The 124,307-nt window shown below is 49.2% G+C and overlaps 2 protein-coding genes and 2 long non-coding RNA genes across 5 annotated transcripts; 3 read left to right on the top strand and 1 right to left on the bottom strand.

Annotated features, from left to right (window-relative positions):
* The first annotated feature begins 42,348 nt into the window (after positions 1–42,348).
* On the top strand, positions 42,349–63,132 carry LOC101939435 (uncharacterized). Of its 2 annotated transcripts, none has more exons than XR_006174697.2 (4): positions 42,349–42,729; positions 44,659–44,820; positions 61,539–61,673; positions 61,762–63,132. It is a non-coding gene; the product is annotated as an uncharacterized LOC101939435 (long non-coding RNA). The 2 variants fall into 2 exon arrangements; XR_010589779.1 differs by having other exon boundaries at positions 62,444–63,132.
* A 19,848-nt stretch (positions 63,133–82,980) lies between these two features.
* Positions 82,981–101,587, bottom strand: LOC122173813 (uncharacterized). Its single transcript, XR_010589780.1, has 3 exons — positions 101,306–101,587; positions 90,551–90,651; positions 82,981–89,605 (listed from the first exon to the last, which is right to left on the bottom strand). It is a non-coding gene; the product is annotated as an uncharacterized LOC122173813 (long non-coding RNA).
* Positions 101,588–102,341: 754 nt separating this feature from the next.
* LOC101947484 (zinc finger protein 551) lies at positions 102,342–109,950 on the top strand. The gene is made up of 2 exons (XM_065554503.1): positions 102,342–102,493; positions 103,727–109,950. The coding sequence occupies exon 2, from the start codon at positions 103,917–103,919 to the stop codon at positions 104,790–104,792; it is 876 nt and encodes a 291-aa protein (XP_065410575.1). The 5' UTR covers positions 102,342–102,493; positions 103,727–103,916; the 3' UTR covers positions 104,793–109,950.
* A 4,206-nt stretch (positions 109,951–114,156) lies between these two features.
* Positions 114,157–121,692, top strand: ZNF648 (zinc finger protein 648). Its single transcript, XM_065554502.1, has 2 exons — positions 114,157–114,295; positions 116,301–121,692. The coding sequence occupies exon 2, from the start codon at positions 116,371–116,373 to the stop codon at positions 118,132–118,134; it is 1,764 nt and encodes a 587-aa protein (XP_065410574.1). The 5' UTR covers positions 114,157–114,295; positions 116,301–116,370; the 3' UTR covers positions 118,135–121,692.
* Positions 121,693–124,307: the final 2,615 nt, after the last annotated feature.

The following is a 124,307-nucleotide window of genomic DNA, read 5'->3' on the forward strand; positions in this document are numbered from 1 at the left end:
ACGGGAGAAAAAATGTTGTTTTTAACCTCTGAGGCTAGGACAAGAAGCAATGGGCTTAAATTGCAACAAGAGAGATTTAGGTTGGACATTAGCAAAAACTTCCTAACTGTCAGGGTGGTTAAGCACTGGAACAAATTGCCTAGGGAGGTTGTGGAATCTCCGTCATTGGAGATTTTTAAGAGCAGGTCAGACAAATACTTGTCAGGGATGGTCTAGATAATACTTAGGCCTTGGCTACACTTACCCGGTAGTTCGGCGGCGAGCGATCGAACTTCTGGGTTCGACTTATCGCGTCTAGTCTGGACGCGATAAGTCGAACCCGGAAGTGCTCGCCGTCGACTGCGGTACTCCAGCTCGGCGAGAGGAGTACCGCGGAGTCGACGGGGGAGCCTGCCTGCCGAGTGTGGACCAAGGTAAGTTCGAACTAAGGTACTTCGAACTTCAGCTACGTTATTCACGTAGCTGAAGTTCCGTACCTTAGTTCGAATTAGGGGGTTAGTGTAGACCTGGCCTTAGTCTTGCGATGAGTATAGGGGACTGGACTAGATGACCTCTTCCAGTCCTATGATTCTGTGTCATTTCTATGGTGTTGGTCCCAAATTAAAATGACAGGGCAACACCTGATTTAATTCCTGCCCTGGGATCCCTTTGTCTGATGAAATGTCTCCGTTTAACTAACAAAGCTTGTGATCCAAGCAAAGAGCTCTCTGTTCTGAGGTTTTTGTTCCATATTAATGGACTGTTGAAGCCTGGCTGTGGATCACATGGCTGGTTCTGTGGTCTCCGTGAGCAGTGCAGGCCAGCCTTGTTTTTTGTCTAAGAGCCACATTATAGTGGTTAGTGTCTAGTCCTGTTTGTCTCATCTCAAATATAATCATGCATTGCCCATGCATTGCTCAGGGGGATCTGTGGGAGAATCCTGCGAACAACAACCAGGTTGGAGCTACAATGATTCTGATTTCAGTGTGGAGAGAATTAAAACATGAGAAAGAGAAATTGTGAGAGGCCAGGCCAGAATCATCACATTCATCAGAGCAAGTGTGGTGTTTTGAGGACTGTGTTGCAACTGCAATCTATCACTGTAAGAGGGTGTGGAGTGGTGCGAGTTTCCTGGTTCTGCTGGCAAGCTAGAGTACTCTGTAGCAAAGTGTATGAGGAGTCATTCTGGAAAGAGCCAGCTTAAAGCAAGGTTCGATGAGTTGTGGCTCGCTGCCTGAGGGAACAGCCTGTTTGCTCTTGCTTTTGGGTTCTCGTATGTTGCTGGACTGAATTCTCAGAAATAAAGTCGTGTTTCATTGCCACCTGCCAGCAAGAGTATTTCTGTTTTTATCTACTTCTCTGTTTGTATGCCATGAAACATAACATCACAATCCTCACTCAGGGCTGGACCATGAGCCACAGTCACTATACAGGGGAGAGGGGCTAGCAAGGAGCCTCCCACTCCATCAGTGTGGCTAGGTGGTGGTCACACACTGTAATCACTGCCCTCGGGAGACTGCTTGCTCCTTCTCTCCTTGGGGAGCAGGGCTCTGGGAAGTGGGTGGGGGAGATGTGTTAATCTCTCAGCAGAGAGGCTGAGGGTTTGAATGGGTGTGATGGTCTATACCAGTGGTTCTTAAATGTATTTGATCACACTGCCCTTCTTTGTGTCTGTAGTAGTTTACATACACACCCCTCCTGCCACAGCAGTACCTATACTGATAAAAATAAAATCAACTTGCAACTCTCACTAAATATGAAAAACAGTAAGGCACTGATTCAAACAGAGCTGACGATCCATTGTAATAAGAGCAAAAGCAATGTGGTTGATGTTTACAATTAAAGGTGCTCCCCGCGTCATAGCAAACGGATTAACATACAGATGGCAACGACTCTGTATAATGCTATGCATGCTTAGAAATCCATCAAAATGCACAGCGCCATCTAGAGTCAAATGCACAGCACCATCTGAGGACCTGATATGTCTGGAGGAATCAATTTGACTGGTTATTCATTGCTACGGGTAAAATGTGCGCAGTAAGGGTTTTTTCCTAAAGTTTCTCATGCCCCCCCCAATACATTCCATGCCTCCTCTGGTCTACACTTTTATGTTCACCACTTTTATAAGACTATGATACATGTTGTACAAAGTATGCCTTGGGAGGTATTTTTTGAAAACTCAATCTGCTGAACATTACTGTCCAGTGTATCAACACTGTATGTAAAATTATAAGTGTCTACTCTCTAACATTACTGTAACGTGTCCCAGAGTTAGGCCCTGTCTACACTGGCAAGTTTCTGCACTTGGACCACAGCTCAAAGAGCCACTGCCAAGCCACTTAGTGTGCAGAAACTGCGGTTGCAGCGCTGTAACAAAACCACCCCGATGAGAGGCCTAGAGTTTTCAGCGCTGGGACTACAGTGCTGCGGTGCCAGTGTAGACACCGTGGTCAATTACAGCGCTACGATTGGCCTGCGGAAAGTGTCCCACAATGCCTGCTCTCACCTCTCTGGGCATCGGTTTGAATTCTACTGCCCTGCCCTCAGGTGACCAACTGTCATCCCCATCCCATACATTCCTTTGCAAATTTGAAAGTCCCCTTCCTGTTTGCTCGGTGATGCGTGCAGTGGTCTCAGCGCATCTTTCCAGGTGGCCATGCCTGCTCCTCGCACCAGATGATCCCCAGCTTGGAGCAATGCCAAGCTGCTGGACCTCATTGGCATTGGGGGAGAGGAGGCTGTCCAGTCCCAGCTGCTCTCCAGCCATTATGATACCTATGGACAGATTGAAATCCTGCTTTAAATGCAAAATGGAACTCCACAGGTGAGACCAGTGCCTCCATCACCAGGGCTTCCTGTTGTGCAGACACCAGCTGACCCTGTGGTGGCTCTGAAAGGCTGGGAATATTTGAGGGTAAAATTCCCTAGTGTAGCCAAAGATGCGTCTAAACTAGGACATAGCTAACCTGTTTCTCGGCTACATTGCAGATGCACTGGGGGTTCCAAGAACGTAAGCTGCACCAGGCACATGTGTTTTCAACACAGACTCATTTAGCCCTGTATACACTGGTTGGGAAAACCATAACCCAGCGTTAGAGGACATGACACCTCCTGTTGTTGGGTAAAAATGCCTCTGCCTGGTCATAGGAGCTTATACTATGATAGCATCAGTGAGGCTGCACCGTTGCTGAATGAAGGGTGAGGAACAGCCTGATTCTAGCACGGCCTAAGGGCATAATTTGTATTGTTGAAAAGGAAGATGGATTTTGGCCAACAACAGCAAGGAAAACATTTACCGTAGTCATAATAACCAGAGCTAAACAGTCAAGCCTTTACCAAGGAGCCAAATAGGCCATGGCTTCAGGCAACAGGAATTTGGATAGAACTGCAACTCCGGAGAGATCTCCTTACTAGCAAACACTATTCACAGGCTTTAAAAAGAATCTCCCTGCAGATGGATTGTAAAAGTACCAATGAAGCCCCATGAGGACAGGGAAGACAATGGGACAGAGGCACAGACAGCTGCCTGTGTGCGCTGATGGCTAGGGGGTCTGAGCCATGGGCTGTAGAGCAGGGGTTCTCAAACTGGGGGTCGGGACCCTCAGGGGTCATGAGGTTATTACATGGGGGGGGGGTTGTGAGCTGTCAGCCTCCACCCCAAACCCTGCTTCACCTCCAGCTTTTATAATAGTGTTCAATATAAAACAAGTGTTTTTAATTTATAAGGGGGGGGTCGTACTCAGAGACTTGCTGTATGAAAGGGGTCACCAGTATAAAAGTTTGAGAACCACTGCTGTAGAGGGTCTGTTTGAAGGTGTCTTCACACTGGGGGAGGATGGGCAGTAAGCAGCCTGCCCATCCCCACAGTCACATGCAAGAAAAGAGAGAAAACCCCAGCCCCAGTAGTCAAAGCAGGCAAATGCCAGGGTGGGGTTTTCAGAAGCGCTCATCACTGGCCTAATGCTGCTTCCATTAAAGCCAATCAGAGTTTTACTATTGACATGGAGTGCCGTGGAGATAGGCCAAGGCTGAGCCCCTTGGAGAATCCCGTTCCGATTCCCCTGCAGAGGATGGCTCTCTGGACTCTCCCCAGCTGTGGAACCTGGATGTGCTTCTGAATCTAACTCTCAGGATTCCAGTCTCCCGATGCAGCATGATCAGTGAATTTCAGAGGGCCCAACTCCTCTCCATCTTCTTCCCACAGCAGCCAGCAAATGGCCTGGGGTCTAGAACACTCGCTTAAATGTACATACAGCTGCAGCAGAGCTGGACCTGGGAGGGGACAGATGGTTAGACCCCATCCCTATGTCTCACTGCTGCAGGTTACAGAACGGGCAGCACCTAGAACATATCACTCTTTCCCCAGGCAGCCCTGAGCTGCCAGTGTTTCTTCGCTGGCTCTGTACAACATCTGAAGCGTAGGAGTTCCTCATCGAGCACTGAGCTTTAAGAGCTTTCTCAGCATTGTGATGCACATGAAGGCCAGACCCTCTCTAGCATTATCCCAGTTTATTCCCCCACACTTTTAGTTTGCAGACTTCCTCTCAGCTGTGTGTGCGCCCACCCCCCATGTGACAGGATAAAAGGCTTCTTTGCAGTTCCATCAGCTCAGGAACCTTTAATGGACTTCACGAAAACCTCTGACAATAGGCCACACAAAGAGGTGGGTCTCCATTCCAGTTAGAATTGCCCGTGCCTCAACTCTGTGAAAAACTGTCTAAAAGAGTCACTAAGGACTGGTTCTTAAGTATCCGAGAAGGGTAGAATAATGGGTTGATGAGGCTCCAACCTGCTCTATAAGGCCAGAGAAGCTTGACCGAGTGTGATGCCCAAGAGTATGTGCTGAGAGGAGTTATAGCTCTAATCTAAAGTTAGCCATTCCTTGGGTATTGGAGAATTTTTGAATCCTGGTCCTGGAAAGGGGATCAATGTACCTTTGCCAAGGTCCTCCATGGAAACAGGCCTCAGGGATTAAAGGAGAGAGAGAAAGCAGGACAGGAGGGAGACACAGCTGTGGCTACACTAGGATATGTAGTATCTGTTTTCATCAGTGGTGAAGCTACAGTTACAACTACAGGGCTCAGGCAATTGTACCACCGTGTCATGAAAACCTGCAACCCGGAGTGAGACGTGTCTTCATCCAAAGACTCACCTGGCGATGGGGAGCTGAGCTCTCACACGCTCCCCTTTACTTTAAACCCTGGTCAATACCTCCAGCCTTCAAGACTTCGTGAGGTCACTAGCTCAGCCGCTCTAGTTGTCTACGGTGTCATTGGGTCTACACCTCCTGGCCTACGGGAAGACCCAGAATTTTGTGTAGTATTTGGCTCAGAATCTCTAGTGTGCTGGAATGAACCCAAGGCAAAGGTCTACATGAGCTCACGAGCTCAGCACCTCTGGCTTGCTGAGTTGTCATTAAGGGATAGGCCATTAGCATATCACTGGCTCAGCAAAACAGCCTCTCTCTTCTCCTTCTCACGGGTAGGAGAACTAACTTAATTAACTATGGGGCTGGGTTTGCTTGCTTGCTTGCTCGCTCATGCTTGTATATGTGTGTGTGTAGAACTCCTTGAGGAAATGGCGGTTCAGAACACCCACTGGCACTGATGTGATGCCCAGAATCACAAGTCAGATGAAATGCCATTCATGGATCTTAGCATTTGACCCCTGTGTGGCTGGAGGAAATGAGCATGCACGTTGGCTGTAAATTCAAGTGAATGGACTTTGAGGACGTGCTACATGCATGAAACAGCATCTTACTGGGGGTCCAAGTGCTGTGGAGGCTGCGTTCACAAGCAGAAAGGCTAGCTAGAAAAGGCATTCCAAAGATGAGGGTAGGTACTGGGAATTACAGCTCAGTCCACAAAAAACAGAGACACCCCTCACTGCCACTCCTGAAATTGTTTCTCAACCTGCATGTCTGATCCTCATCCCTTTATGTTGCTCTGGCAGTGTAAAAGGGGCCTACCCAGTCAGTGTAGAATAGGCACAAAGGCTGTACACTGGCCCTGATCCCAGCTGCTGGCCCGGGGTGGACTGAGGACAGGAGGAGAGCTGGGGAGGGGAGGGGTGTGAGAACACACCGTGCTATGGCTGTTTACTGTTTCCCAGGGCACGAGGAAGCAAAGTGTAAATAAGAGCAGCCCAGAGGCTGTTCTAATTCACAGCAGGGCCCGAGTAGGCTCCCAATTTAACCAACCCCAGAATGCAGAGAAGGCAACAACAGCTTAAAGCTCCCTATATCCCCTCCCAATCCTACTTCCAAGGACACGAATAGAAGAGCTCACACTGGGCACCTGTGAGTTTACATTGCCATGAATGCTGTGCGACTAGCACACAGCCGTTCTTTTAACTTTCCCAAACACAGCACGCTCTGGCCGAACGACTGAGGGTTTCATTTAAATGTGCAAACACCATGTTCAAAGAAACATGTTGGAGCAGGCTGGCATAGGAGAGACCAGCTGCTTTACATAAGGCCGAGGAGGTGTCAATTTAGAAATCAAATGCTTTTCTTCATGGGCTTTTAAAAAATGCCTATGGTAGTGTCACAACACCACCTGCTTCCAAAACGAAACAGACCCACCTTGGGCCATCTCGATGCACGTAGAGAAAGGAGGGACTTTCTTGCCATCCACGGCTGTGTTTGTGTAAGTCAGAATTATAAAACAACTAGCTCACACCAGCAGATGCTGCCATATTCCACTCCAGTTCAGAGCTTTCAGCAGAAGAGAGGTTGGTTATGGGCTAGCAAGAGGGGTGAGATGGGCCAAGGTAACCTTAGCGCAGAGTATGAGGCAGTGTGGCCTAGGGGATTGAGCACAGGCCCTTCTGAGTTTCAGTTTTTCCTTTGTCACTGACTCACTGTGTGAGTCCATCTTGAGTGAGTCACCATGCCTCCGTTTCCCTGTCTATAAAATGGCAGGGTGAGGATTAATGAGCCAATGTTTGTAAAGTGCTATATAAGTACTGTGTGGGGGCTAGTAGATCTACCTATAATGAAGGCTGCACAAGTATTTCCCTTTTTATGTGGACTGGTCACAGCGCTTGCTTATACACCCCAACTGTGTTCATCATAAGGTCCTTTAATGCTCTGCCAGATATGGCTAAGGTTAGCTTTAAATAAGGTATTTTACACACAGCACCACCAAGTGGCTGAATAATATAGTACAATTTACCATTCCATTAAATCTTCCCCTTTAAGTTCTACATTCCTACCATTTATCATCCCCAGTATACATCTCAGTTCCGGTACATTAGCTGGTGCATTCAATTCTCAAATTGCTTTTACTTTCTTAGGGCTAGGATTGATTCCATCTCTGTTTATTGTCTGTCCTGAAAACTTTCTTTGGAAAATTTCAGGTGCACTGTTAATCCCAGAAGGTAATCTTCAAAAACAATGACTCCCAATGCGATAAATGTAGTCAGTTTAGCACTTTCTTTGGCTAAATAAATTTGCCAGAATCTACTCAAGGCATCCAGCTTTGAGAATCCTGTAGCTCCATTCTCTTTGGGGAGGCAGTCATCCAGTGATGAGAGGATATATTTTTCTCTCACAACTGCTTCATTAAGTCTTTTAAGATCCACACAGATTCATATTTTCCTTTATAACTGGTACCATTGGAGCACACCATGCTGTTGACTCAGAGATTTTCTCGATTATGCCAATCTGTTCCATTCTCTTTAACTCAGTTTCCACTTTATGAAGTAATGGGATAGGAATCCTGTGAGATGTATGTATATTATATGGTTCAGCATTGTCTCTTAAGGTTATTTGCACAGGATCTCCTTTCAAAAGTCCAATATCACCAAATATTCCATTGAGTTCTTTTACCTTTCTCGCTAGGCCCATCGTGGCTGCCATGCTGCAGCTGAGAAGGCTGTGGTCCTTTGATCGCATAGACTCTGAATGCATAGCTTTGTCTTTGTAAATTGTTTCCATGGTGAACTGGCCCAAGCAGTTCAGTATACCTCCAGGACTAGTCAAAGCTGTGTCAGGTGACTTCAGCTCCGGGAGGAGTTGAAGGTGACTGTAAGCCCTTTCTGAGAGGATTGTAACATCAGCTCCTGAGTCAGTTTTAAAGTAACTAGTCTTGCCAAGAATATTCACTTTCACTCTCCAAGCAGGCTCTAGGTCATCACAAATGGTAGATCCCAAAAATAATGGCTCTTGATTGCCTGTAAAATAAATCAACTCCCTGACTGCTTTGGTGCAGCAAACAACTGCAAAATGTCCATATTTCACACATTTATTACACCATGTGCCTCTGGCTGTAATTTGTCCATCTTAGCCTGGGCGTTCTCTTTCCTTGCCTCTTATAGGTCTTATAGCAGTGTAAATTAATCCAGTCCACACAGATATCTGTAGAAGTTCTCACATGCCCATATGCCTGCCAGGCTCTTCTTTACAATCTGTCAATATTGTTTTTCTGCTTCAGTGAGCATGCAAGAGCAAAACACACCTGGCTTTCATTCAGAGCCATGTTGTTACCACAATACGTCACCTAGGCCATAGCTGCTTGCATCTGCCCTGACCCCCATTGTGGGTTTATTCACATTGTAGTACTTGACAACTGGCACTGTTGAAATCCTTTCTTTTACCTTTTTGAAGGCAAATTCTTGATTTGACTCCCATAGCCAAGATGTGTTGGACTTTAACCGTTTATTTAGCAGTTTTGTCACTGTAGTTAGTTTACTCCTGACCCCAGTCATGTACTTCTGTACCAGATACGGACTAGCCACAGATCTTGTTTATACACACCAGCTGTGTTCATGATAAGATTCTTTAATGTTCTGCCAGGTATGGCTAAGGTTAGCTTTAAATAGGGTATTTGACACACAGCATCACCTAGTGGCTAAACAGTATAATACAGTTTAGCAGTCCATTACAGTGACTGCAGCAGGTATAGATATTCTTGAGTTAGTGAGCTAGTTCAATCAAAGCTAATGATAGCAGAGTAGCCACAGTGGCATGGGTGGTGGTACGGGCTAGCTATCCGACTACCATCCTTCTCACCACCCTGGGTATTTATTTGGAATATAGTTCCTGTTACATTTTCCTCTTTCTGTCTTTTTTTAAATAAACCAAAATAAATTCAAATCTATTTTAAATTGGAGAAGTACAAGTACATTGAGAACTGCCTCTTTCCCCACACTGACATAGAAGTGGATGTGTGTTTCCAGGGGAAAATTATTTATTTGCATTGACAAGTAACATTGTCTTTAAAAGCAAGATGCATTGAGGAAATCCCATTGATAGCGTGGCAGTCATTAAAAGAGGTTCAGGGCCAAATGCTCAGCTGGTGTAAGTCAGGACAGCTCTAGATGAAGCTAGCCTAATTTACACCAGCCGAGGAGCCAAACGGTATTATTTAATTCTATACTCCTCCAAGTGTCAGCACTTTTCATTATTATTACTCTATGTTGCTCTGACCCAGTTAAGTAAAATCACTAATCCAATAGTTCAGAGGTCCCTGCTAATTATGGAAAACCTGTTAGAAAATTAATTGGGGCAAACCTGAAAATACCTGCTCTGATTTTACTCAGTGCCTAACAAGGAACAAATCCTATTGACTTCTATGGGCCTCATTTTCATTTACATTTACACTAAGGCCCTTTTACACTTTGACAGCAGTGCAAAGAAATAGCTCGAGACAAGACACCCATGGACCACCACACCTACCTTCACGGCTCCAGTAATCACCCAAAACACACCAAGATATCCGCTAGCTACAGCCAGGTACTCAGATACCACAGAATATGTTCCAAGGAGAAAGTCCAGGGTAAACACGTTAACACACTGAAAACTGCCTTCACCAAACAAGGACACTCCACCAGAGAAGGAGATCGCATCATGGAACAAGTCACCCAAATACCCTAAGGCCTGGTCTACACTACGAGTTTAGGTTGAATTTAGCAGCGTTAAATCGAATTAAGCCTGGACACGTCCACATGACGAAGCCCTTTTTTCCGACTTAAAGGGCCCTTTAAACCAGTTTCTTTACGCCACCTCCGACGAGGCCTTTGCGGGTCGGATTTGGGGTAGTGTGGACGGAATTCAACATTATTGGCCTCCGGGAGCTATCCCACAGTGCTTCATTGTGACCGCTCTGGACAGCACTCTCAACTCAGATGCACTGACCAGGTAGACAGGAAAAGCCCCGCGAACTTTTGAATTTCATTTCCTGTTTGCCCAGCATGGAGAGCACAGGTGACCACGCAGAACTCATCAGCACAGGTAACCATGATGGAGTCCCAGGATCGCAAAAGAGCTCCAGCATGGACAGAACAGGAGGTACGGGATCTGCTCACCATATGGGGAGACGAATCAGTGCTAGCTGAACTCCGTAGCAGTAAACGAAATGGCAAAATATTAGAAAAAGTCTCAAAGGCCATGAAGAACAGAAGCCATAACAGGGACGCACAGCAGTGCCGCGTGAAAATTAAGGAGCTAAGGCAAGCCTACCACAAAGCCAGAGAGGCAAACGGAAGGTCCGGGGCAGAACCGCAAACATGCCGCTTCTATGCGGAGCTGCATGCTATTCTAGGGGGTGCAGCCACCACTACCCCAACCGTGTGCTTTGACTCCATCAATGGAGAATCACGCAACAGGGAAGCGGGTTCGGGGTACGAGGAAGATGATGATGAAGACAATGAAGATAGCTCACAGCAAGGAAGCGGAGAAACCGGTTTCCCCAACAGCCAGGATATGTTTATCACCCTGGACCTGGAACCAGTAACCCCCGAACTCACCCAAGGAGTGCTCCCAGACCCTGAGGGCACACAAGGGACCTCTGGTGAGTGTACATTTGTAAATATTACACATGGTTTAAAAGCAAGCGTGTTTAATGATTAATGATTAATTTGCCCTGGCAATCGCGGCCAGTACAGCTACTGGAAAAGTCTGTTAACGTGTATGGGGATGGAGCGGAAATCCTCCAGGGACATCTCCAGAAAGCTCTCCTTCATGTACTCCCAAAGCCTTTGCAAAAGGTTTCTGGGGAGGGCTGCCTTATCCCGTCCGCCATGGTAGGACACTTTACCACGCCAGGCCAGTAGCACGTAGTCTGGAATCATTGCATAACAAAGCATGGCAGCGTATGGTCCCGATGTTTGCTGCCATGCAGACAACATCCATTCCTTATCTCCCTTTGTTATCCTCAGGAGCGTGATATCATTCACGGTCACCTGGTTGAAATGGGGTGATTTTATTAAGGGGACATTCAGAGGTGCCCGTTCCTGCTTGGCTGAACAGAAATGTTCCCCGCTGTTAGCCACACGGTGCAGGGGGAGGGGTGAAGTGATCATCCCAGAGAATTGGGTGTGTGTGCGGGGGGGGGGGGGGGGGGGGCGGTAGTTGGGTTTGTGCTGCATGTTAACCCGGAAACCGCAGCCCCTCCTTTTACATTGCAAACCCATTTTAAATGGCCAACCCAACGGGTGCTTGGTATGGGAAATGAGGGCGCTACTGTTTGAAACCATTCCCACATGTTAAGAAGGTTAAAAAAGCCAAAAGACTGTGGCTTACCATGGTTGCCTGCAAGCCGAAATCCGTTGCCTGGCACTGCGTGAGTGATCTCTCACACCAAACCAGCAGGCCCTCAATATAAGAGGAAAAATGCGACCTTGTAACGAAAGCACATGTGCTGTGTAATGTGAACAGCAAAATTTAACGTGAAAGAGTGTACCCATTGTTCTCTAAAATGTGTCTTTTTTAACCACCTCTCCCTTCTCCTCCACCAGCTGCAAATGTTTCTCCTTCACAGAGGCTAGTGAAGATTAGAAGGAGAAAACGGCGGACTCGGGATGATATGTTCTCGGAGCTCCAGATGTCCTCCCACGCTGACAGAGCACAGCAGAATGCGTGGAGGCAGTCAATGTCAGAGTGCAGAAAAGCACAATTTTAACGAGACGAGAGGTGGCGGGCTGAATTGCGGGCTAAAGAGAGCAAGTGGCAGGCTGAAGAGGATAAGTGGCGTCAGCTTGCTGACAGAAGGCAAGAGTCGATGCTCCGGCTGCTGGAGCATCAAACTGATATGCTCCAGCGTATGGTTGAGCTGCAGGAAAGGCAGCAGGAGCAGAGACCGCCACTACAGCCCCTGTGTAACCAACAGCCCTCCTCCCCAAGTTCCATAGCCTCCTCACCAGATGCCCAAGAACGCGGTGGGAGGGCCTCCGGCCACCCAGTCACTCCACCCCAGATGATTGCCCGAGCATCAGAAGGCTGGCCTTCAATAAATGTTAAAGTTTTAAAGTTTTAAACTGCAGTGTGTCCTTTTCTTTCCCTCTTCCCCCACCCCTCCTGGGCTACCTTGGTAGTTATCCCCCTAGTTGTGTGATGAATTAATAAAGAATGTGAAGTAACAATGACTTTATTGCCTCTGCAAGCGGTCCTCGAAGGGGGGAGGGGAGGATGGTTAGTTTACAGGGAAGTAGAGTGAACCGGGGGAGCGGGGGGTGGAGGGTTCATCAAGGAGAAACAAACAGAAGTTTCACACCGTAGCCTGGCCAGTCACAAAACTCGTTTTCAAAGCTTCTCTGATGCGCACCGCGCCCTGCTGTACTCTTCTAATTGCCCTGGTGTCTGGCTGCACGTAATCAGCGGCCAGGTGATTTGCCTCAACCTCCCACCCTGCCATAAATGTCTCCCCCTTACTCTCACAGATATTGTGGAGCGCACAGCAAGCAGCAATAACAATTGGAATATTGGCTTCGCTGAGGTCTATCCGAGTCAGTAAACTGCGCCAGCGCACTTTTGAACGTCCAAATGCACATTCCACCACCATTTGGCACTTGCTCAGCCTATAGTTGAACAGGTCCTGACGACTGTCCAGGCTGCCTGTGTACGGCTTCATAAGCCATGGCATTAAGGGGTAGGCTGGGTCCCCAAGGATAACGATAGGCATTTCAACATCCACAACGGTTATTTTCTGGTCTGGGAAGAAAGTCCCTTCCTCCAACTTTTGAAACAGACAAGAGTTCCTGAAGACGCGAGCATCATGTACCTTTCCCGGCCATCCCACGTTGATGTTAGTGAAACGTCCCTTGTGATCCACCAGGGCTTGCAGCAGCATTGAAAAGTACCCCTTGCGGTTTATGTACTCGGTGGCTTGGTGCTCCGGTGACAAGATAGGGATATGGGTTCCGTCTATCGCCCCACCACAGTTTGGGAATGCCATTGCAGCAAAGCCATCCACTATGACCTGCACTTTTCCCAGAGTCACTACCCTTGATATCAGCAGGTCTTTGATTGCGTTGGCTACTTGGATCACAGCACCCCCCACAGTAGATTTGCCCACTCCAAATTGATTCCCAACTGACCGGTAGCTGTCTGGTGTTGCAAGCTTCCACAGGGCTATCGCCACTCGCTTCTCAACTGTGAGGGCTGCTCTCATCCTGGTATTCTGGCGCTTCAGGGCAGGGGAAAGCAAGTCACAACATTCCATGAAAGTGCCCTTACGCATGCGAAAGTTTCGCAGCCGCTGGGAATCGTCCCACACCTGCAACACGATGCGGTCCCACCAGTCTGTGCTTGTTTACCGGGCCCAGAATCGGCGTTCCACGGCATGAACCTGCCCCAGTAACACCATGATTTGCACATTGCTGGGGCCCGTACTTTGTGAGAGGTCTATGTCCATGTCAATTTCCTCATCACTCTCGTCACCGCGCTGCAATCGCTGCAATCGCCTCCTCGCCTGGTTTTGCTTTGGCATGTTCTGGCTCTGCATATACTCCAGGACAATGCGCGTGGTGTTCATAGTGCTCATAATTGCCATGGTGCTCTGAGTGGGCTCCATGATCCCAGTGCTATGGCGTCTGGGCTGAAAAAAGGTGCAAAACTATTGTCTGACGGAGGGAGGGAGGGGCAAGTGACGACATGGCTTACGGGGAATTAAAATCAACAAAGGTGGCTGCGCATCAGGGAGAAACACAAACAATTGTCACACAGAATGGCCCCCCCAAAGATTGAACTCAAAACCCTGGGTTTAGCAGGCCGTTGATTTCATGGAGGGAGGGGGAAGCAAATGAATACAGAACAAATCTGGTCCATCTATTTTTTACATCTTAGGCTGGCAGCGGACGGTGCAGCATGACTGATAGCCATCGGCATCTTCTGGGTGCTTGGCAGAAGATGCTGTATTACGACTGCTAGCCATCATCGTCAAGACGGTTCAATAGGACTGCCGGCAGGACTGAGTCTCCAGGAGACAAAACATGTCTGCCCAGCTGCCTCTGACCGAACTCACTGAGGAGTATGACGACGACGGATACCAGTCGTAATACACCATCCACTGCCAAAAGGCAAGGGGCTGCTGCTGTATAGCAATGCAGCCCCATGTCTGCCAGCACCCAGATAGCCGATGACGGCTACCAGTCATACTGCATCTTCTAGTGCCAAAAGGCAATTAGCTGCTGCTGTGTAGCAATGCAGTACCATGTCCGCCGGCACCCAGATGACATATGGTGACGGTGAGCTGAGCTGAGCTGAGCGGGCTCCATGCTTGCCGTGGTATGTTGTCTGCACAGGTAACAGGCACGAATCGATTGTCTGCTGTTGCTCTGACGGAGAGGGAGGGGCCTGACGACATGTACCCAGAACCCCCCGTGACACTGTTTTTGCATCATCAGGCATTGGGAACTCAACCCAGAATTCCAATGGGCGGTGGAGACTGCGGGAACTGTGGGATAGCTACCCACAGTGCAACGCTCCGGAAGTCGACGCTAGCCTCGGTACTGTGGACACGGTCCGCCGACTTAATGCACTTAGAGCATTTTATGTGGGGACACACACAATCAACTGTATAAAACCGATTTCTATAAAACCAGCTTTTATAAATTTGACCTAATTTCGTAGTGTAGACATACCCTAAGAGAACCTGCTTCAATACAGAGATAACCACCACCACTCTGACCTACCAGCCCACACTGGAACCCATATGGGGTATAATCAAACAATTACAACCCATACACCATGGAGACCCCATCCTAAAAGACACCTTTCCTGAACCCCCACTTCTGGCCTTCAAACAACCGCCCAGCATCTCCAAGTGCATCATCAGAAGCAAGCTCCCCACAGACCAGGACACACCAAATCAATGCGGCACCAGACCCTGCCAGAACAACAGATGCAAAACCTGAAGACATATCTCCACTGCTACAATGTTCAATACCCTCCACAGCAGGCCTTTCAAGATCCATGAGTCCTACACATGCCTATCACAACATGTGGTGTACCTCCTCGAGGGCACTAAACACCCCCATAACAACTATGTGGCTGAAACCAGACAGTCATTACACTCTCAAATGAACTCACACAGGAAAATGATAAAAGACAAAAAACACCAGATCACCTGTGGATGAACACTTTTCACAAAACAGTCACTCTATCTGACTTCTCAGTCCTCATCTTCAAAGGAAACCTGCACAACACTTTCAAAAGATGAGCCTGGGAGCTTAAACTCATAACTTTCCAAGACATTAAAAATCATGGACTGAATAGAAACACTGGATTTATGGCTTATTATAACAATCTATACTCCACTAACAACCCCCTCTGCTTTCCCCTCTTCTTCCTTTTCCCCCTATGACTGGAGGGCTGTTAATAGACCACTTCACCTTGAATACTCCAGTGCCTGCAGAAGTCAATGGGAGCTTTGTTATAGCTATCTCTGGGCACTGGGTCAGCTCCCAAATGGGGAAGACCCTGTTTCCAATTTTGCACAACAGGTCACGCATTGCAGCCTATCTTAATAATAAAATTGGTCTCCGATTAGTTCTCCAATGAAAAATGGTTTCCTCGTTAAACAAACAATCTAGACTTCGCATGTTCCAAGCAGCTTTGGTTTTTCAAAATGGGTCTAACTGGCACAATCAGCTGGCCATGTGGATTTCTTAAGTGAAAGGCAATTTCTTTCCTTTACGTACCTTGCCTAAGCATGCGTTTCCTAGAAAAGCAGTAGATGGCAGCAGGCAGTGTTTAGGAAGTGGAATTTTCTGTTGCATCATTCCTCGCAGATTTCCTTTTGCTGGAAATTGAAAAAAATTCATTTTCTTGCAACTGCTACCATAGCAGCTAAGAATAAAAACTGCTCTATGAGCAGGGTCGGCTCCAGGGATTTTGCCGCCCCAAGCAGCTCCCCTTCCCCCCGCCCCCTGCAAAAAAAAAAAAAAAAGCCGCGATCTGCGGCACTTCGGCGGGAGGTCCTTCGCTCTGAGCGGGAGTGAGGGACCCACTGCCGAATTGCTGCCGAAGAGCCAGACGTGCCGGTCCTCTCCAGTGAGGCCGCCCCAAGCACCTGCTTGGTAAGCTGGTGCCTGGAGCCGGCCCTGTCTATGAGTGAAACTTACCCCTAAGCAGAGGGCCAGAACAATGCCTGTCCACCACTTACATCCCATTTAATCATGCAAAACAGGGCAAACGTGGTGCATAGGCCCTCTCCATGGAGGTGAATTTCATTCTTGGCTTCAAGGAAGCAGAAGGTACAACAACAAAGACATCCTAACACACTGTAACAGCCTGGACACTGAAATGTAGACATATGAATTAGCATGCAGAATATCCACAACTTGCATATGATTTATTGATTCACCCTATCATATGGCAGGGCCTCTGCTAGTTCTGTATAACAGACAAGTCCTTCTGCGTATTTCACACAATGGGCAGATTCACTGTACTGGTTTGTACATTACACAATACTTACTGACTAATCACAAATTATCCAATTAGGGGTAACATGTGTATGTTAACATTGCCTGGGGCAGAGAGGAAAGCCAGTGAAGAGGGAGGTGCCCGAGAAGGGAAATGTGTTCAGACTTTGTGGCGATTTTTTAAGATGCCCCTTTCTATCTCAGCTACACCCACCCATCCACACACTTGAATTGGCGTGGTTTTTCTCCCTCACATCTCTGGACACTACAGTCTGGATTTGCCATAGAAATGCTGCTTGAAGAGCCTTTCCCTAGCAGCCAAGTGTGAATTTTTAAGGCAAAGGGATAGCATGTTCCCTGAACAGCGAATAAATAAATTATCCTCCACACAGGGGTATGTTCTACATTCTTCTCACCTCCTCCTCTTTTTTTCATTGGGCAGCCATGATACATGAGCTATGGTATATACTATCCACCTAAATATGAGCACTGACTAGCAGAACAGTTCCCAGAATTCCTTTTGCTTTCCCCTTTATTGCTTTACTGGACTTCGGAATCTGAACAGATTCTGGTCCAGGCCATGGATTGGATACTCAGAGGCAGGTATAAAAGGAGATCAGAAACATTGGGACACAGAAACCATGGCCTGATGTTGGATATTCATAGGTCCTACAGTGGTGGTTTCTACTGGAAAGGAATGATTGCAAGTGGGGAGGGATATGAAGCAGAGACCAACCAATACTACAAGAAGAGACTTGGGTGAGCTGAAAACTTGACCTACCTTCAACTGTTACATTCTGACAAGACATGTCCTCTCGATTCGCTACATCTTTTAAAACATGTTTTAAGAGATCCGCCACTTTGTTGTTGAGAAATTAAAACCCACCAACCCTTCTCTGCTCAATCCAACAGCCGCCATTTTTGTGTGGCACACCCAAAATGATGTGCCTTGGCTCCCCCTCCCTTGATTCCTCTGCATCAAGCAGCTAGTGAACAAATACTGTTCCTGGAGCTATAACCACTGCTTTTAATAGTCCCCTTCTTGCTGGTGTGCAGGGAGTGAAACAAGAAACAGGTCAGGCACATTGGTTAGAGGAAGCCAAGGAAACATGGGCAGGGAAGGAAGCGAAATTCCAGTGCCCCACTTCTAAGAGGCTGTGAAAAACAAGAGGGAATTAAATGAGAATTCTGTTTGATAAAAGCACAATGGATGCTGCATATCCCTTCGACCACTTCCTGCTTGACAACTGCCTCGTGCAAATTGTCTGGCACAGCCCATGGAGTCCTGTCTTTATGGATATGCCAAGCTGATCCTGGTGTTTCCTGTTTAGCTCCTAATTGAGTGCCTAAATTAGATTTGACTTCATAATTCTTTACAGCAGTTTCCAGTCAAATTGGACTGTGCTGACATCCATATTCTGATTTTTTTTTTGTTTTTCCCCTGGCTGACACGTGATGCCTCCTGCCATTTCCCCTTTCCCGCGCCATACAGTCTGCAAGCATGCAGTGTGCAACCCTGTTCCTGGGATGATGATGACAAGTAGAGATGCCTTGGAGGCTTCCACAATGCTCACAAGAGGTCTGGGCAAGACAGGGGTCCTTCTAAAGTCAGGAACTGGAGGAGAGTTGGGATCCCGGTGCCTGGAGTTTATGACTAAGGGAAGGGAGAGTTCTGCTCACCAAAGCTGTGGTAGATGGCTCTCTCTCTCTCTAGCACATCTAGCTACTCATCTGTGCTGCTCACTCCCTCCCAGCGACTCATGCGGCCGCCTGCTTCCTGCTTTCTTCCCGTGACTTGACATAATTCCAAAGCACTTGGCGGACCACTAAAGAAACAAAGAATTGATTCTGAATGGGACTTCTAGACATAAAAGTAGATACAATACAACTCTTTTGCTGGAAGAGGGCCGAGATGAAAACCCCCCCAGGAAATCAGAATGCGTTTCAAATTGACTTCACTCTTTGGTGACTGAAGAAACCAAAGCTTTATGGGGAGAACTCACTTGGATACAGTGAAAACTGAACCAACCCATCACTCAAAACTCTTTGGGGGCCTGAAAAAGTCTGGATACCGTTATTTATTATATGCATTGCAGTAGTACCTCAAGACGCCCAAGTGGGAGTGGTGGCCCACTGTGCTGGGCACTGAACAGACACATTATAAGAGATGATCCCTGCCCACCACCCCCCAATTTATAATCTAAACAGACAGACAAGGGTGGATGAACAGAGGTTAAGTGACTCCCAAAATCATAGAAAGAGTCCATGGACAGAGAGTTCTCCTACGTCCAAGTCCGAGTCCAATGACTTAACTGTAGACAATCCTCTCTCTCTCCAGCATTTCCCCTCTTCACACCCTGCCAGGCTAAGGAGGACCAGAAGCAGAGACATTAGAATTCCAGGAGGTCCTGTCATCATGGCAGTTCTATCTGGGATGCGATGCAGATAGTAATGGAGCTCTACAGACTCTTCCAGTGAGAGTTCCAGCAAACATGAGAGGGTCAACGAAGCATCTGCATGTTGGGGTGTTTTCCCAAGCCAAAGGCCGGACCCTGATTAGGTTCATCCAGCATTATTTATCATGCTGAGGTGGGAATTTCTCTTGAAATCTATGAAGGATCTTCCCATCCTGTTGGTTTGAGTATAGACTCCATCACTCACGTTAGGCGGGAGGGAACAGCTGTTTGTGCTTTTATCTGCAGTAACTAACACTGCATTAATTTCCTGCTAAAATAGTACTGGGGTGTGCATTCACCCAGACCTCCCCACCCCCTGCACTCCATTGCTGAGCTTCGGTCCCATGATTTCAGATGCAAATCAAATAATGCATCTGCCACTATGTGCCAGTAGACATGAGCAAAATCTGCTGGAAGATTTTTTTTTATGGCCTTAGTTAAGCTTGGATTTGTCCGCAGCTGGGCCACATGCGCTATGGAGTGAGTTGCTATTTTCCAGGCGCGTGTTCCCAGCTGTTGGGATCGCTGTGCTTAGACCCACTGATTTAGTGACAGGTCCATGTTCTATCAGCCACGTTTGTAAAAGCTATTTCAAGCGTATGTTCCTAAGGGAGATGAATCAGGGAGACAGCCCAGGCGCATGTTCTCAGAAGAGTATCTCAGAGCAGACACTGCCAGTGGCTCTTCTCACAGGATAACTCAGGGCAATAGCCCAGGTCTGCGTTCCCAGTATGGAACTCCCAGGTGCATGCTCCGTATAGCTGTCCCAAAGAACGGATCCTAACTCTTGACTCCTGTTTTAAGATGCCAGGGCTGGGTCTGTTAATCTCAGAAGAGAGTCTCTTTGCTTAGCTTAGGCCTTTACCCACTCCATGTGATCAGTGTCATGTTTCAGGCCAGGGGTGCTTATGAACCGCCATCTGGTGAAGAGACCCAGCCCCAATGGACTAGCCTCTCAGCTCTTCTAGCTTGGTGTATTCCCTTATTTGAAGCCTTTTAAGTGTGACGCCATCTGTGTTTCCAGGCCATGCACTTTGTCCTCTTCGCCCACATTCCACCCAGCCAGAAACGAACACCGCAGGATTTCACCTACAGTGAAAATAAACCTTTCGCTGAGAAGCCAGCCAGAAGCACGGAGCAGGATTCTCCACTGCTCCATCTGGAGGCAGCTCCTCCAGCCTCGCCTGTCTGCTCACCCTGCTTTCCCATTTCATACTGTATCTCCCACCCCTCTCATGGTCCCTTACTCAGAGCCTTGTTGGGAGCATGCAAGTGCTATCACCCTGTCATGCAACAAGCCAGGGCAGCTGAGTTCAGCGTGCAAGAAGCTCATGTCCACCATACTCATTGACACAGGGCCAAGTCCAGCAGTGATGTCAATAATGGTGTAAGCTACCTGCCAGGTGTCAAGGCGGCCAGCACATGGGGAGAAGCACATGGGTGGGAGTAGTGTGATTGGCATCCATTTGGCAAAAATAGCCCCCAAGCCCAGATCCTCAGCTGGTGTGATTAATCAGGGTACTTCTATTGCCTCCAACACAGCTTTGCTGATTTACACCAGCTGAGAATTTCACCCTGCTTTGTTATTCTCTAGGGGCCAGCTCCTGGCTTAAGAGGGTACACCTGTCTCTGAAGTCAGTGGGGATTGCGCCTGCTTACACCAGAGTCCAGTTTGGTCCTGGGGATGTGGGGGATGGAGCAGAAATAAGTTAAAGCAGGGCGGCCTACTTTATCTTATATCCTCCTGTAAGCATCTTCTCCTGCTCTGTCCTCTACCCCTTCTGTACGTTCAGCATGTAAATTAGACTGGCCTTGCACATCTTGCCTGATTCATGGGTCTGCTCTGGCTACTTTGCCAGCTTCACTGGTTTCCTGACTATTCCTCCTATGTGAGGAAATTCCCCACCAGGACTAGGGCTGTTGGGCCCCTCCCAACCCCAGGGTAGAGGGCATTCCTGGGGGAAAAGGGAAGTGCCCAGGGTGTCCCTCCCTGAAACCTGGTGATCCCCAGCTGCTGGGAGGAGTCCTGTGGGGACATGGACAGCTGGGCATTAACTAGAGCCCATAGGTTGGTCTAACTTATGCTGGGTCCAGAATTGTATAAGGAAGGGCATGGAGCAGGGAAGGTCATTTGTTATATGTTTGTACAGTTCCAAGATAAATGTTAAATAATAACACTAAAGATAGGACAAAATCTGTTTCATGTGAGCTGTAGGCCTGATTCTGAGCTCACTGAGCCAGAACTCCTGCCTCGTACTGAGAAAGCTGGACGATCAGCGAGTTATCTTAAGTGCCTATACACAAATGCAAGAAGCTTGGGAAACAAGCAGGGAGAACTGGAAGTCCTGGCACAGTCAAGGAATTATGATGTGCTTGGAATAACAGAGACTTGGTAGGAGGATAACTCACATGACTGGAGTATTGTCATGGATGGTATAAACTGTTCAGGAAGGACAGGCAGGGCAGAAAAGGTGGGGGAGTTGCATTGTATGTAAGAGAGCAGTATGACTGCTCAGAGCTCCAGTATGAAACTGCAGAAAAACCTAAGGCTACATCTTCACTACGGGGGGGGTGGGGTGGGGTGTCGATTTAAGATACGCAAATTCAGCTACGTGAATAGCATAGCTGACCGCAGCCGACTTACCCCGCTGTAGGGACGGTGGCAAAATCGACCTCTGCAGCTTCCCGTCGACTGCGCTTACTCCCACCTCCGCTGGTGGAGTAAGAGCGTCGATTCGGGGATCGATTGTCGCATCCCAACGGGACGCGATAAATCGATCCCCGAGAGGTCGATTTCTACCCGCCGATTCAGGCGGGTAGTGTAGACCCAGCCTGAGAGTCTCTGGATTAAGTTTAGAAGTGTGAGCAACAAGGATGATGTCATGGTGGGAGTCTGCTCTAGACCATCAGACCAGGGGGATGAGGTGGATGAGGCTTTCTTCAGGCAACTAACAGAAGTTACTAGATCACAGGCCCTGGTTCTCCTGGGGGACTTCAATTACCCCGATATCTGCTCGGAGAGCAATACAACGGTGCGCAGACAATCCAGGAAGTTTTTGGAAAGTGTAGGGGACAATTTCCTGGTTCAAGAGCTGGAGGAACCAACTAGGAGCAGAGCTCTTCTTGACCTGCTGTTCATAAACAGGGAAGAATTACTAGGGGAAGCAAAAGTGGCTGGGAACCTGGGAGGCAGTGACCATGAGATGGTCGAGTTCAGGATCCTGACACAAGGAAGAAACGAGAGCAGCAGAATACAGACTTCAGAAAAGCAGACTTTGTCTCCCTCATGGAACTGATGGGCAGGATGCGCTGGGAGAATAACACGAGGGGGAAAGGAGTCCAGGAGAGCTGGCTGTATTTGAAAGAATCCTTATTGAGGTTGCGGGAAAAAACCATCCCAATGTGTAGAAAGAATAGTAAATATGGCAGGCGACCAGCTTGACTTAACAGTGAAATCCTTGCTGATCTTAAACACAAAAAAGAAGCTTACAAGAAGTGGAAGATTGGACAAATGACCAGAGAGGAGTATAAAAATATTGCTCAGGCATGCAGGAGTGAAATCAGGAAGGCCAAATCACACTTGCAGTTGCAGATAGCAAGAGATGTTAAGAGTAACAAGAAAGGTTTCTTCAGGTATGTTAGCAACAAGAAGAAGGTCAGGGAAAGTGTGGGCTGCTTACTGAATGGGGAGGCAACCTAGTGACAGAGGATGTAGAAAAAGCTAATGTACTCAATGCTTTTTTTGCCTCTGTCTTCACAAACAAGGTCAGCTCCCAGACTAATGCACTGGGCAGCACAGTATGGGGAGGAAGTGACCAGCCCTCTCTGGAGAAAGAAGTGGGACAATTTAGAAAAACTGGATGAGCACAAGTCCATGGGGCCGGATCAGGGCCGGCTCCAGGGTTTTGGCCGCCCCAAGCAGCCAAACAAACAAACAAACAAACAAAAAAGGCAGGAGTGAGGGACCGTCCACCGAATTGCCACCGAACAGCTGGACGTGCCGCTCCTCTCCGAAGTGGCTGCCCCAAGCACCTGCTTGGTAAGCTGGTGCCAGGAGCCGGCCCAGGGCCGGATGCACTGCATCTGAGGGTGCTAAAGGATGTGATTGGCAGATGTGATTGCAGAGCCATTGGCCATTATCTTTGAAAACTCATGGCGATCGGGGGAGGTCCTGGATGACTGGAAAAAGGCTAATGTAGTGCCCATCTTTAAAAAGGGGAAGAAGGACAATCCGGGGAACTACAGGCCAGTCAGCCTCACCTCAGTCCCTGGAAAAATCATGGAGCAGGTCCTCAAGGAATCAATTCTGAAGCACTTAGAGGAGAGGAAAGTGATCAGGAACAGTCAGCATGGATTCACCAAGGGCAAGTCATGTCTGACTAACCTAATTGCCTTCTATGAGGAGATAACTGGCTCTGTGGATGAGGGGAAAGCAGTGGATGTGTTATTCCCTGACTTTAGCAAAGCTTTTGATACAGTCTCCCACAGTATTCTTGCCAGCAAGTTAAAAAAGTATGGGCTAGATCAATGGACTATAAGGTGGATAGAAAGCTGGCTAGATCATCAGGCTCAACAGGTAGTGAACAATGGATCCATGTCTAGTTGGCAGCCGGTTTCAAGCAGAGTGCCCCAAGGTTTGGTCCTGGGGCCGGTTTTGTTCAATATTTTCATTAATGATGTGAAGGATGGCGAGGATTGCACTCTCAGCAAGTTTGCAGATGACACTAAACTGGGAGGAGTGGTAGATATGCTGGAGGGTAGGGATAAGATACAGAGGGACCTAGACAAATTAGAGGATTGGGTCTAAAGAAACCTGATGAGGTTCAACAAGGGCAAGTGCAGAATCCTGCACTTAGGACAGAAGAATCCCATTCATTGTTACAGACTAGGGACCAAATGGCTAGGAAGCAGTTCTGCAGAAAAGGACCTAGGGGTTACAGTGGACGAGAATCTGGATATGAGTCGACAGTGTGCCCTTGTTGCCAAGAAGGCTAACGGCATTCTGGGCTGTATAAGTAGTGGCATTGCCAGCAGATTGAGGGACGTGATCATTTCCCTCTATTCAACATTGGTGAGGCCTCATCTGGAGTACTGTGTCCAGTTTTGGGCCCCACACTACAAGAAGGAGGTGGAAAAATTGGAAAGAGTCAGGCGGAGAGCAACAAAAATGATTAGGGGGCTGGATTTATGATTTATGAGGAGAGGCTGAGGGAACTAAATTTAGCCATATGGAGTGGAAATCCATCAACCTCAACCTTATGCCCAAATAAATCTGTTAGTCTTTAAGGTGCCACTGGACTCCTTGTTGTTTTTGTGGATACAGACTAACATGGCTACCTCCTGATAGCTGAGGGAACTGGGATTATTTAGTCTGCAGAAGAGAAGAATGAGAGGGGATCTGATAGCTGCTTTCAACTACCTGAAAGGAGGTTCCAAAGAGGATGGATCTAGACTGTTCTCAGTGGTAGCAGATGACAGAACAAGGAGTAATGGTCTCAAGTTGCAGTGGGGGAGGTTTAGGCTGGATATTAGGAAAAACTTTTTCACTAGGAGGGTGGTGAAGCGCTGGAATGGGTTACCTAGGGAGGTGGTGGAATCTCCTTCCTTAGAGGTTTTTAAGGTCAGGCTTGACAAAGCCCTGGCTGGGATGATTTAGTTGGGGATTGGTCCTGCTTTGAGCAGGGGGTTGGACTAGATGACCTCCTGAGGTCCCTTCCAACCCTGATATTCTATGATTCTATGAGGTGTAAATCAGGAGTATCTCCACTGTTGTCCATAGAGTTACATGGGTCTAAGACTCTTGTGAGGTCAGACTCAGGGCCTAGAACTTGTACACGGCACTAAGCAGCAGCGCCTAGCTGCAGTACAATGGAGCTGTGCTGTCACGTGGCTCATCAGTTCCTTCCAGCTGATTCAGGGGGTTGGACTAGATGACCTCCTGAGGTCCCTTCCAACCCTGGCATTCTACGATTCCTTTCACCTTAAAATCCTTTCACCTTCTCCCTCCCCTGCCAGAAACCCCCATGCCCGCCCCTAGTATCCCTGCTGGCTCACTGCTCGCCTCTTTGCCCACCTGCCACTTGCCCACCCACTCGCCTCTCACTCACCGCTCACCCCTTCCCCCCCTCAAGTATAAAGCCTCATTCAAAGACCCAGGGGTCAATATATTACTGCACACAGCAGTTAATCAATGCATTTGTAGATAAATCTCTGCATTATGCATTTTTGTATAACTTTTATATGACTTTGTCTTGAACCTTGGTAATATGTTATAGCGGGCCCCTAAGGTAGTATAATTAAGGTAAAAGAAAAATGTATATTTGATAGAATTAGAATAAGCTGTTCCCCTCACTTTGTAATCAATTGCCCTGTTGAATGAATGAGGTGTGAATGAGGAAGGCGTGGAAGGCAGCCACCTCCAGACAGTTGCAACCCTTGGAGAGGGGCTGGGATCCAGACCAAGGACAATCAAACTAGTCAAGTGGGCTGACTAGAGAAGAGCAGACATACTGACGGCCTAGAGGGCTAGAAGCAAGCACCTTCCTTTGGGAACACCCTCTTTGCAGCATTGGGACAACCCCCAGCCCAGAGAAAAGCAGCAAAAAAGACCAACAGACACAGTCGCAGATTTTGAAACTGGGAGATTTGCCCCCCTCCAGCCACTAAGTCGCCACTCGCCTCCTCACCCCCCCCCAAGTATAAAGCTTCATTCAAAGACCCAGGGGGTCATTATTAATGCACACAGCAGTCAATTAATGCAGTACCAAAAATTAAAATACTGAAAATGTATGTCCCTCCCTCCCCCGCCAGGGGAGCAGGTTTGTAGAAATTTTGGTGGTGCCCAGAATGCTCAGAGCCTGCCCGCCCCTGAACTCTGTCCCCCACCTGCCTATGGCTCTGCGAGGGAGTTTGGGTTGGGGGAGGAGGTCTGGGTGCAGGCCCTGGGTTGGGGCAGGGGATTGGGGTGTAGGATGGGTGGAGGGGTGCAGGCTCTGGGAGGGAGTGTGGAGGGCTGGGTGCAGGCTCTGGGACGGAGTTTGGGTGCTGGGTGCAGGCTCCGGGTTGGGGCACGGGGTGGGGTGCAGGATGGGTGGAGGGGTGCAGGCTCTGGGAGGGAGTGCGGAGGGCTGGGTGCAGGCTCTGGGACGGAGTTTGGGTGCTGGGTGCAGGCTCCGGGTTGGGGCACGGGGTGGGGTGCAGGATGGGTGGAGGGGTGCAGGCTCTGGGAGGGAGTGCGGAGGGCTGGGTGCAGGCTCTGGGATGGAGTTTGGGGGCCGGAGAGGGGGTGTGAGCTCTGGGAGGTGGTGGTGGGTGCTGGGGGGAGGGGACTGCCATTACATGTGGCTTCCTTCCTCCCCTGCTGCCCCTCTCCATAGCCTCACTGGGGGTGGGGGATGGGGCTGCCCCTTGCCCAGTTTGCAGGAGTGGTGGCTGGGGGATGAGGGGCGGATCACAGGGTCAAACAGTACTCTCAACAAAGCCCCAGCAGCTGCTCAGGTGAGTGAGGTCCACTGGCTGCAGATGATCCTGTCTGTCTCCCACCGGAAGCCCTCTCGGCGTCTCCTCCAGGTGGGTGCCGGGGAAGGGGTGGGGCTGCGAAGCACATGTGTGCCTCCTCCCCCCTCCTGACGTGCAGCAGCTGGCTGCCTCAGCTGGGCAGCCAGATGCCTGCTGGCATCCTGTTGCCAAGGCAGCAGCAGCTTTCATTCCGGCAGGGACGCTCCGGGGCTTTTCTGCGCCCCTCAGCTTTGGGCGCTCGAGGCAAGTGCCTCACTCACCTCGCCTTTGTTACGGCACTGGTCTGTGCTGCCTGGAGAAGGCTGTTATGTGTTCCTTCCCTCCCCAAGCCACCCACACAGGGGCAACCATGATGGCTCCCGGTATAAACTGGCCTCACGGATGCCAGTTTGGGTCCTTTACTCTGTGAGACACAGGAGGCCACTGGGCCTGCGTGAGGTTCTTAATAACTGTTATACCCTTAGAGCTGGTATTTTTGGAGGAATCCTAGTGAGAACATAACTGAACCTCAGATCAGTGTTCACTCCCACAAACCTCTTCCTGTGAAAGACAGAGACAGGTGTCACATCCTGCAACTGCTTCCCTGGTTGCCCTGCAGTGCAGGCCGTATTTGAGATCACCGGTCTGCAGCTTACCTGCCCCAAGCAAGAACTTTCACTGCCGGCCCTGACTGGGCAGGGTTTGTCTCTGGTCAGGTTTATACAACTCTATGAGGGCAGCCGGCGGGTTAGATTTCCAACAGTTACTTTTCCATGCAGCCTGTTTCCCACAGGACTCAGTCAAATAAATCCAGAAGAGGAGGAGCAGGCTTCCCTGGCTCGTTAAGGAGTAAGCGAGCATCCGCTTGCAGACTTACAAGCAGCACCCGCTACCAATGCCCCAACTACCAGTCGGATGATTGTTCCAGGTGACTGTTAAACAGTCACAGGAACAAGCGAAAAGAAGTGGGGAGAGAGGTAGCTTTCTAATCCAAAGGTGGGTGAAATTAAAAGAGCTGTTAGGAATATGCAACATATACCCTTGTAACGATGCGGCCTCTGGCGGGACACAACTGAGAGTATCAATTCAGGACAAATTGCTTAGAGCAGTGCAGTCACAGCCCAAGGCTGGGTGTCCTTTATTACTAAGGCACACCAAACCAGCCAGACAGAGAGGACTTCGGTTTTACTCCACTGGCTAACCAGAAGTCAGACAAGCAATTCCCTCAGATACTCCAGTTCCCTTGTATTACCACCAGCACTGCTCCTTATGGGGATGAATGGTTATGAAAACCAATACCCCAGTAAAAGAAAACAAGTTCTCCCAATCCCAAAGGACCAAGCCCCAAACCCAGGTCAATATACAAGTCAGATATTACCCACAAATCACGCTGTTGCCAATCCTTTAGAATCTAAAAGTTTATTCATAAAAAGAAATATAGATGAGAGCTAAAATTGGTTAAATGGAATCAAATACATACAACCATTGCAAAGTTCTTGGTTCAGGCTTATAGCAGTGGTGGAATAAACTGCAGGCTCAAATCAAGTCTCTGGAGTACATCCACAGCTTGGATGGGTCATTCAGTCCTTTGTTCAGAGCTTCAGTGTAGCAAAGTTCCTTCAGAGGTAAGAAGCAGGATTGAAGACAAAATGGAAATGATGCAGCTGCCTTTTATAATCTTTTTGCCATATGTCTTGTGCTTTCTTTGTTCCAAACACAAGCTGCCCAGTACATGGCTTGAAAGCCTTAGGGTATGTCTACACTACGAAATTAGTTCGAATTTATAGAAGCCGGTTTTATAGAAATCGGTTGTATACAGCCGATTGTGTGTGTCCCCACATAAAATGCTCTAAGTGCTCTAGTCGGCGGACCGCGTCCACAGTACGAGGCTAGCGTCGACTTCCGGAGCATTGCACTATGGGTAGCTATCCCACAGCTATCCCACAGTTCCCGCAGTCTCCGCCGCCCCTTGGAATTCTGGGTTGAGATCCCAGTGCCCGGATGATGCAAAACAGTGTCGCGGGAGGTTCTGGGTACATGTCGTCAGGCCCCTCCCCCTCCGTCACAGCAACGGCAGACAATAGATTCGCGCCTTTTTACCTGGGTTATCTGTGCAGACAAAATACCACGGCAAGCATGGAGCCCGCTCAGCTCACCGTCACCATATGTCATCTGGGTGCCGGCAGACGTGGGACTGCATTGCTACACAGCAGCAGCTGCTAACTGCCTTTTGGCGGTAGATGGTGCAGTAGACTGGTAGCCTTCATCGGCAATCTGGGTGCTGGCAGCCGTGGGGCTGCATTGCACCAGCCCCTTGCCTTTTGGCAGTAGATGGTGTATTATGACTGGTAACCGTCCTATTACAAGTTGGCTCATCGCACATTAGCAGAGTCTTCCCTGAGCAGCAGATTGTGCAATAGGCCTGAAGGCCATCGTAATACACTAACTGCCAAGTGCCCAGTATTTGCTGCCAAGCACCCAGAAAGATGCCGAGGGCTATCAGTCACGCTGCACCGTCGTCTTAAGATGTAAAAAATAGATTTGCTCTGTATTCATTTGCTTCCCCCTCCCTCCGTCAAATCAACGGCCTGCTAAACCCAGGGTTTTCAGTTTAATCTTTGGGGGGACCATTCTGTGTGACAGTCCTGGAGTATATGCAGAGCCAGAACATGCCAAGGCGAAACCCGGACCAGCCGAGGAGGCGATTGCAGCGCGGCAAAGAGAGTGATGAGGAAATTGACATGGACATAGACCTCTCACAAGGCACAGGCCCCAGCAATGTGGAAATCATGGTGTCACTGGGGCAGGTTCATGCCGTGGAACGCCGATTCTGGGCCCGGGAAACAAGCACAGACTGGTGGGACCGCATCGTGCTGCAGGTGTGGGACGATTCCCAGTGGCTGCGAAACTTTCGCATGCGTAAGGCCACTTTCATGGAACTTTGTGACTTGCTTTCCCCTGCCCTGAAATGCCAGGATACCAAGTTGAGAGCAGTCCTCACAGTTGAGAAGCGAGTGGCGATAGCCCTGTGGAAGCTTGCAACGCCAGACAGCTACTGGTCAGTCGGGAATCAATTTGGAGTGGGCAAATCTACGGTGGGGGCTGCTGTGATCCAATTTGCCAGGGCAATGAAAGACCTGGTGATATCAAGGGTAGTGACTCTGGGCAACGTGCAGGCAATAGTGGATGGTTTTGCTGAAATGGGATTCCCAAACTGTGGCGGGGCCATAGACGGAACCCATATCCCTATCTTGTCACCGGAGCACCAAGCCACCGACTACGTAAACCGCAAGGGGTACTTTTCAATGCTGCTGCAAGCCCTGGTGGATCACAAGGGACGTTTCACCAACATCAATGTGGGATGGCCGGGAAAGGTACATGATGCTCGCGTCTTCAGGAACTCTGGTCTGTTTCAAAAGCTGGAGGAAGGGACTTTCTTCCCGGACCAGAAAGTAACCGTTGGGGATGTTGAAATGCCTATCGTGATCCTTGGGGACCCAGCCTACCCCTTAATGCCATGGCTCATGAAGCCGTACACAGGCAGCCTGGACAGGAGTCAGGACCTGTTCAACTACAGGCTGAGCAAGTGCCGAATGGTGGTGGAATGTGCATTTGGACGTTTAAAAGCGCGCTGGCGCAGCTTACTGACTCGCTCAGACCTCAGCGAAAAGAATATCCCCATTGTTATTGCTGCTTGCTGTGCGCTCCACAATATCTGTGAGAGTAAGGGGGAGACCTTTATGGCGGGGTGGGAGGTTGAGGCAACTCGCCTGGCCGCTGATTACGCGCAGCCAGACACCAGGGCGGTTAGAGGAGCACAGCAGGGCGCGGTGCGCATCAGAGAAGCTTTGAAAACGAGTTTTGTGACTGGCCAGGCTACTGTGTGAAACTTCTGTTTGTTTCTCCTTGATGAACCCTCCAACACCCGCCCCCGACCCGGTTCACTCTACTTCCCTGTAAACCAACCACCCCACCCTCCCCTCCCCAATTCGAGCACCGCTTGCAGAGGCAATAAAGTCATTGTTTTTTCACATTCATGCATTCTTTATTAGTTCCTCACAGCAGTAGGGGGATAATTGCCAAGGTAGCCTGGGATGGGTGGGGGAGGAGGGATGGAAAAGGACACACTGCATTTTAAAACTTTAAGTCTTATTGAAGGCCAGCCTTCTGATGCTTGGGCGATCATCTGGGGTGGAGTGACTGGGTGGCCGGAGGCCCCCCCACCGTGTTCTTGGGCGTCTGGGTGAGGAGGCTATGGAACTTGGGGAGGAGGGCTGTTGGTTAAACAGGAGCTGTAGCGGCGGTCTCTGCTCCTGCTGCCTTTCCTGCAGCTCAACCATACGCTCGAGCATATCAGTTTGATGCTCCAGCAGATGGAGCATTGACTCTTGCCGTCTGTCTGCAAGCTGACGCCACCTATCGTCTTCAGCCCGCCACTTGCTCTTTTCATCCGGCCATTCAGCCCGCCACCTCTCCTCTCGTTCATATTGTGCTTTTCTCATGTCCGACATTGACTGCCTCCACGCATTCTGCTGTGCTCTATCAGCGTGGGAGGACATCTGCAGCTCCGTGAACATATCATCCCGCGTCCTCCGTTTTCTCTTTCTAATGTTCACTAGCCTCTGCAAAGGAGAAACATTTGCAGCTGGTGGAGAAGAAGGGAGAGGTGGTTAAAAAAGACACATTTTAGAGAACAATGGGTACACTCTTTCATTACAAGGTCGCATTTTTCCTCTGCCTGCCGGTTTGGTATGAGAGATCACTCACGCAGTGCCCCAGGCAACATATTTCGGCTTGCAGGCAGCCATGGTAGGCCACAGTGTTTTGGCTTTTTTAACCTTCTTAACATGCGGGAAAGGTTTCGAACAGCAGCGCATTTCCCATATCAAGGATGAATTGGGTTGGCCATTTAAAATGGGTTTTCAATGTAAAAGGAGGGGCTGCGGTTTCCCGGTTAACATGCGGCACAAACCCAAGTAAACCACCCCCCCCCCCCACACACACACACGATTCTCTGGGATGATCACTTCACCCCTCCCCCCACGGCGTGGTTAACAGCGGGGAACATTTCTGTTCAGAAGAGCAGGAACGGGCACCTCTGAATGTCCCCTTAATAAAATCACCCCATTTCAACCAGGTGACCGTGAATGATATCACTCTCCTGAGGATAACAAAGAGAGATAAGGAATGGATATTGTCTGCATGCCAGCAAACACTGGGACCATACGCTGCCATGCTTTGTTATGCCATGATTCCAGACTACGTGCTACTGGCCTGGAGTACATGAAGGAGAGCTTTCTGGAGATGTCCCTGGAGGATTTCCGCTCCATCCCCATACACGTTAACAGACTTTTCCAGTAGATGTACTGGCCGCGATTGCCAGGGCAAATTAATCATTAAACACGCTTGCTTTTAAACCATGTGTAATGTTTACAAATATTTACAAAGGTACACTCACCAGAGGTCTCCTGTGTGCCCTGAGGGTCTTGGGTGAGTTCGGGGGTTACTGGTTCCAGGTCCAGGGTCACGAACATATCCTGGCTGTTGGGGAAACCGGTTTCTCCGCTTCCTTGCTGCTGTGGGCTACCTACAGTACCTCCATCCTCATCTTCCTCGTTCCCCGAACCGTCTTCCCTGTGTGTTTCTCCATTGACGGAGTCATAGCACACGGTTGGGGTAGTGGTGGCTGCACCCCCTAGAATGGCATGCAGCTCCGCGTAGAAGCGGCAAGTTTGCGGCTCTGCCCCGGACCTTCCGTTTGCCTCTCTGGCTTTGTGGTGCTGTGTGTCCCTGTTATGGCCTCAGTCCTTCATGGCCTTGGAGACCTTTTCTAATACTTTTCCATTTCTTTTACTGCTACGGAGTTCAGCTAGCACTGATTCATCTCCCCATATGGCGAGCAGATCCCGTACCTCCCGTTCGGTCCATGCTGGAGCTCTTTTGCGATCCTGGGACTCCATCACGGTTACCTGTGCTGATGAGCTCTGCGTGGTCACCTGTGCTCTCCACGCTGAGCAAACAGGAAATGAAATTCAAACGTTCGCGGGTCTTTTCCTGTCTACCTGGTCAGTGCATCTGAGTTGAGAGTGCTGTCCAGAGCGGTCACAATGAAGCACTGTGGGATAGCTCCCGGAGGCCAATAACGTCAAATTCCGTCCACACTACCCCAATTCCGACCCGCAAAGGCCGATTTTATCGCTAATCCCCTCGTCGAAGGTGGTGTAAAGAAACCGGTTTAAAGGACCCCCTTAAGTCGAAAGAAAGGGCTTCGTCGTGTGGACGTGTCCAGGCTTAATTCGATTTAACGCTGCTAAAGTCGACCTAAACCCGTAGTGTAGACCAGGCCTTAGAGTTCCCTCCATAGGCATGTCCCTGCATGCCTTGCTGAGTCACAAGGTGCATCTGCCTTCTCTCTTTGGGTCAGTTGTATAGCTGATGGTCCTTAATGGGCCATCAAGCAGGCTAGGCAGTGCTGATGCCAAATTCTCTGGGGTGTCACCCAGAAGCATAGCACCAGTTTGAAATACAAAGAGTATAGAGCCAATACTTATAACTTTAAATACAAAAATGACACATTCATACAGATAGCATAATCATAACCAGCAAATCATAACCTTTTCAGAGACACCTTACTTGACCTCCTTTGTACAAGATTTGGTGCCACTATATGACCTTGGTTGCAACAATAATCTATACGGTCACAGTTCATATTAATAACATTACACCTCTCACCGCAGGAATTTAAGGAAGCAGGAAATGGTTACCCAGAGTTGGAATTTGGCCAAGATGCTAGAGTGATCAACTCTCATTCTAGCCAAAAGTATCACGGTGGAAGGGCAGAGGTTGCCTGGTTGCCATGTAGCCACCGTGGGGTGAGGAAGTGAGGTGGGCAATGAATGTGTCCCGCATATGTCCATGGCCAGTGATATGTGATTCCATGCACCCACAAGGACATTGCCAAGACCTCTTGGGGGCTCGGTGGGTGCAGAGGGGGCTGTCAGCCACTGAGTTGCAGATGGCTAGGCAACCGGCTGGTCTTGAGAAGCCAATTAGAGCTGCTGATATCAACCGGTATCCATAGCTGGCATGTGATTGATGGATTCACCTGTCAGGACGGGCCCTCAGCAAGCTATAACTATAACTGAAATAGATTCACACCAGCAAAGGATCTGGCCCCTATTTTCTTTCTTCTTGCAGCACAGCATGGCTCTCTGCTGGAGTTGGGAGAGTCCCTCTCAACTCCATGGTTTTCAACACACACTCCCTTTGCCCCCATATCCTTGTGTCATGGGCCCTTTCTGTCTGACTGGACTGACCAGCTGCCCTTTGGCTCTTGGCTGTGCTCCACCTGAATCAGCTGGAAGGAACTGATGAGCCATGTGACAGCACAGCTCCATTGTACTGCAGCTAGGCACTGCTGCTTGGTGCCGTGTACAAGTTCTAGGCCCTGAGTCTGACCTCACAAGAGTCTTAGACCCATGTAACTCTATGGACAACAGTGGAGATACTCCTGATTTACACCTCATAGAATCACAGAATATCAGGGTTGGAAGGGACTTCAGGAGGTCATCTAGTCCAACCCCCTGCTCAAAGCAGGACCAATCCCCAACTAAATCATCCCAGCCAGGGCTTTGTCAAGCCTGACCTTAAAAACCTCTAAGGAAGGAGATTCCACCACCTCCCTAGGTAACCCATTCCAGCGCTTCACCACCCTCCTAGTGAAAAAGTTTTTCCTAATATCCAGCCTAAACCTCCCCCACTGCAACTTGAGACCATTACTCCTTGTTCTGTCATCTGCTACCACTGAGAACAGTCTAGATCCATCCTCTTTGGAACCCCCTTTCAGGTAGTTGAAAGCAGCTATCAGATCCCCTCTCATTCTTCTCTTCTGCAGACTAAATAATCCCAGTTCCCTCAGCTATCAGAAGGAAGCCATGTTAGTCTGTATCCACAAAAACAACAAGGAGTCCGGTGGCACCTTAAAGACTAACAGATTTATTTGGAAAAAGAACAGGAGTACTTGTGGCACCTTAGAGACTAACAAATTTATTAGAGCATAAGCTTTCATGGACTACAGCCCACTTCTTTGGATGCATATAGAGTGGAATAAATATTGAGGAGATATATATACACACATACAGAGAGCATAAACAGGTGGGAGTTGTCTTACCAACTCTGAGAGGCCAATTAAGTAAGAGAAAAAAAACTTTTGAAGTGATAATCAAGATAGCCCAGTACAGACAGTTTGGTAAGAAGTGTGAGAATACTTACAAGGGGAGATAGATTCAATGTCTGAAACCAGATTTATTTGGGCATAAGGTTGAGGTTGATGGATTTCCACTCCATATGGTAAATTTAGTTCCCTCAGCCTCTCCTCATAAGTCCAGCCCCCTAATCATTTTTGTTGCCCTCCGCTCAGGGCCGGCTCTAGGTTTTTTGCCGCCCCAAGCAAAAAAAATGTTTGGCTCTCCCCACCCCAGCCCTGGTCTACCCCCCGCAGCCCTCTGCCGCCCCAGCCCTGGCCTCTCCCCCGCCAACTGCACCCTCCTTCCGTCCCAGCCCTATGATACCAGACACCTCTGTGTTCTTGGGGAACCAGGGTGCAGTATCCAGCCTGACTCATGAAAGACACCCATCCCGCCCCCCAGCCTCTGCTTAAAACCAAAACCAATCAGAGGAAAAAACTTGCAGAGAGCAGTGAAGGGCGTTGGGAGACACACCTAGACCCCTCCTGACAAGGGTGACAAGATTAAGACATTTCCATTAGCATACAGAATGGAAAGCAGAGACAACTCCCCTAGCCTCATCTGCATGAAAGATGGGACAGGAAGACATCTCAATTTACTTACAGAATGGAGAACAGAGAACCACACTGAATTCTGGGACCAGAAAAAGCAGGGAAGCACTGCATCATGGGAATCTCTGCTCCAGATGCTAATGAACCTCTCTCTGCACACACCCAGCTCAGCAATTATCAGACCAATTCTGATATCCTTAATTGATATCCAAATACTGAAGCAGCCTAGTTGCATTGTGAGCTCCCTGGAAGAAACCACCACCCATAGCCAAGAGTGATCAGCTCCTATTGTCTAGTCTAAAGAAAACCCTTGAGTCATCAGCTTACCTATAAACAAATCTATTGTTCTCCCTTGAACAATTGTATTTTCTTTACAAAAATCCCTACTCACCCTCTAGTCAGGGTTCTGATGCTTAGATCCAAACTAGGCATCAGTTCCACTGGAACTCCATCTTCTCCTGACTGATCGAGCTGGGGGCTCTGCCTGTCTCCAGCACTCAGGACCCTCAGCTACCACCATCATCTGGGAACCCCGACCATTTCAAGCTTCGTGGAGTGGGTGAGATACCTCTTCTTTCTCTCTCTCTGTTTTCCTTTCTACCTTAAGTATTAACCTTTAATAATGTATGCAGGGTTACCATTCGTCCGTATTTCCCCAGACATGTCCGGCTTTTTAGTTGTTAATTGCCGTCCGTGAGGATTTTTTAAATATATAAAAACGTCCGGAAAATACGGACGTGTGATAACCCTACCCACTGCCCCCCTCTTCTTGGGGTGTCAGCTCGCTCAGCCTGCAGATTGCAACCCCCCCATGCTGCTCCAACCCTGAGCCCCACGGCTAGGAGTGGTGGCGTCTCTGCAGCCACCTGCTGGTGCGGGGGACCCACGGCCGCTTCTCCCTCCTCCGAGCATCCCCCGCGGCTCTGGCAGAGCCTCAGTCTCCCCCCTCCATCCCGGCTGTGCAAAGAGCCCCTGCGCCAGCGGTCCGTGCAGCCGGGGCTGCCTTCCCCCCGGTGGAGCCGCTGCCCAGGGGCGGGTCCCAGTGCAGAGAAAGTTTCTCGGCGCGCGGCGGCTCCCAGGAGCCCGAGCTTCCCCACCCGGGAAGGGCCCGCACTGCAGCGCCTCTCGCAGCCTGAGCTGCCGCAGCCTTGCCAGGTCCGGCTGGGAGCGGGGTGGAGGCTCCCCTGAGGGAGGTTAAGGGTGGGGGACTCTGAGGTGGGGGGGATTCTGAGGGTAGGGGACTATGGGAGGGGGTGGGAGGCTCTGAGGCAGGGGCTGTGGAGGGGGTGGGCTATGGGAGGAGGTGGGGAAATGAAGGGTAGGGGTTATGGAGGGAGGTGAAGGGGAGGACTGAGGTGGGGGTGCTGTGGAAGGCGCTATGGGAGGGGGTGGGGGGCTCTGAGGCAGGGGCTGTGGAGAGTGGGGGGGACCACGGAGGGCAGGCTGTCAAGAGCGGGGGCACTAAGGCAGGAGAAGGCTGAGGATGGGCCCTGTGGAGAGCGGGAGGCTCTGGGGTGAGGCCTGGGGGATCCAGTGGGTGGGTGGAAGGCGGCTCTGGGGTGAGACCTGGGGGGTCCAGCAGGCAGGCGGGAGGCAGCTCTGGGGTGAGGCCTGGGGAGGTCCAGCAGGCGGGCAGGAGGCAGCTCTGGGGTAGAGTTACCATACGTCCGGATTTTCCCGGACATGTCCGGCTTTTTGGTCCTCAAATCCCCATCCGTGAGGAATTTCCAAAAAGCCGGACATGTCCGGGAAAATAGGGAGGCATGGTAAGGGGACTGCCTCCTCCCCGGGCTCCAACTTTCCTGGCTCCCGCCGCTCTCCACCGCAGCGGGGGCCGAAGCAACTTCCCCAGCACAGCAGCAGCTGGGGGGCGGGAGGAAGGAGGGGGAATACGGAGTGCTCGGGGGGGGGGTGGAGTTGGGGCAGGGACTTTGGGGAAGGGACGGAGTTGGGGTGGGGAAGGGGTGGAGTTGGGGCGGGGGCAGGGCCCCGTGGAGTGTCCTCTTTTTGCAGTATTGAAATATGGTAACCCTAATGTATGTTATGTTGGTTTAGCTCTCCTTGTGTAGTTATCACTATTATTCAATAAATAACTTTTATGGTTAACTTGGTTGCTTCTCTCTCTCTTGCTGAACTTTACTCTTGTGTTTTTAGCTTCCCCCATTCACTCTACAGCAACGCTTCTTTTACCTAAGCTAAAGATCCCTGCAGCACCAAAATACTGTGGGGTTTGCTCATCAAGTAGGTTACTGCCAGTACAATTGTGATGTGAGAGTGGGGAAAGGGACGTGCTGAATCTGGGACCCATAAGGGTAACAGCTTGAAAGTGCTGCTTGACCCAGTCCATGGAGCCCAGGGGAATATAAGGGTGGGGGGCAGCTTGAAACTGCTGCTTCATCCCGCCCAGTGAGTCCAGAGACACATAAGGGGTCAGCTTGACAGTGCTGATTGACCCAGTCCACTCAGACCTGGTCCCCATACTGTGCTGCCCAGTGCATTAGTCTGGGAGCTGACCTTGTTCATGAAGGCAGAGGCAAAAAAATCATTGAGTATGTTAGCTTTTTCTACATCCTCTGTCACTAGGTTGCCTGCCCCATTCAGTAAGCAGCCCACACTTTCCCTGACCACCTTCTTGTTGCTAACATACCTGAAGAAACCTTTCTTGTTACTCTTAACATCTCTTGTTAACTGCAACTCCAAGTGTGATTTGGCCTTCCTGATTTCACTCCTGCACGCCTGAGCAATATTTTTATACTCCTCCCTGGTCATTTGTCCAATCTTCCACTTCTTGTAAGCTTCTTTTCTGTGTTTAAGATCAGCAAGGATTTCATTGTTAAGCCAAGCTGGTCGCCTGCCATATTTACTATTCTTTTTACACATTGGGATGTTTTTTTCCTGCAACCTCAATAAGGATTCTTTCAAATACAGCCAGCTCTCCTGGACTCCTTTCCCCCTCATGTTATTCTCCCAGGGGATCCGAGGTGCTCACTGTACCTGAAATATACCATGGGGAGCATGGCTGGCATAAAGGCACCCAGCCCTAGTGTTTGGATTCAATCATAGATGTTTATCAATCATAGAATATCAAGGTTGGAAGGGACCTCAGGAGGTCATCTAGTCCAACCCCCTGCTCAAAGCAGGACCAATCCCCAGACAGATTTTTGCCCCAGATCCCTAAATGGCCCCCTCAAGGATTGAGCTCACAACCCTGGGTTTAGCAGGCCAATGCTCAAACCACTGAACTATCCCTCCCCCCCATTGGGTAGGGCACAGCACCCAAAGGTTAAGGTACCTGTGAGTAGGGTACTTGGCACTAGAGTAGGGGTTCATACAGGTAGGACTCCCAGCTCTAGGGTTCGGGTTCCCCTGGACAGGGTACTTTGAGCTAGGGTTAGAGTTCGGCTGTGTAGGGTATTTGGAGACAGGGTTAGGGTTGATATGGATATGGCTCCATGCCCTAGGGTTAGGATTCCCCTGGGTAGGGTACTTGGAACTAGGGTAAGGGTTCCTATGGGTAGGGCTCCCAGCCCTAGGTTTAGGGTTAATATGGGTAGAGCTTCCTGTCCTAGGGTTAGGGTTCCTATGGGTAGGGTATGTGGACTGAGGGGTATGGGTCCCCACCCTAGGGTTAGAGTTACTATGGGTAGGGTTCTCTGCCCTAGGGCTAGGGTTCCCATGGGTAGGGTGTGTGGACCTATGGTTAGGGCTTCCCTGGGCATGGCTCCCCATCCTAGGGTTAGGGTTCCCCAGGGTACAGTACTTGGAGCTAAGGTAAGGTTCCTATGGGCAGGGCTCCAAGCCCCTGGGTTAGGGTTCTATGGATAGAACTTCCCATCCTAGCATTAGGGTTCCTATCGGTAGGGTACTTGGAGCTAGGGATAGCATTCCTAGGGGTTTGGCTCTGCACCCTAGGGTTAGGGTTCCCATGAGTAGGGCCCCTGCCCCTTTGGTTAGGGTTCCCATGGGTAGGTCTCTCTGTCCTAGATTAGGGTTCCCATGGGTAGGGTCCCCCCGCTACAGTTAGGGTTCCTATGGGTAGGGTTCCGGCCTAGGGCTAGGGTTCCTAGGGGTAGGGTACTTGGATTTAGGGTAACGGTCACTACAGGTAACATTCCATTTAACCCTTATAGGTAGGGCACCCTATTATAAACACATCTGGGTTTGGTCTCCAAGCTCTCCCCTTTCGATGTGCAATAGCTGGCCCAGAGCAAGGTGGCTGTCCCCTTTAAATCACAATCACACCATCAGAAGACAGGTTGGATCTCTCCAGAAAGTTCAACCAGCAGCAAGCTGGTGGCTGGAAGAGAACGGTGCAGTTGCCATGGCAATGCTGCCTTTTCAGAGAAATAGAACTGCTCCTTTGCTAAACCTCATTCCTATGCGGGGGGGAGGGGGGTGTGCTCTGGCCCCAGAAATGGACCTGGGTTCTACCATTCCTGTCGGACCCTGAACTGGGCTAATAGTTGAGAATAAGAATTGTCCGCATGGCTCTGTGGAAGCTCAGTTTGCTGCAGCACCCTGCCAACTGCTCTCCTCAGAGGGCTGGGAAGGCGAGAGTTTGTCTTCATTTGTAAACCTTTCACATGTTTCCTTCTGGTTCAGCCTCTCTCCTGTCACCCACAGCTTCAGCACTAGCCATTTCTGCATTCAGCTGCTACCCTCCCCACCTCCTCCCAGTTTAACCTGTTGATTTCTCTTTCCCGTCTCTCTCCAGACCTAGGTCTATCACCTTCTCTATGACCCTGCTCTCCATTCATGGCCCACAGCACCGGATGCCAAAGAGAAACCCCTAGGTTACAAGAAGCAAAGAGCGTGGGCAGTGACCGACAATAGCCAGCAAAAGAGAAACGGGTCAAGAGTGTTAGACCTGATTCTCCTCTCACTCCCACCACTGTGTACATCTGGAGTAACTCCATCGCAGACACTGGTGTTTCACTAATGTAAAAGGGTAAGATCAGAATTAAGCCCTATGTGCCTTGCCTATAGGACTCTGCATGCCACAGCATGTCTGGAAATCCAGCCTCCCTGTTAGGGCAGGTCTACACTTAAAACACTGCTTCTGCCATCGGGGTAGTTAATCCACCTCCGCGAGAGGCGGTAGTTATGTGGAAGGGAAAAGCTCTCCCGCCAACATAGCACTGTCTACACCGGGGCTTAGGTTGCTATAACTATGTCACTCAAGGCTTAGGTGGATTTTTCACACTCCTGATTGACACAGTTATACCAATATAAGTCTACAGTGTAAACCTGGCCTTAGCAATATAATGTCTGAGCTGGTCCAGAGCTTTCAGAGTCCCCAGATTTCTTACTATTCTGGGTAGGCTGAGCGAGGGCCGTAGTCTGTACAGAGGGGCTTGATCTGTGGCCACCTCAGGCAGGGAGAGACCCTGGTCATGTGGAAGGAGAGAGAGAGCCCAGGCAGTGGATTATAGGAGCAAAAGGGACTCTCCTCTGATCATACAGTAGGCTGGAACAGGACCTGGGCTTATGCAAAAAAGCACTGAAAATCTCAGCCTCAGTGCCTTGCCCAAGGGAGTCAGTGACAGAGTGGGCCCTACCCCACTGACACTGCACTAGCCTTCTGACATGCTCCCCACACACATACCTACAACATCTGGGCCCCTCCCACATGCCCTCGTCCATCTCAGCGATCCACCACTAGGCTTCATGACCTCTCAAGGTCCCTTCCAGTCCTATGATTCTATAATTCATACCTAAAGCTGCACACGTGGTTCATTTGGCACACGGATAGCGAAGATTTAACTTCATTGATGAAATAGCCAGCAACAGCCTGCTGGGCCAATGCACATGCATACTGTGTAATCCTCATACCGAAAGGCTGGTGTGATTCTGCCCCCTGGACTCCCGCTGATCGATCCACTCACCCAAGCCGAGGGGGAATGTTCAGCAACTTGAAAAGAATCTCAGTGTCTGGCCCAGTCTACGCTGGAAAATGGTAAGATGGGCCAGCACTCCTGACCCATCCTACTGTTGTGACAGACAGGAATTGCATTAGCACCCTATGTTATTTATTGCTGTGGTTTCCTCAATAGTGGCAATTCAAGCTCTTTCTTTCCTTTCCCCTTTGAAGGCAGGGTAGAGTTACCAGGGCAAATGCTATACACCACGCCAGGAAAACAGCCAATTAGAACAGAGCCCAGGACAAAGGCAAGAGTGGGACTTGGAGGCTGCTTCAGCATCAGATCAGAATCCAAGGCCAGAGGCTTCTGGGATTCAGCAGCTGGGGGTTTTCACCGCTGCTGTTTTGCTTTTCTGTGATCAGGAGTCAGCCTGAGCTTGCTTTTCTCTCCTGTTAATTGGTTTTTGGGGAGATCTCACTATTGCACCAGCATTCACTAACACGCCCCAGTCATACTCATTTGCACAATGTCAACCGGCATCGCATAAACAGGCTAGAGAGGCAGCAGAAGGAGCGGGGCAGCAGTTTTAATGGTGAAATTGCTGGGTCAGCTTTGATGGTGGTCTCAGTGTCTCTACAGGAAATGCCAATTGAATTCCCAGTCCCTATCCCTAGCTCGTGTTCCCTTCTGGATCCTGGCCAGGGGTGGGGGATAAGTGCAGGCAGTGGGTTCAGTCCATAGGTGGAGGGAGCGCTTCTCATTGCTTCACAGCACCCTCTTCTGGCTGATTCAGGAGAGCATTCAGGGGTTCCAAAGAAAGTAATGTTTGTGGCTGAAGGATGAGGAACAATAGGAGGGAGCTCAAGGATGGGGGAAATGTGTTCTAGAGAGTGTGTGTGTGTGTGTAGAAATGTGTTTTAGAATGGTGTGTATGTGTATCCCAGAGGTGAAAGTAAGCCGGTACGGTGATTTAAAGGACCCAGAGCTCCAGCCACTGCGGGGCGCCCTGGACCCTTTAAATCTCCGCCGGAGCTCCAGCAGCCAGGCTTGGGCAGGGATTTAAAGGTCCTGGAGCTCCGGCCCCTGCAGGGAGCCCCAGGCCCTTTAAAGCACAGCCCAAGCCCCACTGCCGGAGCTCCGGTGGCACTTTAAAGGGCCCGGGGCTCCCCGCAGAAGCCAGATTGGCCCTTTAAATCGCTGCCCGAGCCCTGCCGCCGCTATCCCAGCCCTAGCCTGAGCCCTGCTGCCCCGGGGTAGCGGCGGCAGGCCTCCCGCGGTGATTTAAAGGGGCCAGAGCTCCGCGGCGGCCGGAGCCCTGGCCCTTTAATTTGCCCCTGAGCCCGGGGCTCCCAGCCACTTCTGCAGCTGGTAGCTCCAGGGTGATTTAAAGGCCGTGGGGCTCCCAGCCACAGCCAGAGCCCCTGGGCCTTTTAATCTTGAAAGGCCCTACCTCTTCTGGTTGAGGCCGCACCCCACTCAGGACTCCGGCGTACGGGTAAGTCCTTTAAGTTACTTTTACCCCTGGTGTATCCTCAGGGCTCTGGAGGGGATGGGGAGGAGTCAATGTTCCCTCCAATGAAGGGGGGGAGTGCAGGGGGGACTTAGTGGGACATGGAGAAAGGGACCAGAAAGTGGCAGGACCCAGGAGAAAACAGCCTACAAGTATCAAAAAATGAGTGCTGGCAAAGGTTGTATTCACCCTGTCACTAAGCGCAGCTTTGAGAAACCTGCTCGCTCAGGGGAAACGCTGACTAAGGCCCACCATCCTGATGAGAGAAGTGTATGACGGGGTGTTAACTGCACTGAAGCAGGCAGTTTACATCCTCTTCCTGGTAATGAGCTTTCACACCACAGGGCTGCAGCAGAACTGTCATTGCCTGTTTGCAGAGAAAGCCGGAGCAAAACATGTTCCAACATATGTGACTGGTGCGGGACAGAGAAGTACCAGGAATGCTGACACAGAACATACTGAACTAATTCATCCCCCGGGCCGTTTCATTGCCTCGCGCTACACAAACAGTTTATATAACACTAGCTGGCTGTGCCAGGTGCTGGGGGCGTACTGCTCAAGTGACGGGGCACTCTGGGGCTGGAAGTCAGCACACTCCCCAGGGACAGATCACACAGGGCACTTTAACACAAGGATGCACAGAGGGAGCAGCAGCAGAGGGAGGCGAGAAATTTTTTAGGAGAGGACACTTGCCTCCTGGGTTGTCAAGAAGCCTTTAATTAGTTAATGTGCTCTGTGGGCCTGATTCTGCTCCCATCTAAGTCAAGAACAAACTCCCATTGACTTCTGTGGTTGCAGGTTTAGGCCCAGCACAGGCAACTTTAAGGAGCACATCTACTCAGCTAACTGAACTTCCACTCTGCCCCATTGCAGCAAGTACCATCTCTGAGTCTGATGGAAAACCTGTGAGGGGCTCTCCTGGCGTGGTCAGAGACCCAGGTCCGTCTTTGCAGAGCTGCACAGAAGCCTAGAACTGGAATAACGGGCTAATAACTGGAATAACAGGAGCATTCTGTAGGTTAGGATTCAGATTCAAAAACAGCTGTGTGGGAGGGAACCCAGGACTGGACGGGCAGGGGTGTTTCAGAGACAGGGGAAGAGATGTGTGACCAGAGCCTGCCTGGATCCTGCACTCACCCTGACTGGTGCCAGTCCTGTTGGTGTGTCACTCTCTTGAAAACGAAATCCATGCATAGCTCTTACCTAACACCAGAGTGGGATCTCCCAGCAGCGGGCTCATCTGAACAGGCAGCACTGGGATGAAAGCAGAGAGACAAGCACCAACAGGAGGAAGAGCATTGCAGTAGGAAGCACCCTGAAAAACAGACCTATGGATACTGACTTCTAAGAACAGCTGGAGAGGAAACATTGTTGCTAGGGCACAATATTGCAGCTGGCAAAGAGATGTAGCAATTGTCAGCCACTCACTAGTAAAGAGAGAATAGCTAGATATCAGACATAAGTACATCCCTTCCCTATCCGTCCACCTGCAGCCAGAGAAGACGGCAGAGGACAGCCTATCCAACTGCTCATGCGTTCCCAACATCAGCCACATGGCAATACTGTGGTTTCCCGTCACCTCTGCACTCCACATGCAGCCCCTACAAACTCCCCCAGCCCTTTCCTGTGTGCGGCACACAATGCGTCTATCGATTTCCTGTTAGCTGTTCAACAGTACACAGGAGTTACTATTTCATTGGGGTTGGTGTCATCTGGAGAGCGCAAGGTCCTGGGGCATCATCCAGGAATGGACCTACCTGCTCTGCATCCTCCTCAACCCGCTATCTCAGATCAAGAGCTACAACAGCCTCAGGAGGGAAGGTCCTTAGGGTTCTGGTGTCCCCCCACTCAGGTTAGCGTTGGGTCCCTAAATCCAACCCTCTCCTAGAATAACTGTGATGTTTGTATCTCCAGGCCTTGACCCAACACCGTTACATCATGCTGACGAAATACAGCATCCAAAATTATTTGGGGGACTTAACTGCCTGTTGGGAGAGACCCACAGAAATCAGGACATCCCGTGACTTCCTGAATGAGTGGCAACATCAGTGGAGTTAGCCAGGACCTCCTGCAAACGTAAGTAACGGGAGTTGCCTAATGCTGGCCCTAAATAACCCATCACAACAGCAAGGGCACAGCCTGTTTCAAACTCCCAGAGGGGGGGCATAAATCAACACATAGCTAGGACACCAAGGCTTGTACACAGATCACATACCCGCTGGCTAGCCTGGAAATAAGAGATACAAAATCTGCTCTCTGACATCCAAGAATTATTTCCCTTTGCTACGCTTGCCAAAGTAAAGAAGAAGGAAAAAAAAAACAATCACACACTAAAATTGTTGCATATGGGCTCTCCCAGTTCCAATTAATTCCTCATCTCAGCAAATATGATTCTATGACTTCAGTGGAAATTTCCAAATCAGTGGCAGCCACAGCTCCCAAATATCCAGCTCTTAGTTCCTGATAGGGTGAGGGTGGGTAAGGCTCAGGTCTGGATGCACATTCAGTACTTATAGGTTCACATTCCCCACAAAAGGCCTGTATCTCATAACACCTGATTATTATTCATCCTTCACAAGAACCCAGGCCTCCACCTTAATATCTGGGGTAGATTCTGAGCTGGTGAAAGCCAGCAGAACTCCTGTGAAGTCAGTGGAGCGTTGCCAATTCAAGCCAACTGAGGATCTGGCCCCCACTTCTTATTCTGGTTTATTGGGAAAGACAACTAATGCATTGATGTGTATTCCATCCTCGGGATGTCAGGCACCTGCCATGGGACTTGGAAGTGGGGAAGGCAGAAACTGTACTTTAATATCTGATCCTGGCTCTACAGACATGGTAACAGCTTTCGAGTACATAACAGGTTGTTACAAGGAGGAGGGTGAAAAATTGTTCTCCTTAACCTCTGAGGCTAGGACAAGAAGCAATGGGCTTAAATTGCAGCAAGGGAGGTTTAGGTTGGACATTAGGACAAATTTCCCAACTGTCAGGATAGTTAAGCACTGGAATAAATTACCTAGAGATGCTGTGGAATCTCTGTCACTGGAGGTTTTTAAGAACAAACACCTGTCAGAAATGGTTTAGTTCTTACGTAGCCCTTGGGTGCAAGGGTCTGGACTACATAACCTCTCAAGATCCCTTCCAGTGCTACACTTCTATGATACGCTTCCAGGCCAGATCCTTAGTGGGTGTAAGTCCCTCTAGCTTTGGTTAAGTCTGTTGATTTACAGCAGCTGAGGATCTGGCCCTGTGTGTGTTTATATGCTGGGATGTTTACTGTGCTAACAGCAGTTCCTACTGCGGGTGCCAGGCTGGGGACGGGAGAATGACAGCGCAGCAAAGTCGGGGGAGGGGGACAACAGCAGGCAGGAAAGTCTTAAAGATCTGGTCAGATTCAGAACTGGTGAGAGCCAATCCCTGCCTTCCTCTTTCAATCTCTCCTCCCTGCTCCCCCGTTGCTGGCCCTGGCTCTTGCTGAGTCAATTCATACACAGGGAACACAGATCTGGCTGCAGTCCCTGCTTGATTTCAAAAGGAGATTGGGAAGTTTCTGTAAGAACTCAAAAGAATGGCTGACTGAAGCTAGCTGGGGGGAGGGACATGTGGGCTGCTTCCAACTTCACACAGCCCCCTCCTCCCCCTCGCTGAAGAAAACAAGCAAAGCTGGAGAAAAACATGTTGTTCCCTGCAACTTGATCACCAGGCTCTGCCAGAGCTGTTTGTATTATACATCTTGGGACACAAAGGCCAGGGTACTGGCTGCAAGCTGATTGGATGGTGGAGGGAAAGAGAGGTGGTTTAACTGTTACCGGGCAGACTTGAAACACATTAATGGGGTAGGGGTGAGGAGTTTTGGGGGGTGGCAGGGCTGGAACACGTACAGCACTTGTTTTGTGTGCTGGGATTCCACTTTGCCACTTCTGGAGTTCTGGGACAGAGTGTCAGCTGCTTGGGTCCCATGATCATAATTTAGGACACGGAGATGGCAGGAACTTTGGGGGGGGGGAGTCTTTCTGGGGAACAAGGGGCCTGCTGCCCATTGTGCTGCTGAATGTCGCTATTGTGTAGTTAGGGTGGCGGCGGGAAGCAGAACAATCACACTTTCATATCTACCGCTGACCTCCTTCGAAGCTCTCTGCAGACACGGGCCAGATCCTCAACTGGTGGGAACGAATGTAGCTAATGGGACAGGGTGAAAAGATCACACACACACACACACACTCTCTCTCTCTCTCTTTAGGGAAAAATCTCTTTGATTTTCTGCCAACAGAAAAGTCATGCTTTGGACAAAAAACCGAAAACCAAAAGTACTACCACTGATAATTGGGAAAAAGGGAATGGGAAAGAAAGAGAAACACATAGGGGGGCAGGATAGCTCAGTGGTTTGAGCATTGGCCTGCTAAACCCAGGGTTGTGAGTTCAATCCTTGAGGGGGCCACTTAGGGATCTGGGGCAAAATCAGTACTTGGTCCTGCTAGTGAAGACAGGGGGCTGGACTTGATGACCTTTCAAGGTCCCTTCCAGTTCTAGGAGATAGGATATCTCCATTTATTTATTTAAAGAGCCGCTTTCAGCTTTTGTTTTTTGCTTTTGTCAAAAAAATGAAAACTTTTCAGTGAAACAAACTTTCTCCCAGGAAAATGTTCATTTCATTCAAAAAGCCACCTTCTGCCACTCTAGTACCTGTATTGATGTCAGTGGAGCTACACTGATTTACACCAGTTGAGGATCTGTCCTATTAATCCTCACTACACTCCTCCAAGGGAGGCATGTTTATTTGGGTTTATTGCTAATAAATGTCACCAGTCATCAGAGTTAAAGGTTCGGAGCTTCAGCATGCTCCTGGGCTGGCACCTTCTACTGTCACTGGCATAGTTAATGGAGAAGGTGCCTTGCTTTTTCATTCAGGGTTGCTATTTAATGTCCTTTACATTTTCCCTGCCAAGACTAGCCTCTATTGGCATGAATTAACCCTTTCCCCTTCCTTTTCCGCATAATAACACAGGAAAGAGAGAAATTATGGAAAGACTACTTGGGTCCTGTCTCATAAGCGTGCAAAAGTTCAGAGGCTACTTCAGTGTTGCCAATGCCCATGATTTCATTGAGTGTCTTGCAATAGTCGGTGTTTTTCATAAAGCCCCAGCTCCTGGAGTTCTGTGATTTGGGGAGAATCTTAGCTTTTATATATATATATATATATATGTATGTATAAAAGCTAAGTAAAATTTCTAGCCCTCTTGGTTCTAGAGAAAAATTTGAAAACATGACCTGAATGCACCCCAAAGGCTCAGAAACCAAAAGGCAAAGAAAAGAAACTCATTTTTTTAAAAATATCATTTTAAACCCATCTCATGATTTTATCCACTGGGGGTTGACAGTACTGTAGCAGTGCAAAGTTCCCATGCTTACACATGGCCAAACTACTTGGATTCCAACTAGAGTGACCAGGCAGCAAGTATGAAAAAATCAGGACAGAGTGTGGGGGGGTAATAGGTGCTAGGGTGACCAGATCGCAAGAGTGAAATATCAGGACACATTGGGCGAGCGGGGAGGTTGGGGGGGGAGAGAGGACAACGATGCCAGACACAGGTGCACAGAGCCATGAGAGGGGGCCCTAGGAAGCTGCAAGAGGGGTTGTACGGCCCCTGCTGCAGCCCACACCACAAGCCACAGGGCAAGGACTCATGGCCCCAGCTCCAGCCCCCAGTAGAAGCCACAGGGCCAGGGGCACAGGGCTCCGGCTCCAGCCCCCGGCTGAAGCTGCAGGACAGGGGTGCAGGATTCTGGTTGCAAAGTCAGATCCAGGTGCAGGGCAGGGGAGTGAAGGGTCCCGGTTCTAGCTCTGGTTCCAGCCGCAGCCACAGAGGGGAGGCCCCAGTCCTGCCTTCAGCCCCAGCCCCAGCTTCAGCCACTGACAGCTGAAGCAAACTACATCACAGAGGTCTGGAATCAGTGAGTCTAAATTATAGACTTAGTCGTAATACATATTGAAACATACAGTTACTTCAGTGCACTGCGCTACTACAATCTTGTTTAGAAGAAGATTACATTAATGACAGACAATGAAAGTATGGAGAGTCACAGATTAGGATGAAACATAAAAGAGACGAGGGTGCAGTGGTTAAGGTGCTAGCGTATAGGACTTGGGAGACCCAGCTTCCCTGCTCCATCACAGACCTTGGGTAAGCCACTTAAGGCTCAGATCTATCAGCATTTTCTTGAGCCTGAAGTGCAGTGCATCTGTAGTCATCCACACCTATTTACATCAAAGCTAAACTATTAGTTTTAATTATTCAGATATATTCCTCTCCCATGCTCCCTGTACAGTCACATCTTGGTGCAGTCAGTAACAAAGAAACTGCTCAGTCCCCTATTGTGATACACAGATGTTTTTGGTTTCTCTCTCCTCCTGTTATTTCCTTAGGAAGGATACTTTAATATCATACAGCGTGTGTTTACTCTAACCAGCGAATCTATGACGCTGGACACAATTTGTATGAAATAAACTCGGCTCTTTATTATTATTAGTTAGACATCACCAGCGCGTGCAGTACGCCAGGAAAGACGAACTGACTGAATAACATTATTCCCCAAAATCCATTGGCGGGTTCCTAGCAAGAGTAAAGAATTATTGTCCTACTGGGAGCCCCATTTTCTGTTGCCAGTTCAGATTCTCTGCTGACCTGTGTCAGAACAGAAAAAAATATTTTTATTTGCCTTCTGGTTTTGGAGCCTTTAGGGATTAGATCTTAAAGGGTTTGTTTGTTTGTTTGTTTGTTTCTTGTTTTTCATCCAACAAACATAAAGGCTGGAAACTTACTTTTTAAAAAAATGCAAACTAAGATTGTCCTGTAGTCCAAGGAGGACCCTCAACAAATCAGAACTTAAGCACAATACCAAATATCACAAGACTTATGATAAAACGGCATCTCCTGTGCTATTAGGACAATTTAAACCAGTGAGATTTGACTATTTCGAATGTAAATTTTAATACTAGGATCTTCATATTGTGATTCCTGCATTCGGTTTCAAACTTGAGAAATGGTTTGTTTTGTTTTCACAAGCTCTAAGTGAAAGCATAAGGCAAACCCTCACCCCCAATAGTGGCTGTTGTGGTTAGAAAAGGGAAATTTAAATCAGGGCTCCTCAAATCCATTTCTGGCTCTGCCATTGATTTATTATGTGGTCTTGGAGAAATTACTTTACCTTTCCCCATCTGTATAATTATGATTTATTCTTTGTAATACAGCAGTAATACAGAGCCTCTAACTAGCCCCTTTGTGCTTGGGATACTGGATCTAATAATGCTTAGCTACTTCTCAGGTGTATTGTGAGGATATAACAGGGCCGCCCAGAGGATTCAGGGAGTCTGGGGTCTTCGGCGGTGTGGGGCCCCCGCCGTCGAACTGCTGCTGAAGACCTGGCACTTCGGCGGCGGGTCCCGGAGTGGAAGGACCCCCCCACCGCCGAAGACCCAGAGCGGAAGAAGCTCCGGGGGCCTGGGCCCCGCGAGAGTTTTCCGGGGCGTCCGCAGCGAGAGAAGGACCCCGTTCCAGGGGCCCCGAAAAACTCTCGTGGGGGCCCCTGTGAGGCCCGGGGCCTGGGGCAAATTGCCCCACTTGCCCCCCCATCTGGGCGGCCCTGGGATATAAACCTTGTAAAATGTTTTGAGATTCTTTGAAGAAAAATGCTATACATGTTTAAAGATATAGTGATGAATGTGATGTAACTGCCTGGACATATAGGGTTGCAAACCATTATTACTGTTCCAATACATAAAGGGAAATATTTTGGCAATTAAGGTTTAATCAAAGAGCACTGGGTGAGGGATTTTATTCTCTCTCTTATAATCCAAGTGTTTTTAAATATATTTCTAAAGCTAACAATGTATGTGAAGGGAGATTCTCAACCTAGGAAAGCCAAAATGGTAAGTATTGCACTAAGATGGTTAGGTGATCTTAAAAATACTTACTCAAATACAATTTGATGAATTTTATGCCACTCAACTTTTTATAAATATTTTTAAAAATATCTATGTGAAATCTTTTACAAAATGTTTACTGTAAAAATCTGATGTATTCAGAATTCTTCAAAACCAGTCAGGAAGAAAAATTTTATTCAATCTTTTTAGGTGTCATTAATATCAGAGCTATAAAACCAAGGAAAGAATGGTAGTTATTTCTGAAGAAAAGTAATTTTGATATATTCTTGTCTAATAAATATTTATATAGCTATCCAAGGTGTTGGAACTAATCATTCTAGTTTTCCTTTAAAAGGGAAAATTTATCGTGGTTTTATTTCAAGCTCAGAAATGTAGCATACACAGTAGTGCGATATTTCAGTTCAAGAGACAGATTCAAATAGAAATTTTCATAAGGTCACAGTAAAACTTCATAGCATAGTACTACTCCAAGAAGTGATGATATAAAATTTTTCATGTTCTTACTCAGGAGTTGTGCTCTCTGCAGATTGAGTTTGAGTGTGACTCGCCCCTTACTATAAATATAAACCCAAATCTGTTGCAGACAGGGAGAAAGGCAAGTGGCTTGGTGCTGGTCTCCCCTCCACGAGCCCGCCCCGCTCCCTTCTCCGCAGCTTTGCCTCAAACCCTCCCCCCTTGGAGGTCTCCCCCTTTGGCCACCAGGTTTCACACCTGCTTGGCCAGGAGCCCCCCCAAAGGGACCTGCCAGAGGGGACCAGGTGAGTCCCAGCAGTGCTTACCTGGAGCGGCTCCCAGGAAGCATCCAGCAGGCAGGTCCCTCTGGCTCCTAGGGTCAGTCGGGTTGGGTTGAGGGGGGTGGCGGGGGCAGGAGCGGGGGGGGCTCTCTGCCCCCCGGCGCCTGCTGCCGGCATCTACAAGCCCCGCCCCGCTGCAGCACGTAACGGAGCGGAGACCTCCTAGCCGCCTCTGTGTGCCTGGGGCAGGGCTGCACTCTGCAGGCCGGTGGGCTGGCGCCGCCGCGCCAGGAGCTCAGCTGCGCTGCCCCAGGGCCCCCTAGGAAGAGAGGTGAGTGGTGCCAGCAGCGCCGGCTTGCCGCGGTCCCCCCGATATCGGGACACCGACCAATGTAAGGTCGGGACGCCGGACAAGTCCCCTAAAATCGGGACTGTCCATCTGATCACCCTAATAGGTGCCCATATAAGAAAAAGCCCCAAATATTGGGACTGTCCCTATAAAATCGGGACATCTGGTCACCTTAATTCCAACCTGTGCTGGGGGTTTTGGAAGAAGAGGTAACCTTGAGAGATTACTTTGGATTGGCTGAAAATACCATAAGAACGAGCTTTCCCCCGGTGTTTGAGCATTTCTCCTTCCAGCCAGAATCTGTGGGGGCAGAGATGGCTCAGAAATGAAATCTTGTGGGGAAACATTCAGTTGAAAAATCGTGAACCTCCAAAAATAACATGAGGTCACTGTATGTTTTGGGTGATGGTTTAGAGCAGGTTTGCCTTAAGGGGATGATAACCTCTGTCTCTTAAGGACAAATAAATTTGTTAGTCTCTAAGGTGCCACAAGTACTCCTGTTCTGTCTCTTAAGGTTGGTTTTTACATGGCTGCTTGTAGCAAAGCTGAGATCAGGGCCCTGTTGTGCCAGGTGCTGTACAAACACTTAGGAACACCCAGTCCCTGCTCTTAAGGGTTGACAATCTCAGGCCCCCATTGGACAAGTTGTTCCCGGTAGGCAGACTCAATTGACATCAGTGAGGCTCCATTTGAGCACAAGGGTCTGCCCATGTGACACCAGAGGTGATTGGAGGAATGGGGCCTAAATAACTTTAGGAGTCCTAGTTTGAAAACATTGGCCCTAAGTACAATAAAAAACTCTATTATTATTAATGCAGAAGCACCCTGAAGAAATAAGCTAATAGAGTACACAGGATCACACTCATTGTCGATCTGTTAGTAAGCTCCACATTAGCCAGATCCCCTCTCCCCCCCGCCAACCTACTGGTTACAGTCTTTAAAAAAAAATTAAAGATTAAGGGTAAAATTTTCAAAAACACCTAAGGAACCTAAGTCCCATTTTAAAAAGTGGCATGGGGCGGGGACCTTGGAACCCATAGAGGAGTTGGGGGAGGGTCTCATTAACAGGACAGTGCAGGGAGGCGGGGTACTTCCAAATATGGGAGAGGCCGAGCCAGGCCTCTGCCTGGCTGAGGACAACAGGCTCCCAGGGGTGGGGGCAGGGGAGATGCAGTCAGTGCCCAGGGATGGGGACGCTATCTCAAGGGTTGTCTGTCAAAAATTTGCAGCTAGACAAAGGGCAGACCCCTCCCTTGAAAGTATAAAAAAGTGTATCTCGGAGGGAACTCCAGGAAGGGTGGGGGGGAGAAGTTTTTTGAAGAGGACGGGAAACTGTACAGGGAGGCCCCTGTAGAAAAAAACCAGGGTCCCGGTCTCAACCCTATAAGCAGTTGGTTGTACTCAGCCAACACTGGAGGGAATTAGTGCTGGTAGCACACGACAGTCCCTTTGCTGGTCACTTGGGGGTACAGAGAACATATGACAGGCTGAGGAGGAATTTCTACTGGCCAGGGATACAGAACGATGTGAGGGATTATTGTAGGACTTGCTCGGTGCGTCAGGAAAGAAAGAAGCCGGGGGGACCCTAGAAAGCTCTGCTGCGCCCCTTGCCCATCATCCAGGAGGCATTCCAAAGAGTGGCAATAGACATAGTGGGTCCTATGCCACTCCCCACTCAGAGGGGGAACAAGTATATCTTGGTGGTAGTAAACTTTGCCACTCGGTACCCTGAGGCAATTGCACTGTCTAACATAGAAGCCGAGAGAATGGCAAGAGCTCTGCTCTCCATATTCAGCAGAGTGGGCTTCCCTAAGAAGATTTTGTCTGATCGGGGGTCAAACTTTATGTCGCAGTTGTTCAATGAGCTGTGGAAGGTGTGTGGAGTAAAACAGCTTAAGACATCCCCCTACCACCCCCAGGCCAATGGACTGGTGGAAAGATTCAATGGGACCCTAAAGTCCATGCTGGGGATGTATACCAAGAAAAGGGGCCAAAGTTGGGATGAACTATTACCATTCCTGCTGTATGCCTACAGGGAGGTATCCCAAGAGTCCACAGGCTTTTCTCCATTTGACCTTCTGTATGGGAGGAAAGTGAGGGGACCCCTCGATCTCATCAGGAATACCTGGAAAGGGTGCAACACGGTAAGGGAGAACCCGTGACTAAGTATGTCCAGAGGTTCAGGAGGGAGTTGAAAAACATAATGGAGATTGTACAAAACAACCTCCAGAGTAGTCAGGCCAAGCAAAAGGCGTGGTATAATAAAAATACTTGTAAACGCACTTTTAACGTAGAAGATTTGGTCATGGTATTCGGCCCTGCCAAAAATGTCAAAATGCAAAACTCCTGGGAGGAGCCCTTTAAAGTGGTGGAAGTGGCAAATAAGGACACTTATAAAGTTAAAAAGCCCCTGGATGGTGCGGTACCCCAATTGGTACATGTAACCAAACTCAAGGCCTATCACAGTAGAGTGGCCGGGGTAAACATGATCTGTTGTGTCAAAGGGAAAACTGAGGCACACCCACTCACTAATCTAATGCCTAAATGCCAAGATAGGTCAACCCTGAAAAGTATAAAAATCTGTAGTAAGCTAACACCACTCAAAAGAAAGGAAGCGTTGTCAACGCTGCAAAAGTACAGCGAGGTATTTTCCAACAAACCAGGGAGGACGCACTTGCTGTCCCATAGAATCCTCACGAAAGGGGCTCAACCTCCTCCTTGCAGGCCTTATAGGGCCACCGGCAAGGTTAAGGAGCAAATTCAGGCTGAGATACAAAGCATGTTGGACTTGGGGGTGATTAAGGATTCTAACAGTGCGTGGGCTTCCCCTGTGGTCTTGGTCCCCAAAAGAAATGGTACCATTAGATTTTGTGTAAACTATAAAAAACTCAATGCTGTCACTGTAACAGATGCATACCCCATGCCAAGAATTAATAACATGCTGAATGTGCTAAGCCAAGCCAAGTACCTTAGTACCTTTGATCTAACCAAAGGTTACTGGCAAATCCCTCTGGAGGGAGAGGCACAACAAAAATCAGCTTTTATCACTAATATAGTGCTCTATAAATTTACAGTGTTACCTTTTGGTCTGGTAAATGCTGGTGCGACCTTCCAGAGACTGGTCAACAAAGTGTTAAATGGTTTGCAGCATTATGCTAGGGCATATATAAATAACATTGCTGTATTCAGCAACACCTGGGGTAACCACAAAAAGCACCTAAAAGTCGTGCTATCAAAGCTCAAAAAGGCTGGGCTAACTGTAAAGCCCTCTAAGTGCAAGATAGGGGCAGCCAAAGTCCCCTATCTGGAACACTGGGTGGAGGGGGTAAAATATCCCCCGACCCTCTTAAGGTAAAAGCCATTGTAAAATGGCCTGTACCCCAGAATAAAAGGCAAGTCCAATCCTTCATAGGTTTGGCAAACTATTACAGGAGGTTTGTGGTGGGGTTCAGTAACGTTGTATCCCCAATCACAAACTTATGTAAAAAGCATCAACCTAATAAGGTTATTTGGTCAAAGGCATGTCAAAAAGGCTTCAACAAAGTAAAAGCACTCCTGTCTGCGGAGCCTGTGCTGGCCAGCCCTAACTTCAATAAGCCTTTTAAATTGTGTACTGATGCATCAGACACAGGTTTGGGTGCTGTGTGGCTGATGCAGATAGGGGAAGACAGTAAGAAGCATCCCATTGCCTTCCTAAGCAAAAAACTGTCCCCAGCTGAACAAAATTACTCCATCATAGAGAATGAGTGCTATGCCATTGTGTGGGCCATCAAACAATTAAGGCCTTACCTCTTCAATAGGAGATTCAAAATTCTACTAACCATTCACCTTTGGTATGGCTTCACTGAACTAAGGGCACAAACTCCAAACTGCTACGCTGGAGCCTGGTCCTACAGGAGTTTAACATAAAAATTCCTCATATTAAAGAAAGGAAAAACTGGGTAGCAAATGCCTTGTCCAAAAAAAAGAAATGTTAGGTATACTGCCTCCGCCATGGACAGTGTCCAAGTCTCTGGCAGTAAGTTCAGAAGGAGGGTGTGACAGTGTACCCCATAAGGCTTTATGGGGGGGCTCTTATAAATGTATTTATTTGGGTTTAGACCCCACTGGGAGTTGGTCATCTGAGTGCTAAAGACAAGCACACTTCTGTGAGCTGTTTTCAGGTAAACCTGCAGCTTTGGGGCAAGTAATTTAGACCCTGGGTCTGTGTTGGAGCAGACGGGAATGTCTGGCTCAGCAAAACAGGGTGCTGAAGTCCTGAGGTGGCAAAAAAAATAGGAGCGGGGGTAGTCTTGGCACATCAGTTGGCAGCTCCCAGGGGGGTTTCTGTGATCCAACCCGTCACAGTTACATCTTCCCAACCAGACTCCCAGTCGCCATGACACATACCAGCCACCTGTCCCGTCTTCCCCTCTGGTCACAGGTGACCTTCCATAAGATTTCTCATGCTTGCAAGTTCCATAGTGTGATTTTTCACTGCCTTTAATTTACTCCTGAGGGCATTCTACGCCAAAAAAATAAAAATTATGAGCACAATATTTTAAAATTCTGCACATTTTATTTGTCAATAAATAAATGCAGAGGCTCCAGCATGGCAATGGGGAGCACAGGCCACTGGCTTGCTGAAGGTGGGAGATCACCCTGCAGCCCCCACGCCCCCAGGACACAGATTCAGTGGTGAGTCCATCCCTGGGGACTCCCTCTGAGTCACCCACCCCCGTGTTCCCTAGGGCAGGAGGGGTTGGCTGTTCAGCTGCATCAGACCTACAGTCATCAGCTGGAACAGCCAGGGGCACAGGGAACCTCTGCGGCCCCACCCCCTTAATGTGGATCGTCTGCCCCATCAGAACACTGGCATCTGGAACCACACTCAGTCGAACCAGAGAGAACTGAGCCACTGTATCCCGCCATCCCAGACATTCCATGCCATCAATCTTGACAACCTTGATGTGTTCCCTGTCCGCTTCACTGGGCCCCATGTCCACCAAGCTGGTGTGATAAGAGGTAGGGGTGCCCTCTGGGGCCTCAGGGCTGAGGGCAACCGAGCTAAGATGGGACAAGGGAGGTTTAATCTCCTTTAATTTGGGACAGCTACTCCTCAGGTGCCCTGGGGAATTGCAGTGAAAGCACCTTCTGGGATCCCCTGCTTGTGCAGGAAATTTGGGACGAGTACCAGGAGAATGGGGAGGTGACTGCCCAGCCTCTTTTTTCCCAGACCCAGGGGTAAAACGGTGATTTTGCTTTTCCCCAACCTTATACCCCTCTGCCAGTGGTTTATGTTTGATTGCAGCTTGTGCTTGTTCATAAGAGTCTGCATACCTAGCTAATTCACCCACTGCATTTACCTTTTTGTTCCACAAATACTGTTTTACCTCATCACTGCACATATTTGGGAAGTGTTTCTGAGTAACCAGATCACACATCCCTTCAAAGCTTGTAATGCCTTTCCCCCGCACCCATTTATCTACCAAATCTCTCATTTCATTGGCATAAGCCACATTAATTAATCCAGATCCCCTCTTAAGACTCCTGAATTTAACCCTGTAGGTTTCAGGTGTAACCTGAAACTCTATTAAAACCAGTTCCTTAAATTTACCATAGTTTGAAGCATTATTAATAGGCATCTTATTGAATATGTCCAGAGCTTTGCCAGTTAATTTTGCTATCAATGTGGTTATCTTCTGATCTTTAGGGATGGCATGGAAGGTGCACAGTCTCTCAAAGGTGATGAAATACTCGGCGATATCGCTGGGCTTGTCATACTGTGGACACAGTCGCTCCCATTTGTGGATTTTTGGGGAAGTGGAGCCAGCGGGTGGAGAGTTTTGTTTGCTCAACTCCGTAACAGCCAGTTCATGTTTCTAGGCCTCTTTAGCCCTCTTGTGGGCAGCTGCCTCTGCCGCCACCCTTGCTGTCTCTTATGTTTATTTTCTTTTCATTTGTCTTTTAGTTTGGCCAGCTTTAGTTTATTAGCGGCGTTACTAGTACTTATTTTCGTGCTTTCTTGTGCTGGGCCACAACCCCTCTGCAGTTTACTGAAACTGAGATGCACTTTTACAGTGTTAACAGTGTTTAGCTTTTCTGGGCAATTTGCACCCTGTGCAGTTTTATTTTTTTTTTATTTTTCTTTTTACTTATTTTGCTTTCTTTTCTGTTCCTATGTCCCTTGCCCGAAATAAGCAAACAGAAAATAACAAACTAGTAACCACTTTGTCTGTTCTCCAGACACCACACTTAAAGCTCACTTAAAATCACTACCAGTATTTTAAAACAATCAGCTGTGCACAGATCCTGCCGACTACGCCACTGAATGGGTTAAATCACAGAACGCCCCCTGGGAGCTGCCAACTGATGTGCCAAGACTACCCCTGCTCCTATTTTTTCCGCCAGTTCAAAACTTCAGCACCCTGTTTTGCTAAGCCAGACACTCCCGTCTGCTCCAACACAGACCCAGGGTCTGAATTACTTGCCCCAAAGCTGCAGGTTTACCTAAAAACAGCTTACAAAAGTGTGCTTGTCTTTAGCACTCAGATGACCAACTCCCAGTGGGGTCTAAACCCAAATAAATCTGTTTTACCCTGTATAAAGCTTATGCGGGGTAAACTCATAAATTGTTTGCCCTTTATAACACAAATAAAAAAAATATGCACAGTTGTTTGCTCCCCCAGGAATTAATACACACTCTAAGTTAATTACTAAGTAAAATGTAATTTTATTAAATACAAAAGGTAAAATTTACGAGATTCCAAGTAGTAGCAGACAGAACAAAGTAAGTCACCAAGCAAAATAAAATAAAATGCACAAATTTATGTCTAATTAAACTAAATACAAATAAAATCCTCACCAGTTCCAGAATGCTTCCTTTTACAGGCTAATCTCCTTTTAGCCTGGGTCCAGCAATCACTCACACCCCCTGTAGTTACTGTCCTTTGTTCCAGTTTCCTTCAAGTATCCTGGGGGGGGGAGGGGGTGAAAAGGCTCCTTCTTTAGCCAGCTAAAAACAAAATGGAGGGGTCTCCCAGGGGTTTAAATAAACTCTCTCTTGTGGGTGGAGACCCCCTCCTCACACTGTGTAAAATTTAGTTACAAAATAAAAATTCAAAATCACATGGGCAAGTTACATGCCCATGCATGACTCAGAACTTGCAGGTAGCAGCCATAACTCACATGCTACCTTGAACGTCCTCAGGTAAACTTCTTATGTAAATTGAAGTCTTCCAAGCTCTTTGTCTGTTAAGTGCTTCCTAATTAAGCACCTAATTTGCACATTCCTTTCCCAAAAAGTAACCAAATGTTCTAACTAAGGCTACTTAAAAATCAAGCAATTATACAGCCAATGTTCATAACTTTAAACACACAAATGGTGCCTGCATACAACTAGAATAAACATAACCAGTAAATTATAACCTTTACATAAATATGTTACATAGCATATGTAGCAAAACCCTATTCCAGTTATATCATACATACATTTATAAGCACCACCCCCCCATAAAGCCGTATGGGGTACACTGTCACAGTAACAATCAGCGCATTTGTATAAATTTGAAAACAAATCAAGGTGTACACAGAGTCTGCTCATTAGGACCGAGACAGGGTATTTTAGATATGTGTTTGGTCTTGAGTTTTCTATTCATGGTTTCTCATTAGGACACAAACAACCTGTGGAGCTCTCCCAAATTCTGGTTGGCAGGATCTGAGCCCTACATTAATTCATAATCTTCTGCTTGGCCGCAGCAGAGAGAAGAGGAGGATGAGGAGGAGGAGGGAGCTGAATCAATTCAAGTTTTTGATTCAGTTTCTAAAGAAAAAAAAAGGTCCCACAAAATTAAGAAATGTTCCCTTCCCTTCACCCATTTGCATTGAGATGCAAATTGGATTGCCCCAGGAAAACCCCGGTGGTCAGTCACCTGGGAGGACATGTGAGCGTGACCTCTTCTTTCTCCCCCTCTCGTACCCCATCTCGCTCACCCTGCAACCTGGCCAAAGCCAAAGGATTTTAATTAAACCTCTTTGAAGCCAGGGTGGGTGTTTCGTATATTAATTACGGAACAAACAGACTCTCAGAGAAATAAATGACTGTCCTGTTGGCTCACGTACCACTCTAAGCCGAGAGCTGGGAACATTAGCACCAGGAAGAAGAATATTCTTTCTTGGCTAGGACATCAAGAGATAATCATCATCGTCATAACAAGAAGAAATCAGAAGAACATTTTCCCCTTCTGGGTATGGGCTGTTCTCCCTGTGGGAACTAGGTCCAGAGCCTGTGGCTGCCAGTTTTAAAGGTGAAGTGTGGGGAGGCATGACTGTTGCCAGCCTCAAGCTTATTGCACCTGTGGCTTGGTCAGGACAGCCATCTCCCTAGCTCTTGGGGGGCATCTTCATGGAGTGGTATCTGCTCCAAAGCAGTTCCACCTGATCTGGAGTTTGGAACCAAACACTCACCTTGGAAAAGGAAAGAAACTCCTTACCTCCTCCCATTAATTGCTATTCCTCCTCCAACGCTCATCTCCAACATTTGTGGACAACAGACATCATGCCGAGCCATCACCCTTCCCTTGCAGCTGTGTACGTATTTCTTAACATTTCCCACGACATGGTCTGCTACATGGCCTCGCTGTGTTGCTAAAGCTAAGAGTGTAAGAACACAGAGGACCCTAATAACCAGTGCATTATGGGATTAATATATTATAGACTCCACATCCTTCACCTGCCAGTTTGTCCTATGCCCATGATTTACTTTCAATGTAGCGCGCTAACATGCACCTTTTTAAAGCATTCTCATCTCATCGTTTGGGGGGTCTCAGGCTGGATTCTGGGTTTTATGTTTAATTTTTGGTGTGAATTTTAGTGACAGATGCCTAGCTAACAGACCTGGCGAATTTAGTTCTCCACAGAACAGGTACCACATGGCATAACAGTACCGCACTGCATCAACCCTGAGACCACCTCAAGGCATGGAACAGTAGCTCAGTCTCCAGGCCCATCCGCGTATCTTCTGGCCTTTCTACTGAGAGTGCTGGAAAGGAGGCCAGTTATGACTGTGTTCTTTGTGTATTGTAAACAATTCTTCACGACCAAGATGCTCAACCACAGACAGTAACAACTTCCAATTATGACCAACCTGTGTTGGACTTGGATCAGTGACCTAGGGGCAAAAAGTACCATCTCCAATAGCCAGACCCCAGAGCCATCCAGTTCCACTGCATTGATTATAATTATCTCACAACCTAATTATGCCCTCTCACTTATGTAGAACTAGTCCTTCTAGCAATCTCAGTGAAGCTGCTAACGTTCACTGGTTAGATACATGGCAGCGGAGGGAAATCCAGCTGGTAGCTTGAGAGGTATTTTTAAACAGTAGAGATTGACCTAAACTGAAAGCCTGGATCTGACCAGACCTGAATCTGAGAGCAGGCTGGTCTCATGTTCACACTTTGCAGCTCAGGTTCATCTCTATTAAAGAACACAAGGAATCCATTCACTCAGTAATCACAGGAGTCAAGGCTGCTGCTTCAGTGCTATGTCTGTGTTTGGTCTATAGCCAAATGGTGCCCTGGTTTAAAGTGTGTCTTGATTTTTTGCTCAAAAACAGAAGATTTCCTGCTTGACACAGCCCATAATCTGCGGTACTGGAAATTACAGAGTTGTTTCATTTTTTCCAAAAGTACACATTCAAGGTTGAGAAGATCAGAAGCCAAGCTACCTTTTTCTCTTTAGATCTTTTCACAAAATCCATGGAGTTATTTGTGTCTGTCTTTTCCTACAGAAATTCTGGATAGCCCTTTTCCCCTTCACTCCTCAACAACCCTCTTCAAAACAGTCAATGCCAACCACCCGGAACTACTACACAACGTTACAGTAACATACCAGTAGAGATGTGTAATGGATGGGGAAAAACCTGGTAAGAAAACAGTTTTCATTTACAAGCTTCCAATGGCTTACTATTAGGGAACCTTCTTTACAGCTGTTTCTCATTTCCCTTCAAATAGATTCAACTTTACAACCTCAGCCAGATTGTTCCACATGATCATATCACTAACGTTTATCAATTCATATATAAATCAGATCTTCAGCATTCATTAGAAATGGGGCCTGGATTAAGCCCTCAGCATCACCGCCCAAACAGCACAAACTTTGGGGAAGTTTGGATTCAAATCAGAAGTTCCTGGTTGGCGGCATCTCTTTGAAAGACTGGGCAAAAACTCCACATCCAAACACCCTGAACAGTAGGAAAGTTTAGATCCACTCCACACTTTACAGCTGAGCTCCACCTCTGCTACTGATCTGTTTGTATATATGCCAGAGGTAACGGGGTCAGCAGTCCCTTTCACGACTGCTCTGTCCATGCCCTTGCTGAGGGAGACCTTGTGTGGGGACAATAAGTAGCACAAGCTCCATCTGGTTAGTCTGGAAGGTAGACAGCCAGAGAGAACCACGTGGTCTTGTCTGCGTCCAGGAGCCAGGCTAAAATATCCCCTTCATAGTCATTACAATGGAATCCTAGCTCATCACTGGATGGTACACTGCCCCATTAATAACACTGCATTGATTCATAAGGGCTGGACAAACCATTGAACACACGCAGGAAAGAACAAAGACCTCACCCGAAATGGAAACGTTTTGGAGGCTCGAATGAGTTTCATTACCTCTTTGGGTGTTTGTTTTCTACAGTATTCCCGGTGCTTCAGCACTTGCTAACGTTGACCAGGGCCAGACGTGGAAATGCCCAAACGCCATGAGAAAAGGCTGTTCTTGTGAGGATTCCAGCCTAGTGAGCAAACACTGGAAATCCCATGAGAAAGCCGGTTCTCACAAAACCCCAGCCCAAGAGCTTCGGATAAGCAGCTGAGTCTCTCATCTGTGCTCACTTCCTCGCTTGTATGTGGACATTAAAGATCTCATAGCCCATCTCCAAAGCGTAGGGCTTTGCCTTGCTATCCTTGACCACATGCCCCCTTCTCCCCACTGTTATGGAGTATGCTACCTGCTGGTGGCTACATTTCAGCAGAGCTATTTGTATGTGACGTGGCGTTTAGGTTCCTTGGGCAGGTTATTTTGGTTGAACATTTGCAGAATGGGGTCTAGGGCAAATATTTGAGCTTAGCCTTCAGATGTTTACCCCTTTTCCCAACATCCTGACTATAAACAACCAAAACTAGTTCTGAAAAATACTTTGACAGTGTCCTTGCAGGCTTAGCAGGGTAATGAATAGTCACTGGATAGGATATTAGTAACCATTCATATATATTTGGCTACGATTCTCAAAAGAACCTAATGGAATTGTGTGTCTAAATCTCATTGACTTTCCCCTTTGCATCTCACCTCCCTTTGGTAGTAAAACGATTCTTTTCGGGAAGGATTTTTCATTGCAATGAGGTTTCTTTTGCCAGAAACATTTGAGGGGGGGTCGAAGAAGGGGAGCAACCATAGTGAAAGGGCTGCATTTGCAGATCCATTTGGGATGACATCAAACTTCAGCTGGGTTCTGCTCGCCTGCTGAATTATAGCCTTCTTAGACTCATGCAGTGCCGCTCTACCGACAAAGGCCTAAGCATGGGCCACCGCATGGGACAGAGAATATGAGACACAAGAGCATCATTAGTGAAGCAAAATGGTGTGGGACTGGGGTACAATTCTTTTCCTGTGCTGGCCACTTCAGCAAGGCTCAGCATTCAGCTCTCAGGAATACACCACTACTGGACCTGATGGGAGATTTATGAGTGATGGAGCTAAATTTGGCTCTGAAATAAATGAGAGTTGAGAGGGCAGCAAGGGGCTCGCAAATCCGCTGAGCTATTCAAAAGAAAGCAACAAGCAGACTCCCCACCGGGCACTGGCCCCCGCACTTCCCATGCAGACTCCAGCGGTGGAATCCGGGCCCTCCGGAAATCAATGGGTGTGGTGCCAGCTGATTTCACTGCGGCCAAGAATTCACCTCTGGAGAGTCTGCTTAGCCAATAATCATCTCAGGAAAGAGCTGATTTCCAGGGGGCTAATCTGCAATCACAGACTCACTGTCCAGTACTGAGTGAGACCCGGGCTGGGGAGCTCAAAGGAGGGCAGATCTAGGGAAATTATCCCTCCACTGCAAGATAACGAATATTCATTAGTAAATGGGGCATAAACAGAGATTATACAAACTAAGGAACAGGTTAAGCCCTAGCTCCAACCCTGGTTTATGGGCAGTGTATAGCCTGTCTGCTTGAGCTGATGAAAGGAAGGAACTGAGCCTCAATTCCCCTCACATTGCTCTGAAGGGAAGTTGCTTTCCAGCATGCATCTTACAGCCTCCATCACACTGGCTCAGCCCTGCTGACTGGCACATTGGCGGGTGGGGCGGGGCACGGCTGGGCCCATTCCCCACCCATCTCCCTCCCCTCTCTGCCCATCTTCTCAGGCGGGCGGGGTGCAGAGCCCTTCGTCTCTCTACCATGCCTGCAGTTGTGCTCTGGGGAATGCTAACTCAGCTGCATGGGGGCAGGGGTATGACTTCCTAGCATGGACACATTGGGGCAGGTCACAATCCAGCCCTAAATGCTAAGAACACGCTGAAGGGACTGCTGCAGAAATGACTCTCTGAGTTTTGCTGTGTTCAGAATGGGGAATGCATGCTTCCTCTTCTTCTTGAGCCGGCCAGTATAGGGGTGCTAGTCTGTGCAAACAGACACCACGCTGTATCTACAGTGTCCTTCTCTGGGCCTCCTGAGACCTGCTGATTGAATTCCTGGGTGGCTTTGAACTGTCCCTGACCACCCCACAGTGCTCTAGGTGATCTCAGAAAGGACAGGCACAAACAGACCAAAGTTCCGTTGTGCTTGTTTTTAAAGCAGCTTGGGGGCTGGTTTCCTTCCTCTATCCCAACAGAGGGTGCCCTGCCCATTCACAATTATTACATGTTGGGAAGCAGACTAGGCCGTTAGGAATCTGGAGCCCTCCTAAGAACACAACTCGTCCCCAGCATCTATCAGTCACAATGCTTCAATGACTGCTTGCAGGGCACTGCACCCCTGCATTGCCAGGACTATAATCAATGGGGGGCCAGTTACCAGTGCATGGTCGTCAGGGGTTGCAAAGATGGCAGGAGAAGGCGTGGGAAAATCCAAGCCCGGATAACCATGGAACAGGGATCATTGGTGGGGCAGTATCAAGCAGCTAAGGATGAACTGACCCCAAAGCCCGAGCTCCCTCTGCCCCCTGGAGAGGGTGGTCCACATGTAGCTGCTCCTGGGTGGGTCTGGCAGTGCATTGCATTGCACGGCAGGTTTGCACTGTCTGTTGGGCTGGCGGTTTTATGTTCAGTTCATCCTGCTGAGAGGAACAGAGGAGTTCAGTGTGCAGGAATCCCACCCCTCTTCCTGCTCCCAGATCACATGAAAGCTGCTGAGCAAACAAAGAAATCCAAGATGATTACGCCCTGCCGGCAGCATGATGTGCTTCCGCACGGCTATCCCCGCTGCCAGAGTCTTACATAAGCAGCCGGCTCTGCTCAGGGCCTGAGTTGTTGCTGTGCTGGCTGGGCTGGCACCAAGGGGCAAGAGAGCAGGTGTACGTCCCTCAGGGGAAGCGACACAGCAGCCCCAGGCAGAGGGGCATCCTGGGATAGGCTAAGGCAGGGCAGAGGAGGGAAGGGGGCGATTGGGTGCAGGAGAGCATGGAGCTGGGACAGACCTGAACCCCAGTACTGCAGCATCCTTGCAGCAGGGCTGTCCTCACCTGCACCAGGGGCTCCCCAACCCCTTCGCTGAGGAGACACAAACACCCTGCACCAGCAGAGGGCTAAATCTGCCCATTGGCCCAGAGTGAACTCAGCACGGGCAGAGGTAGAGCAGCGTGAGCTCCCCCTTCCTGCAAGTTGCCCAGCTAATCAGGAGGCCTGGGGAGCTGGAATAGCCCCCGATGGCTAAGTAGGCCCTGTGGCAAAGGCAAAGAGGAGCTCCCTGAGTTTCTACCCATTCCTCCTGTGAACAGGGCCTCCCTCTACTGCTGGGGCACCATTCCCGGTGTAGGGGCAGCTAGCTCCCCCTTTGCATCTGCGCTGCCCCCTGGCCCCTCTGCTGCACATGCGGAGCTGGAAGAGGGAGTCAGCTATTTGCTACCAGTCTAATGAGGGTAGTGGGGAGGAGATTAAGAGATGGCAGGGCCTGAGGGCACCTGATCCCACCCCCGATGAGGAGAGGGGAGGCTGCTGTCAGCCCCTCCAAGCCAGAGGAGATGGGAACCTCCCTGAAGGCCAAAGAAGGAGAGGGGCTTCTTCTGGATGCTGAGGCAGGAGTGCGGGCAGCTGTCATGGGGCCTCTTGGCAAGCCAAGGGAGGAGACAAGCTGCCTCGGCCCTTCGCAGATGCCATGGGTGGCAGGCAGCCCTGCTCGCCCATTCTCCTCAGTAGGGGACCCGGCTTCTCTTCGAAGGGCCTGGTTGATGAGAGCCCCACAGCACAGCTGGTCCAAACATGTAGGGTTACCATATTTTGTGCCTCCAAATGGAGGACACTCCACAGCCCCCGGCCCCGCCCCCAGCCCCGCCCCAACCCCGCCCCCTCCCCAAAGTCTCCGCCCCCTCCCCTGCTTCCCGCGAATATTTGATTCGCGGGAAGCCTGAAGCAGGTAAGGAGGGGTGTGGGGGGAGGAGGCGCGGCCCAGGCTGGCCCCCCGGCGTTTCCAGCCTGGGTCGGCTCGGGCCCTGGGGTGCCGGCCCCGGCCGAGCACCCCGGCCTGCCCAGCACTGCCGGTCCCCGGCGGCCCGGCGCACCCCCCGGCTCCCGGCCCCGCGGGCTCGGCTCCCCAGCTCCCGGCCCGGCTCCCGGCTCCCCGCCCCGCGGGCTCGGCTCCCCGGCTCCCGGCCTGGCTCCCGGCTCCCCGCCCCGCGGGCTCGGCTCCCCGGCTCCCCGCCCGGCTCCCGGCTCCCCAGCTCCCCGCCCCGCGGGCTCGGCTCCCCGGCTCCCCGCCCGGCTCCCGGCTCCCCGGCTCCCCGCCCCGCGGGCTCGGCTGCCCCACTCCACAGCCCCTGGCCCCGCCTCCAGCCCCGCCCCAACCCCGCCCCCTCCCCAAAGTCTCCGCCCCCTCCCCTGCTTCCCGCGAATATTTGATTCGCGGGAAGCCTGAAGCAGGTAAGGAGGGGTGTGGGGGGAGGAGGCGCGGCCCAGGCTGGCCCCCCGGCGTTTCCAGCCTGGGTCGGCTTGGGCCCTGGGGTGCCGGCCCCGGCCGAGCACCCCCGGCCTGCCCAGCACTGCCGGTCCCCGGCGGCCCGGCGCACCCCCCGGCTCCCGGCCCCGCGGGCTCGGCTCCCCGGCTCCCGGCCCGGCTCCCCGCCCCGCGGGCTCGGCTCCCCGGCTCCCGGCCCGGCTCCCGGCTCCCCGCCCCGCGGGCTCGGCTCCCCGGCTCCCCGGCTGGCTCCCCGGCTCCCCGCCCCGCGGGCTCAGCTCCCCGGCTCCCCGCCCCGCGGGCTCGGCTGCCCGGCTCCCCGGCTCCCCGCCCCGCGGGCTCGGCTCCCCGGCTCCCCGCCCGGCTCCCGGCTCCCCGCCCCGCGGGCTCGGCTCCCCGGCTCCCCGCCCCGCGGGCTCGGCTCCCGGCCCCGCGGGCCCGGCTCCCCGGCTCCCGGCCCCGCGGGCTCGGCTCCCCGGCTCCCCGGACCCCGGCTGACCGGCTCCCCGGACCCCCGCCCGGCCCCGCGCCCGGCCCGGCACTGTGACCCTGGCCCGGCACTGCGCCACTGGTTCCCGGCCCGGCACCATGCCCCCGGCCCCGCACCGGCGCCGGCCCCGGCCGAGCACCACCGAGCCCTCCCGATTTTCCCGGACATGCCCGGCTTTTGGGGATTTCCCCCCGGACGGGGATTTGAGCCCCCAAAAGCCGGACATGTCCGGGAAAATCCGGACGTATGGTAACCCTAAAACATGGCTTTGAAAGTAGACTAATTTGGGGGTTTTCAATGAAAAAATTCCACAGAAAATTTAGGGAGGAAAAAGGGAAAAGATTCATTTTCCCTCTAAACTTTTCCCTGGAAAACCCTCCCCCATTTCCCAGCCAGCTGTAGTCCTGGATGATCACTCACACCACAGCTGTGCACGGCGCCCTGTTCCCAGACCCTGGCTGAGTTGCGGCGCCCTCTCCTACTGGAGGAGAGCGACTCTGTAGCCCAGTGCAACACTGGGGCTGAAAGGGCTAATGCAATCCTAGAACGCATAAACAAGAGAATCTCAAGTAGAAGCTGAGAGGTTGTTTTACCTCTATATTTGGCACTGGTGGAATACTGTGTCCAGTTCTGGTTCCACAATTCAAGAAGGATGTTGATAAATTGGAGAGGGTTCAGAGAAGAGCCACAAGAATGATTAAAGGAGTAGAAAACATGCCTTATACTATAGTGACAGACTCAAAGAGATCAATGTATTTAGCTTAAGAAACAGAAGGTTAAGGGGTGACTTGATTACAGTCTGTAAGTACATACACATGGAACAAATATAGCTCTTCAATCTGGAGATGAAGGTGTAACACGATCCAATGGCTGGAAGTTGAAGTTAGACAAATTCAGACTGAAATAAGGTGTAAAATTTTTAACAATGAGGGTAATTAGCCATGGGAACAATTTACCCAGGATTGTGGTGGATTCTCCATCACTGGCAATTTTAAAATCAAGACTGGATGTCTTTCTAAAAGATCTGCACTAGGAATTATTTGGGGGAAATTCTCTGGCCTGATCATCAGACTAGATGATCACAATGGTCCTTTCTAGCTTGGAATCTATAATCATGCACAGACAGAGACAACTGGAAATCATGCACAAATTCTGTGAAAGAGCCCCCTTTCCTCCAGGGCTAGGCATAGTGGAATGCCTGCATGCATCCTGAGGGCTTCCTATAGAATCTTACTCCACACATATGATATATGTCTCTGTGTGTGTATGTGAGTGAGTGTGTGAGAGAGACTGAGAGTGCATCAGTTGCAGTTTTATGTCTTGTACATTTCCTGGGCCTGTGTTGGTTCTTCACATTACCCAGGCAGCAGTCACACACTGATTCCAACTCAGCTCCCTGATGAGTGCTAGGATGCATGGGCAGTGGAGTGGCCCCTTTTTCGCATGTGGCAACTGGTTGGCACAGCCTAGTCACCATAACGTAACGTGACTGTGGCCTTTCCAAAATCCCTGAAGCTGAGCACGGGGGCCCATCCTCAGAACTCCCTGCCCTCCACTCCGAAAAAACTCTGGGTTTTACGTGCATCTGAAACTGAGCACTCTCTTTCCCCTGCACGCCTCCCTCTGTGTGAAAATTTTAAACATTGGTTGGCAAGTAATTCCCAGCAGAACTCTGCTGGTTTGGGTCGCAAACAAGCCTGAGTTCCCTGGACATTGTGCATGTTAATTTTCAACATGTTAGGAAATTAAATGCCAGGGGAGGGAGCGTTAAAACAATTGCATGTGCTCTACCTTCCACCCACCCAACTTCACAGAACGCCGCAGCCCCACCTTTCCTTCCTACAGTGAGGTTATTCTCTGAGCTTGGCAGGGAAACAGCTATCTAATAAGAGCAAGCAAGGCCCATGGTTATCTTTGCCTTTTCTTCTCCAGCACTGGGATTTTTGTGAGTCTCCTACTGTGGGAAAATCATTAAAGTGTAAAGTTTGTCCTTTGTCCGGCCTGCCCTCTATTTAACCCGGAGCCAAGTTCCGAACAGAGCTGCCTCTCTCAAAGCGCTCCATTTTTTCACAGCAACTCCGCTCGGCCATTGTCAAGCTGTCATTACCTCTTGGATAGGTGCTGGCGACAGTAATGGCTGGTTATGCAAGTGCTGCAGAAGGATCATCGAGAAAGAGATCAGAGGGAAAACCCAAAGGGTAATGAAGAGATTAGATGTCATGCCGGCTGGAAAACCAGGGAGCCTCTCAGCTCTGGGCTTATGTGCCGGAGTGATAAGCTGAGGACTTGTTAGGGACCAGGGTTTTACAAAACTGTTTATACTCTCAGAACAGGACATGCTGTACACTAGGGCAGCTGCCAATGCAGACTTCCCACAAAGGACCAGGCTGCCTTCCCCAACTTGCTCCTGAAGTGACCCTCTCTTCTAAGCAGAGAAGCATTCGGTCTCCTTGTTCACTCCATCTGGAGCCACCCTGATGGCTCCAACAACAACATGCCACCTTCCAGCCATGGATGTAGGGACTCCCTGTGCCAGGAGGCCCCCTGCACAGCTCCAGCCACGGAGACCAACCTTGCTCTGTAGGGACCCACTCAATTGGAAGGTGTGCAGAAGCCAGTCTCCCTGGGGGGTTCAATCCAGCCTAGCATCCACCTCTCCCCCCTGGAGCCTCTCCCCATAACCTTCATTTCTCCATAAAGAGCATAGAGTTAGCTACATCCTTAACCCCCAGGGTTCCTCAACCTGGCTGGTGGAACTGGAGAGAGGGGGACTCCTGTCCACCAGCTCACACAGCAGTGGCATCGCAGCAGTTTGTAACGTAGAGGGAAGCTCTTTGGAGCTCCATTATCCTCATTCAGTCTGAAAATCACTTGAATTATTCAATACAGCTAGGGTGACCAGACGTCCCGATATTATCAGGACAGTCCCGATTTTAGGGGACTTGTCCCGCGTCCCGACCTTACATTGGTCAGGACGTCTGGTCACCCAGAGGGGGACCGCAGCAAGCCGGCACCACCGGCGCCACTCACCTTTTCTCCCTGGGCCCTGGGGCAGCGCGCAGCTGAGCTCCCGGTGCGGCGGCGCCAGCCCACGGGGCCCACCGCCTGGCCAGCAGGAGCCTGCAGAGCGCAGCCCTGCCCCTGCCCCGGGCACACAGAGAGGCAGCGAGGAGGTCTCGCTCCCCTGCGTGCTGCAGCGGGGCGTGGCTTGTAGACCATGACAGCGGGCAGCGGGCGCCGGGCAGAGAGCCCCCCCTGCCCCCGCCCCCCTCCCCTCGACCCACCCCTAGGAAGGAGCCAGAGGGACTGGGAGGGACCTGCCTGCTGGATGCTTCCTGGGAGCCGCTCCAGGTAAGCACTGCTGGGCTCACCTGGCCCCCTGGCAGGTCCCTCTGGGGGGGCTCCCCTCAGACCCACTGCCCTCAGCCTCCCCCGCAGTGTCCCTCCTGTGCCCCACACCCTCATTCCACTGCTCTCAGTCCCCCTGACCCTGTTCCCTCTGCCTCCCCCACAGTCCCTCCCCTGCCCCGCATCATCTCACCCTGCATGGATGTGGAAATCTGTCCCGGATTCCAGGCTGTCGTTAGCCCCTGGGGCAAAAGATCAGCAGAGGTTTCCAAAGGGAAGTTTGCAGCCTTTGCTCAGACCCAAACATTTTCACTTAAAAAAATAAATAAATACCCAAACCCATCCTGACACCCATCTGCTCTGTCCAGATTTGCTGTTATCCCTGTTGAGGCCAAAGTGGTTTGAAAAATTAAAAATCCTTGACACCATTGTGTTGCTTCCCCCTGTGTTGCTCCTTAATCTGATGGACCTGCCAATAATGAATAAAGATGAATGCCCTGGGAGCAATGTGTCAGGCAGACAGTTTGTCAAGTAGGAAAGTGAATGCTGAAGCCCTCACAAAATGCAGAGGCTTTTCTTAACCTGAGAACTGAAAAAGAGCCAGATACCCTGCATGGGTTTGAAAGTGACAAGAGCCTAGTGACTGACCAGAGCAGCGCCAGGTTTGAAGTGACGAGGAGGGTCTGTGTCATGAAGTCTGCATTTCCACTGAGGACTCTTCCATCGCCAGGGTAGCGCTGGTGCAGGTCTGTCGCCCGGCACAGCAATGCTGAGAGGTGCCAGTGTAGACCTGACCCACTGCCCTCAGCCCGCACCCTGACCCTGTTCCCTCAGCCTCCCCCGCAGTCCCCCTGTACCTCCCACCCCGAACCCACTGCCCTCAGTCCCTGCCCCCCTTCCAATGACCTCCCACACAGTCCCCTTGCTCCCCCCAACCCACTGCCTTCAGCCTTGCCCTACCCCAAATCTCTTCTTCAGACTCCCCCGTCATCCCACCCCCATCGCTCCCCCTGCTGTCCCACCCCCTCAACTTCCCCCCATTCCAGTCCTTCTCCCCGCTGTCTCATCCCCTCCAGACCCTGTCCCTCTCCCCAAACCCCCGACCCTCCCCAGCCCCGCCCCACTCTACACAGCTCTCTCTACCCTGTCCCATTCATGCTCCCCTCAGCTCCTACCCTACTCCCCCCATCCCAGTCCTGTCCCATCCCCCTCAGCCCCTCCCGACTCCCCCAGTTCCAGTCCTGTCCCCATCAGTTCCTCCACCCTGCTTCCCCCGGTCCATCCCCACACACCCACCGACTCCCTCGACCTCCCTCCCCCCAATCCCACTGCCTGGACCCATCCCCGTCCCACTCAGGACATGCAGGAAAAAGAAGCAATGGGCTTAAATTGTAGCAAGGGAGATTTAGGTTAGACATTAGGGAAAACTTCCTAACTGTAAAGGTAGTTAAGCACTGGACAAATTATCTGGAGAGGTTATGGAATAGCAGTCATTGGAGTTTTTTAAGAGGTTAGACAAACACCTGTCAAGGATGGTCTAGTGTTGTTATTATTCAGTCCTGCCTCAGTGCAGGGGTTTGACTAGATGACCTGTTGATGTCCCTTCCAGTCCTACATTTCTGTGATTCACACTGAATCGCCTTGTGCCACTGTCTAATAGTAGTGGCACACAGTTCTCTGACATGCAGGTTTATAAAATTGTAGTTAATATACAGTTTAGAGCATAGCAGTTTTAAAGCTCTGCATGTTCAGACCAACTGAGCTGAAAATTGTGATCTACAGTATTCAAAACTATTAAGATGTGGGCTGAAATAAAATCAGCATGAATTGCCCAGCAATATCAATGGAATCAGCATTGTGCTGCTATATATTGTAAAACATTACAGTGAAATCTTGCAAGTATTACATAGCACGCCGCCTTGCCCAAGTGGTAACTAAGCATAACATTTTCCTGTTTCAACATTCTTAGCTTGTATCCCATAGCTCCTAGAAGTTGTTGTTTTTTTTCAAACACTGAATGCTGCTAAGTTATGAGTTTTAACAGGTTTTTTTTCTTTTAAACCACAGCACTGAATGTTATTCTAAAATTGTTTTCCAAATATTCTTAAACTCCCAGTTTATCCCCCGCTGATGTTCATTGTGAAAAGTATTGCAGGTCTAATAATAATATTTGGCACTTTTGTAATTCACTGTCCAACATGTGTTTTGTACCCTCCTCTGGTGGATTTTTAGAGGATAACTGTATAGCTACCAGCTAAGGGAGTTATATCTTGAACTCAAATAGTAGAAGCTCATGCTTTTAAGTCTGGATGGCTCGGGTTCAATCTTTGGTGACTAGCTATGATGGAAGTTGCTACACTTATAATCCCTTTAATCAGAGGTTCTGAATATGTTTTGTTGTAGGCAGAGCTAGCTTATAGTTAAGCAACCGAAAATTTAGAATGGGAAGTGTTGAAATGTTGGGAAGCCTTATAATTTTGCCAGTCTGGAACGAACATCCCATCTGAGGGATGGGGCGGGGAAAGAGGAGAGTGAGACAGGACCAGGAAACTGGGACAAGGAATCCAGAGCGGTAGTGGGGGGCAGTTGAAATCAGATGAGGCGCTGGGGCGGGTTAGACAGCAATAGGATAGACATAGACTGGAGGGGACATGGAAGAAGGGTCTTTGACTACTAGAGACCACTCCGTTCAGGAGCCTGGAATAGACCCAGGATTCCTGAGTTTCACAGTTCCTCTTCTGTCAGCAGATATCTGTGAAACCCAGTGGCAAAAAAAGTGTCTCATCCTCCTATAGAGCTGATCTATCACATATAGGATGACAACCTACTGCCTCTGCCATCACTTACTCCATTAGCTCAAGTGGCAGAAGTCTGTGCAGTGGATCTAAAGGTTCATCGGCAGGGCTGGAGCCATGCGAGTTTCACGATGATTCCACATGACAGAATTTCTGGGGCAGTTCAGTTTTGATTTTAACAAAAAAACCTGGGGAAATGCAAAGAGAAATAGGGTGACCAGATGCCTAAATAGGGAAATCTCAAGCAGGAGTAGAGAGGTTATTTTATCTCTGTATTTGGCACTGGTGCAACCACTGCTGGAATACTGTGTCCAGTTCTGGTGTGCACAATTTAAGAAGGATATTGATAAATTGGAGAGTGTTCAGAGAAGAGTCACAAGACTGATTAAAGGATTATAAAACATGCCTTATAGTGCTCGACTCAAGGACCTCAATCTATTTAGCTTAACAAAAAGAAGGTTAAGAAGTGATTTGGCTATAGACTGTAAGTATCTACATGGGGAACAAATAGTTAATAATGGGCACTTCAGTCTAGCAGAGAAAGGTAGAGCATGAGCCAATGGTTGGAAGTTGCAGCTAGACAAATTCAGACTGGATATAAGGCATACCTTTTCAATGGTGAGAGTAATTAACGATTAACAATATACTAAGGGTCATGGTGTTTTTCTAAAAGCTTTTTCTAAAAGGTATCCTCTAGGAATTATTTTGGGAAAGTTCTATGTCTGTGCTATACAGGCGGTGAGACCAGGTGATCACCGGATCCCTTCTGGCTTTATAATCTCAGAACTAGGTACATCAATTCACATGCAAAATTCTCATTGAATTCAATAGGTGTCCTTGCCCTATGGCTTGTGGTGCGGGCTGCAGCAGGGGCTGTACAACCCCTCTTGCAGCTTCCTGGGGCCCCCTCTCGCAACTTCCTAGGGCCCCCTCTCATGGCTCTGTGCACCTGTGTCTGTCGTTGTCGTCCTCTTCTCCCCACCCCCCCGCTCGCCCAATGTGTCCTGATATTTCACTCCTGCGATCTGGTCACCCTAAATACAGCATATCATCCAGCAACCCTCTGCGGCTTCTGCTGGCTCTGTCCTTGGTGTCTGCAGAAAGGAAAGCCTGCTCACCTGCCGTGTCTGTTACATTAACCTGCTATGACATGGCACTCTCCTTCTTCTGGCGTCCATTGAATCAGATCAGATTTGAGGATGATGATACATGTATACAGCTCCTGCCATTCCAAAGGAACCAAAGCGCTTTACAGAGTATCTCTGGGTATGTCTACACAGCAAAAAAACCCAACTGTGTGGCAGGGAGCTGGAGCCCAAGCTCTGAGACCCTCCCCCACACCCCCACTGCATTTCAGATCTGGGCTCCACCTTGAGCCTGAACATCTACATGCTGTTTTTAGCCCTGTAGCATGAGCCCAAAGCTGACCCAGGCTCTGAGACTTGCTTCCATGGGGTTGTTTTTTTGTGCTGTATAGACATTCTCTCTTATTCTCTCTCACCCCCCACCCTCCCCAGGAGCGGCACCAGGGTTTTTGCCACCTTAGGCGGCAGCGCTCCTCCTCTGAGCATTCGGCGGCGTGGGTCCTTCCGCTCCGCGTCTTCGGGGCACTTCGGCAGCGGGTCCTGGCGTGAGTGAAGGACCCGCCGCCGAATTTCCGCTGAGGACGGCAAAATGCCACCCCCCAAATTCTGCCACCCTAGGCAACTGCCTAGGGTCGCCTAGTGGAAGCGCCGGCCCTGACCCCCCCCCCCCCCCAGGAATCACTTCACCCACCACTGAAATGCTGCCTGCCGGGGGGATGGGGGGGAGGTGGAACACAACCACAATTTAACTGCTCCGAAGAAACGCTACCACTGCACAGGGTACAAGATGAAGACTGTATCCAGTTGACATTGCAGGGGGATTTTTGGGAGATAACCATACAACATTCATGACACTGAGGTTAGTACCCTACCTCTGGAGAATAGTGCCATCAGATCTTGGAGGATCACAAATGGTCGGGGTAGGGAGTTCACACCTTATCAAAAGTTGGCCTTTCCAGCAATACAGCACCCGGACATCGATCCAGTATTGAATCAGAGGGAAGAGGGCTACCTAAACAATTCCCAACATCACTTGCCTACTACAGCAGCCTGGATTATTTTTCTTGGAGGTCTCCATCCAAACACTGCCCGGGCCTGCCTCTGTTTGGAAGATCTGACAAGAGTGAAGAAGCGCAGCTATAGCTGACTATGGTTAATGTTAATGTGCAACTACCTGGCAACAAACTGTCTCCCCTTATGGACAACATAAGGAGTCTTTCAACTTTACATACAAATATTTCTTAATTATATGCATATACTTCAGTGGTGGTTGGTTTTGCACTGAGTTGGACAAGGTGAACAGCTAGAGTTCATAAGTTGGTGTGGCAGATTTTTTTTTTAATAATTTCAACGGATAATATTGGAGTTTATTTGTAATCTTTGTAAAAAATTGTATCTATTTAAATTTTCACAATTGTGGGAAGTTGTGGGGGAAGTCAGGCCATAGTTATTTAATGACCATAGATACTGAGATTCAAAAAAGTCAAGGCTTCATAACAGTTAAAAGCCATATGTCAATATCACATGTCAAAATATACAAAGTCAATATCCTGAAGCCAAATTCAAATACATTTTCAAACAGCATTTTTCGTACTTTGTCTATCTGTAAATTTTGATCATTATCAATGATAATATTTTGGTTTGCGTGTCTCCGGTGAAATAAAAGTTTACTGATCTCTACCGATGAAAATCTAATCCTTCCAGGCCTATTTATAGGATTCCTTGGAGAAAAAGATGTTCTTCCATTGTAAGCTATAGTGAGCAGGTCCAGCAAGGATGAGTCATCAGCTCACTGGTAACACTTTGGCCTCTGGGACACATATTTGGCAGTTCAAGCTCCACACCAGAACTTGGACTGATGCTGTTGCACCCTGGGTCTAGAATAGCTTTTGGGCTAGTGAGAGACATGGGGCGAGTGCTACTGCCTATCAGCAGCTGGTGTGTTAACCAACATGTTATCTAACCCCGCTCAGAGCAGGGATAGGCAGCACGGTGGTTATGGCACTGATGGTCACCTGTAAGTGCCTTGTGTGCACTAGCAAGCATGGGAAAATTGAGGCAAAAAAGGCCATCATATATGACAGCCACATTTACCTATACAGTCACTGAGCTTCTAGCATCTAACTCAGAACAGACACCTTGAATATGATATGAATAAAACTGGGGATTTATTTCTAAACTAACTCATTCCACAGGGGGCACTAGTAGGTATAAGCCGGGGCTGGAGTTCTGTTCTTGGGTGTATCTTTGCAACCGTAAGGGCTAGAAACTCAACTGGGGTAGGGGGAGAGGAAGCGCAAGCAATCTTATAATTTGTGTAAATGTCTGGCTTATTCCACAACATTTGTGAATGGAGTTTTCAAGCCCTGCTTGCTCAGCGGTACGGGGCTGGTGGGATAGGGAGACAGGCACTGAGTATTACACAGGCAGAAGAGGTTACATCCTTCCCGCCATTGCTTTGAGGGAAGATCATGGACTATGGCCAAGATGTTCAAAAGTGACTTTGGGAGCCAGACCTGACACCTTAAAGGGGCCTGATTTTAAGGGGGAGAAGTCCATTGAAAGACATTTGGGCACCTGACTCCCATTGATCTCAATGGGAACTGGGCATCTAAATACCTTTGAAGATCTGAGGTCGAGTGCTTAGCACTTTCCCTTTGATGCCTCTCCAGCTGGGTGCCCACCTATGGAAGTATCCCCTATTACTGCTTCGGTAAAGGGACCACTCAGTTCACTAGCTTGATCATGGGAGCTGAAGCCCCTGAATCTATTTCCATTTGTAGTGACAGTTTAACTCCACCGCTACTTCGTAAGGTCCCCTGAGACAGCATATACTGTGCCCCCTCCCTCTGTATCTTTCTTCCCCTCAAGGGAAAGGCCCTCTGCTGTCTTCCTTTTCCTTTTTTTTTTTTTATTTTTATTTTTCCTGGGGGGCAGGTCACCCTCCTGGCTTGAGATGCTCTTTGATGGTCACCGTTGCATTTTCTAGCTCCGTGTCCCACCCTGAGGCATTGAAGCACAATGAACTCCGCCTCAGCAGCCACAAACACTCCTCAGGAGTCCCACTCCCTTGCCGCTGGCTTTGCACTTGGTTGCGTGAGTCAGGTTGCTGGGCTCTGCACTCGAAGAGCAAGTCTGGTAAGTTTTTCACTGCTGCTTCCATTTCTGTTGCTAATTCTACTGCTTTGAGCCACGTTAAGTTCCCCTTTGCCAGCAACTGCCTTTGAATTTTCTCATTATGAATACCAGAAACCAATCTGGCGCATGGCACATCCTCTAGGACATTTCTGAATGCACAATAGTCCTTTCATCTTTTTAACTCTGCTACACACAGGGCTACGCTCTCCCTTTGCCCCTCTCGTTCTGCTGTGCAATGTTTGGCGTTTGGCATGCAGTGCTCTGTTAAGGCTTTTTCAGGCCTTCTAAACCTGTACCTTCTGATTTCCTTGGCTGTAACAAACTCCTTGAGAGGGAGTAGGTTTCATTGCCACAGATGCTCAGGAAAATTGCTTCCATTTGTCCTGCTCTATAATCTCATTTGCAAGAAAACAGTGGCCCACTCTTTCCATATACTGCTGCCAAGCCTCATTTTCTGCATTAAGCTCCTCAGTTGCCCATTCTTATGTTTATCCTCATCACCAGTTGTGTAAAGGGAGTGCTGGGTGCACAAGAAACACACCATACTTACAGTTCTGCAGGCTGGGAACATGCTGCTGCTTCAGCTGTAGGCAAACAGGAAGTGGGAGAAGGGCACACTAACTAAACAGGAAGTTAGGGAGAGGTGGAGAGTGGGTCCAACCCATAATACTTTGAGCAACCCAGTTAACCCCTTGATGACCACTTAACTACAACTGGTCAATATTGGAAAGCTTGGCCCACAGCTTGAAATTGGGATAAGGGAAAGAGGGGGAAACAATTTTCATTTCTGGCCCTTATATCTCACTGGATTAAAAAAATAAAAGGGGTGGGGGCATTATGGATGGGAAAAAGCCAGATGAAGACTGGCGCTGCTATAAAAGCTCTTATTCTATTATTCCAAATGCTGGGTTTGGTTTAATGTGTGGATCTATTGAATTCACGGATTACCGCTGAAATAAAGCAGCCGCTGTACCTGCCCCATTAGAGATGTTCATTGCTTTGCCATTTGTTCAGAACTGTAGAGTGAAAGATAAAGACCGCTTGCCAAACAAACCAGGGCTTTGCTGAGGCTACCAAGCCCAGCTATCGCTGGGCAAACACGAAAAATTCACCATCACATATGCCAGGCTCATCACAGCCTTTCCTGATAGCAAGTAGCCAACATTGGCTGTTATCTAGGAGAAAATAGTATAGGGTTTCTAAAGCCATCCTGTTCCGGTAGCTGACCACTACAGTGGCGTCACCCATCTAGGCAATGCCAGCAAAGTCCCTATGGAGTAGGGCATGCAGGAGACAGGGAGCTGCAAGGTTTTCTTTCCCTCGTCCTCCTCAGCTTGTTGTTCTAAACCCGGTTGGCCCAATACCTGTGGAAACAAAACTTGGGGGGAGGAATTATGCACTCTCTCCCTTTGCTCCAGAGAGGATGGCAAGGCTGGGTCATTCGCTCTGGTCAGTCCCAGGCCCCACATTCAGCTTGTTGCTTTCTGTTGTCTCACTATCTGGGGACTAGTCCAGGGCTGGCAGTGTAACAGCCTTTGCAGAACTCTAATACAGTGTGGCCCAGAGGGTAAGGTGCTGGCTTAGGAGACCAAGGTTCTAGCCTGGGCTGTGACCTGCTGTGTGATCCTAGACATGTCACTTAACTTCTCTGTACTTTTATCTCTCCATGAGTCTTGTCTATTTAGACCACAGGCTCTCCAGAATGGGCACTGTTTCTAACCATGTGTCTACACTGCCTGGCTAGGTCCACACTACCCGCCTGATTCGGTGGGTAGAGATCGATCTTCTGGGATCTATTTATCACGTCTCATCTGGACGCGATAAATCGATCCCAGAAGCGCTCCCCCATCGACTGCGGAACTCCTGCTCGCCGAGAGGAGGAAGCGCTGTCGACAGGGGAGCTTGCCTGCGCTGCGTGGACCCGCAGTAAGTAAACTTAGTTCGAGCTAGGAAACATCGACTTCAGCTACGCTATTCTCATAGCTGAAGTTGCGTTTCCTAGATCGATCCCCCGCCCCAGTGTGGACCAAGCCCCTAGCACAATGGGGCCCTGATGTCCCCTGGGGCCTATAGGTGCAAGTGTAGTATTAATACAAATAATAAAGCCAGAATGGCTGGAGAGGTTCAGACCATGAGAGCACATTTTAGTTGCTCCTGGGCATGGTTTTCACCTCAGGTTATACTTAGGGCCCTTTGCTGAAGCAGAGTGGGAGGGGGGACATCCGAAGGATTGACTGGAATTGGGAGAGGTCTCTTCATGAAGGCAGAGGGAGCCAGAAAGTTGGCTTCCCTTTCTCTTGATCAGAAGTCACCCAGAAATTTGGGGTCTCCTTCAGAGGGTAGAGGAGGGGGCCAGAAACTCACAAACCCCTTTGCTAGAGTACCAGACATGGATTGGCAGATTACCAGGGCCGCCGGGGTGTGGGGGCAAGTGGGGCAATTTGCTCCAGGCCCCGGGCCCCACAGGGGCCCCCACGAGAATATAGTATTCTATAGTATTGCAACTTTTTTTATGGAAGGGGCCCCCAAAATTGCTTTGCCCCAGGTCCCCTGAATCCTCTGGGCGGCCCTGCAGATTGCCAGCTTTGGAGGGCGGGGGATTGGAAAAGCTTTAGTCCTTGATTAGAAAGATGAGCTGTGCAATGGTGCCATTAGCAAGCACAAGGAATCATATGCGATGTGAATGATGGGGAGTGAAAGCTGGGGAGGAGGAAGAGAGACACAGAGAGTCCCCTTTAACATCCACCCCTGGTTATTTTATTGACTGATTTAAAAAGGCCTTGGACTTGCAAATCCCTTCCCAGTGCTTAGCAATCTAGTGCAGTGAGAGTACAGGCAGCATTACACGCGGGAGGGAAGGGGGGATGCTGTGTGCTAACCCATAGTGAAAGCAAAAGTTTTAAATGTCTTGACTAGCTGTTGTCCCCTTCTTCCCCATGTTTCTTCTTTACCTTTCATGTGTATTTCGGATTTTACTATAATCTGCCGTGTACTGTAATCATCCACTAGTCTAGAGTTGCTGAGTTCTGCTCGAGAGCTGGCGGCATTTCAGTGCTGGATGAAGTGCTCCGTATCTATCCCTCACAACGATCTTACAAGGCAGAGCAGCTTTGTTTATTTCTTTTATAAAGCACTTTAAAATTCTTGGAAGGTGACCATGCAAGTACAAAGTATTCCCTTGCAGGACAGCCTGATATTCATTCCTTAGAAACTCAAGGGTTGTTTACCCAATCATTCATACATTAATATCTAAAACACTGATGTTTTGTTAAAATGAATGAGTTTAATTTTAAACAAAGTACTAGGTCTCTAGGTTTATTTTCTTTTTTAAGAATAGTTTTTAAAGGCTGACTTCCAATTCTTTTGCATCTTTCTTTTAATCTTGCCCTCAGTGGGTGAATAGCAAGCAAAATGATATGGAATATTTCAAGTGCATTGATTTCTGGTTTTTGAAATGCATCTCTCCAAACCTCAAGGCTGGCGTAATGATCCATTTAAAATCAACATATGAAAGTCATTATCAGCCCAACAGCCATGTTAACCAATCTCTCTATTTCAGGAAAATAGCTGGGTCCAGGCAGTCAGCACACTTGGACCCTGATCCAGCAAGGAGCTAAAGGTATGCAAGGCGCTCGTTACAGGACTGGAGCATGTTGTATTAATTTAAATGGAATATATGGGCCAAAGGTGTTAGCATAACCCAGTTTCTGTCCAACATTAAACAGTGTTAGATAACATTCAGATATGGTGTACAGAGACCTCACCACCGGGGCACACACACCATTAAACACCTTTAACCTTTTACTAAAGATAAATAAAGGAAAAACACTGAAGGCATTTGAAAATGTAAACTGCTAAGGCAGATTTTCATTTTAATAACATCCCTTGTTCCTTTTCCCTGGAGCTGGAGAGAGTTTTTAGAAGGAAAAGCCCCCTTGTTTGACAGTCTCAAGCATGGTGATAACTGTCCTTTTGGGGAAAAGAGAAGAAGATAGTTGAGATGAGCTGCAGCCAGTGGCGCTGGAACAGTTTTTATAGTGGGGGTGCTGAGAGTCAGCGAACAAAACTGTATATGATGGAAACCACTTCAAGCCAGGGGGTGCTGCTGCACCCTCAGGACCCCAAGTTCCCACACCTCCGGCTGGAGCTGTTGTTGGTTCACTGATTTCTGGTTCCACACTCCTCTTGTTTACCAGGAATGATTTTAACACGGTCCTTGACTTCTCTGAGCAGACCTTTTTGTTTGGACTAATTTAGTCTTCCGTGCCTTTTCCTATCAACATTTGTCATTATAAGTTATTGTTACATCTTATAAACTTTTACTAACTTCTTATAGTTAAACTCACAACTAGGGTAAGTGTGTAGGCCCACTTATCACAACGTAATTCCTCTCTTTTATGAACTAGTTCCACCTAGGATCAGACATTTGTTCTTAAAATCACAATTACAAAGAAACACCTTATTTTAGTTTAAGCATTTAGAAAAAGGCAAAGAAAAAGAGTCCTTGGTTATATTTTAATGTTTAGCAAATTTCTTATCCCAAGCTCGGGATTTGCAAATCTTACTTGATCAAATATTGCAAAGATTACAGGTAAGCTTTGTTAACATTTGAAAGGTTTAAGAACTTATAACTCATTTCATTTGTAGCAAAAACAAAACTTAGAACTGTTGCTGTTCGATGTTTGTAAGACGTTTAAGAACAAACCAGCTCTTCTCACTTCTTTGGCTGTACGCCCAGGGTGGGTAACAATGGAAAGAGCTCCTTCCCCGCACCCCTTTTGCTGCTTACACAGTACAGGCTGTACATTTACATAACCCAGGAAGATTTTATGCACTGGAGGTTAAGCTTGCTCACTTGGAGAAAAACTTTAGCCCTGAGGGCATTTTTAACCACGTGTGTTGCCTCTTTTAAAAAGAAGCAACAAAACAATGTTCTCTTGGAACCACTTTTGCATCCATGAGCAATGCTGGTAAAAATTCACAGGCCTTTTTAATCTATGATAGATCTTGTGCATACGTTTTACCACCACCATTTGTGAGGACAACATGGCCATCTTGGCAACTTGCACTGTGCTGCTGTCTCATGTGCAGAGAACGGTAACAGAAATCATTGACATAAAAAACAAAAGTGGGGGGGTGGGAGGGAACCCTTTGCTAAAGCACAAAAGCATCAAGGAAAAAAACATTGCAAAACCAAAACAATCACAACAAGTTTGGTGCTGCAAGAACCCTTGGTTCCGGTGGTTTGAGATTTAATTCACAGTTAATGCAATAGTAGCCTGGAATAAAGCTGGCATTTTATTAAGAAGAGAATTACCCAAGATGTTATTTCAGGAAGTCTGCTTTAGCCACTTAACCTTCAACAATTTTAAACAACTCATTATTACTTTTACTTTTTCTTAAAAATTGCCAATCACAGAAACTACAAATCTCAAAACACAAGGGAAAAAAATGAACCAAAGCATTTTACAAGATTTTTTTTAAAAATCACTATAAAACAATCGTTAGCCCTCTCTTTTTTCAAGCAAAAATGTTAACAGTTTGTTTTGCATGTTCATCTCAAACAAACTCAACACATTTAAGAATTTTAAAACAAACTTTTGTTTTAAACTAACTTTGGAAACAATTGCTTGTTTGCCAAGGTGCCAGTGTCTGAGTATGTATTTAACACTTTGGGCCCCACATTGGGAACACAAACATTTTATATTAATTTACATGGAGTACTTGGGCCAAAGGTGTTAACATAGAACAGTCACTGTCCAACATTAAACAGCGTTAAATAACTTTGGGGTTTGGTCTATAGAGACCTCATATTGCTTAGCACGGTCCGTGGCAAACACACTTCTACAAATTATTTTAACCTCTTATTAAAGGTAAAGAAAAGACGGGAAAACAGTTAAAGCATTTAACAGGTAAAGTATTAAGTGAGGCTTTCATTTTAACAACAACAACCCTTGTTCCCTTTCCCTTGAGCTGGAGAGAGTTTTTAGAAGGCAAAGCCCCCGTGTCTCACAGTCTCTTAGATGATAACAAAGACGGCAATAACTATCCTATGGGGAAAAGAAAAGTTAGCTAAGAAATGCTGGAGCTGTTATTGCTGCTGCTGCGGTTAAAGTCCAGTCCCGTTTCATCCGAGGTGGGGTTTGGGATTCAGCTGGAGCTGGTACAGGTGGTGTCATCTGGGTGCCTCTCTCTGACCTGGGCTGCTCAGGACATCTCTCACGATTAGGATGAAGAAGGTCTGTGGTCCTATGAGACAGTTGGGGTGGCAGCCATGATGGTGAAGCTCACTCCAGTTGTTAATTTTTCTCCCCCAAGTCTTCGTTTAAGGACCCCCAAAAGGGGAGTGGTGGGCAGAATAGCCCATCCCCTCATTATTTTGTCCACCAATTAGGCCTAGTTTCCGACACACCAATTTTGGTTCACTGATTTCTAGTTCCACATTTAACACAGTCCTTGAGTTCTATCAGGAGGCCTTTTTGTTTGGACTAACTCAGTTTCTGTCTCCCTCTCATACCTTTTCCCATTAACATTTGTTGCTAAAAGTTATTGTTACATCTTATAAACTTTCACTCACTGCTTACAGTTAAACTCACAATGAAGGTAAAGCTATAGGCTCAATTATCACAACAGACCCTGGGTGCTGTTGGACCACTGCAGGGGTGTAAATTTCAGAGTTAAGGACCTTTGACTGAAAACACCTCCAATGCCATCCAGTTTAACCTCACAATCCAATGGCATTGCACAAGGAAAGGATTTATGAAACTGGCTTCATTGAAGCCAAGGGGAGAGTTTTTACTGAGGGAACTATACAGCTTACATGGCAGGAAGTTGATGTGGTGTCTGTTATTCTGGTACGGTTTGTGTTGATACCTGCTTCCCCATATTTATCCCCTCTGTGAGTCCGTTTGAAAGTCATTGAAACTGTGGATCAGGACAACCAAGCGTTTTTCAGCATGTTCTATATTGGCTGTGATGATATCACTTAAGAACATCATAAACTTGCAGTCCAGTAAACTAATTGGTGGCAATATTCACTAATACCAGGCAACAGGCCCAGTTCAAAGGGAGAGACTCCAGATTTACACCAGTGTGAACAAGAGTAGGGTTTGACCCAATATATTTGCTGGTTAAGAACCATATTAGCTTAGTTCTTTTCTGGGGTATGTCTACACTGCAATCAGGGTGTGTGATGGAAGCACATACAGATGTACTAGATCTAGCTTTAATCCAGCTATTTTGAGTCCTGGATTAGGGAGGTGGCAGTAACACGGGTTTCAGCATGAACTGCATATGCCTACGTGGGACCGTGGGTAGTTATTTGGGCAACTAGCCCACACTGAAGTCTGTGCGGCCACAGCTTCACTGCTCTATAGCTAGATTGAGGCTATCTCAGGTACATTTACACATTCTGCTATCACACCTCTGAACATTCCACAATCTCCCCTTTCCCAACACACCCAGCACCTTTGCACTTACATTCTCTTTTCACCTGCATTGCCTTTTTTAAACATCATTCTGGCAATGATGCTTTTCTTCTTCCGTCCCTTCCCTCTTCTTCTCTGGTACCTCCCCTCTCTGCCAGGGGAGATTCCTGCTGCTGGGCTAGAACTTCTTTGGTATCTATCTGGGCTATATGGTGTGCTCCACTCATCCCAGGATCTTTACATTATCTTACCTGATACAGCACATTTGGGGGTGTGGTCACAATTCACTTTAGATCTTCTCTTCTGTCCCAGATGCTGGTCCTGTGGATGGAGTCTGCCACCCATCTCCCTTGGAGAGAAACTAATTTCTCTGTCCATATCCTTTGTTATTAGTTTCTTCCATTGGTCAATGGATTCACTCAGCTAGCGTTTCCCCTTTATTTTTCCTGGTTTGCACATCCAGAGCCTGGTCTTCTCTCATGGCCTTGCACTTCTTTTCTCTTCCTAACTGGCTCTGCTTCAGAAACCTTTCCCACTCTGGGCCAGATTCTCACCTGGAGTCAATTGGCACGCCTCCATTGAGTTCTTTGGGAGGGTCTGGCCCCCTGTGTTTTACTACATACACACACAGACACCACACTGCTGTACCAGAAGCACTGACAAGCCCTTATCACTTGCACTAAAGGAGTAAGAGTTAGCTGTCAGAAAGCAGCATGCCCTTAGCCTCGCTATATCCAATGGCTAGAGGGAGACATGATCACACGCACCCATCCAGTGCATTACACTGGCACAATGATGGAATGTACATATGCAATCAGGCATCTCATCCTGACATCAGCATGACCAGCACTGTCCAATATGGCTCTCATAAACACCCAGAGAGTTTTTCTCTCTCTTGACTCCCTTTTTGGGGTGAATGAAAGATGTGGGACCAACAGCCTTGGGGTGTTCATTCACAGCACTGACAGAGTGTGGACATCGACTGTGCAAGCTTCTCCCACACTGCCCCATCAGTGTACTTCAACCCTGCGCTGGAGACACCTTGTTTAGAGGCTGAAGGGGAGTTCAACTTCCATACAGGCCTGGCCCTCTCTGCTGAAACTGTCAACCCAGCAGAGGCAGTACTAGCCCATTGGGAGCCCTAAGCAGGAATATCCCCCCCCCCCCCCCCCCCCGCAACACATAATGAAAAGCGAATAGGGGGCCTCCCTTGAGCTGCTCGGGGCCCTAAGCAATTGCTTAGTCTGCTTATGCCTAGTGCTGGCTCTGCAACCCGGGTGCCAGTTAGCTGGTGGCTTCCATGAAACCCCCAATTCATTTCATGGAGGCCACCAAACCACCAGGAGCTGGTAGTTTCAGCCACTGCTAACCTGGGCTTACTTTGGTTGTTCGCTCTCCAGCTGTTCTGGTGGAGTTTGATATGGGGCTGAGGGTTAAGCTGTAGCATGGAGAGTTAGTGTATGAAATGAAGCACAGAGGCTGCTTAGGATAAGGGCTGTTGGAGGAGAGGCGTGCGAGTGTGTGTAGGACGGCTGTTTATACCTGCTCAATGCCTTGTTGCAAGGATAAGCACACAGTACAAAGCACCTTTCAAGAGGATGATAACAGAAGGAGGGGGAGCCTAACTGAGTGCAGGGTTCTTGCATCTTATCTTTGCTGTTATCATTGGCAAACCTACAAATCCTGGCCTGCTGAGAAGTCCCAGGCAGGTTATTACCTGAACGGTGTTTGCACAATGGCTGTGCCACACCCACATCACATCTTCAGCTGGGTCAATCAGCCTGGCTCCATTGAAGTCCATGGAGCTACAGTGATTTATGCCGGTTGAGAATCTGGCGCAAAAATGTTTAAGGATCCTTACAGTGATGAGCTCTTACAGCCACCAGCAACTCCACTGGCTTCAGGGGGACATGTCACGTGGGGAAGTGCTCACTAACGTGTGCAAGGGCTAAACAACCGGGCAGGAAACATTTATACACTCATATTCTTCTGTGGGGGAGGCAGGAGGGGAGTCCATGGCCTGCCTGCCTGAGCACAACCCACGGCCCCTGTCTCGCTGGGAAGGGAATGTTCTCTATAGATACCAGTCAGGTATTCAGCAGCCTGGAAACGTGCACAACAGTCCCTGATATGGTAACATCCAGGGCGTCCTGTGTCCCAGTCTCCACGTGTGCAGGACAGGAGGGTGGGCAAGAGAGCGGTGTGAAAAGCTGCCACATGCTTCAGCTATTGCCTTAGCTGCGAAGTGGATGAAGAAATGCTGAGAGCTGCGGTAATTTGCAGTCAGGATGCTTTGCTTAGGGGGGTTCCCCCGATACACTAATTACCTGGGCAGTAACAAAAATCAAGGCATGTACTCAGTTTGCACCTCAGAGTGCCTCCACGGCCTCCCCCAGCTCTAACACCAGCTTGCTGGCCCATTTTAAGAGTGTGGGTCCCCCTCCTCCTCACTAATGTAGCCATTTGTATAGTGCTGCACATTGGAGAAGGTGGGGTGTTCCTTCCTGCCCTCCCCCCACCCTGCCAGTGATCAGTGTATGTTTGAATCAGGAGCCTGAATTGCCTTTACTATCTTAGCCCACATAACTACTCTGTTATATTACAGGTCAGAACCAGCCACCCAGGCCTTACTACAATGCAGCCTCAGTGCTGGTCCTGGATGACCTGCTCCCAACGGTGCTTTCCATCAGGGTGGCTGCACATGCTGTGTGAGGAAGGATTTCCTTTTATTTGATCTAAATTTACCAGCCATTCATTTCACAAAGTGCCTCCTTATTCTCTTATTACGGGACCTGGGGCAGAGAGAGGGGTGGGGCAGTTTTCAAAAATAGCCTTCCCATAAAGGTGCAACCCTGAAAACCCGAGTGGGGGGTGGAGGTTGGCAAGAGCTCAGGGGAGGCCAGTTAATTCAGTCACACAAACAAGCTCCAGAGGGCACCTTCTATTTCTATTACTCAGCTTGTCCCTCTTCAGTACTTTGCTACCTCTAATGCAGTCAGTTGGAGAGTTCCAGGATGTGTGAGCAGACAGCGCTCCCTGCTGCTCCCTCTAGAGAGTAAGATCTGGAAAGAAACACACTATTACAGTACGAGGCAGGGCTGGCTGCCTTGCAGTCCATCGAAACTTGGCCAGAAATGCAGATCTAGCCCAGGATTCCCAGCCAATTCTTTGCGATACGGCCAGGAATGCATCTTTCTCTTGGTTAATAACAAATGGCTGCTAATTGCAGTTCTTATAGCAACCGCTGTTTGCGAAGGGATGGTGGGTAGTAACATGACTGCCTCAATGGCCCCTGAGGCCCCCTCACCAGGCCTGTGAGGTTATTGTTAACTTAGGACAATAGGAGTCTGCTATAGTCTCTTCTCCCTCCTCTGTCACTGTGCTGTTAACACCATCACCCTGCACCAAATACTGTACTTATTAACACTATCTTTAGGCCAAGTCCCTGTGAGAGGGAGCAGCAGCACAGTGGGGCAGACAGTAGTCGGAAGCAAGAGGGGACAAGTAAGTGCTGGACGGAGGAAAAGCCTGAACAAGGGGGCACTTTACAACTTCACCCCAAAAATATCCCTTCACCCTACAGCCTTTCCCCCTGCCCATTCTCAGCAAAGGTACCACCCTTGCAAGAACGGGAACAAGAAGCAGGAGAGAGCAACACAGGGATGCTCCGCGAAGTGGTGTGTGTTTGACTTGGAGAGCATCAGAGCTCTAGACACGAAAGTGATAGTTAAGAAAATGAGCCCAGAGAAAAGGGGATTGGGTGTGGAATGGAGACACTGCCCTGGTCATGATGATTAGATGGTTATTACACACGTCAAAATTGCACAAATCCTTACCACAAATACTGAGAAGGGAGCTAAAGAACCACAGGACAGAAGCATTTCGCAGACACATTCAATTCTAGAAAGTCCCAGTTCTAGTCACTGGGCCAAATCTTCAATTCTGTACTCACGCACTACTCCCTTTGACTTCAGAAGGTGTCCGCTTAAGTGAGGACAGAGTGAAAATTAAGGAAGAGTTTCAGGACTGATGGAAAGAAGGAAAGATGGCAAGAAAATAATAGAACCAAGGGGAACTATGACCTGTGCTGCCAAACCCAAGGCTATCACAGAAGAAGAAAGGCCTGAGAGAATAATTAGTAAAATCCTAACAGTAATGTGACTTCCAGTGGAAGGACGGTCTTGTGGCTTAGGCACTGGACTGCGGCTCAGCAGACCTGGATTCATTTCCTGGCTTTGCCGCAGATTTCCTCTGTAACCCTGGGCAAGTCATTAATCTCTCTGCACCTCAGCCTCTCCATCTGTATAATGAGGATCACAATATTTCTTTCTTCCCATGTCTGTTTAGAATGTAAGCTCTTCGAGGCAGGCGCTCACTCTTACTATGTAGTCGGCCCAGATCTTGGTGTTACTGTAATACAAATAACAAGGAAAAACAGTGACAATTATATGGGTATAATGAGCTCTGACACTGAACAAGAAAGCAGAGACCAGCCGTTAAGGGCTCAGTCCTGCAGGCCTGCCATGTGCAGAACTCCTCCATTGACTTCACTGGGAATTCCGCATCCAAAGGACATGCAGGATTGGACTCGTAAGAAAGCAGAATTTCAGGAGCATGTAATGTTTTGTGAGATCTTCAAGGATCACCCCCGCCCTGCCTGTATCTTTAGCCCTCAGCTGTGGAGCCATACTAGCATGGAATGCAACAAACTTTCTGGTGCCATCAAGATGAGAGAAAATACATCTTTTGTCCTGCCAAGCTATCTACAACTCGTTTCAGCTTGAAGTAGCTAAAAGTAGATTTTACTGAACTGGTTACAGACAGCAAAATCCATTCCCAATTCAATAAAATCCACCTTAACAGATAAGCATTACTGGGCTATCAACTTCAATGGAGTTACACCACATTACATCAGCTGGGGGTCTCTTTGTAGGGCTACATGTCATGGGCCACATCCGAAAGATATTCGTCTGATCCTGAAATGAAAGTGATTCCTTCAGTCCGACTGTAATGATTACATATTCCTTATCTGGAATAGATATAATGGCCACCATAAGCAAGCAATACTTTAGCTTTTTTTTTCTCTTTGCTATTCAACCTGCCAGGAATTTGAGGTGGATGGTCTACAAGACTATGCCAAGAAAGATCAAGCTGAATCTCAAGGATGATTCAAAGACAGGAGATTTTTTGATAGAGTATTTTCTTCCTCCACTCCTCCCAACTCTCTCCTGCTAGGGCTTGTGGATATGGTTTTTGCCTCTCTCTGTCTCCAGCATTAACTTTTCTTAAAGCCTTCGAAGGGTTTTCACACTATTACTCTGCTTTTGATTTTATTGCATTGTGTCAGATAATTACCTGCCATCTGCTTCTCTAGCTCTTCAGGGCAGGGACTGCCTTTTGTTCTGGGTTTGTACAGCACCTAGGACAGCAGGGTCCTGGTCCATGCCAGGGGATTCCTAGGCACAACAGCAGTGCAAATAAAAACAACAGGGATTTGAAATCCACCTTCCTTCCTCCAGCCACACCCAACCCTCAGCACCTCCCTAGGGGGAGATTCTTAAGACTACTGCTCCCCCTGGGAACCAGCAGTGGCAGCTGGAGCAACTGGGAGAAGTGAGGGCAGGGGGGGAGCAGGCCAGCTACCAACCCTACTTCCAAGACCAAGACAATGCGACACTAGGCTCATAGCAGCCTCCCCTGCTCACCCAGAGGCCCATGGGCAGGAGCTCCCACAGCACCTCTCCAGGGCACAGTCACTTAATTCCCAGGTCCCCAGGGAAGGCAGAATGGGCCTCTCCTTTCTCAGACAACACAGCACCAGGCCTGTAGGGGGTTAGAAGTAACCAAATTGCATCAGAGGCCACCCTATTTTAATCTCACATTGATTTAGCACCTTTCCCCATGAAGGATGCAAATCTCTGCAAACATAGCAATCACGTCACTCAGCACTGAAATGCAGCCTCCTCTGGGATAGAACAAGGCAGCTGTTTAACACCACACGGTAACACTACATACAGCAGTGGGCAAAGAATAAAAGGAAAATGCAGCATCCAGTTGAGCCTGCAGGGGGAATTGCCTAGCTGTAGAACGTAATTACCCGACTCACAGTCCGGCCGAGCACTGGGATCAATGCCTCTGATGAAAAGTACTGTGGGCTCTTCAATGGCTCCAATGCTCAAAGCTAGGGTTACCATATTTCAGCAAGCAAAAAAGAGGACGGGAGGAGCCCCGCCCTAGCCCCGCCCTAGCCCTGCCCCTCCCACTTCCCGCCCCCCCAGAACCCCCAACCCTCCCCCCGTTCCTTGTCCCCTGACTGCCCCCTCCTGGGACCCCTGCCCCTAACTGCCCCCCAGGACTCCACTCCCTATCTAAGCCTCCCTGCCTCTTGTCCCCTGACTGCCCCACCCCTTAACCACACCCCCACCCCCAGACAGACCCCTGGGACTCCCACGCCCCATCCAACCACTCCCCACCACCTGACAGACCCCCAGAACTCCCAACCCATCTAAACCCCTCTGCTCCCTGTCCCCCGACTGCTCCGATCCCTCTCCCCACTCCTGCCCCCTGACAGCTCCCCCCCAGAACTCCCAGCCCCCCACCCCCCCGCTCCTTGTCCCCTGACTGCCCCCTCCTGGGACCCCTGCTCCTTACTGCCCTCCAGAACCCCACCCCCTACCTAAGACTCCCTGTTCCTTGTCCCCTAACTGCCCCCTCCTAAGACCCCCCCCCAACTGCCCCCCAGGACCCTACCCCCTACCTGTACCCTGACTGCCCAAAACTTTCTCCACTCCCCCCCAAAAGCCCCCCCCTGAACTCCCGACCCCCCCCCGTTTCTTGATTGCCCCCTCCAGAACCTCCCTGCCCCTTCTCCTGCCCCCTGGCCCCCTTACCCTGCTGCTCAGAACAGGGTGTTGGGCTCTGTGCGACCCGGACACGTGGCTGCGCTCCCCAGCACAACAAAACCCGGTCCCTGGCCCTGCACAGTGCTGCCGGAGCCGGGCTGCAGGGGAGAGCTGCCGGCTCAGAATGCAGGGAGGGAGGGGGGAGGAGGAGGAGCTCCTCTACAGCTGCTCCGGAGTCCAGCCCGTGACTTTCCTGCAGCCCTCCCAGCCGCTCGCTCTGCTCTGCCAGGGGAGGGGGGAAATCCCGGACATTTTGAGTTATTTACAAATTCCCCCCGGACGCTATTTTTAGCACAAAAAGGAGGACATGTCCGGGTAAATCCGGACGAATGGTAACCCTACTCAAAGCAGCAGCATACAAAAGCTGGCATCTTCAACAGCACAGCGCCTCCTAGCCCCATGCCAGAGACTTGCTCCAGCACTGACCATGGGAACGCAAACATGTCGAGCAAATTCCAGAGGTATTTTCTCCTCATTGCTTACATCAGACTTCTCCCCCTTGCCCTTTCCCCAGCTGCCACCTCCAGGCCTGCTGCTGCTGCAAGCACATGGGCCGTCTCTCTCTATTGCCCCCAATGAGGAGATACACTGCAGAGATCAGACCTACCATGGCCTCTGTTCCCCAGGGACCTTGTACTATCTCATGATTACTGCACACTGCTGGTGGCAGGAGTGCTGCATCAGGACTGGTTGTAAGAAAAGCCCATACAAGTGAAAGCGATGAACCCCACCTGTTGTCAGATTCCTGTCTGCTGACCTCAGCTGTCCCCTGTGTTTTGCTGGTGAGCTAGGACCCCCCATTAATCAATGCACTATGCCGCCTTCTGCCAGCTAGGCCAGTGCCTGTTATAACTAGAAAGGGAAGGGTAACAACCCTCCTGTGTACAATACTATAAAATCCCTCCTGGCCAGAGGCACCAAAAATCCTTTTACCTGTAAAGGGTTAAGAAGCTCAGGTAACCTGGTTGACACCTGACCCAAATAAGGGGACAAGATACTTTCAAATCTTGGGGGGGGGGGGGCTTTTGTTTGTGCTCTTTGTTTTGGGTATGTTCGCTCTTAGGACTAAGAGGGACCGGACATCAATCCATGTTCTCCAAATCTTTCTGCACAAGTCTCTCATATTTCAAATTTGTAAGTAACAGCCAGGCAAGGTGTATTAGTTTTATCTTTGTTTTCTCAACTTGTAAATGTTCCTTTTGCTAGAGGGTTTACCTCTGTTTACTGTAATTTTGAACCTAAGACTAGAGGGGGTTCCTCTGGGCTCTTTGAATCTGATTACCCTGTAAAGCTATTTTCCAACCTAATTTTACAGAGATGATTTTTACCTTTTCTTTTAATAAAATTCTTCTTTTAAGAACCTAATTGATTTTTCATTGTTTTAAGAACCAAGGGTTTGGATCTGTGTTCACCAGGACTAATTGGTGAGGGGATATCCTCAAGCCTTCCCAGGGAAAGGGGTGTAGGGGCTTGGGGGAGGATTATTCTTAAGTCTACCCAGGAAAGGGGAGTTAGGGACTTGGGAGATATTTGGAGAAAGGCAGAGTTCCAGGTGGCTCTCCCTAAATATTTGGAACACGCTTGGTGGTGGCAGCGTATTGTTAACCTAAGCTGGTAAAAATAAGTGTAGGGGGTCTTTCATGCGGGTCCTCACATCTGTACCCTAAAGTTCAGAGTGGGGAGGGAACCTTGACAGTGCCAAAGGCTGTAAGGCAGACATACAGTATGTCTACACTACGGGATTAATCCGAATTTATATAATTCGAATTTGGGAAACAGATTGTATAAAGTCGAAATGTATGCGGCCACACTAAGCACATTAATGCGGCGGTGTGCGTCCAAGTACCGGGGCTAGCGTCGATTTCTGGAGCGTTGCACTGTGGGTAGCTATCCCATAGCTATCCCATAGTTCCCGCAGTCTCCCGTGCCCATTGGAATTCTGGGTTGAGATCCCAGTGCCCGATGGGACAAAAAACATCGTCGCAGGTGGTTCTGGGTACAGCCTCACCTCCTCCCTCCCTCCCTCCCTGCATGAAAGCAACGGACGGCAGACAACCATTTCGTGCCTTTTTTCCTGGGTGAACACTGCAGACGCCATACCACGGCAAGCATGGAGCCCGCTCAGCTCAAGACAGCAGTAATGAACATTGTAAACACCTCGCGCGTTCTCGTGGAGTTTATGCTGAGCCAGGACCAGAAAAACGAGGCGAGGAGGCAGCGGTGGCGGCAGCGGCAGCATGATGAGGACATGGACATGGACACGGACACAGAATTCTGTGAAACCACGGGCCCCGGTGCTTTGGAGATCATGTTGTTAATGGGGCAGGTTCTATCCATGGAACGCCGATTCTGGGCAAGGGAAACAAGCACAGACTGGTGGGACCGCATAGTGTTGCAGGGGTGGGACAATTCCCAGTGGCTGCGGAACTTTCGCATGCGTAAGGGCACTTTCATGGAACTTTGTGATTTGCTGTCCCCTGCCCTGAAACGCCAGAATACCAAGATGAGAGCAGCCCTCACAGTTGAGAAGCGCGTGGCGATAGCCCTGTGGAAGCTTGCAACGCCAGACAGCTACCGGTCAGTCGGGAATCAATTTGGAGTGGGAAAATCTACTGTGGGGGCTGCTGTGATGCAAGTAGCCAAAGCAATCACTCAGGTGCTGCTACGAAAGTTAGTGACTCTGGGAAATGTGCAGGCCATAGTGGATGGCTTTGCCGCAATGGGATTCCCTAACTGTGGTGGGGCAATAGATGGAACCCATATCCCTATCTTGGCACCGGAGCACCAAGCCACCGAGTACATAAACCGCAAGGGGTACTTTTCAATGGTGCTGCAAGCACTTGTGGATCACAAGGGACGTTTCACCAACATCAACGCGGGCTGGGCGGGAAGGGTTCATGACGCCCGCGTCTTCAGGAACACTACTCTGTTTAAAGGGCTGCAGCAAGGGACTTACTTTCCGGACCAGAAAATAACCGTTGGGGATGTTGAAATGCCAATAGTTATTCTTGGGGACCCAGCCTACCCCTTAATGCCATGGCTCATGAAGCCATACACAGGCAGCCTGGACAGGAGTCAGGAGCTGTTCAACTACAGGCTGAGCAAGTGCAGAATGGTGGTAGAATGTGCATTTGGCTGTTTAAAAGGTCGCTGGCATTCATTATTGACTCGCTCTGACCTCAGCCAAAGAAATCTCCCCATTGTTATTTCTGCTTGCTGCGTGCTCCACAATCTCTGTGAAAGTAAGGGGGAGACCTTTATGGCAGGGTGGGAGGCTGAGGCAAATCGCCTGGCTGCTGATTACGCGCAGCCAGACACCAGGGCGATTAGAAGAGCACACCAGGAAGCGCTGTGCATCAGAGAAGCTTTGAAAACCAGTTTCATGACTGGCCAGGCTACAGTGTGAAATATCTGTTTGTTTCTCCTTCATGAAAACCTGCCCCCTTTATTGACTCATTTTCTGTAAGGAACCCACCCTCCCCCTTCCCCCAGCTTGCTTTCAAACCAAATAAAGTCACTATCATTTAAAAATCATTTATTCTTTATTAATAGATTAGAAAAAGAGGGAGGGAACCCGGGTGGGATTTGGGAGGAGGATCGGTGGGAAGGAAAAGGCCACTAAAAAAAGGTTAAAAAAATGACAGCCTTTTGCTTGGGCTGTCCACTGGGGTGGAATGGGAAGGTGTACAGAGCCTCCCCCTCCCATGTTCTTACACGTCTGGGTGAGGAGGATATGGAACATGGGGAGGGGGGTACAGGGGCTGTAGCGGCAGTCTGTTTTCCTGCAGCCGTTCCTGAAGCTCCACCAGACGCCGGAGCATGTCTGTTTGCTCACGCAGCAGCCCCAGCGTTGCATCCTGCCTTCTCTGATCTTCCTGCCGCCACCTCTCATCTCGAGCGTCTCTCCTCTCCTCACGTTGGTCCCTCCTGTCCTCACGTTCACTGGCTTCTTTCCTATACTTTGAAACCGTTTCCTTCCACTCATTCAGATGAGCTCTGTCACTGCGGCTGGATTCCATAATTTCTGCAAACATCTCGTCTCGCGTCTTCTTTTTACGACGCCTTATCTGTGATAGCCTTCGGGATGGAGGAGGGAGGCTTGAGGAATTTGCAGCTGCTGTAGGGAGGGGAAAAAAGACAGAATTGTTTAAAAAGATACATTTTGCAGAACAATGCTTATACTCTTTCACGGTGACCAACACTATTCACATTACATAGCACATGTGATTTCTGTGCAAGGTCGCATTTTGCCTCTTAATACTGAGTGCCTGTGGCTTTGCTGCTAGAGATCACAGTTCCGGGCAACAGAATTCGGCTTGCATGCGGCCATGGTAAGCCATTGTCTTACGGCTTCTGCGCCCTCCTTTCCCACATACCAAGCAAAGCCCGTAGAGTGCTGCGGTTTTTCTGTTAACATTCAGCAGCAGCAGAAAACAAACTAACCCCCCCACCCACCCCTCCCCCCATGAATTCTCTGGGATGATCGCTGTACCCCTCCCCCCACCGCGTGGCTGGTATCAGGGAAGATCCCTGCAAGCCAAACGCGAAAAGCTCAGGGCCAATTTCCCATCTGCGCTTGGCTAACTGCAGGGAAGGATTTATTTTCAGCCACAGGCAAACAGCCCAGTAGGAATGGCCACCTCTGTCCCCTTAATTAAGTTCCCGTATTTCAACCAGGTTACCATGAGTGATATCACTCTCCTGAGGATTACACAACAAGATAAAGAACGGATGTTGCTTGAATGCCAGCAAACACCGGGACCATACGCTGCCAGGCTTTGTCAGGCAATGATACCAGATTACTTGCTGCAAGCATGGCGTGGTCAAGTGTCCTACCATGGAGGACGGAATAAGGATGCACTGCCCAGAAACCTTGTGGCAAGGCTTTTGGAGTACCTCCAGGAGAGCTTCATGGAGATGTCCCTGGAGGATTTCCGCTCCATCCCCAGACACGTTAACAGACTTTTCCAGTAGCTGAACTGACCGCGAATGCATCCCAAGTCCTCAGGGCAAAGTAATCATTAAAAACCGTTTGCTTTTAAAACAAGTTGTATATTTTAAAAGGTAAACTCACCTGAGGTCCCTTCCATGGGGTCATGGTCTTGGATACTGGCTTGGGAGGGTTGGGAGGGTACTTCAGTCAGGCTGAGAAAAAGATCCTGGCTGTTGGGGAGAAGGGAGTGCTGTGTGCTCTCTGCAAGCTCATCCTCCTCCTCCTCCTCCTCCTCCTCCTCCTCTCCCCCATCAGCAGAATCCTCAGGTGTAGCTGATGAGACTATCCCCGACCCGGAATCCATGATCACAGGTGGGGTAGTGGTGGCGGCCCCCCCTAGAATTGCATGCAGCTCGGCGTAGAAGCGGCATGTCCGCGGCTCTGACCCAGAGCGACCGTTTGCCTCCTTTGTTTTTTGATAGGCTTGTCTGAGCTCCTTGACTTTCACGCGGCACTGATCTGAGTCCCTATTGTGGCCTCTCTCCATCATGCCCTTGGAGATTTTTTCAAAAGTTTTGGCATTTCGTCTTTTAGAACGAAGTTCTGCTAGCACTGAATCCTCTCCCCATGCTGGTGCTCTTTTTCGATTATTGGCCTGCATGGTTACCTGTGCTGATGAGCTATCTGTGGTCACCTGTGCTCTCCACGCTGGGCAAACAGGAAATGAAATTCAAATGTTCGCGGGGCTTTTCCTGTCTACCTGGCCAGTGCATCCGAGTTTAGATTGCTGTCCAGAGCGGTCACAATGATGCACTGTGGGATAGCTCCCGGAGGCCAATACCATCGAATTGCGGCCACACTATCCCTAATTCGAAATGTTAAAATCAATTTTGGCGCCACTCTGCTCGTCGGGGTGGAGTACAGAAATCGATTTAAAGGGCCCTTTATTTCGAAATAAATGGCGTCGTTGTGTGGACGGTTGCAGGGTAAATTCGAATTAACGCTGATAAATCCGAATTAAAGTCGTAGTGTAGACCAGGCCATAGACTCCACCAGGTGCAGAGCACAAAGCTGCACTATCTCTGGGGCAGGTGGTGTTTTGGGTCAAGGCAGGGTTAAAGCAGGGGTACCTGGGGTGTAGCCAATGAAGACCTGCACCCTGGCAGTCCTACACTCCTGCAAAGCCCCACAGGAGCCATTGCAGCAGGGGTGCAACTTAGGGCTGCCCTCGAACCTGTCCAACCCTCCAGCAGGCTGAACCAGCCCGATCAGGTGCATCCCTGGTGTCTGGGCAGGGATGAATTTGCCACCTGGAGTGGAGCACATCTAGTGATTTTACAGAGGGAGACTTACCACTGCTGGGAAGGGGCAACACCAGGGTCTGCTGCCAGGGTCAGATGTGTGTGGGGCAAGGAGTCGGCAGAAATTCTCAGCCACGCCCCCTGCTGTCCAGCCAATTCCAGGAAGCCAACTGAGAACAGGCAGCAGAGCTTGCTGGGGTAGTGTTCTTTCTTCTCTGTTATCCTGAGCTCAGCAGCCCCGCCTCATGAAGGACACAATGGAGCTGAGGGGGAGGGGACACAATTTTGGCCCATGTTCTATCAGACAGTGAGTGAACAGGTAGGTGAGGCACAGTTCTTCTGGGCAATGCAGAGAGCCAAGTGGCAGTGAGCACACGTGCAGTCACCAATCCAGAGCTCTGATTGCCCTACATACATTTTTCAGCCTCACCCAAACCACTCTCCTGGGAGAGGAGAGGCGTGACCTAGAGGTCTGAGAACTGGGAGCTAGAAGCCCCAAGCTTGCTTTACATACCCATTCTCTTGGTGGCTTTAGGCAAGTCACTCACCCTCCTTCTGACTCAGTTTCTCCACCTGTAATAATGGGCTGATACACTGGAATCCCTATCCTTCCACCCAGCTGGGGACACATGAGGAAGAGGGAAAAGAGCCTGCTCTCTCCCCACCCACAAAGGGCCTGGGACAACTGTGTCCCAGTGCTGGGCAGAATGCAGAGGGCAGTCCCTCTCTGCACCCTGGAGGGACACATCACCCCAAAGGGGCATGGCCAGGGTCTGAGTCCTCTGCTGATGCAGGCCATGGAGCTTGGGAGAAGCACAATCACTGGATACTGCAGGCTGTTCCTGCTCTGGCAGCAACGACACAGCTTAGCCTTTCATGACTTTCACCCCTCCACCTTCTGCAGCAGTGAGTGTGTGGAGATGGCTGTGCTGACACCCTGCCATCACTTACACCGTGCTGGGAAAGGAGTCAGAAAAACCTTAGGTGGCCACATGTTCAGAGCCAATTACATCACTAATAACAAAGGTGGCTAAAAGTCAATGTGTAAAAGGGCCTTAGAAACTCAGGGCCAGCTCCTCAACTGGTGTAAATCAGCCTAGCTCCTCTGATGTCCACAGAGCTGAGCCAATATCCACCAGCTGAGGATCTGTATTCAGAACCGTGTGCTGCCCCTTCAGTGACAGGGCAGGTCCTATCAAATCCCTGCTCAGCTGGGCCAATTGCTGAATGTCTGTCGCGAAGGCCATGCTATCCAGGGGCTGTTCTGCAGATGTCATGGGGAGGTTTAGGGGATCTGGAGGCAGGGGACATCTCTTACCCTTAGCTGGGTATTTCCAAGGGTATGCTTGCAATTACCTGGAGTGGGGGCTTTGCAGTGAATCCCAGAATGATGGGAATAAAGGAGGAAAATTACTACCCCCACCATTGCCAGAGACACTTTGGTTTGTCTGCTTTTTTTGAGTGCATTGATTGCAGGTGAGTGCTTAATCCAGTGTGGAAGACAGACAGACAGAGGCACAGACAGGTCTCCTCACTGCCTGGGATGATTCTCCCTTCAGGGCCTCCTTTCTGTGCCACTGCCTGGTATCATTTCTGCTTATTGGAAGGGTGATGATGCCACCTGCTGTTCAGTTCTAGACAGGACAACCCAAAACATCTCAAATTAGTGTGGTGTTCTCCTGCATTTCCATTCAACTTCAAAATGACACAATAGCGAGTAACCTGTTCCTGGCACCCCGGTCTTCCTAGCCTACTTCTGCCCTTTAGAGCACAGTGCAGGAATCCTCTCCCTTTTCAGGGCTTTCTTGGGGTCTCACTGTACCTTCCTGCCTTTGGAAACTCATCTGTCTTCTCAAACACAGGTGACCTTTCCCCCTACCCCCCGTTTCCTTCCATCCCAACAGCATGACTCATAAACCGTCTCTGCAGAACCCTTCATGTGATGCCTGTATGCACGCTGTAGTTAAGGACTCTGTTAGATACCTTTTTATATGAGAATGTGAAAGCAGCACCCCCTTTGCTGTTCAAACTGAGGCCCCAATTAAGGAAAGCACTTAAGCAGGTGCTTAAGTTTTCCTGAGTAGGGATGAATTCCTGAATTGGGATTTAAGGGTTTGCTAAAAGGAGGAAACATACATTGTGTAATAGGGGGAACAAAGAGGCTGCTGAATAAAATAAAAACAGTAATTTGCCACACCACCTGTGTTTGACCTCAGTGCATTGTTAAAGGATCTACTGGCACCATGGTTAATTCAGATTCAGACTGGCCAGAAGTGAACTAAATCAATAGCCACTGCCAATTACACAACTATATTGGTAATTTGCTAGAAGATCATTCCTCCTTAATACGCAGTCTAAAATGATCTGGTAGGATCACCGAGTAGATGACTTTCCCGACGCTGGTCTGCCAATGGACCCGTGTACAGACGAAATTCTGGCCTCAGGGAAGTCAATGGCAAAACTTCCATTGATTTCATTGGAACTAGGATTTCACACATTGTGTTTACTGAACTCTCTACTCCTCAGTCCACTAAACACTAGGGAACTTTATTCCCTTACACACTGATCATATCAAATCCTTCCTAGAACATTAGTTTGTTCCTCACATTGCTGCAAGAGCTCACACCAACACATTTGCTTCAGAGATGGGCTATGTTGAAATATCAAGTCATTAAAATTTTCACCAGTGACTTCTGCATTAACTCCATAATCCCTGAACTGCAGCACGAACTGAGATATCAATAGGGTGGGGACAGAATGAGCCAGATTCTAAACAAGGAAGATCAAAATATGGGAGTGAAATCCACCCAAAAGTGTAAAAGCAATAGGCCCCCCTTTCCGACACACAGGAGGTGGGATCGCGGCCTCATCTACACTAGAGATATGTCCATACCGCAATGGGAGGTCTGACTGCAGCCGGTGTGGACATACTTGAGCTAGTGTGGGCAGGGTGAAAGTAACTCTGAAGACTTACCGGTACGGGGGTGGCTCTGGCTCCCGGACGGGGCGGGGCCTCGGGAGTGAGCATCCCCCAGACAGTCCTTCCACGCTGCCTGGCATGCACCGCTTGGCGCTCCAGCGGCGATTTAAAGGGCCTGCGGCCCCAACTGCTGCCTTTTAAATCACTGGCCCCGGGGCAGCAGCTCCCTTTGGCCCCCCACCGGCGTCCGAGGGGGGGGGGCAAAAGGGGCAATGACGTTAAAGCGCTGCTGTGGCAGCGCTTTAAGCAGGGTCCTTTGCCGTGGCAGCACTTTAACATTGCTGCCCCTTTTGCGCCCCCCCAGTCAGCGGCCCTGCCTACTGTCAGGGCCGCCAGCAGGGGAGCAGCAACATTAAAGCACTGACACGGCAAAGGACCCTCTGGCAGCGCTTTAACGTTGCTGCCCCTTCCCCGCCCCGTTGGTGGCCCTGCCCATACGGCCCCCGACGGGGGAGGCAAAAGGGGCAGGGTCGTTAAAGCGCTGCCGTGGGCTGCGTACGGGCTGGTACCGGCTTCTGTCGGTACCGGCTCACTTTCACCCAAGCGTGGTTACCAATAGCAGTGGTGCTGCAGCAGCAGGGCGGCTGTACCAGCCTACCCCAGCACCATGGGTACTCAGCCGGGCAGCTAGCCTGCGCTGCAGCTTCCCTGCTATGTGTACCCAGCCTAGCGCCATCACAGCTAGCTGGGTGGTGCAGTCACCCCTCTGCGTACAGGGTAGCCAATAGCCTTATCCTATGAGCTGGAAGGTGTTGGCTAACACGTGTTACCAGCCTAGTGTGTCCAGGGCAGGTGCTTTTAGCACGTGTTAAGCTGATGGAGTTCAAAGATAAGGTTGGCCGTTCAGCCCTCCCCGATCCGGGCCGGTTGCTGCCTGCCTGGGGATCAATAAGCACTAGGCGGCTCTGGGTGGGAGGGAGGCTTTAAAAAAATAAACCAAGCCGGGCTCGCCTTGCCAGCCACTCCCCCCCCCCCCCCCCCCCCCGCCCTGTCTCCCCGCCGCTGCACAGGCAGCCTGGGCGGACAGCTGCCTATGCAGAGTGTGTGTGTGCACGGGCTGTGCGCTGGGGTCCTCGGCAAGGGGAGGCCCCTGTGCGCACCGGCCGGGAGAGCAGCGGCGGCTGCGGCGCGCAAGTCTCCGGGCCCGCGGGGAACCAGCGGGCCGCCGCAGCACCGAGGGAGGTGAGCCTGGGTCGGCCACGCCCGTAGGAAGGCGAGAAGAGGGAGGTCCACCTTCCGAGGTGCCATGGGGGGCGCAGTGCCCCCTACACATGCCAGCTGAAAGACTGGCAACCCCCTCTGGGCAGCCCCCTGCCCTGCTGCTCAGCGGTGCCTGCGGCAGCAGCCCTGCCATGCCCCTGAAGCCGGAGAGCAGGCAAGCAGCATGCCTCTGCTCCGTCAGTCTTTCCCTGGGTGCCAGTGCGCTCCTTCCCTGCAAGCCTGACCCCAGGCTGTCCCCACTCATGTGAAACACGACAGGCAGCCTGCTCCGGAGCCCAGCTGCTCCTGGCCAGACAAACCAGAGCCAGACCGTTAAGCGGGTGGCTGTTAGCTCATCAACACAAGGGAAGTCTCCCCCAGGTTTGCTTTCTCTGCACTGAGCTTCCAGCCTGTGTTAGACTCTTCCTAGGGAACTGTGCTAAATGGGATTGTTCCTAGACAGCTGCTGAAGCTTTTGGAAAAGTTACGGTAGGTAGGTGGAACCTACCAGGCTATAGCAGGCACTGACCAAACAACAGAGGGGTAGGGGTAGGGGTAGGAGGCTGCTGTGGGTTAAGGGAACTTGATTTCTTGCAGGGTTCAGCACTACCATGTTGCGCGACAGACACTTGACAAAATTATCGTACATAGTGATGGACATTGGGGGGGGGGGGAGTTATGTCATTCAGTCATGCAACATTTTTTGAAAAATTACCTCGGACCTCAAAATTTATGGAGGATGGGGCCATGTCTACACTGGGCACAATGGCCGGCAAACAGTGCAGCAGCAGAGATGAAAAGCCCTAGCGTAGACAAGGAAAGCTGTGATTTGCATGGGCAAGTTCAGTTTCTGCAAATCATGGGTTTCGTTCTCTACGCTAGGGGTTTGTACTGGTGCGGCTACTCTGATTACTGGCCACTGATGGCTGAAATCAGGGCTGGCTAATCCCTGCATAGACAAGGGGTAGGGCTCAGAGGCCGCTAAGGGATGCTGGAGTAGGGTGACCAGATAGCAACTATGAAAAAATGGGATGGGGGGGGGGGGGGAGTAATAGGCGCCTATATAAGAAAAAGTCCCAAAAAACTGGACTGTCCCTTTAAAAATGGGACATCTGGTCACCCGATGCTGGAGGGGAGACCTATGAAAGGAATGCCGAGCTCTAAGTTTGTTGTAAAGGGGACTTGCATCTCCTGTTTGCGTCTCTTTGGTTTCAGACCTTGGAGGTGCTGGGAGGCATGGACTGTGAGCACACAGCAGTTCCACAAGTCACCATTCATGGCAGGAGTGCAGCTGTGCCTTAACCTGGCAAAGGAAAAGGGTAGGATCGGACAGATCAGGGATTGCCCATGAGTGGAGGGCTTTGGAGACCAGAGCCCAGTCATCAGCAAGCAGGGTGAGGACAGCATGATGATGGACAGTCCTGCAGAATGCGGCCAGGGCAGGGCAGAGTTTGGCAGAGTCTTTGCTGGTTTTGTGCCCACAGAGCTGGCAGCAGTGGCAGAAATCAGCAAGCTTGCGCCTGTACTGAGAGACCGCAAGCCCATGGCAGCTGCTGGTGCCACTACTCTGATCTGTGGGGACTGTGGCAAGAGCTTTGCCAGGAAGTCGGACTTCAAAGTGCACCAGCGGATCCATACGGGCGAGAGGCCCTACAAGTGCTCCTACTGCAGCAAGGGCTTCTACCAGGCCTCCATGGTGCGGCGGCACGAGCGCACACACACTGGCGAGAAGCCCTACCGCTGCTCTGTGTGCGATAAGTCCTTCGCCCGCTCTACCTCATTGCTGATCCACCAGAACACGCATACCGGCGACCGGCCATATGAGTGTCCCTTCTGCGAGAAGACCTTCTCTGACCCTTCCACCCTGCTCCAGCATCGCAAGATGCACATGGGCCTCAAGCCCTTCCATTGCAGCATCTGCAACAAGTCCTTCAGCCAGTCATCCAGCTTCACCTTCCACCAGGCTACTCACACCAACGACCGCCCCTTTGTCTGCTCCGAGTGCGGCAAGGCCTTCATCCGCTCCACTGCCCTGCTCAAGCACCGGCAGACCCACGTCCAGAAGGCCTTTCGCTGTGGGGAGTGCGGCAAGGTTTTCCCCAAGCTCTCAGGCCTCCGCTCCCACCAGCGGATGCATGCCCAAGGCCACCGGATAGAGATGGAGTTGAGGGAGGAGGAGCGGAGCCGCTGGGACGTTCCCACGCTGAGGTTCCAAGGCCATGACCCTCTGCCCCAGGACTGTCCCCTCCCTAACTTGGCTGTGCAGCCAGAATCCAGTTGACCCTAGGACTGTATGTTCAACCCTGCCCAGTTTCACATAGCTGCAGTTGGGTATTGGAGATATTGCCAATGAAAATGTTATGTATGCAGGTCCAAATTCCTCTCCATCCCATACAGACCTGCTGGTATTCCACTTTCTAGTACCTGTCCTTCACAACAGACCAGAATTCTCCTCCATATCACATAGACTGGCCACCTCGCTTCCTATCATACCTTTCACCTGTCCCACCTTTCAGAGCTGAATCCCTCTCTATCCTGCTGCAGTTACCTCACTTTCTCAGCCTATGACCTCATCCAGTCTAATAATCTGGTGAGTCATGCTGGGCCAGAACGTCAGTGGAAGACCTCCAGGGAAAGCACAGATAAGGGAGAAAGAGGATTTTGGTGATTTCATCTGGCATTTTTCCCTCTAAGTCAGTACTGAACTAACTAACCTTGGTATTAGGGGCACTGAGCCTCCAACCTAGTGTGGTCGTTAAAGGCTGCAAAGCACTTTTTGCAACAGTAGAAATGTTATCAACAATATCCTGGCCAAATTCCAGGTTAATTACCGTTCTCATTGAAAACTCCCCCTTAGTTTCACTAGATTTAGTATTCTTCACTTCACCTCCTGAACTGCTGTGCTGTACCCCAGAAGTGGCTGCATTTCACTGCTGGGCAAAGGTATTCCTATGTGTCATTTGTAAAGCATTTGGAATCGGGCTGCGGAGCTCCATTTAGAGTGATGAGGGATAGATTTCCCCCCCATTCCACCTCACCCTCCTCGTTCCCTCTCAGGCTCCCTCCTACTCCCCCCAACCCTGAGTCCCTACACCCACCCCTCTCTAAATCTGAGTGAGGAACTCTAACTTGGTGCATGTTGTCGCAGCACCGAAACCTGAGTGGCACTGTGACTCCATGGTGCCAGATCACAATGCCGCTCACTCAGATTTGACCCAGACACAGTGGTTTTCAACCTTTTTTTCTGGGGACCCAGTTGAAAATTGTTGATACCCATGAACCAACAAAGCTGGGGATGATGGGTTTGGGGTGTGGGAAGGGCTCAGAGCTGGGGCAGAGGATTGGGGTGCAGGGTGGGGCCAAGAATGAGGGGTTCAGGGTGTGGGAGCTCTGGGCTGGGACGCAGGAGGGGGTTGGGGCTCTGGACTGGGGGTACAAGCTCTGGGGTGGAGCCGGGAATGAGGAGCTTGGGGTGCAGGAAGAGGTTCCAGGTTTGGGGGGGGGGCTCAGGGCTGGGGCAGGGGATTGGGGCATGGACTTACCTCCTGTGGCTCCCAGTCAGCGGTGCAGCCAGGGTGCAGAGGCAGGCTTCCCACCTGTCCTGGCACCACAGACTGTGCAGCGCCCCGAAAGTGGCCAGCAGCAGGTCCGGCTCCTAGGCGGAGGCGCGCAAGTGGCTTCATGTGACTCTCACCTGCAGGCACAGCCCCACTCGCCCTCCAGTGCGGAGCCAGTGCTCGGGGCGGGGGCAGCGCACGGAGCCCTGTCGCCCCCCTGCCTAGAAGTTGGACCCGCTGCTGGCTGCTTCTGGGGCACAGCGCACTGTCGAAACAGGTAGGCACTAGCCTGCCTTAGCTGGGCAGCACCACCAATGGGCCTTTTAACAGCCCGCTTGGCGGTGCTGACCAGAGTGACTCTGTGCAGGGTCGTGACCCGAAGTTTGAAAAATGCTGCCCTATCATGATGGAAGGATGGCTGGGCCAACTGTGAATGAGTGGCATTATGGCCTGGTACATGGGGTCACAGCACCACTCACCACATACCACAGCACTATTATGGCCTGGCCAAAAAGTGGTTGGGCGATGGCCCAGGTGGTTCCCCAGCACAGTAGCCAATGTTTGGAATCTTTCTGGGAGAACGGCCCAACAATAAAAAGTAAGATTATTACTGTCTCTCTCATCCATTCCCCTTTTGAGGTGGCAAAATTTGCAGATGATACAAAATTACTAAAGATAGTTAAGACCCAGGCAGACTGCGAAGAGCTACAAAAGTACAAAAATATCTCAAAATTGGGTGACTGGGCAACAAAATGTCAGATGAAATTTAATGTTGATAAATGCAAAGTAATGCACTTTGGAAAGTGTAATCCCAACTATACATATAAAATGATGGGGTCTAAATTAGCTGTTGCCACTCAAGAAAGAGATCTTGGAGTCATTGTGGATAGTTCTCTGAAAACATCCACTCAACGTGCAGCAGCAGTCAAAAAAAGCAAACAGAATGCTGGGAATAATTAAGAAAGGGATAGAAAATAGGACAGATAATATCATATTGCCTCTATATAAATCCATGGTATGCCCACATCTTGAATATGGTGTGCGGATGTGGTCGCCCCATCTCAAAAAAGATATATTGGAATTGGAAAAGGTTCAGAAAAGGGCAACAAAAATTATTAGGGGTATGGAACGGCTTCCATATGAGGAGAGATGAATAAGACTGGGACTTTTCAGCTTGGAAAAGAGACGGCTAAGGGGAGATATGATTGAGGTCTATAAAATCATGACTGGTGTAGAGAAAGTAGATAAGGAAGTGTTGTTTACTACTTCTCATAACACAAGAACTAGGGGTCACCAAATGAAATTAATAGGCAGCAGGTTTAAAACAAATAAAAGGAAGTTTCACACAACGCACAGTCAACCTGTGGAACTCCTTGCCAGAGGATGTTGTGAAGGCCAAGACCATAACAGGGTTCAAAAAAGAACTAGATACATTCATGGAGGATAGGTCCATCAATAGATGTTAGCCAGGATGGGCAGGAATGGTGTCCCTAGCCTCTGTTTGCCAGAAGCTGGGAATGAGTGACAGGGGATGGATCACTTGATGATTACCTGTTTTGTTCATTCCCTCTGGGGCACCTGGCAGTGGCCACTGTCGGAAGACCGGATACTGCACTAGATGGACCTTTGGTCTGACCTAGTAGGACCATTCTTATGTTCCATCCCAGACAGATCAGTTGTTACCTCACTGGAAGCCTGATTCTAAAGTGTTACATTCATTCAGGCAGGGAACAGAAACATGCCATGAGCCCTATTTCAGAAAAAGCTGTCAAGATGTTTTTCCCCTCCATCAACATTTTGACCAAAAAAATTCAGAACATTTCAACCAACCTTTAAAATGATTGATCAGGAATTTCCTGCCCAGCTCTGCCATCTGTCTCTCAGTATGGACTCTGCTCTCTGTCCATCTCTCACAGATCATTGGGAGGAGGAAGGTAAATAGAGGAGAGGGGATGTGCAGAAAGGGCTGGTCAGGTGTAAAAGAAAGGAGTGATGTTTTATTGAACCAAGAGTGGTGATAGTGTTGGAACTCCAACTTCCCCTCCCCCCCCCCCCCCCCCCACTGGGATGGAAGGAGCTACATACAATGCAGCTTCAATGCCTAGAGAGGGAAGTTGGATGTGAGGAGGTGAAAAGAGACCTGAATCAGAGGGTGGGTTGGGAAGCTTGAGCCCCGATTTTTGATCGCTGCCTATGCTACAGAACTTGAAAACATTTGCTACAGGGGAGTCCTCCGATAACTAGGTCATTTGTTTCCCCACAAAGCAATTTTCCTGTAACTTCTCCATAAGCGGAGGGTCACTGTCACCAGAATTCCAGTTTGCACACTGGAATGCATGGGAACAAACCAGGACTTTCATTCTACTTACAACACAAGGGGTGGCTTGCAATATGCCAATTTTTTGTGAGCAACTGTCGCTATATTACTGAAATCTGCTTCTCCCTGGTGTAATGGGATAAGCAAGGGGGCAACACTTGCCTATGGGAAGGTGGAGCAGTTCCAGGCTTTTCACTTTAACATAGTACCAGTCCTTTTCTTTTCAGCTTAGCTCTAAAGAAATCAAGCACCAACTTCTAGCCCTGCTCTTATCAGCCCCTTGGGCTCTGGGCTCCCCTTATGCCTGCTGAGGACCAGCTCCCCACTCTCCCAAGTGTTTGAAGCATTGGATGTAGACAATGGCAGGAGCATTTCAATCCAGCAGAGACCTTCCTCTTGTTACCACTCAGAGCCCATTCAACCTGCAGCCCTGCCAATCTCATTCGGACCACACAGCACCCTCTCACCCAATGCTAGGAGTCTTCTGGGCAGTGATAACCAGTCTCTGGTGCCACCTGGACCCCTCCAGTTTGTTGTAAAGGGTCCTTCTAGATCAGCATAATGATGAATTCCTGCCATTTCTCTGGAAACCGTTTGTCCAAGTGCTCCCAATTCAAGTTTCATTCTTCTTTGAAACCAGAAGAAATCTCCCAGCCTGAAAAATCTCCCAGCCTGGGAGTCCAGGATGATGCCCATATTATCATGTGCTCTTTGTATTTTGCACCTGGTTTTTCCTTTTCTTCTTCTGGGGGGAAAGAGGGGCAGAGAGAAAAGAGTTGAACACAGACTGTAATTTACTGAAACCCAATGGAAGAGAGGGGTGTCTCCTCATCAAATCCTCCTCCTCTCTTTCAGCAAGAAGAGGTGGCTCAGATAAAACAGCTTGATTGATATGGGGGAGAGAGAAATATTACCTGGTAATTGTTTTTCTGCATCTCCTCAGTACCCCCCGGTTGGAACTGAGCAAGTGATAGGGAGGAACAGTAATATATTAGTTCAAAGATGATCTATTGAGGCTGCAGAATTTAGTGGGTGTGAAATATCCAAACAGAGATGTGGTAGATCAAAGGCTAGGCAGCAGCAAAACGGGATCCATTATAGACCCCCTTGTGAGATTTCTCAGACTCCAAACTGCTAGAGGTGTGCTGGGAGTGACAAGGAAGGGAAATCAGCCTATACATATCATCCTCTTCTAGTCCTGCTGGCAGGGTCTCTGGCCTGGCAGTGATTGCCTCCCACTATAGTCTTACTGGCAGGAAGGTGAGGGCATGGAATAGGCTGTGGCTGACAAGTAGCCACAGCTGACCTATATGACTCTGCATGATCACTACCATTGCTTGGGCCTGATCATGTTATCAGCAACTTTGGAAGAGTCCATATTTATTTTAATAAAAAATTACACGGGAACGGAAAACTTCCTGAGGATGCTGCTATCGAGAACCTAAGCACTGCGGAGCAGGCAAGTAGCTAAGACACTGCCACCTCATTGTGATGAAATGAAATCTCTGTTACTAATCCTGTCTCTTCTCTAGCCAGAATAAAACATTCAATTTGTGATTAAAAAACCCTTCTGTGTCTGTCTAAACTTCAACTGTCCTGCCGGCTGAACTGAGCAACGTGAAGGTGTGGTGCTAGACCTGGGGTGGGGTGCACCTACTGAGACCCTTCTGCTTCCCCGGGTGCTGGAATTCAAACCCCAGCGCAGAGGGGACTTGAATTCCAGATTTTGATTGGCAGGGCAATGGAACTTTGTGGGTCCTGATGCCTGTGGTTCTCAATGAACATGCAGTTACAGGGACATGTATATACGGTAGTGTGCTTTCTGACAGACATGGCCTAGAGGTAGGTGCATAGTGTGCGATATGTGCATAAGGGCATGCTGGAGGTATATGCACAAGTGTATATAGTGAAGTTTAATGGCCTGTAATATACAGAAGGTCTGACTAGAGCAGGGGTGGGCAAACTTTTTGGCCCTAGAGCCACATCCGGGTGGGGAAATTGCATGCAGGGCCATGAATGTAGGGCTGGGGTGTGGGTAGGGTGACCAGATGGGATAAAGAAAATATCGGGACACATGGGGAGGGAAGCGGAGCAAAAAAAAAAAAAAAAAAAGTGGAGTCCTGCCGGCAGAACAAGGGGGGGGGGGGAAGCAGAGTCCCACCGGCAGAGCAAGGGGGGAAAAAAAGCAGAGTCCCGCCAGTGGAACAAAACAAAAACAGGAGTGCGAAATATCGGGACAAATTGCATCCCGACCAAACATCGGTCGGGACATGGGACGAACGCCTACAAATCGGGACAGTCCCGATTTTATCAGGACGTCTGGTCACCCTAGGTGCGGGAGGGAGAGCAGAGTGTGGGAGGGGGTGCGGTGTGCAGGAAGGGGCTCAGGCAGGGGGTTGGAGTGCAGGGGGGTGCAGAGTGTGGGAGGGGGGCTTAGGGCAGGGGGTTGGGATTCAGGAGGGGTGCCGCAGGGGGTTCAGGGCAGGGGGTTGGGTGTGGGGTGAAGGAGGGGTTCGGGGGGCAGGCTCCAGCCCAGCACCGCTTACCTGGAGTGGCTCTGGGGTGGCAGCAGGGCTAAGGTAGGCTCCCTACCTGCCCTGGCCCTGCGCTGCTCCCGGAAGCAGCCGGCACCACGTCCCTGCGGCCCCTGGGGGGAGGAGGGGCAGAGGGCTCCATGTGCTGCCCTCACCTGTGGGTACCTCCCCCGAAGCTCCCATTGGCCGCGGTTCCCCCTTCCTGGCCAAGAAGAGCTGCGGGGAGGGGAGTGCCTGCAGGTGAGGGCAGCATGCGGAGCCCTCTGCCCCCTCGCCCTCCCAGGGGCCACAGGGACATGTTGCCAGCCGCTTCCGGGAGCAGTGCGGGATCCACGGCACCACTGGGGTGGCAATCCCATGGGCCGGATCCAAAGCCCTGATGAGCCGAATCTGGCCCACGGGCCGTAGTTTGCCCACCCCTGGACTAGAGGATGTAATGGTCCCTTCTGGCCTTAAATGTCTGTGAATTTATGAATTAATTTATTGAGTGCAGGTAGGTGCTATGTACAATAGGAAGGGGCTAGTGCAGATGTGTGCGCATGTATATAGAGAGCAGGGTTTGATTGAATTCTTGCCCTATTTTTTTTACTATCAATGGAACAAAATTAAAAATATGCAGAACTTCAGCATCGCTATTGCAGACACACAAAAGCAAGTGGTTAAAATAAAAACACCTCTCCTAACTATGTCAGGTTGTCCCTCTCTGACCAACACCCAGGTCTCATACCCCCTTAAAGTCATGTCTCCTGATCCCCCTTCCTATCCAAACCCAGGCTCCCCCAAATTCCCCATACAAGGTGCAAGGACTATTTCCCTGTACTCCCATATCCAGATCCAAAAATGGACTTCATAACATATTCCTCCATAACTAGACCTCTCTGAATAATCCTCTCTCTCATATCCTCTGTAGCCCTCTCTGGCAGCATAAACCCCTCTCCATCTGATTCCCCTTCCCCAAGGTACATTTCCCTAAAAGATTATTTTAGCATGACTCGTGCAACAATTGTGTGATTTATGAATCAGAAATAGCATTTTGTTGTGGAACTGTCAAAGCAGGCATTGCAAATGCTGAAGCTAATCTCAGAGAATAATAAAATATTACACAAGTCTTTCAAGTACTGTGGCTGAATTTTAAAAGAAAACTAGTTAATTTCATGCCAACACAATTAGTTTTGCAAGCTAAGGTAATGATAAAGACTATCACATCTCATGCTCTAGGACAGAAATTAATTGCCTGTGGGGGTCAGGAAGGAACTTTTCCCTATACCTGGTAAAAAAAAATTTTTTTTTAAAGGAGAAATGGATTTTTGAGGAAAAGGAACATTTTTATGAAAATTCTTTGTAATTTTTTAACAGACTGAACCGAAACAAAAATTTTGTTTTGGTTTTGAATTGAAATCGCTAAAAACCAAACCTGAAATGCTGATTTTGAGTTCAAACTAAATTAAGTTTTTATTTTGATTTATTGAAAACTTAAAAACAGTAAAAATAATTGTGTCACAACTGAAAAACAGTTGGTTTTGTTAGAAAAGTGTCATTGAAACACTGTTCTTTGATGAGCCTGAGTTCACCCCCTTTCTCTGTCCCAGGTGGAGAACCGCACAGTTGGCTAGCTGCATTGTAACAGGCAGGGTGACCAGATAGCAAGTGTGAAAAATCGGGACAGGGGATGGGAGGTAATAGGCACCTATATAAGACAAAGCCCCGAATATCAGAACTGTCCCTATAAAATTGGGACATCTGGTCACACTATAAGAGGGGTTTCTCATCCCTCTGGAGCTTCAGTTAATTGTCCCTGCTGGATGCAGAATGCAGACTAGCCTCCATGGACCAAGTTGTGATTGAGCATGGCAAACCCTGTCTTTCTGCAGTTCTAAATCTGGCAGTCCTTTTCTATATTTTAATATAGGATAGGTGGCAGGCTGTCCAGTTTGGAGACTGAAGCCTCTGTTAATCAAGAGAACAGATACAGCACAGGCTACTGCAGTGTAAATTTCCCTTACAATATCCAAGCCACTGTCTCAAACTCTCCCCTGAAGGGACTGCCTCTAGGAGTCACAGGAGAGTTCCGTCTCCCTGGCCCATGCAGTCTGCCCAAAAGCATGCAAATTAGCATTGATTGTGATGGTGGGCTTCAGAGTGGACACCTGTTCTGGCCATTAGAAACTGGCCTGAAACCATTAACTCATTTCTCAAAGGCCATCAGATGAGAAATACTTTCCAATCAACAGCAAAATGGGCCATTGAACCTGTGGTTTGGGGACAAAAGCAAGCAGATCAAATTCAATCCCATGAGCAGCTATCCAGTACTCCTGACAGCCCTCTTTAAAGAGTTCAAATACACCAGAAATAAAAATTTCAAGGTAAGCATTTTTAGGTGAGGGAGTGGAGGGGAACTTTGACTGTTCTACAGGTCAGCTTCAAGAGAGCAAGATGTATCTGCTTCTGCTAACCCCAAGGGAAGAAGTTGCAGTTGAAGAATCTCTCCTCCCTAGTATGAATGGGGATGGGGTGGTCTGTTTAAAAAAAAAGAGGACAGGTGTTTTGAAAGCACAAGATTCCAGAGCATTTAAACAAAGAAATAAAGGTTAAAACTATTTAATTCCTAGTGAGAGGAGGAAAATCACTGCTGCAGAAGTCGGAGAACTGAGCAGTGTGCGTGATCTGAGTCAGTAAGAGGCAGGAGAGGGAGAACAGAAGATGACTGCAGGAAGCTTCAGACACTGAAAGACAGACACACACCAGGATTTTGGGGCTGGAGTGATTGGTTTACACTGTGACTAAGCAACAATCAACTGGGGAACATACAAATATCTGAAAGGTGTAAATATTAGGGAGGAATTGAAATTAATTAGCATAATAAACTAGGGTGTAATGAAGAGCGATAGGATGGAGTCAATATAGGAACACATAGGATGAATATCAGGAAAAACTTTCAGACAGGGAGCTCTATCAGCCTATGGGTTAATTTCCTAGTGGAAGTGGAAGCCACCTTTCAATTCACAGTGGACAAAACCAGCATAGTAACTATACTGTAGGGCAAGGGAGGCGATTTACCTGGCTCAGAGTCCATTTCCATTACTAGAATGTGAGGAGTGAACTGGAAGAATGGCTCAGTCAGGCAGTCAGACAGGGCAGCCCTGCTGTATTTCCCAGGCTGCTCTCTGTGATGCAGGCAGGAAGGTTGTATGTATTCACAGGCCCCACCTCCTGAGGCTCTGCAGCTGCTAGACTGGACACAAAAGGGTGAGACAGACACTGGCACATTTGCCACTGCTGCTCTGCACCAAACTCCCTGCCTTTCCTCGTTCCTAACCTGGAGCAGATGATCCCACGAGGGCAGCTGCCTGGGACACACCTGTACTCAAATACCAGGGTGAGTCATTGCAGCTAGATCTGGGCTTAATGGGAAAGGGGGAGAGGCAGGCCAGAAATCAATAGGGAAAGAGAAATGGGAGGGGGAGCTTTATGAAGAATATCTCAGAGGGCACAGACTGGAGGCAGCTGGGCTCTCAAGGCCTGACGTCTGGTACTTGCTGCAGTCAGACCTAGTTTCCTCCAGACAGTCCATGCTTTGAGTTTGGGACCAAATCTGTTTTTTCAAGCTGCTGAGGATCAGGAGCGAGAGGTCACCCTCACCCTGTGGGCAGCTTTAGATTTCTACAGAAGTCTCTATGCTTGTGTCTCCCTCTGACATACACCTGGGGAGATTCAGTGACTTGGACAGACTGTGCTACCCCTCAGGCCAGTTTTTCCCCAGGTACCAACAGGAACTTGTTCAAAACAAGAGATCCCTGTGTTCCACAAATGTCTGCAAGTCCTGGAGATTGAAGCAGCTCAAGGTAAGATTGCTGGAGTTGCAGCCAATCTCCTGTAAATTATCCAAGGAAGCTCTGGGAATACTGCAAAATTAGATTCAGGAGAAAGAAGTGAGGGGGAGCAATTTTTTGTCTGCAATTGCGGTCTGTGACCAGGACTCCCTAGTGTCAGCATCCCTGGGTTCTTTATATGCTTGAGAACGAATTTTCTGCATTGGGCACTGTCAATGGAGAGTAGCATTCCTTTGCTATTCCTCTACGGTTAGGTGTACTTTTGCCACCCTTAGAACTGACTGTTTGATTGGGTTGGCCAAACCATGTCTGTATTGCCATCCAGCAGCATTAGAGGTATAATGTCTTGCACTTTGACACACTTCACATTAACTCTGTGCGGGCCATTATACACAGTGCTCTGAAGGCTGAATCAAACAACTGCTAAGTGCAGAGCCCTAAACCTGCCCACAAATCACATGCACACTCCAGTAAAAAAAACTGTGGGCCCCATCACAGCATAGATCTTTGAGTGGCTGAGCTATTCAGCGCCCCTTTTTGCTCCACCACGGGCGGCAGGTGTACAGTCTTCATCCAGGGAGTTATTCCATTACGGATCTTGTCTCCAGCTATAGGTACTGTACATTCAAGAACTTTAAAGTGGTGAACAAACCCTCAGGATGGCGTCAGGCAGGTGACTTAATTAGCCTATTTTGTGGTCATTCTTTAACGTGCATCTTGCAATAAAGCAAGAGAAGAGAAAGTGTTATTGTTCAAGGGGAGAACTGAGAGCTCCTGATGTTCTGAAAGTCAGTTCTCTGATTTCTTGCCTTCTTCCTATTTTTATTTCTATAGCAAAACTTTGAATTGACAGGCTTCCCTTGTCAGTATCATGTCCTCAAAGTATCTGAGATTCTCCATAAAAGAGAGAGAGACTGGTTTGATTCCCAGAACTTTCCTGAGTCAGACCTTCTGTCAGAGAAATTAACTTTTGTTCCTTACCCTGCATTCTAGATGTCTTAGCTCCCTGGTAATCAAGAGAAACAGCAGTTTGATATCCAGCACCATAGTGTATCAGGGCCTCCATAATTAAGAGCATCTGTTTGCTTCCTGGTGCTCCTATGCTTAGAAAGCAGAAAAATAGATAAGTTGTTTTAAAAACACAGAAGAGAGGCAATGGTTTTAATAGAAAAGATAGAAATTAAAACAGTACCATGAGTTAGAACAAAGTAACAAACTGATGAGCTTTACATAGGTGAGCTTTAAGAATAAACTAAAATTAGCAACGAGGGAAAGGATTAAAAAAATATTACCAGCTAACAAGATACGTATCCCAGATCACCTCTAAAATGCTGTTTGTTTGTTTCTCTCTCTGTTATCGTAGCCAGTCTTGTCTTTTCCCTGTTCTTTGAGGAAGGAATAAGCCACCCCTCTTTGTACAGTGCCTGGCACAGTAAGCCCCTAGCTCAACTGGGACCTTTGGGTGTCAATGTAATAATGATCCCTAGCTGCTTTCTGTTCCTCACAAATGTCCCCAGCCCCTGTTCATTCATCTCTTGTTCTAAAATACAGGTAACTTACCCTGAGGTCAGCTTCAGGCTGAAGGATCCTGAAAGCAGATATTCAGAAGCAGAAGTGGAAAATGGCAAGCATAGAATGCTCTGAGAGACTGGACCAGGAATACCCTAGCAGCGGTTTGGCTCAGGGATCCCATGGGGACAGAAAGAGGACCACAAACACATGGTGTGAAAATGATGAAGGCGATGAGGAGGAGGAAGCTGAGGAAAGCGACAGTGATCATTTTGGGAACGGCATGCAGAAGGACCAAGATCCGGTGTCCAGCAGCTCCATGCCGAGGGACAGCATGGCAGAGGACCTTCTGTGTGAGAAAGACGAGGTCTTTTATGAGACCTTCACCCTTATCAATGCCAACGGCGTGGCCAAGAAGTTGAACATGATGGTCAGTCTTCGCACCAAGAGTGATGAGGGCGATGAGGAAAGCAGCAAGGAGACAGTGTGTCAGAAGTGGCATAGCCGGCCAGTGAGGAAGCCTGCTGTTCTTCGGCGCAGCCCACAGGGCATAAATCACTTTGGCAGGGTGCTGCCAAGTTCAACCGAGTACGTGGACACTGTGGTTACCCTGGACAGTGATTTAGACGACCCAGCCAGGGACAGCCTGCCGTGCAATGGCATGGAAAGCATCAAGAGCTACATGACCAGGAAAGTAGAGGGTGGGGTGTTCCCAGGAAATCCAAGTATGGACTTCAGCAAGCCAGGGGGGAGCAAAGAGCTTCCCCTGAAAAACAAGAGAGGGGTGAAGTGGCTGAACCCGAAAGCTGCCAACAAGCCAGCCGAGATAGTGGGCAGTGTTGGGGCCCTGAAAGCAGCCACGGTGAGGAGGGTCAGGATTGGGACGCAGCAGGTGGGCAGCAACGAGGTGGAGGAGCGGCCTTACAAATGCATGCAGTGTGGACGGGCCTTTAAGAAATCAAGCAACCTCCTGAGCCACATTGACACGCACAGTGGGGCCAAGCCGTACGCCTGCGAGTTGTGCGGCAAGGCCTACTCACACCAGGGCACCCTGCAGCAGCACAAGCGGTTGCACACAGGCGAGCGCCCCTACAAGTGCCCGTTCTGCATCAAGGCCTACACCTGGTCCTCGGACTACCGCAAACACATCCGCACGCACACCGGCGAGAAGCCCTACAAGTGCCTGGACTGCGAGAAGGCCTTTGTGCGCTCCTCGGACCTGCGCAAGCATCAGCGCAACATGCACAGCAATGACAAGCCTTTCCCCTGCCAGGAGTGCGGCAAGACCTTCAACAAGCCACTCTCGCTACTGCGCCACCAACGCACCCACCTGGGTGAGAAGCCTTTCCACTGTCCTGACTGCGGCAAAGAGTTTGCCGTGGCCAGCCGCATGGTGGAGCACCAGCGCATCCACACGGGCGAGCGTCCATTCTCCTGTGCCATCTGCGGCAAGTCTTTCACCAAGTCCTCCAATCTCTTCGAGCACCAGACGCTGCACACTGGTGAGCGCCCCTTCAAGTGCTCTGAATGTGGCATGGCCTTTGCCCAGTCCTCACGCCTCATCCGCCACCAGCGCATCCACACCGGTGAGCGGCCCTTCGCCTGCGCCGAGTGTGGGCAGGCCTTCGCCCGCTCCTCCACCCTCAAGAGGCACCAGCAGATCCACAGTGGGGAAAAGGCCTACCTGTGCTCAGACTGTGGCAAGGCCTTCCGCCATGCCTCGCAGCTTACCCAGCACATGCGGGTGCATACGGGGGAACGGCCCTACCAGTGCGCCCAGTGTGGCAAGGCCTTCACTCAGTCCACCCACCTCATCCGCCACCAGGCCAAGCATGGTGCCAGCAATGGGGAGCCGTTCTCCTCTTCCGATGAGTAAGTCCCTCCCTGGTGGGGAAGCTGGACACCAGGCACTCAACACACCTGTCTTCTGAGGGGCCAAATACAACAGACCTGGGCTTCATCAGGTTGAGCAAATATGAGAGAGGGTTTGTATGCAATACGGAGCAGGCACCACTCTCTGACCAAGTTGCTTGTTGACTAGAGGAGGAGATCTGCAAGTACTTGTCTTCATAAATGCACACCAAAGGACCCAACCAGAGCCCACCTGTGACAGGGGATACAGATGAGGAGAGAGATTATGTAGAATACACCCACCTTGTCATCTGTCCAGGCACCAAGTTCAGCTGTTTACCAAGATCTTCCTGCTGGACAAAAGTTCAAGAGCACATCACAAACTGACACTCCATAGCTGTTGCTCCTTCATGGGCCCTCATGCCAATTCCTGCTGCCCCTTCAAGTGTAGTTCTACTCTGAAAAGGGACTAGGTAAGAAAATGGCAGATCTGCTCCCAGTACATGTGTTCAGAGTTGCATCTGACACAACACTGCTTTTTACTCCTGTTTGCCCTGCAGAGCCAGGTCAGCTAATGGAGTGTGAGCTGAAGTCTATTCCTGCTTGTATGTCCTTAACAGAATGGTTAATGAGGAGCTGGTCTACATGTAGAAATCATACTGGTTTTACTAAATAGATTTAAAAATACACTTTTGGTAAAAGTGAGGCAAGTCTGCATGTAGACAAGACATACGTTCCATGCAGTTCCTGTGAAACACCTTGGAAGGAAACAGGATGGAATAGGGGTCACTTAGGGCATGGTTTATGTGTAGAGTCTCTGTTACTGGTGATGATGCAGAAGGAAAAAGCCCTTCTTGACTCTCAGAGTCCAGGTTGTGTGTGCACGTCTGTCAGCTACAAAATACATCTTATTACTTGTAAGTTGCGCACAAATCACCCACAAAATGTAAATATGGAACCCAATGTCATTTTAAGAGATCCCCTTGTCAGAGCAGAACTGCATTTTGAGGTATTATAATCTCCGTAATGAGGATGCCCCAATGGCCAGCCTATCGACAAAAAGCTTTCCTGAAGTACTTCTCATATGATACCATGAAAAACAAAACGAACATGATACCATGAAAACTCCAAACAAATATATGTACTGTGGGATACTTACAAATGAAGGCACTGACATCATTCCCTTCTTACTGGCCTGTTAGGAAAAGGATGAACGTACTTTTTAAATGGGGTTGTGCTGGCCCTGGCTGGCTGAATTATTGACACTGTACACAGTGACTTTCCAATAGGTGCAGAGACATTGGGTGGCAAATGCACAACTGATCAGTTTCTGGCTCATCTTGGGTCTGATCCTGCACCGCTGTAACCAATGGGTATTTTTGCCAGTGGGAGCAGGAGCAACCCCCCACTGCTCAATTCTGCATGTGAGGTATTCATAGCTCCAGATAGCTCTGCTTTATAACATCTGTCTGTCCTCAAGACTCTTTCCAGCAAGAGGTATCCCAATTAAGCAAAATTAGCTTCCTGATTAAGCAGCAGTCCCATTCCTTGATGTTTTATTACCAGTTGGCATCAGTCGGTTCCCTAATTACACAGACTTAACGAAGTCAACTTTCTTTTAGCGTCTCTCTCTCTCTCGCTGTTGGTGAAACTAGCTTTCTGAATGTGAACCATTCATTTCTGAGTCTGCAGACAGCCAGCTCCAATGTCTCTGCTGCTGCTCAGAACTTTACTGGCTAACAGCACGCTGGAGTTCCACTGCTGCTTTTCAGAAATTGGTGGGCAGCAGTGAAGATGTTAGGCAGCTTGTCAATTTCATGGTGCTTGAGAAAGCTAGGAATAGCCTAAAAGAGGTGACACTGGAGTTACTCACCAGGGAGGAGAATACAAAAGCAGAGGTTGTGGGAGACTTCTTCCTCTCACCTTCCTGGCAGCTGTCAAGAAGAGGATTTTCACACTTTGCAACAGCCTGGTGGCTCTAAAGGAGTGAGAGAAGAGACAGAAAGCTCCTTCCTCCCTTCCAGCTGCTAAAGGGGGTGAAAATGTATCAGTCACCTACTCATCAGAGGCTGATACAATAGATGGAGCCCACAAACAGGGTCCAGGGACACTACCCTTCCCAGCAACTGGGTGCTTCATGGAGCTGAACTTTTCCTTAGGCTGTTGTCTCTAGACCTCACGAGTGGCCTCTCCCTCGTTTTCTGCATCTATCTCCAGATAGTGCTGCATGTGTCATTCTAGGCCACCTCTCTTGCCCACCCCACACATTTCAGATATTTGCACAAACCCTTTCACATTACAGCTGCCCCTCTGTGTAGATGCAACACTTGTTGGACTGTGCCTCACAGCAGAAAGGATGAGCAACCTGTGTGAGAACTGCAGCTGTTCCACAGCCAGCCACTCAGTGTTAGGAAAGGTGCAGCAGCACCAAGGAAAGCAGCAAATGTTCCATGTCTCCCCAGAGTTTAGAGCTTCAAGATCAGTCCAGTAGTTATGCTCCCTAGCTGGCAGCATGCTGCACTATCCAGACAGCCCCCAAGACATCCCTTTGGAGAAGAATGTTTTTCATTAATTTCCTCTCTCTGCTGTGCCTGACTACCTTTCGGATCTAGGAGAGCTAGATACAGCTCTGTCTGGAGCCTATCTGTGCCACTGCTATCTTCCAGAGAGAAAGGGGCTCTCCAATGTAATAAGAGGTGCTCCATCATCCAAGTGCTACCTCCTTCACAACATCAGCAGCCAGGGACAAAGCTGTAGTGGACACGTATGGCTCTGCCCTCCATATTCTTCCATTTCATCCTAATCCTTTTGGTCCTCTCCTGCACGCAAGACTCCAGCTACTCTGGGATGGGTTGCAAGATCAGTCTGGGCAGCTAGGAAAGGAGTGCACTGAACTGTCTCCATTCACTCTCACTGGTGAGGTAGGCCCCTCTTCCCCATCAGGCCAACTCGCTAAGGTTCCATAGGTAGCCAGACAGCAAAGTTGTGCGATCTTTTCAGCAACAAAGCAAGCCTGGACTGATAAGGCATTTAAAATTCTGCCTGACAAGCGCAGCTCCTGATGAAAAGGTACCAAATGATCACAACAAAGTCATGAGCCAACAGGAATAAACCATCAAGAAACACACACACACACATACATACATACAGGGGATTAAAATAAAAAGAGTGCAAAATGAACCCTCAAACAACTTAGCCATCAAGTGCAGAATCTTCAGTAGGGAAAGAGTTAAAAGTGCAACATTTTGCTTCTGAAAGGAAGGGGAAAATTCCCCTTACTGAGAGGAAGTGGATAGGACAGGCCTCACCAGTTAGGAGGACAGACGGGGTCTCTGGCCTTCTCTCTCCAGTGGGCCAGACCTATGTTACCAGTTACTGCTGCCATGGAGGAGATCTCCTGACCTCTGTACTTGACAGGATGCTTCACATGACACTTTGTTCATGGCTCTCTAACTCTGCCCTTTGTGTTGAAGCTGGTGGGTGCCACGTAGAACCAAACTACTTGAACACGCTGTGACATTTGAGGAATGTAAATATCTGTAAATAATAGTAATAATAATTAATAATAAATGTGCTTGCACTGTAATGGGGTTATATTTGCCAAGAACTGGCCTGGGAGGGGTAGTCTAGTTTTATTTTTTACACTTGCAAAGGTTTCCGTCTCTGATGATTACAAATTGGATGCTGTAATATACCATGTGGACAGAGAAGGAAATAACATTGGGGACATTGTTTGGTGTTCCCTTGAACTCCCCAATGTCTGAGATATTAAAGCTATTATGTCTCAAGCAAATACACCGGAAATAAATATTCTATTGCCACTCATGTATCTCCGGGGTGGCTTAAAGGAACCAGGCTCTGGCTCTCTCACATATCTTGTGGTATGCATTAGATACTCCTGGGGGAATTCTGTGCCAAAAAATTCTGCACATAATATTTTAAAATTCTGCATATTTTATTTGTCAAAATAACACAATATAATCAAGCCAGTTTCAAGTATTTTGGTAATTTATTTCAAAATACTCATCAGCAACTATGTCTGTAACAATACAGACAAAAAAGATTCAGGAAATGTTTTTTGACAAAGATTCTTTACAAGGCATATTAATACAGAACTCTGAGTAATAATTAATTTAAACTACAATACAGAACCGTATTTCCCGCACCCCTCAGAAGCAATGCAAAGGCTTGGGAGAGTCAGGGGTAATGGAGGAGCTGAAGGAGAGGGAAGTAATTGCTGGGAAGGAGCCTGCGTGTGAACTTGGAGGGTTGTTGTGTGTGGGTGGGAGACGTATGGAACAAGGGAGTTTTTGGACGGGGAGGGATTGTTAGGGAGACGCCACCTGGCTGACCCCTAGCATCTCTCATTCAGTCAGGCACATCCCCATTTGTCCCTGCATCCCCACTCCCATTTAGCCCCCACCCCAGTCTGTCACCCCCACCAGCCCTTCTGAACCCCAGTCTGTCACCCCCAGCTGCCCTATGTGCCCCATGCTGTCCATCCCCCTATATCCTGAGCCTCCAGACCTGGCCCCACGGTCAGGGAGCTATGAGGAATGCAGCTCCTTTCTCTTCCCTATCCGCAGCTGGGGCTGCTCCTGCCCGGGAGGGGCTGCTCTCTATTCTGGTGCCACAGCGGCCCTTAGGGGGTGAAAGGATTAACCGCAGCACCTTTCTGGCAGAATGTTTTTTCTGTGTGTGTGGGGGGGGGAATCTGCACAGCACATAAATTCTGCATGTGCAGTGGCACAGAATTCCCCCCAGGAGTAATTAATAGATAAGGTGTAAATATAGATGCATGGTGTAATTCAGTGTCTAATGCTGCACTTGGACCTGAGCCAAAGCCTGTTTGTGTCCACAACAGCAAGAACATATGAGTATTCAGAAGTGCACAAGAGCATGAAAGCATGTTACTAATCACAGACATGTTTTTGAGCACATCGATTTGTAGGTATGAACATAAGCCTGCAGACACAACGCAGTGCTGTGTCTTGCTCTGCACAACTGTAGGCATTTCAATTGGACAGATTTTGAAATGAGTTTGCAACCAAGCTGTCTCAATACTCGTTCCACACATGGTTCATGACTACTACATGGCCCTTAATATTTTGCATATACCATACTGTCATTCTGCTCACAGGCAGGGATGCAACACAACTGCTAGGTTGTAACTGGATTCTAACATGGTGACTCAGTTGTGCAGATGGGACCAACTAATCCTCTCTCTGTATCTAGGTTATCCAGTCCTCCCACCTTCCAGGTCTCTGTGAAGGAAACATCTCATAAAGTACATGTGAAAAACACCCATAATCCTATGGATTTGGCCTCATCATTTGAGGCAGTATGACATAAATCCCCAGATTTTCCCACAGTGCACCAGTACTATCATGGTTTGTAGCACGGTAAGCACTAATATAGTTGACACATTTGCCATGGAGAATATTGCTGCATGGGATACACTGAACCATACTAGCTGTAATTGTCTCAATGTGTATGTCAAAGCCTGAATACAATTGTACTTTAGAAAGGACCTTCTCTTTTCAGGCTGGTGGAGCAATGATTTTTGCACATAAAGTCTGTAGACAGACTCCAGAAAGTAGGTAAGTTCATTTTGTTTTTAAAAATTAAGAAAGAGATGTAAATATGAAATCAAGTATAGCTAATGATTGTAAAAAAACTTTGAAAATGAATATCATTATGTAAATGCAAAAAGAAGAACAGGAGTACTTGTGGCACCTTAGAGACTAACAAATTTATTAGAGCATAAGCTTTCGTGGACTACAGCCACAATGCATATGCATCTGAAGAAGTGGGCTGTAGTCCACGAAAGTTTATGCTCTAATAAATTTGTTAGTCTCTAAGGTGCCACAAGTACTCCTGTTCTTCTTTTTGCGGATACAGACTAACACGGCTGCTACTCTGAAACCTGTCATTATGTAAATGCTAATTATCGTCAAGTGATATTATACAGGAAACCTGTGCAATTTCATTTTAAAAGTTTGGGGTTGATGGTTAAGAAAAACACATGCTGTGTTCTCACCCTGATTTCCCCTTCCAATAAAATAAGATACATCATATATAATTCACAATACCTATAAAACAAAAATCTCCAGAACAAATTACACAGCTATCTAATTATATTTGTTCATAGTAACATTCTGAAGTAACCTCTCCCCCGAAGCGCATCAGTATTAATCA

The sequence above is a fragment of the Chrysemys picta genome, chromosome 8 (genome assembly GCF_011386835.1).
Source record: "Chrysemys picta bellii isolate R12L10 chromosome 8, ASM1138683v2, whole genome shotgun sequence".
Taxonomy (NCBI): domain Eukaryota; kingdom Metazoa; phylum Chordata; order Testudines; family Emydidae; genus Chrysemys; species Chrysemys picta.

What these genes read in the sequence shown, in the direction of transcription:
- LOC101947484 (XM_065554503.1), top strand. Translation starts at nt 103,917, where the DNA reads ATGATGATGGACAGTCCTGCAGAATGCGGCCAGGGCAGGGCAGAGTTT.
- ZNF648 (XM_065554502.1), top strand. Translation starts at nt 116,371, where the DNA reads ATGGCAAGCATAGAATGCTCTGAGAGACTGGACCAGGAATACCCTAGC.